The 121,896-nt window shown below is 40.8% G+C and overlaps 7 protein-coding genes across 15 annotated transcripts in view; 1 reads left to right on the top strand and 6 right to left on the bottom strand.

The window, feature by feature from the left end:
• Positions 1-4,652: 4,652 nt before the first annotated feature.
• Positions 4,653-16,577, bottom strand: ubl3b (ubiquitin-like 3b). The gene is made up of 6 exons (XM_031746916.2): positions 16,404-16,577; positions 15,718-15,828; positions 11,431-11,539; positions 10,238-10,324; positions 7,064-7,141; positions 4,653-6,259 (listed from the first exon to the last, which is right to left on the bottom strand). The coding sequence occupies exons 2-6, from the start codon at positions 15,742-15,744 to the stop codon at positions 6,207-6,209; spliced, it is 354 nt and encodes a 117-aa protein (XP_031602776.1). The 5' UTR covers positions 15,745-15,828; positions 16,404-16,577; the 3' UTR covers positions 4,653-6,206.
• A 6,703-nt stretch (positions 16,578-23,280) lies between these two features.
• Positions 23,281-32,684, top strand: foxo4 (forkhead box O4). Of its 2 annotated transcripts, none has more exons than XM_031747104.2 (4): positions 23,281-24,207; positions 24,752-25,244; positions 27,292-28,812; positions 29,263-32,684. In XM_031747104.2, exons 2-3 carry the CDS (start codon positions 24,795-24,797, stop codon positions 28,780-28,782), a joined length of 1,941 nt encoding a protein of 646 aa, XP_031602964.1. In that variant the 5' UTR covers positions 23,281-24,207; positions 24,752-24,794; the 3' UTR covers positions 28,783-28,812; positions 29,263-32,684. The 2 variants fall into 2 exon arrangements, with proteins under 2 accessions (XP_031602964.1, XP_031602887.1); XM_031747027.2 differs by having other exon boundaries at positions 24,707-25,244.
• Positions 32,685-34,108: 1,424 nt separating this feature from the next.
• Positions 34,109-46,889, bottom strand: si:zfos-80g12.1 (sestrin-3). 2 transcript variants are annotated; one of them, XM_031747219.2, is made up of 9 exons: positions 46,669-46,889; positions 40,462-40,638; positions 40,160-40,342; positions 39,738-39,986; positions 39,018-39,108; positions 38,766-38,890; positions 37,124-37,290; positions 36,861-37,005; positions 34,109-36,048 (listed from the first exon to the last, which is right to left on the bottom strand). In XM_031747219.2, the coding sequence occupies exons 1-9, from the start codon at positions 46,729-46,731 to the stop codon at positions 35,959-35,961; spliced, it is 1,290 nt and encodes a 429-aa protein (XP_031603079.1). In that variant the 5' UTR covers positions 46,732-46,889; the 3' UTR covers positions 34,109-35,958. The 2 variants fall into 2 exon arrangements, with proteins under 2 accessions (XP_031603079.1, XP_039475392.1); XM_039619458.1 differs by lacking the exon at positions 46,669-46,889 and adding an exon at positions 45,875-45,896.
• A 9,173-nt stretch (positions 46,890-56,062) lies between these two features.
• On the bottom strand, positions 56,063-65,132 carry zgc:92907 (uncharacterized protein LOC436733 homolog). Its single transcript, XM_031747340.2, has 4 exons — positions 64,938-65,132; positions 60,760-60,922; positions 57,440-57,578; positions 56,063-57,340 (listed from the first exon to the last, which is right to left on the bottom strand). Exons 1-4 carry the CDS (start codon positions 65,016-65,018, stop codon positions 57,229-57,231), a joined length of 495 nt encoding a protein of 164 aa, XP_031603200.1. The 5' UTR covers positions 65,019-65,132; the 3' UTR covers positions 56,063-57,228.
• Positions 65,133-71,397: 6,265 nt separating this feature from the next.
• rap2c (RAP2C, member of RAS oncogene family) lies at positions 71,398-78,330 on the bottom strand. The gene is made up of 3 exons (XM_031747461.2): positions 77,369-78,330; positions 76,436-76,721; positions 71,398-72,733 (listed from the first exon to the last, which is right to left on the bottom strand). The coding sequence occupies exons 1-2, from the start codon at positions 77,639-77,641 to the stop codon at positions 76,443-76,445; spliced, it is 552 nt and encodes a 183-aa protein (XP_031603321.1). The 5' UTR covers positions 77,642-78,330; the 3' UTR covers positions 71,398-72,733; positions 76,436-76,442.
• A 2,123-nt stretch (positions 78,331-80,453) lies between these two features.
• On the bottom strand, positions 80,454-117,823 carry mbnl3 (muscleblind-like splicing regulator 3). Of its 6 annotated transcripts, none has more exons than XM_039619419.1 (9): positions 117,524-117,823; positions 109,686-110,007; positions 108,955-109,183; positions 98,852-99,016; positions 98,222-98,425; positions 97,889-98,128; positions 95,161-95,407; positions 89,784-89,878; positions 80,454-87,230 (listed from the first exon to the last, which is right to left on the bottom strand). In XM_039619419.1, exons 3-9 carry the CDS (start codon positions 109,126-109,128, stop codon positions 87,213-87,215), a joined length of 1,143 nt encoding a protein of 380 aa, XP_039475353.1. In that variant the 5' UTR covers positions 109,129-109,183; positions 109,686-110,007; positions 117,524-117,823; the 3' UTR covers positions 80,454-87,212. The 6 variants fall into 6 exon arrangements, with proteins under 6 accessions (XP_039475353.1, XP_039475361.1, XP_031603513.1 ...); XM_039619427.1 differs by having other exon boundaries at positions 108,955-109,179; XM_031747653.2 differs by having other exon boundaries at positions 80,454-87,233; positions 108,955-110,007.
• Positions 117,824-121,640: 3,817 nt separating this feature from the next.
• The window catches only part of hs6st2 (heparan sulfate 6-O-sulfotransferase 2), a 4,573-nt gene continuing 4,317 nt past the window's right edge, over positions 121,641-121,896 (bottom strand). For both annotated transcript variants that reach the window (XM_039619406.1, XM_031735617.2), the window contains exon 2: positions 121,641-121,896. This exon is cut by the window's right edge. The gene's annotated coding sequence lies outside the window, so the exon portion shown is untranslated.

Genomic DNA, 121,896 nt, shown 5'->3' with positions numbered 1-121,896 from the left:
AGCAGAAGACCACACCTATCAGCAAAGAACAGAAGAGCGGGGGCTACAAATCGCGTGGATTCACTAAAATTGGACAATAGATCATTTGAAAAATGTTGCCTGGTGTGATGAGTCTTGATTTCTGCTAAGACATCTGGATGGTAGGGTGATCATTTATCGTAAAAAAATTGAAAACATGGATCCATCCTGCCTTCTATTAGTGGTTCAGGCTGTTGGTGATTTAACACTGCGGGGAATATTTTCTAGGCACTCTTTGTGGCTCTTTGTAAAAAATGAGCATTGCTGAAACGCCACAGCATGCCTGAGTATCACTGCTGAACACGTTGACCCTTCTATGACCACAGTCTGATTCCATCAGGAAAACACGCCATGTCACAGATCTCAAATAATCTCAAACTGGTTTCTTGAGCATGACTTTATAAGTCTCTATAACCCAGAAAATTTTTGACTGATTACCAAAAAAATTTGTACATTTTTAGGCATGTTTCTAATTTTTTAAATAACGTTTTTGTAGCTGAATTTGCACTCTAAAAATGATACTATGCAGTTTGAAAGGTGTCAAAACATAAACTCAGCCTCCAAACGGTTAACTTTAGTGTATCAGTAGCTTGCGGTATGTGCTTGCTTTTGTGTGTGTGTTAACAGCTGGTCACAGCTGGTTTTAATACAGAAGGAACTGGCAGATTAGAAAATGACTTACAATGAAGGGAAAGGGGGATTTGGAGCTCAAAATACCATCAAAGAAAATAACACATATATCAGAGTCGCCTGTGGATTCAGGCATTAAGCTCTTTTCTCTCCATCCAGTCCAGCTAGTATGTGCATTTTCACAGAAAGCAGAAGTTCTGAATACTCAAACAGTTATGAGTCTAACAAACTAAAGTGAGCTTTTATTTTTCAGTCTTCATGTGAAGCTGCATTTCCTGTTTTTCAGTTGCCCTGCATTACAGTCAGAGATGAGAGGGGCATTAATGAGCAAATATGATTGTTTCTTAAAACTACCAAAGTTTTCTTTTCTTTTTGACCTTAAAACTTCACTCTGGAGCTTGGCAACAGCTTCTAATTGTAAAAGAAGGTCAGTACAGTAAGGACCTTTTTGGATGAATGAACTTCAGACTTCTTCTTTCAGCTGCTCCTGTTTAACCAAAGATAGAAAGTAACTGAGTTGAACAAGGTTTCAGTGTATACTGACTGATTTTCACAGCACTGGATGCCAATGGACAAATCAAGTGTGTGATCATGTATAAGTTGTATAGTTTTAATGTTTTATTTGGGAATAGAATGGTATGTATGTGTTTGGTGATGGAGTTTTTATTATGAATGAATTATGAATTTTTTATGAATTATTATGTCTATTTTTTTATGTTTTATGGACAACAGATGGAAATTAGCCCTTGGCTATAATCTGGTATGTTTACATTCATGTAATTTTTTTACATGTATGTTCATTAACATGCACTGTCCTAAATAAGAATAAAAATGAATGGACATGAGGTTACATGCCCACAAAAGTCTGCAAAACCACCCTGAAGTTTGACAAAGTGTTCAATATTAGTAAAACATCAGCAGAAAATATGGCAGCTGTTTCTAAGCTTCTTATCATATCTCATGGCCTTCTTCAGCAGAGAGACAGAAAAAATGAGAATCTGGTGCATTCTTAAGCAACACCAAAAAGACCACAGGAGAAGTGCATGATGGCAGAATTATTTCCATGGTTAAACTTCTAAACAAGTCAAGAACACGCTCAAGGAGGTAAACATGTCATTGTCGGGGTCTACAAGCACGAGACTCCTTCATGAATGGAAACAGAGGGTTGGACACAACAAGGTGCAACCAAGACAAGAAAACAAAAAAGGAAGGACAGAATAGACTTTGCCAGTAAACATCTAAAAGAGCATGCACAGTTCTGAAAAAAAAAATAGATATTTGGACAGATGAAACCACGATTAACTGGAGCCAGAATGATGGGAAGAGAAAAGTATGGACATGGAGAGAAACAGCACTTCATAGTGCATGTGGATAATGAGCCACGGCAAACCGCAAAAGCAACCCAAGAGCTTCTCAAGGCAAATAAAATGTTTATTTTTCAATGGCCAAGTCAGTCACCTGATCCCAGCCTAGTAGAGCAGCTTTTCAGTTATTAAATACAAAACTGAATGCAGACAGACACAGAAACCAGCAGCAACTGAAGGCGGCTGCAGTAAAGGCCTAGCAGAGCAGAGAGTCTCCAGAAAGGAGACAAGGCGTCTGGTGACGTCCACGTGTTCTAGAGTTCAGGCAGTCATCGACTGCAAAGGATTTTCATCCTACTATTAAAAACAATTCCAGTATTTAAAATTCTGTTAGTTTGTCCAGTTGATATTGATCCTTTGAAAGTGGGAGACTGAATAAATATGGCTGCATAGGAAACCCCTTGATTTATAGCTGAAAGTTTGCATTCAATCATAGATTGATGCTTTGATTTAAAATCCTCTGTGATAGTCCACATAAAGTAAGTCACAAACTTACGGGCCTAGTTTTTCTTCCCACTAACAAAAAAAGCTAAAATAATAATAATACAGTTTAACTACAGCAGTGTTTCGGCTTAACAGGACATTCCTGGAGTAGAAAGCAGCAAGAACCTCTGCTGTCAGAGTGGGAGTTAAGCCCTACATATCAGGAGTGCAGACCGCCCTCAGAGGGACAACATGCCAGGAGCGAACGGTGGTTTGAGGGCAGCCCACCGCAGCACACTCAAGAAACTGGCTGCATGCGTGCTTTGAGTCATGTTGACCACAGAAAGCAATTCATCCTGCAGAAGCAGCTGTGAATGTGGTGGTCCTAAGTAGTCGAGATTTCAGCAGATTGCCTCCCTGGACTCCTCTGCGGTCAGCTCCTGTTCAGGCTCTTCTCTCCACTGAATTCTGTCAAAACTCCCAAAACTACTGAGGTCACAGGGAAAAGGTGAGGGGACACAGAAAGAAAAAAGGCTTCAGCACAGCAGCAGGTTTAAAAGTGCAGTATGTTCAGGGGGATGTGGGTGGACTGCACTTTTCCTACGTTACGCTGCCAGTGTCAACTGGAAACCTGGATGTCTTGCAGCGACACGTCAGGAGCGGATTCCTGAGGCAGACAAGGAGAAATCAGCTCAACACAAAGTCATGACCCCAATGTAACAACACAGCAGTCACTGGAGCTGATGGAGATGACAGCATGTGGGTCGCAAGCTGTTTCCTTTCACTTGGTTCTGTCAGACTTAACCCTCAAACGACTTCATTTAAACTTCAATCAGTCTCAAAAACCATCCGTAGAAACACTCTTCACCGCTTTGTACTTTTAAACCCTCCACCAGCAGCCTCTAACAGCCTTCACTCATTAGGCAAAAAGAGGGACAATGCCACCTACAGGTGAAAACGTTAAACTGCAACAATACTACCAAGTAAATTTTTAGAAGTTTGTCCATCGGCCTTCTTCTCATTAAAGCACCAAACAGAAACGTTTGTGCTACTATAACCTTTAGAAATATCTGTGTAGACTATTGTTTCAAGGTTAATTTGACCCCAATAATAGAAAAACATCCCTTACTTCACTTTGTGCAGTTAAAAAAACAAAAAACACAAAAAGGTTACAGCACAGATCGGGGCGGGGGGGGACCTAGATGCCAACTTTTATGTGAAGAAAAAAGGTTCTCAGTGATTACATAAATTATCTAATCAATCACCGATCATTCCAACCAAGGGATGACCCTGCCTCCTTAAAATTCTTTATTCAGAGTATGACAGTTGATCATATTACATTGAAAACTATGGTTAATATTTTAAGGCAACTCTATTATCTTTTTCCTTATTTTTAGTCATATACATTTGCTCTTACAATGGTGCCATGTTCTTATTTGATATGACCGGAATTTAAAGTAATGAGGTAAGAGTACAAACAAGTTATCCCTGCGGGTTCAAATCTTTAACTCTTACCCCTTGAAAACAGACCGGGACTAATCTGTGAAGCTCTTTCCTGAATTGAGTGGTTTCTGTCATAGTTCTGCTTATAGAACAAAATGACAGTGTTTGCATAAGACTCCAAAAGTTGATTCTGTTCATCTGGACGTAGCGTTTCGTGGGAGAAACGTTTCGTCACTTATCCAAGTGACTTCTTCAGTCTCAGCTTACTGCAGGTTTCCCCAATCTTATAAACAGTACATTTGCATAATGACTGAAACCAGCCCACTGAAGGAACAATGGGCTCGGAGGTCAGTTCCTTAATCATAATTATGCAAATTCTCATGACCATTGATCAACATTCACACACTGGCAATGGCAAGCTACATTGTAGCCACAGCTGCCCTGGGGCGCACTGACAGAGGCGAGGCTGCCGGACACTGGCGCCACCGGGCCCTCTGACCACCACCAGTAGGCAAACATGGGGTTAGTATCTTGCCCAAGGATATTTGGCTGCAGCCAGGAGGCAGCCTGGGATCGAACCACTGACCTTCTGATTAGTGGCTGACCTGCTCTGCCACCTGAGCTACAGCCACCACAGCCAATACTGTCTTAAAGGAGGAGGAGCTAAAATGTTTCAGAGCATGAGCTGAACCATCAAGGTGTGGTATAAGATCAATAAGGGCCTTTAGAAACATTAGTCATGCAAAGCTACTAAAAAGAAAGTAAACAGTCAAATATGCAGAAGTTGCCTTATGTAAAGATTTATTAATTTATAATACAAGCTTTTATGTAGACCACATTGCATTTTAGTTTGTACATTTATTCATACTGAGCTAATCTTCATAGCAGTGACATTGATTGACAAAAACATAAAACCAAAAGACACTCGATGGAAGGAATCAAAAGGTTTCCAACTGTTTCTGAAGAAACCACAGCCCATCAACACTCCCAGTGCACCAACTTCTTTTTTTTTTTTAAGACCACTTGCCCCCCCACCCCCCAAATTAGTCCACAGTATGCCACGCAATCACACACCCTCAGACACACTCGCACACAAACTCACCCACACAAAAATTCAACAAATACATATACACAAGATAAAAATTGATATATTTAAATTTCAATATTAATGATATTACTGAATTCCACAATAAAAGGCAAACGAGAAGAAACGACAGCATCCAAATGAAAAAAGGAGGCGAAACACCACCAAAACTTTCCTTTTTTTTTCTCTCTAGTCATCCAACGGGAGAAACTCAGCCTCGTTTTCAGTGTCCGGTAGAGGGGGGCGGGTGTCACACCAACACCCGCTCCCCGCTCGCATCTTCTGTCTGCGTTCAACTGGCCCGCCGTGCCGGCTCCCATCACCAGGGAGCATCGACAGCCTAGTCATTAAAGTCTCGAGGAACGAACCCGACACCCGATGGCGCGCACGTGATCCGCTGAAATCCTCTGACCGCATTTATTCAAGCCTCACCGGGGAGTCTGTTCCCGTTTCCCGGGGAACCTCAGGTGTTTTTACTCTTCCAGATAAAAGTACTTCCTCGATTGGTCCATGAACAGACGCAGGTGACGGCCTGCTGACCGTCAGTTACTGAGAGGCAGAAACAGTCTGTGAGTAGGATGGCACGTTTTCTACCACCTGGGTTTGGGGGGGGGGGGGGTTAAGGTCTGTTCATCTGACCAAAACAAAAAGCCACGAGGGAGGAGGAGATGAAACACAGCAAACACTTTAGAATTAAACTGGTTTAAGTGCAACGAGAGGGTTAACACCATTCAGTAAGACCTGGGGAAAACATCCAAGTGACTAGTAGGGAAGGGTTAAAGCCCACACATCCTTTATAGCACTTCTGTGTCCATGAAGAGAGGCGAGTTCCTGGGTTGTTTTTTTTGTTGTTGTTGTTTGCTTTGTTTTTTCACTACATGACAGCTCTTTAAAATGTCTCCAGCAGTGAAGGGATCTGCGATGTTGTTCAATGTCATGATGTTCAAAGAAAAAGTAGTAACAACAGTAGATGTTTGGGGGCAGAAAAGTGAACATTATTGGCACAAAAAAGCCTCAGATTGGACAGTTCAACCAAAGTGTGAGAGAGAGAGACAGAGAGAGAGGGGGCCAAACGGACTTCCTGCATTTTATTCCAGATCCGCAGCTGACGGGACGACAGGCAGGAGAGAGCGGAGAGGGAGTGTATGCTTGTTTGAATGTGTGTGTGTGTGTGTGTATTTTATATATGTGTGTGTGCATGTGTGTGTGTAATTAAAGGAAGGGAAGGGGTCGTTACTGTAGCTTTACAAGAGGAGGCAGCAGTTGCTCTCTGTTGTTTTTTCTCTGTTCCTTTGGCCTACAAAGACAAGAGAGCAGAGACATGAGGTGAGACAAAAAAAACCCACAAAAACATCCAGCTGACATGAGACAGACCTCACTGGGATCTGCTTCCTGTTAGAAGGGGGTTCTTCCTCCCGACAGCTGCAAAGAGTTTGTTCGCGTGGGATCATCTGATCATTATTAAAAGCTTTTCAAAACTGTTTACGCATTCTTCAACAATCAAAACATACAAAAAGCTGCTGAAATGTGTGGGACACTGCGCTGTGCACAGTGTAAAAAAGGTCCGTAGCTATAATCACAGTAACAACGTAGCATCAAGCGAATTAGACCCAAGTCACACAGACCTAGAGACTGGTCAGCAACCATCTGATAACCACAGGTTTTGAGGGAAAAATGAGTATTCTCCATCCGGTTGCTGTTGGTTGGCTGCAATTGTTAGGAAAATGATTGCTGAATTCCCAGTCATGCAGGCCTACAGACAAGTTACTGGCAACCACCTGTTGCTAAGGAAAACCGTGTATTCCATAACTGGCTGGCAAAAACCTCAACAGTTAGCCTCAGCTAGCCGAGTGTGACTAAAGTTAGTCGTTTTAGCAGCATTCATCTTCTTTCTTTACACGCTGGCATCCACACGCCTGTCATGAGTTTGGCTGCTGGTAGTGACGGGATGGATTACTGAGAACTTTTACATCAAAGTACTGAAGAAACATGATGGTTTATGCATGATGGTATATTAGAGCCAGTGACAGTTTAACATTTTTTTTAATAGTTTGGTACTTCAAGAAAAAACAAAAACAAGGAGCAGATGAAAGTTCCTCACCATGAGAGTTGGGCTCTGGAAGAGTCTCCCTGGCAACCAAGTGCATGACAGTTGTTCGGCCCGGCGGCAGCTTTAGAGCTGAAAACACAGAAAAACACGTCAGGATTCATCCTTGTACCATGTAATCAAATGGTAGCAGCAACAACAGCTGAATACAAATGCTATGAATTATGACCTTGTCAGTATCTACATTTGTCTCGTATAGGAATTACTTTATTTTCAGACATCGTAACCTTCAAGTAACCAAGCTGGATCATGAATATTTATATGTGCCACTAGGATATCTTTAATTGTAAAAACTTTCCTTACACATATTAATAAGTCTACCTGGCATCAGGTTTGCTATTTGGTTGAAGCTGAAATGAGATGGTCACATACAAAAACTGTTCTATATACTAAAAGTGCTGCTGTCACTTTCATTTCTTCATACTCTCTGCAATTTGGAAGTCGGTGAAGCTGCACCAGAAACCTCCTCTCGGTTTCCTCTTATACATATTTAATCAGACAGTCTCACCTCACTGAGATTAAAATCTTTTACAAGAGACCTGAGAACAAGAAAACATGCACAACCAGCCATTTTTTTCTTGATTGCAGAACAGAGATGAGCACCAGATGTGACACTAGTGACAAATCGCAGTGCACTGTGATATATAGAGTTTAAAGCTCCTCAGTCACACAGGACAACAGATCAAAGGTGCTGAGCAGTTAGTGAGTGGTTCTTGGAGGCTGCTGGTGTTACTCAATGAAATCAGCTGCAAAGTGGGATGCAGTGTGCACCAAAAAACTCCATGTGATTTATTTGGTTGCTAGAAGGTTGCCAACAGGTTGCATGGAAGACACTATTTGACCACTAATAAAACTGTTTAAAAATGTGATGCAAACCAGAGACAAAGATTACTCAGATGGAAAAGTTCAACAAAAGCTGGAGACTGAGAGCACTTTCCTTCAAACATTTACAGTTTAAATACCACTCAGAGTGTAGTTGGTGAGTGTTTGCAGTCAGCTGGTGTCTTCCATGCAAACGACAGGCATGTATATCTCTTTGCAACAGATTTCACCTAGCAACACCAAGCAGCCTCCATCAAGGACTCCATCAATTGAAGGTTGTATGCACACTAGTTTTACAACTGGAAGAGAAAGACAACCGTTTAAAAAAAAAAAAAAAAATCAACGTCTGCTTTTAAAGTCAAGCCCAAATGTGTTTCTAAGTCTCCACAAGAGTGATGAGGGTGACAGGCCTCAGGTAGAGGTGGAGAACACCACATACTTCAGAATTAAGGAGTAGCTTAAGCTTCTTCAGTGCAGCTTCCCATGTACAATGCTGATGGGATTCTCAATCTCAAACCAAGGTCACATTCTAGATGGTTTAATCTGACTTATAAACTCAGGACTTCTTTAAATGTTCCTAATGACTGCTAAGACAATGAGCAGCCACACCTTCTTCAGCGGATAGCCTTTTAAATGTAGGCAATCTGCGGCCGGAGGTACATCATCACTACCCTGATTCATACTGGCAAACAATTTGTTCTACACGTGAGCAAAAATATGTGCACTTCCTGTCACGGTTACAGAGTAAAAGGCAGATTTCCTGGTACTGTTTGATTAAATTTCTGAACAGAAACGCAGAAAGAGGAACTGCAGCCACCATCAGAAGACTCCACAACAAATCACAAGAAGAAAGAAGTTGATGGGCTGTTCAAGGCAGTGACACAATATACAGAACCTGACATCTGAATATTATGAATATTGGCGTTATAAAGAAATGTAAGCTTTATATGTTTGTATCTTTTTACAGAGAGGTCTTCTTTTATCTGACCGACTCGATTTCTTCTATTGCAGTAACTTTGTGTGTTTTATAAAGTATAGCTTTATAAAGTAAAGCTTGAATTAAAGCCACGCTTAATGCTGTATAATTACTTTATACAACTAAACCAACATTTTCTTCATGGATCTCAGAATCAGCTTCATAGACTGGCTTCTTAAAAAGAGTTTCTGACATGGAGATTTTCATTGTCTTATATTAGACATTCTTAAAACAAGAAACAAAAAAGTTTTATTTAAAAACACAAACAAAAACCCCATAAGTACTGAAATGAAAGAAAAAAAAAAATCTTGACTCTAATCCCATAATCTGTTGTGCTTTTTTAAGCCATTTTATGTACAACAGCCGAGCAGTGACTATGTCAAGGACTTTTATTGTGAAAGGAACAGGAAGAAGCCCATTTCGCATGTGTGGACAAAGCTCACGTTTCCGGTATGGTGTTTTCGGACATGCATAAAACAAATCAGGTCATATTACCCCATTATTGTTGATAAGCAGTTTCAGTATTGGCATCACTCGCTCCACTGGAGCAAGCCTGCAAACCCAGCATCCAAATGACTGAGGCTGTGCTGGAGAGGAGGTTAAAGAACTGTTATCCATCACGGACCATCCTCTGCATCACTTACTGGAAGGCAGCGGGGCACTTTAAGATGCATTTCACAAGGACAGACACAGGAAATCTTCACCGCCTCATACCACAATACCTGCATTTGTTTTATGTGATTTCTTATTGAGCCATTTCACTCTATTTTTTTTAAATTGAGCTATCACAGGTTGTGTTCAGTCTTTTAGCTTATGTAACACATGAAGTTTACAAGTTATGGGATAAATAAAGTATATTTTGTTCATAAAATCTAAATGGTACCTACTGCAACCTCTGCATACTGCATGAATAAAAACTCATACCAGCAAATAATTCTCAGATGAGTCTCAGAAGATAAAGGCTGTTTTCGATTTCACTTCCCATTTATTTCTACACGAAACAGAGAGACACACATCCTTGCGTCACATCGCTCTGATTAAAGGGAAATGTCCAGCCAGTGTGAGAGATTAGAAGCACCGAGACTGGCTCTCAATCAGGAAATACTGTCTGCTTCAGTTCATGTTTTGGGTACATTGAAATAATCCAAACAGCAGCAAAGGAGGAAGGATGCTGCCTGAGAATCTGAGGACACTGGCAGAAGTTCATGACTGTAAATCGTTAGATTAAGAGCTTTGTGTACTGCTGCTAGATATGCCTGCGTGCCTTTTTTGGCATTAGTAAGTTAACAAAAGTGTTTTCAGTAAGATAAAAGCATAAAGATGCCATTCTGCTTCTCTTTGATGCCTTCTCTGGTCAGCAATGGTCTTACCTCCCAGGGTGACGTTGCCATGAAGGAAGCGTCCCTGGAAAATGAGGCGGAGTATACTGGGACTGCTCACCCGCTCTTCCTCCCACCCTGCCAAGGAGAGAAAGAAGAGATGTATCACTTTCCCAACTGATGCAGCCAGCGGTATATTTTTTGTCCTGGAAACACTAAACACAAGAGCCATGATACAGATTGCTGAGCATATTTCTAAAGTTGTGACTGTGATATATGCAAAGCCCACAGTTTGCAATTTAAACCTTTAACTAAGCTCTGGATTCTGTCTCCAAATGAACTCAAACTGCCAGTTTCTTGTATTTTAATCAGCTGGCATGCACACTGGTACCCAGTCCATCAGTGAGCTAATACTAGCTAATGTACTGGCCTGGCGAGTTTATTGCCCTGGCTCCAATGTTAATTCCCCCATCCAACACCATAACACGAGGTGTGATCCAAAAATTAGGGTAATAAAAAAAGTTCAAAAACCTCACAATAATCTCCTTGGGCAGGTCCAGCTGACTTTCAGCATGGCTGCCTGTCCTGACCACTTGTACTGCAGCCTTGTCCCCAACTCCAGTATCCACAATAACTCTCAGAGTTATTATGAAGGGCTAAACTCTCCACTGAGTTCAATATCGCTGTCTTACCAGGCTGTAAACATGGGTGTCTGTGGGGATTGACTCAAGTGGCTCTTGAGTTGAAACTGCAGTTTCTGGCAGTTCAGCGCTGCTTTCATTCATGAATGAATTCATGAAGTCTCGAGAGGCTGTAACTTGGAGCTGGCTCTCTGGCTACAGCCGAGGAGTTTTCATTTGAAGAGTCTGCAGTTTCTAAGTCCAAAGGCTGCGCGTCACATGATGAGCAAACCCGGGAGCATGCTTGTCATTTTTTGACACTCACATGGTTGTGCACAGCAAATCTGTCCCCCTGGATGAGGCAGTAAAAGCAGAGTTTTTACTGCCCACCTCACACTGTTACAAACTCACCTGTCTGCTTTGGACTTGTCAGTTTGTTTAAATCAGCGAGCGTTAATACTTGCATATTTTTAAACAGAGATTATATCAGGTTTTGATTCCACATCTGTTAAATATTTGCAGAAACTGGCAAATTGTATGAGACTGAATCAGTCTGACTTTGAGGTTCAAAGTGTGAAATATATTAAAAGTGAAGAACAGGAGACTGAACCCTTTAAAACGTACCTGCAGGCCAGTTGTCAAATACGTGCTTGGCGATGTCCGTGGCCGAGTCATTTGGGGAGAAGGTGAAGTCCTGTGTTTTGCCACTGACCAGGATAAGGCGGAGGTGTACCTAAAGTGACAAACAAAAGCATTCAAATATGGGTCCATAGAAATGTCATCCCAGCCAAACTTCCATTAAAATTCTTCTCAATTAGTCGTGGCGAAATCCCTTCACTTCCTCTAACCTCCTCAGACATGAGGTGACCTTCTGAAGGGTGCGAACAGACGGGCATTCCAGTCTAATTAGATTTAGCCACACCAGATCTCCACCCTCTGACTGGGAGACTTCATTCATCGAGGGCTTACGGAGAAGTGAGCCTCTGTTGCTGGAGATAACACCAGATAAGGGTGGGGCAGAGGGGGGAGAACACTGGGCCTTTAGTTCCAGGGTGCTGCTGCTCCTCTCCGGGCTGTCGGCCTAATGCGATAACCCCAGGTGTCCCAGACAGCTCTGGGCCATGTTATTAAATTTACATGGCCAGTGCGTAGCCCCAAGGGCGACTCGTGCAAGTGTGTGTGGGAAGGGCTCTTAACAGAGGGGGTTCCTTCTTCTTCTTCTTTTTTTTTTTTTTTAAATCCTCTGGGCATCTACACAAAGATATCTGTTAAAAAACAAATAAAAGGGGAAACTTCATGGGCAACACGCCTTTAAGCAGTGTCCAACATTTTATCCCTACTGGAACCAGAAGATCAGACTATTAATAAGACACCAAAAAAAGCTAATTTAATTACTTTAATTGGCGCCAACTTAAAATATAAGAGTATCACATAAACTATCAGTTAATTTCGATTTAAAATCTGTATCTGAAAAGAAGTAGTAGGCTTGAAAATGAATGTAACAGAGTAAATGTCACAACTAAAGGTCATAACAATGTGTCATAAAATCTTTTTCACTAACAGTTACCTCAAGTTTTTTTCCTGCATATGCAATTAAAAAATAAATTACCAGGACTTTGACCAAGCGTACTTGCTCCTCCACAAAAACTGAAACTCACTGGCTTTACAGTCAAAAATCACCCAGCAGTCAGGGGCTAGCTGCACCCTCACGCACAGAAACCCCTTTGTCATTTATTCATTAGTTTTGCAATCGAAAGAAATTGTTTAATGTAATAAATAATCATGTTAACGGACTTTTCTTGAGAATTCTCACAAGACTGCGCTCATGAATGTAGATCCTGCACCTATTCCTATCACACCTTTCCCTTCCGGTCAACTTTCAAAGAGTATTCGCTATTATTGTGGTTACCAGACTAAGAGATACACAGTAATCATACAGTCTGAATAGAAAATAGATGAACTAGAAGTCTTATTTGTACTGTTTGATGCTCTAGTTTCCGGTTTGGGAAGGTGCAGAACAAACTATCACGACCTAGACGGGGATAAATGGTAGAAAACATGGTTGGATGTACTCTTATGGAAAATAGTAAAGCAAAACTAATATTGAAGATTAAAGCAAGACAGTGCAGAGCTTCTACGAAGCAGACTGTGATCAGCAAGTGCTTTAACATGTGTGGCATCCCACGTGATAAAGGTGTAAAAAGTTTTAACCAAGAGAAAACTATGATTACTATGAATAGTGGAGTAATTCTGGTTTACTATTTATATTTTATTAGAACAGAGTTTCGCGACAATAAAAAGGCAATTCTATTCTATTTCATTCTATTCTTTACGGCTGTTTACCAACTACAAAAATTCCATTGTATCTGTACCCACAGTTAGGCCATTTAAGGCATTTTTATAAAATATGGTTTCATTTTCCACCATAATGCTTCATTTCTGCTGACTTCCAGAAGTGTTGCTGCTGCATGTGTTGCCCTAGTGATTTTAAGCTCCTCACACACTATTTTAAATTTTAAAAAGAATAAAAAAAAAAAATGAATATTTTATTCAAATTTTTCCACCAACATTAGACTACATGAAGGTCAGCTCGTGGTCAGGATTAAAAACATCACCCTTAACTGAATAATTATCTTCAGGCAATTTTGGACCTCCGTCGCTGGACCTTATTGAGCTCTCATCTCTAATCAATCATTCCACAAAAACATACAAAAAGAACAATACTAAATCTCTTTGCTGGGACATCTCTACTCTAGATTCAGAGATGACAGATGGGGGAACGTTCCCCCTACGTTTGCCCTTCTTAAAAAAAAAAACGCGAAACATGAACTTTCTTTGGTTCACAAATCACAGAGGAGAGAACAAAGAGACTTAATCACGAGGTGTAACGTCAGGAAGGGACAACCCTGCTCTCTGATCTGTTTACAAATACACCCTCCCACCCCCCTTTCCTCTCGGTGGTCCTCTGCTCACCCATCCCCCTGTGAACTGAATAACCTCAATGTGGGATTGCGTACCCATGTCATCATTAACAAGCTTTGTCCCCCTTCCCTTTCATCCTGAACAAAACAAAAACAAAGTCAAATCTGCCGGGCCATCCATGGCAACATCCTGCATCACAAAGTCATTGAGGTTCACCAATCGAAAGGAAGTCTTCCAAGTGGCGTTATGATTACTTTTTAAGGGTTAAAGGTAATAGCAGAGGCTTATCTGTTCTTCATGCCGGTCAAGTTTCCTAAAAACATAGTCGGCCACGAGCTTCAGGATAGCTGCCAAGAGAGATGATCTATTAAATCCCACTCTGGACTCCTGTGGGTTTTACCTCATGTTGGTGTCCTAAATAAAATAAATCTGACAACATTTATTCTTTTTTAAAAAGTAAGCATGGGTTCCTTTAATACAGGGATGTCAAACTCATTTTACATCATGTGCCACATACATCCCACTTTGATGTGAAGTGGGCAAAAGTACCACTAAGTTACAGAAAAGGTTCTGGATTGTCCTGTAATTACAATTTTAGAATATCCTTGTGCTTTGGTGTAGTATAAATGGATCAATAGGAAAAGCTGAAAACTTGTGAAAACACAGTTAAAAATTCAAAATCTAAGCATGCTTTCACATTTTCTTAAGATGTCCAGTGAGATTGGAGTCTTTGCTGGGCCTGTTCTGGCCTAAGGGCCTTATGTCTGGCACCCCTATTCTAATATTTGCAGTTTAACACTCTTCTTATTCAATAAAGCATACGCTTCAGAAATATCATAAAATTAAATGGCACAAATAACACTAAAATAACATAGAACAACACAAAAAGTTGAATAATTGTACTTAAAACGTTATGTTTTGCCTCACCAACAATCCAAATCCTGAAATATGCACACACGTGTGATCAAAGCTGTACATTTTCACACTAGGAACTCAGTATGGAGACAGCAATTGTAAAAATGGGGGCCAGTAATAACATTTGAATTAAAAAACAAAAAATTGCCAAAAAGAGAAAGAAGGATTAATGCTTTATAAAAAAATACCTGAACTGGTTTAAAGTCTTTGATTGTACAAAAGTAAACAGGACTTCTTCCTGTTGGCCATGAAGCTGGCAGATGGTGATAGGTGAGAGAGAGTTACACTTTCTTTAGCATTGCCCTTAATATGACAAGCTCCAGATATCTATGTTTTATGTTTTGGTGAGCAGTTGATAACAGAAAGAAACAGCTGTTTCATAACTTTTGGTTTTAGAAGTCGCTACCTTTGTTTCTAAAGGTTAGGTTACATGGTGCTACTTCTTTGTTCTTTGTTAATCCTATTTGAACCGGGCACATTTATTTAATTTTTGTGTCATAAATAAAACAAACTGATCTAAAACTACAGACAAACATCAGCCAGTCTGATCGATAAATGTCGCATCAATCTTTTGACTTTTTATTTCTTCTCATTTCTGATACTGTCGCTGCTCTTATTCACAGCAGAACTTTTAATTACATAAAAATTACAGACAAACTGCAGTTTAATACCCCAAAACGCAAATAATTGCCATCTTGGAAAAATAGTACTAATAAGTAAACAGAAAGCTAACAAAAACTTGTACAATTGTGTCCATTCCTGTGGTTGGGTTGGGTTGGATTGAGTGGGGGCAGGATGTAATAAGAGGGTGCAATCAATTGGCATCTAAACCTTGAAAGGAAAGTAGGCCAACGTTTTAACTCAGATTAGACAGATGGTGTTCACAGGAACAGCAGTCACTATCCAGCTAAGTGTTTGTGCACGTTGGCTAATCCACAAACAACCCCCACCCCCATACAAACACCTACAACAGTCACAGAGATAATCAAACGTATTAATGTTAAAGGATGTTTTGAGTACTCAGAGAGCATCGCCTCAGTTGTGTGTTTTGAAAGGTGACAGAGCCTCACTCACCATATCAAGATCCCTCTGAGTGGTCATGGCTCAGCGAGGAGGAAGGCCGTGGACGGGGAGCAGAGAGGACAGGACAGGTGTGCTTCAGCAGCTGGAGACGGGGCCAGAGCCCTGATACAAACACCAACACTGTCAGGCTGACTTCCACAAAAACACCAAAACAAACAAAGAAAAAAAACCTGGCACCACAAGACTGCATCGCTCACAAACTGTTACCCACCAAGCTAGAAGGAGGCTAACGCTGCAGCTAACATGACAACACTATCGGTCGAAACTGCACATGATCGATTAGTTGCCTGGACTGCAACAGCACCGAGCAACTGTGTTTCAACACCGTGATTTAACTAACCAAAATTAGTAATCTTGGCGTGTCAAGCTAGGACGAGCTTTAAAGATTAGTCCAACAGTTAGCCTTACGTTACGCTAGCGGGCTACATCCCATTCAGGCATTACGGCTCATAAATTTACTGGAAGCTGAAGCGGTGCATTAGGTGGGGGTGTGTCTCGCCCGGAGACACCGATCACCTCAGAGTTTCACCCAGATTAAGTGTCGAAACAGAGCCCTGTGAGCTGAACAAGCTGCCGCTGTTAACGTTAGCATTAGCTGTTGTGTTAGCCCGATCTGCCTGTCGGTGGCTAACTGCAGGCTAACAGCGTAAGGACGGTTTCTTTGCCGTCGCCCTCACCTGCATCTGATGAATACGATGAAATTTTGCATTCAGTTGAGTCGACAAGTCAGCGGGAAACGTTTTCCATGGGGAAATGATCGAGTGTAGATAGATGGCGTTATGGTTGACTCTGGGTATCGGAGGCTAATGGACGGGAAGACGCCGGATGTCAGCTGGTAGTAAACACAGAAGGACCACAAAGGCTTCTGGGAGTCCGAGTCCAAGTATGAGAAAATAAAACAGATATGAGAAATAGTAGTAGTAGTCATAATACTACTACTACTACTACTACTACTACTACTACTACTAATGATAATAATAATAATAATAATAATAATAATAATAATAATCATAAAAAGAAGAAGACTTTTTCAATCCTGGGGTGAATTTGTTTTGTTTCAGACTTCAGATATAAATACGAAAGACGAAAATCAGAATACTTTAATAATCCCTAAGGAAATTATGTGGGTAACAGTAAAGGACTAAACTAATTAAATAATAAAATATAGTACGAAGTTTACAAATCGAAGAAATAGCACTAATATATACAAATCATTCAAATATAAATATTAAGAATATTACAGTCAAGAATATTACAGAGAAATATATATGACATTGAACATTAGCATTGAACTCTAACCTTTGAACTTTGTCATTTGTTATTTGACTGTAGAGCATGTGCAAAAGGGTGTAACTATTGCAGTGTTTACAGTGTATTAGATGGAGGAGTTGTTCAGGGAGATGGCCATGGACAGGAATGATTTCCTGTGTTGTTCAGTGGTGCTTTGTATAACAATATGTAAAACAAATTCAAACCAAGATTAAAGTGAAATGTTAAATTAAAACTCTATATTCCAAAGTTCAAACGATACCATGTAGAGCATAGACACGGTATTATAAATCTACATATCACAAGGAGTTATAAAGTTTGATGTCCACAAGTAGGAGTGATTTTATGTGCCATTCTGTTAGTGTCAGTTTCATTCCATTACATGCAAACTCAATGTGATTAGCAAAAAAGATAAAAACAGAAGAAACTATGCAGGTCTACTGTGTCTTATGGCAATAAAAACAACAACAAAAACAGAAGTTAACAAACACACATGCACGCCTGATTCTGAGACCAGTTAAAAAATCTGCACCTGATCACCTGAAGAATCTGGTTGGAGTAAAGATACTGAGGGCGGGCACTGAGTGCTTTATGAAACAAATGAATGATTTTAAAGGTAATATTGTTTTGAATTGGGAGTCAAGGAAGTGACTTCAGTACTGAAGCAATGTTCACGTTATTGCTGCATTCTAGACAAGGTGACGTCGTCCTACTGAAGATTTGGATAATCCTCCAAATAGAGCATTTCAGTACATGGGACAATTTCTCAGATTTATTTTGAAATAAGAATTTTGTACCTCTACATTTTTAAGTAGTAGAAAGCAATTCTTGGACCTGATTAATATGATTATGAAAACTGAGATCACTATCCCAAAATTTCTGGGTCATCGTTGAATGAGTTTTTTTCAGAACGTGCTCCTGTGTATCTCTAGTTCAAGATGAAGAGGGTGTGAAGGATTATCCACTAGAAAGGCACCCTCCTTTCTGAAACCTCTATCAGAGGTGTCAGGCTCCACACTCACAGAGTTACTAGCCTCAGCCTGCTGCCCCAGCATACCACAACACAGAGGATGATCCTGGCCATTAAAGGCTCATAAAACATCTTGAGAATCATGTGACAAATGTTAAAGGACCTCAGTCATCTCAGGAAGCACAGATTGTTTGTGACCTTTTTTTTAGAAGGCTTCTGTGTTTCTAATGAAGTCCAATTGTGATCCAATAATTGTGTCCACACAGACTTTGTTGTATCATTACATTAAATATATTCTATATCACTTTACAAATTACAGGAAAGTTTGGTTCCTCTGAACCAAAATCAAAGAAAAGAGGTTTGACTCAAGATTTTTGCACACTATTATCGACATTAATGTTATTGTTATTTGTTTTACTTTTTTCTTATCTCATTTGACCATGGTTAAAATGCTCAGGACCACTTTAAATGTGGAAGCCAACACACTCATTCACATCCTAATATCCCCTCATCTGTCCTGATTATCCCAGTTTGTCTTGTTTTGTATGGTCTATATCCACATTCTGTTCCATTATTGCCCTACTTGTATTGATAAAGTAAAAATAAAAAACTATTAACACACAGGATTGATGACATTAACATCCTAACATTAACCATCTTTAGAGAAGCTACCAGAAAACTGTGACTACGGATCTGTAATAAGACATTACGGCACAACTAAAGTCAAAGTCAAACTATTTGGTTTACTACTTCTGTTTATAGTGTTGCCCCAAATTACTTAATTGTAACTAACCAGACTTTATCTGCAGACTGCAAACAATCACAGGCCACACACAGAGTCTGGCAGCAAAATAAAACCTGACTCAGTGTTAATATTTGAGGAAGAATACCGAGTGGTTTCTGTTATCTGCTGATCTGTTGGCTGCTCTCTCATCATTCCAGTGGTCACAAAACACCCAGAAACCCAGTCATCACAGTCTCACAGTAACATGCAAATCTTAATCAAGAACTATATCTTTTTTAAATCATTTTTGATTTAAAAAACAAGGTTAAATACAGTAAAGCAAATTATTTTTATATCTATGCATAAATATGACCCAAAACACTTTGGAATTTTTAAGTCATGAAATTAGACAAATGGGATGAAAGCTTTGGTATGAAATGATCCAATATAGACACAAGTTTGCAAACCTCTAGGATGAACAATCAACTTAAAGGTGAATTTAGAATCAGGTGTGTTGATCGGTCTGATCGTCACAACTAATCCACATCATTGTCACTATCACACAGGAGTAGCTGAAGGTTTTAAAAGTCCTTGATGTCACAAGGGAAGCCAGGATTCCAGTAAGTAAAGGCCTCTATCACACCTAGTAATGTCAATGTTCACGAGTCCACCATCAGGAGATCATTGAGTAATGATGGTATGCAGGTTTTTTCACTTCTCATTCAAGAGATTTCAAGTAGTCCCGAGGTTTATTGACCCACTCTCATGCAAGTTTTTAAGGGTCAGTTGAATGGTATGAATCAAGGTGGTGAGATATAATCACAGTTTCCTTAGCAAAGCTGCACTAATTTAACATCAGTGACAGAGTAATAGAAAACAAGTGTTGGTACAGTGAATGTTTTATCTGTTTTATGAGAATTCCCTAGAAAGAAATTGAGGGCATTCAACTTTCACAGGTTTTATCACCGACGTTTTATTTGCCACTCCATATAGTCTTATCAGGTGAACTCATATAAAAGGACTTCAGCAGAATTACCAGTTGACAGCTGAGGAAGAGTGTTCATACAAAATACACTTGGAGCTTTTAATAGACTGTGAAACTTCCTGCTGAACCAGGTTATCAAATTGTAGGCTTGCGCAATACTGAGTGTGGCAGTGGACCAAGTAATTAAATGAGAGGGGATAAAATAAGTCAGTGATATAGAGGAGCTTTTTCTGACCCCTTTCTTAGACTCATGGCCGCTGTGCTACATTCACCTTTTTGTTTTAAGCCCCTGTTGAAGACTTAACTTCAAAAAACTGAATTACAAAAATGTGTTTAAAGTGAATTAAAACACCACAAACGCTCACACCGAGTCTGCTTTTGGGGTTAAAGGGTGCACAGCCACGCACAGACAGAGCTAATCGACATGTTGATTGCACATGTTGATCCTGCAGCATGTGCATTTACAGAGCGTTAGTCATAGCAGAGCGGCAGACAAACTTTGTCTGCACCTGGCAGTCAGACACTTGGTGCCACTGAAGCATTTTACACAGGAAGCCTTTTACCAACCTCCTCTGAATCATGACTCAGCTAATGAGGAAGGGTGCAGGATTTAAAGACAAACATTAAAGATGGAGATTAAGCGCAGTATCGGTGGGGTGTGTTACTTTTCATCACAATAAGCAGGAAGCCACACGAGTATTCAAAATGAAAAAGGATTACCACAAAAAAAAGGTATGTGGAGGTGAAAGCACGAACCATTCAAAGAGAGATCAGACGGGCTAATGTACCTGCCTTTAATAAACAATGGTGGAGTAAGCTAAGCCTTTTCTCACTTCCTAATTTACAAGTTTTTCACTGCTCATTAAGCTCCTGCCACACAAAGACCAAAACACAGAAAACACCAACTGAGAGTCAAGTCTTCTTAAAAAAAGGCTTCTGTATTTGATTATGTATCCTTGCTTGAGGAGTCAGATGGGTGACAGACTATATCTATAAATTGTCTCTGGAGGTCTCCTGAAGAGATGTAACACCATTCTTTAAAAGATCTTCCCTGATTTTTTTGATTTGGATCCAAAAATCTCCTCATTGTGTTTATTTGGGTTGAGATCTGGTCCCAGTGAAGACCACAGCAAAGCATTAAGAAGAACAACTCTGTCCCTTCCCTCTATAAAGATGCCACATGTCCTCTGTACAGTTCTGTGAAGCTCCATTATTTCCCCAGGGGTCTCCACGTGTTTGATGTGCCACAGATTTCAGACTGGATACCCCTCCTAACACAACCCTCCCATTTATCCGGGCAGCACCGGGAGTACTCTGGCTTGTGACCCCCCTGAGGCTAGGTTTGTATCTTCTCCCAGTCTCAAACTGGGAATCTTTTGCATGTAAGCCCAATCTGTTAACCACTATACACCACAGAGCCACTACATCTAGGTATGTCCTTATTCTGTTCTATTTAGTTTGTTACATGCTCATTCTTGTATTTTATTTAGATTTTCACTTATTATGGTCATTTATTTTGTGTTTCTATTAAATTTAATCTCTTTTTTTATGTTTTTGAGCTGTTTTTCTACTTTTTTTTTTAGCTACATTGTTATGAATTGCATGGATTTTTTGGATAAATAAAGGTTATCATAACTACATAACATTTCCAGAGTAGTATCCATACACAAAAGGATCAATAATCTCAACTCACATACCCATTTATTAGTATTTTATCAATTTTATGGCCTTCATGAAATAGTATGCAGAATCAGCTCACTGAAAACCCGAAGAACGCTCTGAGAGGAGACTTTCGTGACTAAACTCTAGCATTAATCTAGTAAAGGAAAGCTGGATTACCCGCCGTGAGCCTAGGGTTACTGAGTATGCATTAGCTTCACACGGAGCATCAGGTATCCTGGTGGTTAAGACATGCACCTGTAGCATGCCTGGATCATCCAGTTAAAGACCTAAAAACTATGTTGGCCCAAGCATTTTTTTTTTCTGTTTCAAATAATTGAACATATACTTTACAGAATACATACAGAGATACTGTGCCGGAGCGGAAACTTAAAAACAACCATCACATTATCACTTCACTAAAAGTCTTAAAGTTTAAGTGCAGGTTTTTCATGAGGTTTAATGTAAGTGTCCTCCTCTGCTCTCCAGCGCCTCTTCTTTTTGTTCCATTTATAACGCAGACTACTCTATTGTTCCACATATATTACTTTATCATGATATATAAATAAACCAATAAATAAAAGAATATACCTATGTTTTTGTTAATAGGAATATCAGGACTTTAATTTTAATTGACTGGTATTTAGCATTTTACTACTGCACTTCTATGTTACCATTCACATCCAGGGATTCACATTCATACAAAGATTTACTCGGTACATGTTAAAAAAATTTTATCTCACACTTCAGTGCATCAGATGCGACATCTTGCCCAAGGACACTCCACTAAAAGAACAAGTTATTGAACCACAGACATTCAGTGGTGGTGTGGCCCGTGCCAAACTGGATAATCCAACCCAGATCCCTGCATTTAACTCTGGCCTGAGGCCTATAATGAAGACTATGTCCCTCTTCATCCATTTGCATTTCATGTATTTAAAGGTCCTGGGTTCAAATCCAGTCTGGGGCCATGTCTGTGTTAATGTAAATATAAATGGTTCTCTGTCTCTATGTGTTAGTTCTGTGATACACTGGCAATCTATCCAGGGTGTACCCCACCTCTCACCCTGTGACAACTGCTATAGGCGCCAACCTAACCTGAATTGAATAAATGGAAGAAAATTGATAGATTTATATTTTAACGCACTTGAGGTGGGTTCTGAATTACTTGTGGATGAAAAATTGTTTTTTAGTTGTGGTAGCCACAGTGGGTAGCACTGCATATTTGATTTGGCTCATTTTTACACATAATGTCCTTACTGATGCAACGCCTAAAAGATTGGTGTCTCCACTCCTCCTGAGTTTACATGTTGCTAATTAACATAATCATTTATAAAATACCTCAAAATCTTATTTATTCATTTCCCAGGTAATAAGACAAGATATTTATTTAAAAAAAAATACCATTAAAAATAGCTTACATTAGGATATAGCTCAGTAAAATGTAACTAATCTGAAAATTACAAAAATTCAAAAATAAATAAATTAAAGTAAAACAAAATAGATTTAATATCATAATAATTAATTATCATATTATTATCATAATAATTGAATTAGTGTAATATCGTGTGTAATAAAGTAATACAGCACAGTCAAATTTAACAAAGCTAAATAAAAGAGAATCAATACAAGTTTACTAAATGTATTATTAAAAACTGGAAATTCTGGGTGGTATTAAGAGGGATCTCTTTTTATGAGTAAACATTTAATTTTAAGGTTATTATTATTGTTGGTTTGTTTCTGGAAATAATTTAATTTTGCAATCTTTTCTTGTCTCGTGTCTCTAATTACCGGTAATACCTTAAATGGCCTAAGAGTACTTAGGACACTTTCATAAACTGTTACATAATGTCCCACTACAGGTACATGTTGCCACCGAGCGCGGCTGTTTACGTCGGAACCGTCTGCCACACACAGGACTCGCCTTCCCAGAATTCCACTGTGCGCAGGCGCAGTATGCGTTGCCTGACAGTGGTAAACAGACGTCAGAAGGGAGTCTTCGCCTCGAGTCAAAACAAAACAAAACAAGTCGAAAAGATCACGAAGGAGTGAATATTTGTACAGACACAACGACGGGAAGTTTTACAAAAGTCAGCGCGGACCAGAAACGGCAACTTGGAGGAAGTTATCGGAGGCTTTTCACGGACTTTTCCACGGATTGTAAACTCTGGAGTAGCAGGAGCTTAAGCGGCTAACGTTACGGAGGCTATCGGTGCTGTTTTCAAAGTGCGGCGAGTGGGAGCCGACAGACCTGCGGGCGACCCCAGTTTCACCTAAGCGCCCCAGGAGAAACTACGAGGCTTGGTTAGCGACACAACGAGACGAGGGTCGGCTGAGTTCCGGGCTGCGGTCGAGTGGGCTTTTTAAAACCCGCTTTTTCGAGCATCGTGTGCCGCGGCAGGACTGTGGGGAAACATGGCAGATGGTGACATGCGCCCGACCGCAATGTGGCGGACTGTGCAGACCTGAGGCGCGGACCTCTCTTTGCACATTTCTGTCATCTCCCTACTTTTATAAACAAACCCTGAAGCGTCCTCACTAACACCTTATCCTCGCCGGAGGCTCGTTTTTCCCACCAGAAGACAGACAGAGACGTGTGCCAGCGTCCCGGGGCAGTTGTTGACAGACCGCCAGCTCGGACAGTCAGCCGCCGCACATCTTCACTTTGACTCACTAAACCGCACCGGTTAGTGGCTGTCTGCGGGACTTTTAAAAAAAATTCAATAAACTTTGATCGTTTTCTCTCCTTTTTTCTGGTCTTGTGGAGACTTCAGACTGCCCGGTTGTTTACAAGAACAGCCAGAAGCTCTTTTGTAACAGCAGCCAGCTAATCCTCGCATGCAGACTGCATAGTTTCACAGGAAAACTTCACGTGTAAGTTCACAAATTTAATCTGCAAAAATTAAAAAATCTCCACCCGCATATAAACCACTTTCACCTTAAAAGTAAAATATGGCAATTTAAGCTATTTTAAATGGCTTCAATTTCTATTTGTAGCTACACATGTTCATATATATATATATTTGTTATTAATTTCCAGATGCGACCTAAAACCTCTAGGTCCAGATGTTTTGGTGCTCGTTGCCATTGTGCTACTGTCTTTTAACATTTCATTCAAACAAAGAGAGTCCCACCCCAGCCCTCCTTATTTCTATATAAATCTGAAGGTTTATGATAGTTACTATTAAGGAGATTATTTGGGTTCCCTAATCTCCAATCTGAGGATTAACCGAGGCTATTGGCGTGTCCAGATTATTACGTCTCTTTTCTAGGCCCCTCGGTTGACACCCCCTCAGAGGGTGAAGCATATTGTTGTTTATTTTTATTTATTTAATTATTTATTTTAAAGGGCGTGTGTTTGTTTTCTCTTAAGGTGTCATCGGCTCAAACTTACCTGTCAAACTTTAAATGTTTTAAGTTGAACACCTCTCTGTGGCTGAGTGGAAGTTCAGAGGACCGCCATGGAGGAGTCGCCGGTGCCCCCGATTGACCCAGATTTTGAGCCGCAGAGCAGACCTCGCTCCTGCACGTGGCCGCTCCCGAGGCCCGACATCACGGCTGTCAAGCCGGAGGGGGCGGACGGCGCCGAGTCCGCCGCCGGGACCCCGCCCGCCGACGAGGACAAGCCCGAGCCGCAACAAATCGCGTCCGAGCCCGAGAAAGCAGCAGAGGCCGCGGCGGCAGTGGAGGGCGGGATCGTAGCCGGCGTGGGCGGAGCCGGAGCAACGCCGCGCAAAGGATCCTCCCGGCGCAACGCGTGGGGGAACCAGAGCTACGCGGACCTGATCAGCCAGGCCATCGAGAACTCACCCGAGAAGAGGCTGACGCTAGCCCAGATATACGAGTGGATGGTTCAAACTGTGCCTTACTTCAGAGACAAAGGAGACAGCAACAGCTCCGCAGGCTGGAAGGTGAGGGCTTCATCTGCAGGGAATCATCTGAGTCAGTACACAGCTAAGGTTATCTTCATGTTTATGGGCCTTTTAGTTTTAAGAGTTAAGCTGAACTGTAATAAAATAAACACTTAGGTCCAGCAGGTAAATGTGTCAGTAAGAGTTTTTCCTGGCACACCACAGATCTGCAGTAAGAGTTAAGGCAGAGAGTGTGTGTTGCCTTATTTAACCCAAGTTTGTGCATCAGCCAGGCAGTTTTGGCTGTCCTAGTTTTAAAAATAAACTAAAATACTTAACTTTAAGTAAATAAGCTAGGGGAAAAGTGGTTAAACATATTATTAATCACAGTTCTGCTTATTTTCCTTTTGGCGGGCAGGAAAACCCCTGGATGGCATTTACAAGCAGTACTGAGGTTAATCACGTGACCTCATACACATTGTTGTCCACATATTGGAGGTGATACAGCTACTAGTTGTTAGGTGGTTGCCATTGGTTGATGACTGTCACTGAGTGAAAAAAGATGGTTTTCTACTCTACCTGAGGACTGGGAGCGCTTTATACAACATCCCTCATTTACACAAACACATTTTTGCATCAGGGATTCTCAAGGATGTTTGGGATGCAGACTGGAGCAGCCAGGGATCAATCCACCAACCTTCTGATTATCCTTGGGCAAGATACTGAACCCCCTGAATGTTAGATAGAAGGCACCCAGGTAGAAAAAGAAGTGCTGGTGTGAATGAGGCATGTTGTGTACGTGCTTTTGAGTTCTCGAGTAAAGAAGCGATCAATAAGAACCAGTTCAAGCTAAATAAAAAGCACTGGAAACATCTTCAGTTTTACACTTTTGACAATTTTGTCAAGCTACAAGAAGCACAAGGAGGCTTTGGTGCAGATGTTTATTCATGCTTGTGTTGTCTGTGTCATGCCTCTGCAGCATTTTGAGTTTGTATTTTAATACTTTTTCTGATATTGTTATGTTAGGCGGAGACAGATACTTCCTCAATATTAATATAGGACATTAAACTAAAGCTAGCCCTGAGAATGTTTTCACACCTGCGCTTGGAGTGGGTCATTTGTACCGATGTGGACCCTGTAATCGAAAACAGTCACACCGAGACGCTCTGGAGGAGGTGGTCTTAGTCCGATTACAAATGAACTCCAGAGCATTTTGTTTATGATCTGATCTCGATCCGACACAACTAGCAGGTGTCTTATCGACTAGTCCAGAAAACCATCTTACTGTTTGCTCTTTTTGTTGCTCCTTCCCCAGACACATCTGGAAAACAAAATTAAAAAATACTGAAATATAATAACTTTGGTACCAATGGCACCTTTTTGAACTCTTGTGGAATAAATTAATAAATCTGAAGGGAATTTGGAGATAAATCTTTGTAAACATTTTTGTCCTGTTAGCACAGACGGGTGGTTCCCAGCAAGCTTAGGTACGAAACCCTTTGAAACAAAGTTGTAACTGCTCGGGCTTGTTACAGTCTGCAATTGTCTGTTTTGATTTAAACCCTTTTTAGAGATAATAAAAACATTCAGCATCAAAGACGACACAAAAAATATTTTGAAAATCCTTTATTAGAGATTATATCCACAGTAGCCATAATTTAATTTTGTTTTTCTCATTTAAAGGTGAGTGATTAATCTCCAAATCACCAGTGTAATAAAAGCAAGTTTCACCACTCTGCAACCACCTTGAAATACCTTTGGAGAGTTATTTTAAAGCATTATTTAATAATTAAACTTTAATTTCAGCGGCTATCTTGGATGTAACAATGCATTCACTGAATAAAAAGTCAAATCTGTTAAAAAACACAAAAAAGTAGCAAAGGTTGCTTCAAAATAAGGTTTAAATTGCTTTTTATCCTGAAAGTTTTCATTCTGTCAGCATCTTTTCTGTTGCTGGATTCTCCCAGGAGGTTAAATTCATGATTCTCTCTTCATTGTTGTGTTGTGTTGTGTGGTTTTTTTTGTTTTGTTTGTTTGTTTGTTTTTGTGTGTGTGTGTGTTTGTTTGTTTGTTTATTATTTTTTTTTTACCTTCTTTTGGTTTTCAGAATTCAATTCGCCACAATTTGTCACTCCACAACAAGTTCCTGAGGGTACACAATGAATCGACCGGAAAGAGCTCTTGGTGGATGCTCAACCCTGAAGGAGGGAAGACCGGCAAGGCGCCGCGTCGCCGGGCTGCATCCATGGACAACAGCAGTAAGCTGCTGAAGAGCCGCATGAGGGCCAAGCAGACCAAGAAGCAGGCGGGAGCGGCCGGCCTGGGAGGCACCGGAGGTGTGCTGCAGGGAGACGGCGCCACGGGCTCGGCGGGTGCAGACAGCCCTAACTCGTCCCAGCAGTTCTCCAAATGGGGGGTGAACAGCAGCAGCCCCTCGTCCCGCGGCAGCCTGGACGACACAGATATGTGGACCACCTTCCGCCCGCGCACAAGCTCTAACGCCAGCACCTTGAGTGGACGTCTGTCCCCCATTGCTCCGGGCCAGGAGGATGACGACAATCTGCCTGATGACGGCCTGCTGGGGCGGTTCTCTGCCAGCAGCTTGACCCCCACCCTCACCGAGACGCTCATGGAGGAGTTGGACCTGATTGATGGCCTCACTCTGATGACTGGACAACAGGGAGGGGCCAGTCCCAGCACAGCCCCACCAGCACCTCCCACTCCGCTGCCCTCTGCCTCCACCCTGCTGCCTCGAGGTTCCAGCTTCCCCTCCTTCCATCAGCTTTCGTCCAGCCTCCCACAGGCCCCCACCCACACCGGGGCCACAACCTCCGTGTCTCCCTGCGGGCCCAACAGCAAAGAGCAGACGACGTTCAGCAACTCCCTCTTCAACCCCATGCCCACCCCCAGCTCCCGTGGAAGCAGCCGTTACAGCGCCCACGTACCCTCCAGCCTGGAGGCACTGCTCACCTCCGACTCCCCTCCTCCCAGTGATGTCCTGATGGCCCAAGTGGATTCCATCATGCCAAATCCTGGAGGGGTGGGCATGATGGGTTTGGGCACGTCTGTTGCAGGAGTAAGGTTGGGTAAGGGGCTGGAGCCAAACACCGTGTCGCCCATCGGGCTGCAGGCTCAGATGCAGCCTCAGCAGCATCACCTTCACCACCACCAGCAGCAGCAGCCGCCACCACCGGCGCAGCAGCAGCAGCAACAACACCAGCATCACTCTCAGATGGGGTTGGGGATGATCCTCTCAGGTATGTCTCAGGACCCGTCACAGCTCTCTGCCCTCAAAGCCCAGCACGCCACGGTTCCAGCCGTAGGCTCCCAACATGGGGGGCCCATCGCCACCCTGCCGGGGATCAGTCAGTTCGGAGCGCAGCCCTGCTTCCCCACCAGTCAGGACCGGCTCCCGACGGACTTGGACATTGACATGTTCACCGAAAACCTGGATTGCGATGTGGACTACATAATCAACAGTGACCTCATGGACGGAGACGGCCTCGATTTCAACTTCGACCCCATGCTGCCTGGAGGCCAAGGGTACCCGGGACCGACCACCACGCAGGGCTCCGCTCACAACTGGGTGCCCAGCTAATCGCTCAGCTGACCACACGGCGTTAGCCAGGTACACCAACCACTGTCAGAGACACCAACTATTTACTAGTCTACAGAATAAAAACAAAATTGTCTTTAGGTGTCGAAAACTTATATATTTACTTCACGGTGATGCGAAGTAAAGAAAAATAACAAATTTAGAGAATATTTAGCATTTTAATTTAGGATTTAGTGAGAATCAACTGTTCCTTAAAGAAATCTATTGAAATATTATATTAAATTAAAAAAAAAGGTAATATTTTCAGTATTCCGACTTTCTAATCTAAAGCGTTTGTATCTTTATTCTGTTTTTTTAATGTCACCGTAAATTGAATGTTTTACATGTCCACCCCTTTTAGTCTTTTTCACAAAATATCTGCTTGTCACTCACAGCACTGAATGCAGATGTGGCTAACAGATGCTCTCAAACGGCCTTTTTAAGCAACAGCGAGGTGACTGATCCTCTCTATCGTCTTTGCAGGAAACTAATCTCCAATCAAGATAACCTCACGCAACCACCGGTGCATCCCTCCTCCCTGCTGGCCGAAGATACTTTTCTTCAAGACGCGCCGTTTCTCTCGGACTTTTACAAACCAAGACCTCACTCATGTCACGTGCCAAGACATGTGGAGGACGCGGAGGAGATTCAGGCTACTATGCACAACTTTCTGTTTATTTTTATTTTTGTTTTGTTTTGGGGTTTTTTTAAATAACACTCGGACGATTTGGCTGCTAGCCTTTTTTGTTGTTGTTGTTTGTTTGTTTTTGGTTTTTTTCCACTGCAAACTGATTTTTTTTAAAGATGTGTGACTTGATGGTTTTTGGTTTGTTTGTTTTTTAGATTGACAAGACAAATATCCTACTTGTCCCCTCCCCTCCCCACCCCTCCTCCCTCCGTCCCTCCCTCCCTCTGGCTGGAATGAGTTTCCACTTTAGTTGTTACACGACAAAAGCTTAAGGGTGGATACGGTACTCCGGATCTCATATGCGCTGGTTTGAGAGACTTGATGGACTGTTTTTGTTATTGTTGTTGTTTGTTTTGTTTTGATTTTTGGAGAAATGGCCAGTTTTCCCGCTTGGCGTGACTTGCCAGACCAAATGCTTGTCTGAATGAGGTACACTTGCCCTGCTGCGCCGACCTCAATACAGATAAAGAGAGCGAGAGGACTGTTGTGATCAGGTGGAAGATAAAGACGGGACGGCTGGAGGCGTGAAACGTGTGGTTGCACATCTTGCCCTGATTAAATGTACGATTTTAAATGATTTTAGAGAAAAGAGTTGAGAGGGTATGTACTTGCAGTTTGGCATTTTTTTTTTAAAATTTTACTTCAATCCAGTGTGTTAAGGTAGATGTCAGATAGAGGGTGTTTGTTTTGTTTTGTTCTGTTCTTTTTGTTTTGTTTTTTAATCTCTGATGTGCAGTTGAACTAACAAAATGAAGAAATGGGATTTGTGAATTTACACACGGGGCATTCAAGGTAAATCCATACGCTAACAAGTGATTGGTTGGCCAAGTATTACATTGTCCTAGACAGCTGACATGCCTCCACTGTCCAACCTGACTCCTCCTCCTCCTCCTCCTCCTTCTTCTTCTTCTTCTTCTTCCTTTATTTCCCTCGAGCCTGTGCATTTTCAAAGCACTTAGGTTTCCTGCAACACAGGGACCCAAACTAAAAGATGCATCCACATTAAGTTGTACCATTTCAAAAGAAGAGAGTTTATGATCCTGTAAATGTACACATTGCACACATAAACGACGCTATGCAGACCTATCTTTTGAAGGAAATTTGAGAAAGAAAAAAAAAGTCCCTCCCTGAAGGGTTTGTTTTTGCTATTTAACATTTTCCCGATATATTGTTGGATATTTTTTTTAATTATTCAGTACTAACGTTGGAAAAGAAAAATTAATTCACTGTGTGAGAAGTACAAAAAAAGAATATATTTGACGATAGTTTTAATATACAGTTTAGATGGAAATCAGATATTAATACGTATGAATATATTACTAATGACAAGTGATGTTTTTTTTACACATTGGAAGAAGCATTCTCAGATCATTTTTAACTGTAATTTTCTATACTTTTATTTTTGTAAAGAATGAGATGCATGTAGATTTCTTTCTTTCTTTCTTTTTTACATAACCAAAGGAACACTAATATTTGCATTGGCATGGCATGTAGGGAGCGCTTGGGCCTGAGTATCCTCAGTGTACATAAGCTTTGCAAAACAGCAAATATACATATATATATATATATATATATATAAGCGAATGAGAGATGCCTGTAAGGTGACTTTAAAAGTTGAAAGAGGCAAATACTTGACAGTTTTAAAGAAGATTTCCAGCCGCCTGCCTCGAGCTTCCTGTTTTCTTTTTGAATCCAAGTAAAAAAAACTATTTTTAAAAAATGCATCAAATAGAAAAAACTTTCATCTCAAAACGAGGCTCATACAACCGTTACCTCTCAGGAAAAACAACACTTCTGCACAGACCTAATCAAATGATGGCAAAAAATAAACATAAATAAATGAATAAACTTTATTTTGCACAATTTTTCTCTTATGCATACTGGAAACCAACATGCCACAGCTTTTTCCCCCCCTGCATCCCAAATTTGACTCCACTTTCAATTTTAGCTTTCCAGCCGTGTAAATCACAGCTAGCTTGTCCCCTGGGTTGTTTTGTTTAGCTGCCAATATTTAAAACACTATAGCACGATTTTATTCTGTAGCAACGCTTCTCTCCCCTTTCTTAAGATTTTGTGTTTTTGTTTTGTTTTTTTAACTTAATTTTTCAAAATTACATCCCTGGAGCTTATTATTCATCATTTCGCTGTAGCTGTGTAAATATGCTAGCCTCTGATATGTTTAAAGCACTCTTTTTCTTTCTGTTTTGTTTTTGTCATCCACAAATATTTCCTTTTTTTATTCTCATTTGTTTTGTTTTTTTAATGGTGCTAGATGTCATATCAGTTGTGATGTTATCCTGGAGTACGCCACGATGCAAGGGGTGCATATCGGGGGAATTTTTTTGTATACGGCACAAGGATAACGACTTGGTGTGATCAGTAGGAATTGATAGAAAGCCCCTACAATGCCGTGTGAGGATATTATCATGTGGACACAAGTTAATTACATCCGCAGGAGTTATTTTAATTCGTACAAGAGTTATTTTACCTCCTGCAGCAGGTTTTTACCTTGTGTGCACTAGTAATTTATATTTTACAGACAAGATTTACAAAAAAAAAAAAGACTCCATACTTTCCTCCTCTTTGTTATTTTTATGTTTCTGTATGTAATGCAGTAAACTCCCACCCCTGACCCAGCCTGGTCTTTTAAATCTAAAAGCAGGGTAACTGCACTTATTTTGAATCATGACACGATTACTTTTGTTATTATGTTTTTCACCCTTTTTTTTTGGTTTTTTTTTCCTTAACCGAGTCCCACAGTTGGGGAAATGTTAGTAACAGTTGACTAAAGGAGCGGCGGCTGGTTGGTGAGAATCTACTTTGATGTCACAAGTTTACTGTTGCCTCCTTGAAGCAGTCAGGTGTGCTGTTATTACTTCTCTTGTGTCTGCCCTTATGTAACTATGTGCATATTCTTCGTCCTTCCTCAGCTTTTTTAAGTAGCAGTTAGTCCCTTTATGTTTCTACATTTTAAATTGCCCCTATTTGATACAGTATTTTAGCATTTGGCAAGGGTGGATTTGTTTTTTCCATTGGGGAGCGTGGGAAGTTGTGCATAAGCCAATTATGTTTATGATTTTTTTTTTTAATCATGTTGATATTTCATCCCCTGCTCCCCTCTTTATTAGTTTTCTTTCTTTACACATTGTTAAAGTCAGCCAGAGATGACAAACAGTTCTGAACAGCAAAAATCGATTCAATAAACTGTTTAACCCACGTTTCTTCTTGCTCATTGATGCACTGTGACGCTTCAGACTTGGTGCAGTTGTGCAGGTCTTCCACTAGAGGCTGCTGTGATCCAAGGATCCCGTCACTTATGTACAGGTATGCGCTGTGTGCTGATCTCATGGTTATTCATCTTTAAAACACATGTCACAGCCTTCCTCAGTATGCACAAATTAAAACTTCAACAATTATAACTCTTTCCAGGACCTACTAACATTTTTTCCTAGGAGGCTATCCTATGAGCAACTCCTCATTTCTTTATATTTTGCCTCCAATGACTTTTTTGTAAATTGGTCTTGGGATGGATATATAGAGAGATTTTGATCCACCATGTAATACCATTTGGAAAGCATCTGATAGGCAACAGCCTAATTCTTCAGCATGACAGTGATCCCAAACACTCTGCCAATGCAAAAAAGGATACCTGGAAAGAAAAACTCACAATTGAACTCCAGAATCAGAAAGACTTTATTTATCCCCAAGGGACAATTAAGTCCAGGATTAAGTCCTGGACTGGCATCCCCAGAACCTCAGAATTATTGAAACATCTTCACAGAGAACAGAAAAAAAGCACTATTTCTAAAGAAAGAAAGAAATGACAACAAAGTTTGCCTGACCGTTCAGGCTGTGTTGAAGAATGAAGGTGGTCATAACAAATATTGACTTTCAAGCTTGTTAGACTTGTACAAACAATGTATTTGCCTTGTGTACTCTATTTCTATGCATGTTTGTACATTTCAATGCATTCCATTACCTATTTCCCAAATAGAAAATATAAAGAAATGATAGATCGAAATATGATATATTATCATGTAAACACTGGCCAGTTCTCGCACGCAGCACTGATGAAATCTATCACTGGATAGTAAGCAGTCTCTTTGCAGTCACCTTAGATTATGCTGATGATACGTGATGCCCCATTTACCTAAAAATAGGTATTTAGATTTGACGTCGTGTGAAGTGATAAGACATCAAATCAAACTGAAAGCAGACAAACATCAGGTTATGAGCGCTTGTTTCTGAACTGATAGCAGCAGTACTGATATAGCAGTGACAACAACATGGCCCCCTGGTGGGTATTCAAGAAGCTGCAAGTGGCCTATGTAAAATAAAAAAGACGTCTTTATACATGTAATCAGTTTTGCAATTAAGTTTTCAATGACTATAAAACCTATAGTATAAACAGGAAAAAGATCAAATAAAAGAAAGCCATGAGATTTAAATCACACCTTTTTAAATATGACTTATATAAATCAAAGAGTTAAAACTGAGCTAAAGGCATCAGCTGGCACAAGGATTTATGAGAAATTAAATGTTTGGTGGACCACAGTAGCCTCAGGCTTTTCTCTTTGGAGGAACAGACAACAGTAGGCAGATTTATTTTTCATAGAGCATCTTTATAGAAAAACATTTCTTCACATTTTCCAAAAAAAACATTTTTTTGTCTTTGCACTTATTCTCTTTTTTTAGGTTATTTATTTTTAGGCAAGTTTTTTCCTTTCTTTTTTACATTTTTTTTAAAGTCTACTAAAGTTGAACATTTTTAACATCCATCTGTGTCAAAGGCTCTTGCTGAGTTGCTGGGGCTTGTAGAAGGTGTCCGTTAGAAAACATGGGCGTTCACAGCTGCAACGTTCGTCAGAACCGGCGCCGACCAACACCAAGAAAGAAAAACAAGAACTGTTCCCATTCGGGCAGGAAAAGCTTTCCCGCCTGTCAGCCGGGCTCGTTTCCGGCCCACGTTCAGCCTCCAGTCATCACATCCTTCCACTTCAGCAGCACTCCAGTTTTAGCCTGAAGGCACCTGTGTTAACAGCGCTTTTTGCTTTAGTCGATATGGACTTCGGTTTCTGTTCTACATCCTGCAGTTACTAATTCTAAATCTACAGTCTGTCACACTTCTACATCTACCCAGGCCGCAGCATGACAAGTAGGTCCTACTGTCACCCAGAAACAAACAAAACAAAAAGTACTCCAAAGTTTACAAAAAACTGTAAAAAGAAAAGACAGAAAGGAGATACAGGTGTTATTAACAGCTACTCTGCACATTACTCTGCTAAGTGTACCACGGGTTCTCTGCTGTGATGATCTGCTTCGATACAGTTCACACAAAGAAAGAAAGAAAAGCTTTAACACAAAGCCCCGAGCAAAAATCTGAACTCGCATCATCACCGCCGCAGATCATCCTGAAGTGTTATTTATTTTTAAATCGCTCCAATTGATTTTTTTGTACTTTTGTGAAAGGTTGAGTCTTAAAGGACCCGTGGTCTAACATTTAGTCTCTGATTTGATCGTCTCTGAAGCGTGTCAGTGGGGAGAAAAACAAAAACAAAACGTGGCTCAGCTTAATCGTCGCTGTAAGAAACAGCTTACTGACCTCTTCAGATTAGTTTAGTTACAACATTGCTTTCAGAGTCTCTGTGCCAGAGCTAAACTGAAAATATTACAGCAATATTTCACTGAAATATCCTGAAACGCGTACCTTCAATCAGAAATCTGGGCTGGGAAACAAAAGCAGAGTCTGAAAGTTTGAGGACAAAGAGTCAAATCTTTTTTTTTTAGACGTCATACAGACGAGACCCACAAACTCAGCATGTCTACTCATTAGCTACCTTGCATTATAAATATATAAAGTTTAAAAAAGTGCTTATTAAAAGAAACTATAGTGATGTGATAACTTCCAGCAGTGTCATTCTCGTTTTTGTTCTTGACCAGCATTAATACGAAATGTCAGGGAGAGCGAAACGGTCGTCCTTCACAGTCCTCCTCCAACACTGACAAGGATTGTCCACAAAAAAACAAAAGAAAACTCGTCTCCCATTAACATTCATTCAACGTGTACACAAGGATATACGTTTTTGGAAAAGCATAGTTAATACAAAAGGAGACTTCTCAAACTAAAGAGGAGAGTATTGGCCACTGGTAACACACTGCTGCTGCGACCGACTGGAACACAAGACGACAGGTAAAAATTAAAATAACTAGTAATAATTGCACATAACCTTCGAGAACCAAGAGACTGATAAGAGGACTTCACAATAAGATGAGTTGCAGGAGGGGTGTGGCACGCTATGGTTTAAATATACTGGATCCGAGGAGAAAGAAAGAGCACATTCAAAGAGGCACAGCTGCAAACGGAGCAGCTGTGCCCTTAAAAGTGCCGCTCTCGTCCCACGTCACCGGCTGCTCTTCAGATGTCTTCATCCTCTTGTTTCCGGGTCTCTCTGTACCGGTGAAGAATTTTAACGACGTGCCTCTCCATCCTCTTAGGCAATCATGTACTGAGTGATGGCTCTCAGCGCGTACAGCAGCTCCGCCTGCAGCCGGGCCTCCATGATTAATAAGTTTATGTGTATCTGAGGAGAGAAAAAATAAAAGATTAACACTGAGGGTTGATGTCAGTGATAAGAAACAGTCTCTAGGAATGTGTTCAGTGGACGGGCTGATGTCACCGGGAGTGCACACATTTGTGGGAGTTATACTTCTAGTTCAAATCTATGCCAGTAGGGGGCGCCAGCATTACTCCCTGATTTGAACAGGTAAACCAAGAGCCACAATGCATTTCATCCCTCTGCACTTTCTCCCTGCTTTGCCGTCCTATCTAAAAGCTAAAAATCACAAAATATATTTAAAAATCTACACTGCAGGTACAACACAACCCTACACCCTGACATCCACCTCCTGAGAAATATACATCCTCCAACTTTAATGGCCTGTTCAGTACTGTTGTTTCCACATCTTCAGTTGGTTCAGAAAAAGGTTGGTAGAAAAAGAGAACTTATCAACTTGGAGAGAGAAATCCCAGAGCAACGCAGGCACACCAGTACGAGCATAAAATATCTGAACTGGAACTCAATAAGCTTCTCGGATGAGAGGTGAAACGTCTTCAAGAGACTTAAAGTCCAGTCGCTTTCTTTCTAAGCTCCTTAGACCAAGTATAAACCTGTATCGATGTGGTCAATGCAGTTCTTTTCCACCTGATTTTAGTATCTCTTTGTTTAGTTTTAGTTGATAATGACCTCAGTTCAAAAGTGAAAGCTCTGCCGATCCTGCCGGATCCTTGCTTTCCTGCTTATGTGCTAAATTAAATATTGCAGCTCCTGCTTCCAGCTTCATACATTGTATGCAGACATGACAACTTTCTTTGTAACATGAAGAATAGTCTTACCCGTTCTGAAGTCTTAAGTGGAGTCCATCTCAGCGGACACACTGGAGTTTTGGTGGAGTCCGGAAAACAGGCCACAGCCTTGACGTACAGCTTCAAATCTCGCTCCAGCAACTGGTTCACTTCACCGTAATCATAATCATCGTAGCTGCGACCAAAAGCAAACACAACTTTAACTATCTCACACACACACACACACACACAGGTTTCTGTATGTCTCCTGTATTTTTCATTTTTATTGTTTCGGCACAAAGTGGCAGCCTCACCGTATTCCTAACACACAGTGGATGTAATTCCAGATCGCCCTCTTCAGGTCGTCACTGTGCAATGAGGAGAGGGTGGCTACGCTCCTGAACCGGTCGTCCAGGAGGTGCCCGATGTCGGAATACAATCTGTTGACTAAGGAGAAGCCGTGATCTTCCCAGGAATAGTCCTACAGAGAAAATACAAGTCAGTAACATGAAACATGAGAGTTATCCTCATTGTTCTCCTTAGTGAGGAGTTTGGAAAACTGCACTCAAATAAGAGGACGTACAGCATATTTTTTCCTCATGTGATTGATGCCAAACCTTTAATTTATAGAGCTTATGTAGTAAATATTTTAAACTACTTTTCCGCATTAGTAATGCATTTCTTTGCTCTACTTTTGTTTTATTGTGATCCCCTCAGCCTAGTCCCACTATTCCCTGTACCATGCTGTTCTTCATTTTGTGGTTTTTAGAAGCATTCATTTGTAAAATGATCCAAAAGTGTTGCCGAATATGATTTGGAATCTTCAAGATTTCTTCCAGATACATACTAAGTGGCTAAGTGAGTACAAATGTAAATTTCAATATTATTTATTTTTAGACTAGCAATCCATTTGCTTCCACTTTTGCAATTTGGAGTCACAGAACAGCTGGAGCCTATCTCAGCTGCCACAGGGCGAGAGGCGGGCTACACTCTGGACGGGTCACCCATCCGGTCACAGGGCCAACACTGAGAGAGACTATTTAGAATCCCCAGTTAACCTAACTCCACTAACTTCATGCTAAGAGCAAGCAAACTCCACACAGAAAGATCCTGGCCAGATGATGGATTCAAACCCAGGCCCTTCTTGCTGTGAGGCAACAGTCAACTGTGTCACCGTGCTGCTTCCCATCAGAGAATTATGCCTTCTGCGATACATTAATAAGCGGACATCCCCTTTGCTTTGTTTTCAGTGTTCAGTAGCTGCTAACCTACAAGCCTTGGGCCCTTCCTGCCATGTGCTTCCTGAGCAGCCGGCTCAATAGCCAGGTCTCTATTGTGGCGATCCTCAACATCATTCAGCCGCCCCTCCGGAGAGGATATGATGCCACTAACAAGCACAAATGGAGGACAAGCTCATTTGGGGGCAGCTCGAGCTGTGGGATTTAGCTTTTATACTGAAAGTAGGAAAAAAGTAGAGGACTTGGAGAAAAGAGACTCCCAGCTATCAGCTGTACTATTTACACAAAAATCATCTTTCTAAAAGCTCTTATGTCCATTTTTATTTTATATTGCACCTTATGAACTGGATTCATGATTAACAAAGATGCATTTATTTAAAATATGAAGGAAAGAAAAAAACAACTTCAGCTCATGCTTGTTAGTTATTCATCTCCTGTTGGTCTGTGAGCCAAAGCAGTGTGTTAAAATGTCAAAGAAAGTACTGATTAACTCACTCTGCCTCGGGCTGCCTGATACCAAATTTACATGTTAATTTGGCTACCAACATCTCAAAGTGCTTCAGACTGTGGCACAGATGCACTTCAGCGGTTGAGAATAATAAAACTGCGCTAATGTCTTTAATAGACACCAGCCAGCCAATCAGAAACCCAGAAGAAAAAGAAAAAACAACAACACACATAATCACACTGACACATTCACTGCAATAAAGACACTCACCTGAACTCTGAACACTTGGAAGTGGTCCTCCTCCTTGCGTGCAAACTCCTGATAGCAAAAGTCAGGGTCTGTGATAAAACGCGAAGGATCTGCGAGGCATATCATCTCCTCCTCCTCCTCCGTGTCTTTAAAAGAAACGATGACAGGAAAGGAGATGATGAGGCTAAGTAAAGAGTGGTAAACGCTCAGGTTTCACACTGTGCGACTTCACCAACACTCGAGGAGTGAGTGGGAATGTCTCGGTCGTGTTACCTGTCTGCTGGAGTGTTTGCTTTTCACGTTCTTCCTGGGACTTCTGGATCCTCTCCTTCAGACACATCACATCACCACTGGAGTCCAGAGACTGTTGATACAAAAAACGTATATCTCATCAAGTTAAATGTATTATAACAACTGCTAAGGGCACAGAAATAATCTAATTGTGTATGCAACATCAGAAAATATCCAACTGAATTTGATCGTATTTATCAAAGGAAATAAATACTGACCAAATGAATCGGTCATTTTACACTATTAAACATTTTTCCCAATCCTTATTATTTGATGAAAGGGTGGTGAGATGCACTCAGCACTCTCACACTCAAATGTGGTAATTTGAGCCCATTTTAAAGCGCACCTTATTTAATACTTAGCTACAAATAAAAAATATACTCCTGATATAAATTTTCATCCAGTTAAACTAGCTATGTTCAGTTTGGCTATTTATTAATCAGGGCTTATGTCTCGACCAGTTTTTCCAATACCTTTATTTATAAATGGATTTAATATTTACAGTGGAAAAATGAAAAAACAAACAAAAACATTACAGTTAAGAAAAAGCCTTCTTTTTCTTCTTATTCCTTTTCACAAGCACAAGTGGATTCAGTGACACCGGTATTGCTCTTATTAGTCCCCTTTTTTTAAAGCTATTCTAACTATTTTTGAACTAATTTAAGGCTATAGCTTCAGACATGTATACAAGTGTATTTTTACCGGTCGTCCTGTTATGTGTTCAGAGGGAGTGGCATGGGACTGAGGCACGTTGGTGTTGCCGTTGGCAGCATCAAAGGGGCAGAAGGTCGGCGGAGTACCGTTGGGAGATTTGGAGGAGAGAGGGACAAAGTCTGCGTCTGTGTCGCATCCAAACACAAAGCTGCAGAGGGAGTGGCAGTGGGCCAGAATCACCACGGCCTGCACCAGCTCAGCCAGCGACCAGCACTGCTCGCCCGCCTTCAGCAGCGTCTGGAGAGCAAAGACAAAGAGAGAAACACACATTTAGCACAAGGAAATGAAATTAAACAAAGCATCCAAGTTGTGGGTGGGTTGGTTGGTTGTTTGTGTGTTTGTTTGTTTGTTTTAAATACTCATACAAATGTTAAATATCATATTTTATCCGTGGTCCATCTTCGCTGTACCTGGATGTGCGAGCAGGCGGTGAGCCAGGGTTGGTGGGCCAGCACCTTGTTGATGTGGTCAAGAAGCCGAAGGCGAGGGGGTGCCGCCTCCAATCCCTGCAACCACTTAGGATCCCCGCCCACCCTCAGAAAATGCGTTGAGTGCAGGTACACCAGGTAGTTGCAGTGATGACGTGCTGCAGCCTGTTAGTCACAGGAACAAAGGCGAAAACTCAAAAAAAAGCTTTGTGTATGTTTGGGTGCATGATAACAGCTGGTGAGGAGTTTGGATGTATCCTAGAGAGAAAAGCCAGGTCACTAACCATGATGGCGATGTAATGGCGGTATGGCAGCGGCAGGGGGCCATCCATGTGCAGGATGTAATGCTGTGTGCGCAGGAAGCTCTCCAAGTACTGAGGGTGAGACGCCATCTGCTGGGACACGGCATCTACACTCCCCCTGCTGACCAGCAGTGACAACCGCTCCTTCTCACCATTCACCTGCAGAAACAGACAAGGACGAGGGAAACGATTGGTTTCTGGAAGACTGACCTTAAAATCATATTGTAGCATAAGATTTTTTTTCTTGGCTGAAGATTTTTTTTCCCCCTTTTTTGGGAAATAGCTAAAATGAGAACATTAATGGCTGTGAAAATCTTAAAATCCTCAAAATACGCTGGATGAAGCTGCTCTGAACTACACCGCTGTAAATCCAAAATCTTTGGCGGCGTAAAAACAGACGTAAAAAAAATAAATAATAATAATTCAGTGACCCGAGGATGACTTTCTTTTGGAGTAACCATTAGATCTGTAGCAAAAACAGGCTAGACTTCAATGTCCGTGCCATGGACCGAACTTGCGTTCCGCCCCATAAATCAGCTGAAAGAAAAGCAGGCTTGGGAAAACAGCAGTGATACAGGCGCCACTGGCAAGTGAGCGCATTCCTTGCATTATTCCTTCTCCAAATAAAACAAGCAAACAACAGTAGCTCAGCTGAGAGCTCGTCAGACACACAGACACCATGGTAGGTTGGCTGCAGCGGGGCCAGATGCTTCCTAGTTCAACACTATTTCATTATTATCAAACACAGAAGCAGCACTGTGAATTTAAAAAAAAAAAAAAAAAAAAAAAAAGGTACTTCTACTGCTGTGAAATGAAAATGGACAGCAGCCTGGTAAAAGTCAAAGAAAAAAAAAAAAAACACCCATGTTTTCCTTAGGAAAGGGGATTTACATGCTGGGAGGAAGCACAGACGAAGCAACTAATGTGAAAGTTGAGCTTAAGAGGCCTTGAAGAGGGAAGCTCAGGAGCAGCAGCAGCAAAGAAATTCATAAGGCCTAACAGACACAAGGGAGCGACTGGGTTCAGGAGCCAGAGGCCAAGAGAAACAGACCCATGTGGAGAGGGGAGCTGGATCGCCCTCATGGGCACAGCCTCCGTCACCATCTTACAATCGGTTCTAGGAAAAGGTGTTTGGGAGCACAGCCATGAGCAGGAATCTGCTCCACTGTACGTGAAACCCGAGTGGCCGTGCTCATCAAAGCCAAATGTTTCCCTTCAGTTTGGCAAAGACTTCTCCCTTTAACAGCTGAACGTCTGTCAAGGATTACTACTGTCCTGTCAAATCACAGACGCCTCAGCTTATGTCACAGATAGTTGTAGCAAATGGCGGCTAGAAGGACTCGCTGCTTAATTTTAGCCTTGTACAGATCTTTGGTATTCAGCTCCATGTGGTATTTCACTTCTCCCTGCAGTCGACGAGGGTTTCCTCCTGATCCTGTAGGAGGCTCCACCTCTTGACCTATATAGACTCCATGCTCAGATCTTAAAAAAAAACATGTCAACACAGCACACATTAAACAAACGTCACACTGAGGCTGACTTATTTGCATAAACTACGAGTTATTTTAACTCTAAGGAGAATCCAAGGGAATAAAATGAGCTGGCAGTGAATAACACAAGCTTAGATGCAAACCCTGACCCTCATTCATCTGTCACCATACATGAGAAATGGTTTGAATGGGAATGTAGAGTGCACAGGTGCCTGCCAATCAAAACCTGACAAGAGCACATTCACAAGAGTAGGTCCGATTAGTATGCTGAGCTGCAGAATCTAGGTTACAGCTCCATCAAAGCACTAACTGGCTCGATGGGGCCTGCACCGTGAAGAAAACACACCAGTCAAATAATTAACATGTAAAGAGATCTGCGCCTGGGTTTTCTAGTCTTTTCATTCCGGCATGAAACTGACTCCAACATAGATTGATCATACTTTGGGCAAATACTAAAAAAAAGAAAGAAGATATTTTTACATTTTTTAAAATATATAGCACCATGACCAAGATGTGCGAGCACAGAAAACTTCTTTATAGGACATTATTTTCCAAGTAACTGTGCTGGACAATATAAAAGATGTGCTGTTGTAACTTTCTGAAATGTTGCCAACTCAGTAAACAGATAAAGTACCCACTGGGGACACTCAAGTTGCTTAAATTAGTGTTTTATATTACTATGCACTAGTACCTGTGATGGAAGAGGAATCCTGCCTCAAGTGTATACCCTTTTCCCTCACAGTTCATATTACATAAATCAGATATAAGAAAGTTAGACACCACTTCATCAGGAACAAGCTGGAAAGGGCTCGGGATGGGTTAGGATTATGAAGTAGGATGACGAAAAGAGCACAGAGGCTACAAAATAACTCGCCACCAAGAAAGGAGCTGTGTCTGCTGCTATTTGGAAGTTTTACAGTATATTACAAAAAAAAAAAAAAAAACCTAACAAAACAAAAATAAAATTGTTCTGACCCCTCAGACTGTGCACGAGGCTCAGCAAGCTCCCCCACACCATAGACAGTATACAATAGGGATGTATGGCGAAGTACGACCCTATTGTACACTGACGGTTTGGTGTTTTAAAACCAGATTATATGAGCAGAAGACAGACTGTGGCAGCAAACCTAGCGACTTCTCAATCACAACTTGTCAGCCGATGAACATATCCTGGAATCCGAAATCCAAAATTTATAAAGCAGCTCTAATGATTCACAGGGTCTGAGGGCTGTTTTCCAATTCATTTCTATAGGACCATTAATCTTTTTACAACACTGTTGGCTGTGAGAAAGAATGCACTGGCTTCTCGTTTTAGAGCCTGAAGCTATGTCCATGTTTCACCTGTCTATGCTTGGCTATGAATTTATATACTCCCATGAGAAAAATAAGCAACTGTAGACATATATAAAAAGGGAAAGCATTTCAAATCAGAGACGGGTATGGTTAGCAGTTAAACACCAGTCTACAATCCCATCAACATTATGACAAACCCTCGGCAAAATAGGAAACTAACCCTGGACATGGCACTGACACTCACCCTGCTGATGCATCTTTGCTCAGAGTGATTACTTCAGCTAAAAAGGTTACCGCTAGAGAAGTCAAAGCCAAAATTAAAGGACTTGTGCAAAGAACTAAAAACCCACGGTGCTAAGCAGTATCGTCAAAGGGTAGCAAACACCCTGCATTCGTCATCACATAGAAAAATACTGACAACACTCATAGAAACACACAGAAAAAGCAACCCTGTAATTGTCATATTCTGTTAATTTTCAAATCTGAAGTAAAATAAGCAACAAACCTACTCTGTTAGAGACTGAGGAGATGGGATTTGCCATCACATAATCAAAGAGGAAATTGGTATTTTGCGAATTTTCAAACATGTCTGGACAAATACAAGGCAATAAGTCAAACTGAAACAGGAACTACAATGGATGTGAGCATTCAGAAAGCAGGAAATGGCACATTCTACGAGTTTATGGTGTCTGTTGACGACACAGAAGCAGAAATCAAATAGAAATCAAAGAGAGTTTACAGTATACTCATGAATATATTTCATTTCAAAGTTCCTAAATTTTTCTATATTTTTTTATGTCCTAGCTTTGTGTTCCATCTTTATCCAAACTAATCAACCTTTTCTGATTTATATGTGCTGTGGGAAAAGCTTTGGGCAGATGTATTATTGTCTCAACACCCAGCTTTACTGTTATTGCCTGATAACAACCCACGGAAGCTGCACATAGCTTTGACAAGGCGATACACTCCTTATTGGCCACCCACATGAAAAAACAAACAAAACAAAAAAAAACTGCACTGAAAGAAGAAGAAGAAGAAGAAGAAGAAGAAGAAGAAGAAGAAGAAGAAAAAAAAAAAAAAAAAAAAAAAAAGGGTAACAAGTAAGTGTGGGTGGACATATAAAGCATCATGTCTGCAACTGTGTGTGTATTATTACAAAGCATATTGTGGTTTCACATGTACACTCAGAAGCCTATCAATTCAGCTTACAGTACACGTAGAAGCAACAAAGCTATTTTTTGTAGTCAAAAACAGGCCTGAGGGGGTGACATTAGAGCATTGCTGTATTCAAATCACAAGATGCAGTCAAACTTGTGGCTTGCCTGCAAAATATTAACAAAAACAACCCACAGTAGGGCCTGTTGTGAAAGCAAAAGATTCACAGGTGCAGATCATTTGACATTCAAAAGAAATCTCCTTTTCCCCAACACGGGAGAGGACGGATAATTTGTTTATTGATTAGAGAGGACCACGGATGAAATGAAAAACAGGGATGACGTCACAGAGAGGAGGAAAGGTAAAGGGAGACAAAGACAAGCTTTGATAGCTGGCTGACAAACAAGCAGGGCTGGGAAGGAGAGCGCTGGACTAAGATGACACACAAAGAAGAGGAAAATTACACCAGCAGCCGCTTCGGTGTGTTGGTGCGTGGTGGGCTGCAGGAGGGGGCTGCTGCAGATATAGGAGAAGGACATTCAATCTGCATTCCTTACTGAGTCTGGAAGGGGTTCATCCTCATCATGCGCCCACCTTCATCACCAGAAGAAGAAGAAGAAGAAGAAGAAGAAGAAGAAGAAGAAGAAGAAGCAGCAGCAGCTGGGTGGGGGGGTATTGCAACCTGAACTTGGGGAGTAGTGCAAAACAAACCAGCTGCAGCCAAGATTGGAAAAAGAGAAGGAAGGGAAAGGAGCTGGAGCTTCACATACAACACAACCAACACAAACAAAACACTGTGCTGCAGGATGATGATGATGGGGGGGGGGGGACAAAGGCGAGCATACATACTGCACAAGAATGATGGGACCTGTCATAAAACATGGCATGCAGGAAGGACAAGGACACTGTAGATGTAGAAAAAGCTTTCTCTGATAATTAGGTCTTATTCACAAACATGCAAAAGGGTCTAAGGTTATCAAATCAAAGGCAAATGCATGGCCAGTATATATTGCTTATCGTTTGTCTCCAGTTGCAGTGAATTTATGTAAGCAGTAAAAAGCAGCGCATATTAGTCTTGAAACACAAACTAGCTGCTCACATTCCTGCTTGTTTTGTTCCATTTCTGGACCTCTAATCTGCAGCAAACACGTCTCTTTTGGGCTACAACTCGGGACAGCGCCCCCCTTTTGTTGTGAAGTGGAAAAACACCGGCAGAGGAGAAAAACAACTTTGATTGGCAGTCCAGTTGAAGCCAGTAAAAAACAGCACAATAAAAAAAAAAAAAGTTGCCAACATTTAGAGGCACAGCAAGCGACAAAAACCACACAATGCCCGTCAATCCTCGAGGATTAGGCATGTTTACACGCTGAATGTGTCCGGCAAAACCCGTCCTTGTGTGTTATTTAGGAGTAAATATATGGTGCTGCATTACTTCACAGCCACTTCTCTCCCCAAACCTTCAGATGATGTCATCGTCACCTGCAGCTTTCTCCTCACACTGCACCGTCTCATCAGGCTCTTAGTGCACGGACACGTAAATAATCCGCAAAAGCGAAGCCAAATTTAACACAAATATTAAAAGGAAACGCTTAAATCTTCCCCCTCCTGTGGCAGAACAAAGGCAGAGCCGTCGTCTAGCTGTTTGTGCGGTTAGGATGATGTGTTCGGGCCTGGTTTTATTAAAAGGAAATTCAAAAAAACAAAAACAAAAAGAGAAACAGTTAAATTTGTAGCTTTTATCGGTCAAATCTAAACGGTAACGTTAAAACAGCGAGAAAGCGCTGCGAGCTTTACGTGACGCTCTAACGGCTCGAGATGGAAACCGAGCTCAGTGCGTTCCTGACCCCCATATTAAAGTAATAAAACCCCACTTCTCCGCCGTCAAAATGTCATGCAAATCAAACTAGTTTTCTTTGTGAGCTGTTTAGCGTTAGCGAGCTACAACGTAAGTTTGCTTCGAATGTTTTTTTCCCTTTCATTTTTTTGGTCGCTAATGTTAGCCAACTGTTCGTTAAAAACTTTGAAAAACAGTTAAATACAAGCTAGCCGTCGTCTATCACCTCGTTTTAAGCTTTAAATGGCATTAAGGGTGAATTCAACAGCTGCCAAATAAAGGAGATTTTTTCTTTGATATAAATGATCCCTTAGGCAAATGAATGAACGTTAGTGAGTTAGCCGCTAGTAGCTTCAATTGTCTTAAAACTAACTTCCCCCCTTTCTCTGTCGAAAGTCAGCTAACCTTATAACCTACCTGTTTCTGGACTCGCTGGCACTGGGTTCTTAGGGGGTAATCCATACTCGTACAGATGATCATTTTCCAAAAAAGTGTGCTATTGCATGGATGCGGCTGTGTCCTTTCTTGGTGCTTTACCAGCTAGCTAACAAAGGCAGAGAGCCGCTGCTGGCTTCAGTCAGTCTGTAGCTGCAGACCGGACTGAGAAGAAAACCTTCCCGCAGCCGAGCTGACAGCTCCAGTAACAGTGCGTCCAATCAGAGTGCAGGGGGGCGGAGCTCTCCGGCTCCAAATGCTAATGAACATCTGCAAACAGCAAAGCAGAGAGAGGCGAAAACAGGCCGGGTAGACCGCGGGGCTGGACTACTAACTTACCCTGGGACGGGAAAGTTACTAGGAAGGAGCACTTCGTGTTATTTTAGCTGCCACTAAAGAGTCCAAGAACGCTCAGGTTCCCCTCCCCCAACTTTATTTTCATCAACATCATAAACAGAACTGCAAAAAAGTCCACAAATGGAAGAAAAAGAGACAAACAGGTAGAAGAAAAAGCAAACAAGAGAACAAACAAAGCACTATACTAAACAAGATTATATGTAATAATGCCAGGGTGGCAATTAAATGCATCTCAATTCTTTTTCTTAGCTGCTTATCCATTTCAGAGGATTAGTGGGGAGGAAGTGAAGGTAGCTAGGAAGATGATGAAGAGTAGAAATGCAACTGAATGCGTGCAGAAGTGTGGAGATGTCTAGGAGAGAGGGACTTTTTTAACCAGAAGACGTGTACTGGGGCCAATTTTTAAAGAACAAGGTTGATGTGCAGAGTTGTAGCAACACTTAAGCCACGAAGCTGTGGGAAAAGGTGTTAAAGTTAGGTTTAGGAAAGACACATTGGCATTAGCGATGCCAAGAAAGGGCATATACAGATGTAATGTTTGTTTTGAGATTTTTGATGGAGAAGTATAGCTCAGGAGCTGCAGTGTGTCTTTGTGGGTCTAGAGAAAGCGTATGATCAGGTACCAAGAGTGGAGGGGCAGAGAAGCACGCGAGGGTGATGCAGGGTATGTATGACGATAGCAAGACAGTGGTGAGGTGTGCAGCTGGAGTGACAGATGGCTTCAAGGTGGGGGTGGGATTACATCATGGATCAGCATTGAGGCCCTAATTATTTGCAGTGATGGTAGACAGATAAGGCCAAAATGGAGTCTCTGTGGACTCTGATGTCTGCAGATGACTTTGTGATCTGTAGTGAGAGTAGAGAGTAGGTGGAAGAGGTATGCTCTGGAGAGAAGAGGAATGAAAGTCAGTAGAAGCAAGAAATAATACGTGTGTATGAGAGGGAGACAGGTTTAACACTGGAGCTACAAAGAGCAGAGGTAGTGAAGGTGGACGAGTTTAAATACCTGGAGTCAACCATCCAACGCAAAAGATGGGGCACAAGAGAGGTGAAGTTGAGAGTGCAGAAAGCCCGGAGTGGGTAGAGATGAGTGTCAGGGGTGATTTGTGACAGAAGCAGAGCAGTCGAAAGAAGAAAAAGATTCAATAAGGACAATGGCTTTATGTCTTATTTTTACATTACATTAGGAGGTGCTATATTGTTTAAACGCATCAACAAATCCTTTATGTGGTTCCTGATTGTGGATTTTTACAAAAGTATTAAATAATTACTTTTCTTTCTTAGCTGTTTATCCATTTCAGGGTCATGGTGGGGTTTGAACATAACACAGCTGGCGCGGTGTGAGAGGCAGGGTACACCAGCCCATCACAGGGCTAACACACAACCATTCACACCTGCAGCCACTTCAGAATCACCAGTTATCTTAACCCCATGCATGTCTTAGGACTATGGGAGGAAGCTGGAGTATCCAGAGGGAACCCAAACAGTCACAGGGAAAAAGTCCCTACCTGGCCAGTGGTTTTAAACACAGGACCTTCCTGCTATGAAGGTTTGTACAGCAAGAAGGTCAGGATAGGTTCTTTCCAACTTATTTGGGGTAAAGTATAATATAATTTATCTTGGCATTATTTATAAAGGTGGCTATACACTTTTTTTTAAGTCTTATTAATGAATCGTCACCTTTAAATCAGTATTTTGTACTGTAACAGCACTCCTCGGTATATCACTGAAAATGACTGTGGGTAGGCAGGTTCCCACTTTTGACATTTGCTTGGTGTAGACAGCCCCAGCCCACACTGGCTGAGGTTATAATGGTTAACTAAATTTAAACTAAAAACTCAAACCAACTGTGAGAAAACAAGCAAAAAACATTCTAGTAAACTCAAATCAAATTAACAGTAGACAGTTGTGGGGGGGGAACTATCGAATCTATAGTGTGAACCTTTGAAATGAACTAAGGTGAAAAAAACCCCCATTGTTTTCACAACAAAAGTGAAACTAAACGAGCAAACTCATCCTGGCAACTGAAACTACACTGATTTTAAAGCAGAAGTTAAAAACAAACATGCAAAATAATCCCAAGTCTGTGCAGTAGGTATGTTTAGGTCAGGTTAAGTGATGTAGTTGTTTTCCATGTAGTCTACCACAGGTTCCTTTGTTTGGGAAAAGTCCTCTGTCATCTGAATTATCATCAGTTCTTCTTTTATATATTTATTGTTGGACGAAAGCGGCCCTTAGCATGACACCCACAACGTAGTTAGTTGGAGTTTGGTCTAAGGCATCGGCTATAAATACACCCTTGTCTTGGTTGTCTTGATATAAATCTGATATGAATCTGATTCCTGGAGTTTAAAAAAGGAGCGTTTCCAGCTTTTGCATGTGAAAGTTTTTCAGTTAGTCTGCTTTCAGGTTAGGGATTATGAGTTGAGTTGATTTTAGACATGCATTGTATACGTAGCGATATAAAGAAACCCTTGCCTTGTTTTTTTTGTTTTTTGTTTTTTTTTCCCAATCAGGGGCTGTTCATCCCTTGCTCTTGATTTCCTGTTTACTGACATTAACAGGCATTTTCATTAAGACTACAAAAGACTGCAGAGCAAAAACACTCCAAGTTTTCAACACAGGTCTTCTGGTTTTCTCACCAATCCTCCTTCAGAGACACCAGTAATTTTCCTTGTGACTAATCACAAGGACTGATCGTCATGTCTGATAATCAGTCTTCTCAGTTAATGCTACAATATACAATGTTATTTTAGACCACATGTGATTTATACTTTCATAAAGAAATGAGTCTCCTAGTTTTGGTTTAGGGGAAAGAAGCTGACTAGCTTGTGCAGAGCTCCAACCTCAACCTCAAGCTAACCACGAGGATTTACAGGATTTAAATAGGGGGAGCAAGAATCGGTGTATATAAAATCAGGAGATTATATCAGGGAAAAAAAAAAACCCCTACTAAATCATCTGATAATTCAGTGAGTAATCCTGGATAGACCTCAGGAGATGCTGCATCAGGAGACATTGCTGTCTTGTAACAATAAGCTGCTACAATAAAGCAGAAGATTTAACTGGGACTTAATGCATTCTGGTTAGACATAGGCAATATAAAAGATGGACGTAGTTTCAGGGTGAAATGCCTGAAATCTGCAAGGGCGACTCCTGTGAAGTCTGTTTTAAAATGGCCCCACTGCCCCACATCTTTATGGGCTCTGTTGCTAGCTTCACATCACACTGAATAAATCGTGAATTTAATGTTGTAAATTATGATCATTATTAAAAGGGAGGATTATTCAGAACATGCTCATAGGCTAACAACTTGTCAGTTACAGTTAAATCCACCCCTGCTTCATCACATCTGGTCTCAAATCTCCACAATGCTGACAGCGTAATTGCTCAGCTTGAGGCTTCATGAAGAGGATTTCGTGTCTCTAGCCATACATACTGAAAGATTTTGGGCATGCAACCTATGCAGATGTCCTTGCGTGTAGTCCCAAAAAACTGCTGTGCATAGCCTGACAGTGGTAATGCTGTGCATGGGTAGAATGAAAGGCACAGGCAGTGGCCCAGGGGGCAGGTTTCATTATTTCTAACACTTAATTTCACTTCTCCAGGGCAGTAACTAAGCAAAATGACCAACAACACAAACACAAACACAAAGAGAAGCCCACGGATCACACATTTTTGGCCATGAACCCTGGACGGAGTAAACAGCTACAGCAGGGGAGACAACAGTTTTCAAAGCCTATCAACACACACGACCATATCGGCCCTCTACCAGGACTGATGGGTGCTGTCACAGTGGCTTCATCCATCCTTTATGCTTCTCCAGCTGTAAAAATGCTTTATTATTTCGAGTGGTAATAAAAACAGTGTCTCACACAAATGATAGCAGTGGACTGAACTACCAGTTTTGAAAACTTTAACTTGATTGTTTTTGATAAATAGTTGTATTCACGGAGTTCCACTGAGGGGGACCTTTTTCCATAAAAAGGGAATCTCCCTTTTCACTCCTGTAATTTCTCCCTATGTATATATAGACGTGTGTGTGTGTGTGTGTGTGTGTGTGTGTGTGTGTGTGTGTGTGTGTGTGTGTGTGTGTGTGTGTGTGTGTGTGTGTGTGTGTGTGTGTGTGTGTGTGTGTGTGTGTGTGTGTGTGTGTGTGTGTGTGTGTGTGTTACATTGCTGTGCTTGAGAGCCACCATCTACCGGAACCAAATTCCTTGTATGTGTCTGCACATATACTTGGCCAATAAACACAATTCTGATGTCTTCATTGGCACAGCAACACAATTAAATGAAACAATCACATTTCAAAATTTGATCGTTGCCCCAGGCCCCCCTGTTTAGCAACACTATTACAGCTAACACACTAATTATGACATAATTCAAAAATCTTATGTAAAATCTTCATGGAAGGATGTGGTAGGAATACTGGCACAAGATGCTCAGCAGCTACAGAGACACGTAATATACCACAGTGTACTGTGTCCAGCCATTAACCAACCGGTATGGCAACATTACCAAACTGGATAATTCCACTAAAGCTGAAGCAACAGAGCCAGTGCAATTAAGATGGATGGATCAATTATTGACTTTTCAAAGCCACAAGGGGAAGTTGAAATAAAACCACACATGCGATTAAACAGCTGAGCTTCATAACATGTGGCTTATCTCCAACAAATCTCTCTGTAAGTCACGCAAAACTCACGCAGAGGAGATGGTAAAATCTCAATCATCTCGCTGTCACACAGTGAATCAGTTAAAAGGAATGATCTGATGTAGCACACAACCAGCACTGATTAAAGTTCCTCTTGCCATGTGATATCCACAACTGACCATTGCATTCAGAGCTGTTTGACTGACCCTCAGCGTTGACCCAGCTGTTACTTTTTGTATGGATGTATTCAGTCCACTCAGAATGAGCCATTTGTGTATCAGAGAGCTCACTACTATACTGGTTCAAATCCAGTTGCTTTCTGCGTGCAGGAGTCATAACTTTCACTAAAATTACAAGCACTTCATTTCTAATAAGAATTTAGTAACATTAAAGTAAGATTTCCCAATTTCCACCTTGTAAACATATAAAAGAGTGGACAAAACACAAGAAAAGAACCCATATAAATATGCAAAAGATTGCTTATAACCACATATTTCCTTGCTCTGAGTTGATGTGTTTGTAAAACAAATTTGCTGAATAACTAGATTTTCTCTAAATCTGAAAACTGGAATTCCTGGCACACCAGTTTTAAGAGAGTGTGGGGGAGTATACAGGACCATTAAGCAACATGAAGGCATTGTTGCCACAGCCATGACTCATCAAACATTACCACACAACAGCTTTACTAACTTTAGTCAGTCCATCTCTATTAGATTAACTCGCAGTTTGCACAAACATCATGTGAATCTAATTGTGTGCCAGACAGAAGCAGTCCGAACTGGAGCTAAAATAAAGAAAGAAAAAAAAAAAGTAAAACGCCTGAGAGGTCATTTAGACTGAGGAGGTTTTTCAGTCAGACATTAACCCTCAAGTAATGAAGCTATTTGATGAGTGAAATGACCCAGTGGGTTCATAATGACCCACATTATATGGCTCTATTTGTGTTTATCATGCCTACACTGTTTATTGTATCTATGACAGATATTCTAAAATGCCCCAGTATAATTAATTATAGGTTAACCTGAGCTGTTTTCATCATCACTTTGGCCATAAAGTATCTGATAAGGCACTGGCAGGAGTACCTTTTGGTGCTGTGAGTCTGTTACCCATGATTCAATCAAAAACTGTTAGCCAGGTACTTATAAATATATGGGTGTGGTATCAGTGACTTGAAAGTTAAGAATAGTAATAGATTTAAATAACATTTGAAGGAGAAATTAAAATGCAGACGAGCCCAAGTGTACTTACTGGCCACTCTATTAGGTACATCTTCCTAGTACTGGGTTGGACCTCCTTTTGCATTCAGAACTGGCTTAATTCTTCATTGCACAGATTCAACAATGAGCTGGAAACATTCCTCAGAGATTTCGGTCCATATTGACACAATAGCATCACAAAGTTGTTTCAGCTGTACATCCGTGGTGGGACTGTGAAGGCCATTTGAGTGAAATTGTCACATTCTTGAAATGTCACTTTCAAGAAGCCAGTTTGAGAAAATTTGAGCTTTCTGACATGGTATGTTATCCTCCAGGAAGCAGCCATCAGAAGATGGGCACACTGTGATCATAAAGAAATTATATTCAAGAAGGCTGTGGCATTTAGACGATGCTCAGTCGGTACTCAGAGCCAAAATAGTGCCAAAAAATATCTCCCACCCCATTATAACATCACCACTAGCCTGAGTTGCTAATATGAGGCAGGAGGAATTCATCCTTTTGTGTTGTTTACAACAAATTTTGACCCTATCATCTAAAAACCACAGCAGAATCGTCTATTGGCCAGTACCCAGTGTGGACTTCTGCTGCCGTGGTCCATCTGCTTCAAGGTTTGAAATACATTCGGAGCATTCTTGTGCATGTGAATTCTTATGATCTTGAAGCAATGTGGCCATTTTCACCCAGAGAACTGCCATCCACTGGATATTTTCTCTTTTCAGACCATTCTTGCTAAACCCTAAAGATGGCTGTGAGAAATAATCCTAGCAGAGCAGCAGTTTCTGAAATACCCAGAACAGCCTTACGCTCACAAACAAGCATGCCACATTCAAAGTCCCCTATATCACCCTTCTTTCTCATTCTGATAGTTTGAACTTCAGCAGGTTGTCTTGATCATGATTAAATGGACCAAGAAGCTTCCCTGTGATTGGATCATTAGAAATCTGCATTAATAAGAGGTTTAAGGTGTACCCAATGAATTTGTATGGAAAGCAGCTTTAAATGTCAAGTAATTACTCAGATTGCATGTTGTGCCCTGTGGCTTCTATTCAGTTATATCTGATTTCGGGTTGTAACACCAAATATAGCCTGTCACTAACGTGTTTTGAGTACTTGCCTATATGAAGTTTGCTGTGTCATTATGTGGTGTCATCCCTTCATTTATATTTCTTTTCATTTGTCATATAAAAGCAATGACTTATTTAATTAAGCTGATGAGGATGTAAGAGCCACCTGGTGTATAGAATTAGATTCTATGAATATCCTTCCTTTAGCACCTTCCTCAGAAGCAGCTGTGACACACTTGATTGGTGAAAAAAAAGCTACACTATAACCCGAGTTCCTTTCAGAGTAAATCCTGCGCTTCCACTGAAATTCGTCTAGAAACAACAACCAGGGACTTTCCTGAGAAGGAAATCTGCCGTGTTCTGGTTTACTCCTCCTATACGAAAATCTGAAACTGAAACTGATTTAAAAGCCATCTATACTTGTGGAAATATGGGAAGTTAACAATAAATGACAATCATTCGGACATGAACAGGTTTAATCTGCGACTTGGTGACACATTAGCAGCTTATCAGTTGTTGCTCTCCAGCCTCTGTGGTCACAGTGGACTGAAATGCTTCCTGTTGCGACTGTAAACACTGTCAAGAGGCTGAAGAGCCAAACCTGCGACGTGCTGCCTCTCACCAATCATTTCCTGTTTAGCAAACTATTGTCTAGTAAGAAACGATGAAGAAATGAAGACTCAGCAGTGCATGACCAGTAATGACACTTTTCCTCTATTTCACAGACATTCTGTGAAATAACAGGAGCCAGATCACCCTTGTAGGGATGGTCATTGCATTGCTGATGTAATCTTTCTTCCCTGTGTAGCAATTCACTGAAGGCCAAATTGTCTAAATTGTGATATTTTCACTCATATTTGCTTATGCAGACTTGGCTGCCATGTAGAACCACACCATGAAGACTCACATAATTAAGTTTGCTTTTTGAACAGTTGGGTTATTTTTTAATTGTTAACCAGCTCATAGGCTAACTACACTCTAAATTGGTCCTACTTTATGTTAAGCAGTGCATTTAACTTTATGCTAGTTCTCAGGGTTTACCTACTTACCGAGTGATCTGTATTTTCTGCACACATACTGAGGAGTGTGGTAATAATCTGTGCATGATTCGCAGTGTGTGGAGAACAGGAAGGGGATCACTATCTCTTAACACATAATGTAAACACAGTGTACTTTTTTAAAAAGATCATCGATAGTGACCGTTTTTACAGATTATTTGCTATAAAACTGGTTTGTATGACTAATCTCCCTTTAAGATCTGCACAGTTAAAATAAATAAATTAGCATCACCCCACCCCCGCTTACCTTGAGGTTAGGTTTTTTTCAAAGATGAATCAGCTTTTTTTTTTTTGTTAAATCAGATATTTCGGGGCATAGAGAAATGGTTCTGTAAAACAAAAACCAAAAAAAACATCTTCCTGGAGGAGACCCCAGGGTACAGTTGGAGAGATGGCATTTCTTTGCTGGCTTGGGAATGCCTCAGTTCCCTCTGGAAGAGCTGGTGGTGGTGGCCAGCTCAGACTGCAATCAGGACTGGGAGAAGCACCAGAAATGTATTTTTTATTTTTTTTTACACCAGGATGTAAAAGAAAGAAAGAAAGAAAGAAAGAAAGAAAGAAAGAAAGAAAGAAAGAAAGAAAGAAAGAAAGAAAGAAAGAAAGAAAGAAAGAAAGAAAGAAAGAAAGAAAGAAAGAAAGACAGAAAGAAAGACAGAAAGAAAGAAAAAAGAAAGACTGGATGCTTCAGCTCTATGTTTGGTAGACATGTGGTCCTCCACTGACTCCACTGGCTCAAAAACGGAAAACAGATAATACGTATTAAAACAAAAGCCTCTCATTTCAAGGCATCGAAAATACATAAAGTGTATACCTCTTCTCTGATGCTAGATGATTTATTAAAGCACCTCTTGGACTGATCACTGAAGCAGATGGTGGTGGCTCTTATCCAAGCTAAGCTATTTTAAAATACCACTTCTCCTTGACTGTTTTGCAAAAACTCCCTGCAGCAATTCCCCCACATGGCTACAAATTTAAACATCATCTCACCCTTGTGGCAAACATGAGAACAACCAGAGGAGCCTTTTGTTTGAAGTAGAAATCATTTACATTGAGAAATCCATGCACAGTTATTCAGGTTGTTCTGGAGTTTGTGGACTTTCAAAGTCCTAAAGCTTGTTCAGAGTCTGAGTCGTGGGAGGGCAGCGGACACAGAAATAAATGAGGTGGAAAAATGCACAATCACAGGCCTGCAGCCAGAGTTAGGCCTCAGTCAAGCCGTCTCTCAAGACTATGACACATGCGTTCAAAAAGTCACAGTGGACTTTAAATAAATCAAACACGGCAATAAATACTAACAAACACCACAATAAAACAGATAAACTGCAGATCGTGTTTACTTCATAAATAAGCAATCTTGTAAACACTATTTTCACTCAGTCTTTAGGAGATGTTTAACTTTACAGAAAAATCTAAACGATCCACTGAACCAAACACTACATGATTTACAACCCTCACCCCGTTTGGCTTCCTGTAACGTCCAAATCATTTATAAAGTTCAAACAGGCTTCCAGCACCTTTTAAATGTATTTTAATTGTTTCTCAGTATGCCTGTTATTCTTTCCAGAGAAAGACGCTCACTTAACTTGAAATCATTCATCATATCCAGTACACATGAATCTTTTTTCCCCCCAAGAAATTTAACAGCAATTCTAAAAATAGCTACAAATGAAGCGTAGCCTGCGAGCTAGTTCAGGCAGGCACCCCAAGCTGGATTGCATCACACACACACGTCTCTATCCTCACGTCGCACACACCTACAATCTGGCAGTCTATTAAAGCTGCAGATTCCCCCATTTCTCCCTCTGATATGTCATTACCCTCCATCACAGCCTGCAGTTTTAACCCCTCCACCACCCCAGCATCCACCTGGATGCTCCACAGAGACATCTAAATAGGACATGTCTACACAATAAAGAAATGTAACTAGGTCAGAGAGCTTCACTCTTTTCTCTTTCCTCAATTTTTCCTTGATACCAAACATTTGAAATGAGCACCTTAAAATTCGATGCATTCATATAAAACGTCTTTAGAAGACAAATCTAGAACATATAAAATAATTAAAAATATACAACAGGGTTGTATTGAGTTTTTTTTTAGATGTGTATTATTATTCCATAGAAAAATATAACACATCATAGTGTCACCTGTGTATCATACAGGTATATAACACGACATCATGCAGATATAGAGCTTCACTTAATCCCAAGAGCTTTGTCCATAAAGTCAGCAAATTTCTTTGGCTGTCCAGGTGGGAAGGGCTGCAGGACTGAGAGGTCCATGGTCCTCAGAGTTTCTGTCAGGGTGCTGAAACATTTCATCCAGAGACAAACAGCTGTTACTTCAATCTGACTGATGATTCTCACATGAATCAGCTGCATGTGGGTTCTGTGTAGGAGCACATACCTGCACGTGCAGTACAACAGGTGGGAGTCTATGTGCAGCTGTTTGGCCAACTCCAGCTGGTGGTTGTCCATCAGTTTGTCATTGACTACGACCAGCAGAGATTTGCCTGCACCGAGAGCCTCCAGACAGCTTCCTGCCCCTGAGGAGGAAGAACAACACCGAGATTCTTACCCAGGGAATAGACCGGGTGTGTATCTGTGTGACGTCACGCCGCTGATAAGTATCTGTTTCATTCTCCGCTGAGAATTTACTCTGCAGAGGGTCTGAAACCTAACTGGATTCTCTGCTGCATTCCTGTATCTCACTTCCTGCGCTTCTCATCAGCTCTGTGCAGGTCAATGCTGTTGAAGATTGTCAAGACAGTCTCACTGTGCCGATGCTACTATGGAGTAGTTAACTACAAACTGTCCATGTAGGAAGTTTTCTATTCCCTGGAGTGTGACCTCCTCATCACCCCTTTGTTTTACCCGTTTATGTCTTAGTCATGATCCTGTCACAACACTCACTCATTGTCTACCTGACCCTTGATGTTTTACAACTATATGCAAACTATACAACCCACTGATTATTGTCCACTCCCATCCTCTTGTGCTTCTATATAAATAGTATGTTTGTCAGTAGCTCACTTTACCAACCCACTCTCCTGGTTGGTAAACCCACTGTATACTAAAATACCATCACAGCTATGGAAAACATGCCTTTGAGCCATTTCTTCAACAACACAGAGCAGAAAGATGATTCTGTGATGCTTATGAAACCCGCTGCAGCACATTTGGTGGATCTGCGGTTGTCTTTATTGGGCAGCTGCACTGTTTGTATTCCCAGGATTATTTGTAACTAGAACCCAAGTTAAAGAAAAAAAAATCATTTTGTTGGAAGACAAACCTACATTTTTATAGCAACTTCATTGTAATCTTGCAACTGGCAATCCATCACAATGAGCATGTTGTGGCCTGTTTATTGTTGGCTGAATTAATGAAGGTGGCTATTATGTAAATGACAAACTCTAAGAATATAGAGAGTTTCTAGACAAACTATGTGTCAACAGGACCTCAGAAATCTTTCCAATGTGTTTATCTTGATATTATGAGTCTAAAAACGCAATCAGAGCAAAAAGGAATCGAACCACCAATCTTCCGATTAGTGGCTGACCTACTCTACCTCCTGATCCACCCCATAATGAGGTTAGTAAATGTACAAGGTATCTCTGTGAGCTGTAACAAACGGCTTCAGGCAATTTTTCTCCTGTTTTTGCTTTGAAACATCACTGAAATTAGATGTCTCTAATTTGACCACCTCATGCACTGAAGCCCCGCCTACACGCTGTTTAAACTTTCTGGTTATGACAGGCAGCCAGTCAGAAAACAGATGGCCTAAAGGGTTAAAAAGAAAAAAGAAAAAAGAAAAAAAGAAAAAAGTTCATTTCAGGCAGAGGACAAACTCAGGAGCTGCACAATAAGATAAACGAGAGTTATTTTTAACTGTGACTCAACAAATATACTTTAATAGAGTCCAAGTAGAAAAATAGGGAGCTGGAAATGAACATAATAGGTTCACTTTAATGTTTTTGTTTGTCACCCTTACACTGTACTGTAGCTGCACTTTTATTATTACCATATTTTTAAATCCTTACTTCGGTCTTCTCTACAGTTTATTTTATATTTTCTTCTTAGTTCTCTAAATTAACCACCTGTTTATAATTAAGATAATACAACTAACATTAATAATGGCCCATTAAATATCCCAGGAGGTTTCTCTAGAGAGCCAACAGTACATTAACAAACCACAGACCTGACTCATCCAGACGGAAAACAGCCATCATGAGAGTTATTAATTGCACCTGTGCCTTTCCTTCTCTGACATGTCAAATGTCTTCTGTGTAAACGGGTCTACTGGGAGAGGAAAACAGGACCAAGCAAAAAGACACAGCAGTGGCTCAAGACTAAGAGGAAAATCAGTCGATTAAAAGAAGAATTTACTATTTTTAAACCAGACAACCATTTGTCGACGCTGATGGCTCCAGCTGCAGTTTTCTGCTCTTGTTTTGTGTGACAGTAAGCTCGGGATGTTTGTCAGTTTTAGACTGTAGGTCAGGAGTAAAAATGTGGAAATGAGAAGAAAAAAAGTGTCCCATCTGTGGGGATGGGGATGGGGATGGGAACCGGTTCTTGTAGAAAACTAGTTCCTAGTAGTCTAATTCCTTGGAAATGTTGGTAGTGTAATATGTGTAATAATTACTTTATGAGTAGCAACTTTGCAACGGCTGCACCATTAATCATCAGTCCTGTGTTTGTACACTGATGAACCATTTCTTTTGCTTTGACTTATGTTTTCTGGGAAGGTCATTTAACACTTAAAAATTATTGCATGCTTTCCTTGTGTTCATTAAACACACGGGGCCCACATCCATATCAGAGCTGCAATGGTTGGTGGATTAACCTTCATTTGGTTGGAGTGGAGTCATGCAGGATCCTGGCTGCATACTTATATGTCGGTGTGATATTTTTATCACAAAAACAGTGTTCTTTTTTAAAAACCATGAAATATGAGGCGATTTATGAAATATGCATACAAAATTGGATTCATCACTGCATAAAACTGTTGCCACAGTCCAGTTCTTGTGTAATTTGTTCCACCTCAGCCTTTTCTCTCTGTTTCCCCTCCTTATAAATGACTTCCTGACAGCCACCCTTCCACTCAGACCGTTTCTAATGAGGCTTCAGTGAACAGTAGATGGACCTGGTGCATCTCTCAGGTCTTTGTCATTCACTCAAACTTTTTTTAAGGACACAGTGCACACCATGTCGAGGAATGTCAAGTTTTCAAGTAGAACTAAAGAAATGAGAACAAATTATGTGTTTTTGTGACAGGCCCCTAGCAACAATAGTTATGTGTCGACACAACACTGGCTCATCCTGTGAGTCATTCAAGAAATGCTTGAGTGAGGCTCAAGACATTTGCACATCTTCTATCCTCCATTTACTCCTGCCGTGACACAGGGGGCATTTGATATTTACACATCATCTTACAGCTGAGCAGCTCTCAACAAACGAACTGTGAGGCTCTGCAAGTTTTTTGAATGTGTTTCTTATAAATTTAAATGGAAGCTGGAGTTCCTTTTACGCAAGAATCTTACCTTTTTTATTCCAACACCCATTTAAACCAATTTCAGTTGCTTTGGGTTTCTGTAGAGATGTACCCACATATATAAAAATCTCTTTTCCAGCTAATTGTTTACTATAGATAATAAAAATGAAATAAACTGTCACCATGTGTGGGACGGGAGGGCAACAGCTGTGTAGGACACCTGATCACCCTACCTGCGTGGCTGATGACAAGATCGGCCTGACTGATGTCCTCTGCTATTGAGTTTTTGAATCGAAAAGCCTCCAGTCTGATGTGCGGACAGCTGTCAGCAGCTGGAAAAACGGAACCTCTTCCAACCTGAAGCACCAAATGCTCATATCCACGAGCCTTTAAAGCCTGAGGGAGAAAAATAATTGCTTAGTATGAAAGCAGACACAAATTCACATTAATAATTTACACATAATTGACATTTTTAGAATTCAGAAAGATTTTAGAGGGAATATCTTTCAGTCATATGATATACACATTGTGCAGGTGTGAGTCACCTGCAGAACCTTTTTGAATTAGTTTCCTGAGAACCTTATTCATAACTTGATACCTGCGAGCGTCACGGGTTTGGTTTCATATTTCCTTTTGTCTGCACACAGACAGTTCCCATATGTCATTATATCACCACAGTGCAGGGTTTTAACCTCTAACACAACTTTAAAGCTCTTTATACAGGATTTGTTATTATTATTATACAAATTTTCCTATAATTAATTTATCTACATAATGGTACATGTTGTAGTCCAGGATTAATTGATAAATATTTGCTCATCCTGTTTAATTGATAAGGAATGGGAAGGACAGCTACAGGCAGAAGATGGAGAACCAGCTTCAGCAAAATAACGTTGGTGAAGTCTGGAGAGGCCTCAGAACCATCTCAGGCCACAAACATCAGAACTCTCTGCCTGGGAGGGATGTGAGGTGGGCAAATGAACTGAATCATTTTTTCAACAGATTTGATTCAGCCATGAGGCAGTCTCCAACATCGGCTGCAGACTCACCCACCCCCACTGTTGCTGTTCCACCTCTGACACTTCACACCTCCTCTATTCACCCTGCTCACTCCTCCCCACCCCCAACAACAGCATCCTATTGGATGCCTGTCTCTCTCAACCACCCAGGTTAGGAGGGAACTGAGGAGGATTAATGGCAAGAAGGCAGCAGGCCCAGATGGCATCAGCTCAAGGATCGTCAGGTCCTGCGCGGACCAACTGTGTGGGGTGATCGAGCACCTCTTCAACCTGAGCCTGAGGCTGGGAAGAGTCCCACAGCTCTTGAAAACCTCCTGTGTTGTTCCAGTGCCAAAGACTTCACGCCCCAAGGACCTCAACAGCTACAGGCCGGTGGCTCTGACATCCCACCTGATGAAGACCCTGGAGCGGTTGGTCCTGGCTCAGCTTCGGCGCCTTGTGAGCTCATCACTGGACCCACTTCAGTTTGCCTACCAGCCTGGCATTGGAGCGGATGATGCCGTCATTCACCTCCTACATCGTTCCCTCGCGCACCTGGAAACCGCTGGGAGCACTGTGAGAATCGTGTTCTTTGATTTCTCCAGTGCCTTCAACACTATTCTTCCCTCGGTTCTGAAGGACAAGCTGGAGCACTCAGGAGTGGACCATCACCTCACTACCTGGATTCTGGACTACCTCACCGACCAACCACAGTATGTGAGGACTCAGGGCTGTGTGTCGGACAGGGTCGTCTGCAGTACGGGGCCCCACAGGGGAACGGTTCTGGCTCCGTTCCTCTTCACCATCTACACTGCAGACTTCTCCCACAACTCCACCCAGTGCTTCCTGCAGAAGTTCTCTGATGACTCTGCAATAGTCGGCCTCATCACTGATGGGGATGACAAGGAGTACAGAGGACTGACACAGGACTTTGTGGACTGGTGCCAACTGAACTACCTCCAGATCAATGCCAGTAAAACCAAGGAGCTGGTGGTAGACTTCCGCAGGCACAAACATCCTCCACTGCAACCACTGAACATCCAAGGTATGGACATTGAGACTGTGGACAGCTACAGGTACCTTGGTGTTCATCTGAACAACAAACTGGACTGGACTCATAACTCAGACGCCCTCTACAGGAAAGGGCAGAGCAGGCTGTACCTGCTGCGGAGACTCAGGTCATTTGGAGTGGAGGGCCCACTCCTGAAGACCTTCTATGACTCTGTGGTGGCCTCAGCCATCTTCTATGGTGTGGTCTGCTGGGGAGGCAGCATCTCTGCTGGGGACAGGAAGAGACTGAACAGGCTGATCCGAAGGGCCAGCTCTGTTCTAGGATGCCCTCTGGACCCAGTGGAGGTGGTGAGTGACAGGAGAATGGTGGCTAAGCTGTCATCCCTGTTGGACAACATCTCCCACCCCATGCATGAGACTGTGACAGCACTGAGCAGCTCCTTCAGTGGGAGACTGCGGCACCCACGGTGTGGGACAGAGAGATTTCGCAGGTCTTTCCTCCCCACTGCTGTCAGACTCCACAATAAAGACTTTTGCAGCTGATCAAACACACAAACCCACACATGTGCAATAAGACTGCTATATGTGCAATTCTTGTGCAATTCTTCTTCTGACGAAGTTGTATTTTTGTATTTTCCTACTCAGTTGTATTTCTATTTTATTCTATTGTATATATTATTCTATTCCATTTTATTCTATTGTATATAGTATTTTATTTTATTTTATTGTATTTTATTGCATTCCAGTGTTTTCTAATTTCTGCTACATAACTTTGCACTTTTGCTGTAACAAAACAAATTTCCCACCTGTGGGACTAATAAAGGTCATCTTATCTTATCTTATCTTATCTTATCTTATCTTAATGGCAGGTAATTTTCCATCAAGCTCGAGAACAGCGCTTCACTTGTTCCATATTTTGTCACGTTATAGTTATATTTCTTCAATATTGTTAGAAAATTAATAAGACACAATGATTACTGTGGTGCTGAAGGGAGATTTTTTAAAAAGAAATCAAACAAAATGCAAATTTACGGCTCTAACAGACATTTAAGTTACTGTAGCACACACTGAGACCATTTTGGTGAAGAGAAATATTTATTGTTCAGTATTTTATTTTGCACACATGAATGAAATTCTACTCTACTTATTAATACTGTTATTTTAAATGTTGCTAGGTACACCTATTCAACTGCTCATTAGATAAATATCCAATCTGCCAATCACATGGTAGCAACTGGTGTTGACCATGTTTCCATGCCTGAATGGTCAAGACAACCTGCTGAAGTTCAAATTGAGCATCAGAAAAGGGAAGAAAAACTGACTGGAGCAACTGGTTTGATCTACTGTGATATTCTTACAAAACCATAATATAATGGTAAAAAAACAAAACAAAAAGAAAAACATTAAAAATATTAAGTGAACGTCTGGGTGAAAATGCCTTGTAGATGCCAGAGGTTAGAGGAAAATAGCCAGGCTGCTTTAAGATCATAAGAAGGCATCAGTAACTCAAATAACCACTTGTTACAATCAAGGTATGCAGATGAACATCTTTGAACACATAACAGACGGGCAGCAGAAGAGCACACCGGGTGCCACTCCTGTCAGCTGAGAACAGGCAGCTGTGACTATAATTCACACGAGCTCACCAACGGTGAAAAACAGATGACCGGAAAATGTTGCCTGGTCTGATTAGTCTAGATTTCTGCTTCAACATTCAAACAGTAGGATCATGAAAGCATGACTCCATGCTGCCTTTGGCATAATGGTGTTGTTGACATTTCTTTGCATTCTTAGTGCCATCTGATTATAATTTAAAGTCTAAGAGTATTATTTCTGACTATATCTTTCATTTCATGACCACAGTGTGCCATCTTCTGATGCTTGCTTCCAACAGGATATAACACCGTGTTAAAAAGCTCACCCCATCCTCAGCCTGGTTTCCTGAACAAGACAACAAGTCACCAAATCTAAATCAAATGGAGCACTTATGGAATATGGTGGAATGGGAGATTCAAGTCATGGATGTGCACCAGCTATGTGATGCCATCATATTAATATGGACAAAACTATGTGAGGAATGTTTTCAGCACCTTGTTAATTGAATGTTATAAAGATTTAAGACAAAGCCAGTCATTGCAAGGTATACCTAATAAATTGGCCGGTGAATACATGTACAGATGGCCAGAGATAACTTCCACTTGGTTTATAAACATAAAACTGGGAGGTTGTCCGCGCAATAACAGAGCACATTTAGCCCACTTATATCGGCCACAGATAAAACTATTCCTGCATAAAAATAATAGGGAGCTCATAGATTTTAAAAGCTCTCCTGCCTATGCCCTGCTGAGGTTTCAGTGCACACTATTCACCTCTTCAATAACTCTTCAGGTAACTTTCCTCACCTGAGTGGCCTCAGAGGAAGTGATGCTCTCAATCAGCTCGTCGAAGCTCGTGGTGCCGACAGTTACAAACACCGTCTTCATGTCTGCTCAGCGAAATCGCCCGGGTTTTCGAAATTTACGCACTTCAATTTTCATCTCATCCACATATTCGTATTGCAGCAGCAGACCTGACAGCTACTTCCGCTTCGCAGCCGATGGCGTCACAACCATGACGTAAAACGCGTCATGGCGCCACCTATAGGAACGGAGGTGTTTCTGCAAGGAGTACTGTGTGTATGTGTGAGCTGCAGCATGGAAAAATACCAGTTTACTGCTTATGCAGGAAGGTGTCGATTCAGTGACAGGAATGTTAAACAAGAGCAGGGTAATATGAATGAAAAAATATCAATAATTCCAGTAATCGTTTGGTTTTTCAACATATTTTTCACCATGAAACACAAACATAATGTCCCATGTTTATTATTAATACTAATAATATTGATTATGATGAGGATAATGGTATAATCAGACTACATTCCAGCATTTTTCATGGTATCGTAATAAAAAAATATTATGTCATAAGGAATCCAGAGACCAGATAATGGTGACAAAGACAACAATATAAAAGCAAGTAAGAAAAATTTATTTGTAAAGCACATAAATACATGTGCTTTAACTGACCCAAGCACTATACAAAGTATGCACACCTATACACACAGAGGAATGTAATTTCATTAAGAAAGTAAAAAGTTGACACAGAATACAGAACAAAAGAGACACATAGAGACAACAATAACCAGAGGACAGTATGGCGGCATATAGAGTTGCAGATATTACAACAAATGAGTGAAAATGTGGGGTTTTGGCTCGGACTTAAAAGCAGAGCTGAAGGATGCTCGACATAAATGTGGAGCAGCGACTGCAAAGACTCTGTCAGCTCTTTGTTTCACCTTGGGACATATTCATGAGATCTTGGCTTGTGGATCTGACAGACCTGGGAGCTGAATGAAAATGAAAAAGAAGGTAATATAAGCTGGGCTTGTTTATTAAGAGCCCTAAAAACAATCAGTGTGATATTAAAGTGAATTTTTAAACACACAGACAGCCAGCCAGCAAGGCCAGGACTGGAGTGATGTGCTCACATTTTAAAGAGTTACATTAATTCAGATGTGAAGTAATAAAGGCTTGGACGACTGTTTCCAGATAATTTAAAGAAGGAAAGATTTGAGTTTGCTAATGGTTTTTAACTGGTAGCAGCTATTTTTTGACAACTGAACAAATTTGTCTGTCAAAGCGAAGCCCCGGATGAAAAATAATACCCAGGTCTTTTCCATGAGACTTTAAATACGGGATGAGATTACCTAAATTGCTGTCAAAAGCACTCCTAGATTTGTTTAACTGGAGGAAGTTATTCATCATCCAGCCTTTAATATATCTTGATGCATTCTCAATCATCCAGGAAAGTAAATCTCCAAAAACTGAAGAAGAACCGAGACTGAAGAAGTCACTTGGATGAGTGACGAAACTTTTCTCCCACAAAACGCTACGTCCAGATGAACAGATTCAACTTTTGGAGACAGCCTTTAATATCTTCACGACAGTCCAGTAAGAGCTGGTTTGTAGTTCTGGTTTAAATGACAACGTGTTGGGTTGTTACCAGGTGAACTCTGGTTGGAAGGCTGAGTCATTTGTTTTTGTTTCAGCTGTGTTTTTCCTATGACAGGTCAAAGGGGTTGTTGTGAAATCTGATTAAACATCAGTGCAAACGGATTAAGCACCAGCTGGCCACACCTGAAAAAGCTCCTGAAAGCTCAGCACACACTCACTTTTCATTGTGTAGCATCATAATGAATGAAGGACTGGTAGCTGCAGGCACACCTGGACTACTAATGATGAAAAGCTGCTGTCCATTTACTTCACTGTGGCTTTACAGTGAGCCCTGCCAGGTCTCTTTCACAGACATGGCACCAACAACACGGCTGGGCTCAAGGCTGTCCATGCTGCAACGACAACCATCAAATTCTCATACAGTACTGTATATTTCCACTTCAGTGGGCCAATTCCTGTAAATATGTTGTACTTTTTATGGGACATTGTAGGACAAATAGTCAAATTTACGTGACAGGAATAATGTTTATTGGTTAAAAATAACACTAAGACGTATGAATATACAGGCTTTAGTCATAAATAACTCCACTTGGTCACTTTAAGGGGCCATTCCAGCGGCCTTTACTTCGCTCTCGACAGATCTTCTCCACGTCTGTTTGGGTCTCCCCACTTTCCTTTTTCCTTGTGGGTTCCAGTCCAGTGCTTGCCTTGTGACGTTGTCGAATGGTTTGCGAAGTGTGTGGCCTATCCAGCCCCATTTTCTCTTCTTGATGTCTTGACCGACTGGGTTCTGTCTGGTTCTCTTCCACAGGTCTGTGTTCGAGATCTTCTCAGGCCACCTGATGTTGAGAATGTGTCGCAAGCACTTGTTGATGAAGATCTGTATCTTGATGGTAATGGTGTTGGTCACCTGCCACGTCTCGGACCCATGCAGGAGGACTGCTTTCACATTGGTGTTGAAGATGCGGATCTTGCTGCGCTGAGATAAGGCTTTGGAGTTCCAGATGGGTCGCAGGATGTTGAATGCAAGCCTTACTCTGTTGATCCGGCTCCTAACGTCTTCATCTGCGCCGCCATCACTGTTGACTACGCTTCCTAGGTAGACGACACGGTCGGTTTCCACTAAGTCTTCTCCCTGTAGCTGCAGTGGATGTTTTTGTCGGTTGTTCAGCCACATCACCTCTGTTTTTCTGACGTTAATCTTCAGGCCGGTCTTTTCTGCCTCCTCAGCAAGCCAGGTAAGCTTGGACTGTGCATGTTGCTGCTTATGGGACAGAAGGCTGATGTCGTCCACAAAATCCAGGTCCTCCAGCTGTTTGGTGAAGGTCCACTGGATACTGGTATTGCTGCCATCTGTGGTTCTTCTCATGATCCAGTCCATGACGATCAGGAAGATTGTCGGTGACAGCATGCAGCCTTGCCTCACTCCGTTTTTCACTGCGAAGGGGTTGGTCAGTTTTCCGTTGTGGATGATCTGGCAGGACGAGTCTTCGTATAGCTGTTGGATGATGTTGATGAGCTTCTGCGGGATTCCGTAGTGCTGCATCAGTTTCCAAGTGGTCTCCCTGTCGACACTGTCAAAGGCTTTTTCAAAGTCGATGAAGATTGTGTACAAGGGAGACTGCCATTCGATAGACTGCTCGATGATGATGCGCAGAGTGGCGATGTGGTCTGTACATGATCTGTTTTGTGTAAATCCTGCCTGCTCTGATCTCAGTCTCTTGTCCAGTGCCTCCTTCAGTCTCTCCAAGATGATTCTGGTCAACACCTTGCTGGGGATGGATAGCAGCATAATTCCTCGCCAGTTGCCACACTGGGATAGATCGCCTTTCTTTGGGAGCTTCACCAGGTACCCAAGCATCCAGTCGGCAGGCACTTGCTCCTGTTCCCATATCTTCACTAAGAGAGGATGTAGCATCTCCACTGCTGCTGCCATGTCTGCCTTGAGAGCTTCTGGAAGGATGCCGTCAGGCCCTGGTGCCTTTCCATTTTTCAAGGACTTGATGGCTTTGGTGATCTCTGCCTTGGTTGGTGGATTGTAGTTACATGGACATTTTAATTGACAAAAACGGTGGGCATGGGGGGTCACGAAGCCTCAGAAAATCAGAAAAAGAAGTATAATGACATAGGAAGGGCATTCATGCTATGAATAATTTGCTCACAAACATTCACCGAGTTATCAGGAGGCTGACATAAACCGAAACATCACTGACATTAAAAACCAGTGCCAGCGACAATCTATGCCAAGTAGGCACTCCTGCAATGTACAGCATCAAAGTGTGGGCGGCCTGTGGTGTAAAGACTTCCTGTACCTGGGGCATGCAGGTGTAGAGCAGCAAATGTGGTGACAAAGATCTGCAGAGGCATCGGGGCACCAGCATACAGTGACGCATCAAGGAGCTGAAGGTCAAGAGACATCCAGGAGTCCACACTTTGAGGTCTCATGTGTACTGCATAAATCGTGCTGTATTTAGTGACCTAAAAGTTTATGGTTTTTGCTAAAGTTTTCTGTGAAGCTAAACCACAAAATCCTCTCCTGCCTCAGTCAGTGTTTCACTTCCACCTTCTCACAGGCAATATCAAATCGTCTAAGAAATGTGCTGGGGGGGTTTCTCATCCAGTCTTGTTCCTTTCACCTATCAAACCCTTACTATTACCCCATAATCTTGAACATTTAGTACACCTAACCTATCTCCAGCTGGTTCACAACACAGCCCTTCATTCATTTTAAAGGTTTGTTAATTACACACAAAGCCCTACATGATCTATTGAGACGTTATGCCAGCACTTGAACCACTCTAAACATCTGCTCAGGACCTTTTTAACCAATTCATGCTTCTTTTAAATCCAGAAGCAACAACACTTTTCAGGTCGTAGCACCTAAACTTCAGACTTTTTTTTCCATGATGCACTTGCATCTGCAAATCTGTTGGATGTGGGTGGAAAGACAAAAATTCTGATTTAGGTGGTCGCAGTTGAACTTGTTTCTCATTCGGTAAATTTAAAAGACTCACTTTGTTTGTGGTAATCATGTTTTCATATAAGATGACACATTCCTGTTCCCTGTAGGCTGATGTGATGGTTTTGCTGTACTCACAGTGCAGATTGAGATAAACTCAGCAGGAAAACGGGACTTTAGTTTCCTTGAAGAGCTGAGATGAGCCTGCTGATTGTGAGACATCAGCGACCCCACACAGCAGCAGCAGCATCTGCCAGCTCAGTGCAGGATGCAGATTCAGTGTGCACCCAACAGCTCCACCTGACAGCCAAATAGCAGTAGCAATGAAGATGAGCCAGTTTTCTGCTGTGTGGGAAGTTGCAGCACCATCATGTGTGAAATCTGCAAGAAAAAAAAAAACCTCTGCAAAGGGTGCGCACATGCACGCACGCACGCACGCGCGCACACAAACACACACACACTACAAACTGCCAGGCTGGTGCACGAAAAAACAAACACATTAACAAGGAAATGGAAAGTGTGGCCTATTACTGGCAGTGTTTATTTTTAGACGATTAAAAGTTGGAATTCTTCTTGCTCTTTTACGAGAAACATCACAAAAGTTGTTGGGTGGGCCTTATTAGTTCACGTGTCAGGTATGGCGTTAAAACCTGCATGCACTCATTTATGTGTCAAGGTGCAGCAAAGAGGACCCAAGACCTAATTTTTTTCACATTGACTGCTAACCCCAGATATTGCTGGGAAACCTCGGTAGAGCTGGTTTCAGGTACCGTGCACCTTTCACATGGTGTGAACTTTCCTCACAGCAGAACTGTGGAGATCTTAAGCTCTTAATTCTCTTTTAGGGAAACATAAAGCATCCTTAATATTTCTTGTTACTTTTATAAGTTGAGAAAATTAAACTCCATCTTTCTGTATATATAAGCAGTCATGTGAAAAAATAAAGGTGTCTCTGTGCAGTGCTTGCTTTCCATTTCAGCCATTCTAATGTAGATTTGCTAGTGTGATTGGGATCACTGACCTATTGCATGACCCAACTTCGGGCAAGCTTTATCTGTCAGATGTCCTCACATTTGACTCTAGGATACTTTCATATAGAGTTCATTGAACTGACTCATTGACTAAAAGATGCCCAGGGCCTGTGGCTGCAAAACAAATCCAGATCATCACCCCTCCACCACCATGCTTTACAGCTGGAATGAGGAAGAGAAACTGCAGCTCCTCTACTGGCCACTTGAGGGCGACTCCAAAAGAGACTCCCATGTTAAAATGCCTAATTTTACAGCCTGACCTCTGTGGATAATTCTCCCATTCATCACAGCTGCATGTCCTGACACAGGCAGCTGGATCAGATTGTGGTCTGTTAGGCCTCATCTACCATTTTCAGCCATTAAACTGGACCTCTTTACTGTTTGTGTGCTGCTGGTGCCTTTTGGATCATTTCTGGATTATCTGACTAACATTACAGCTTCCTGTGAGGTACAGGCCACGCAAGAAATTATTCTCCAGTTTTGATGAGTGAAATTAGCTGAAGTGCGTGTGTCTAACACAGTTTATGAATATAGCTTGCTGGCGTTGATAAATAACCAGTAATGGTAACCTCTGGCTCAAAATTATGCAGTGGTTCACACAGGCTATGCCCATATTTTATACCAAGTATGCATGACACATCTGACAACAAAGCACCAAATCACGTCTTACAAGGGGATCAAATACTTACATCACTAACTAAAATGTACATTTTTTGTAAATCTCCTCTTAATAGTTTCATTGAGAATTTAACAATTAAATTACTAAAATAAACCCACCAATTACGTTATGGACTGCTGGTGAATTTAATAATTCAACAATTACTTGTTTACCCTAGTGTATAAATGATCAAGTCAGAGTTATTTAGTCAAGTAAAAGACAAAATTTGTGTCCCATCACAAAAGCAGATTCCAGCATGTTTATTACCAAACAATGACAGCTGTTATCTTCCAGGGGGGGGGAAACAAACAAACAAATAAACAAAAGAAATATGAGGCCAAACGGGGTGCAACAGATATCTTAAGGCTCTGTTAAATTCTTATCTTCAAAACAAAGATACAACATAGCATGTATCCCAAAAATGCACAGAAAGCAAATAACTAGTATAAAATCAAAGTTTAAAACTGGCTAGCCCGTGTCATTAGCTCTTAATAAATAGGTTACTATAAGAAAAAGAAGAATACAAAGTAAAATCTGATTAACTGTGTCAGAACTTCTTATTAATCCACATTTCAGAGGGAGTTATTTTTTTTTTTTTAAATGATGAGGAATCAGCGTCTCTGAATAATTAAAGCGACACACGTCATGGAGTCAAACACAAATATGCACGCTGAGCTTCTGCGGTCGTTCCCCCCTCCCTCAAAAAAATAAAACAAAATCAATTAAAAAACTGCCCTCAAGAAAGCTGAAAATGGAAGACCGGCGTCCACGCAAGTCACACCTTGTAGAGACTGAAAACAGCAAAATGGCTCATCCACATCACTTCAAGTTGAATTAGCGGTAAAAAACATTTTCACTTTTGAGCGTGCGTGCTTTCAGATGAGTTTCACTGCCTCACACTACTGAAATATTAAAAATAAGCATCACTGGTTTAATCCACAGTTATTCACCCTGCTGAGCTAAAAAAACAAAACAAAACAAAAAAACCTCACATTACTTTAATTTGTTTAAGTTATACGGAATAAGATTTTCAAAATAAGATCAGCACAGTACACCAGGGTGGGAAACTGGCTGAAGTAAGCATGCTTAAAAGTGAAAATGCTCCAATAATATGAAATAATTTGTCAAATTCAAAACTTGAGACATAATACAAGGAATATTAAAGTATATAGTAATGATTTAAGCAGCTTTAAAAAGATGCTGCAACCTCACAAACACTTCTGCTTTCAGGGATATTTCAGAAAAAAAACAAAACAAAACAAAAAACCCCAAAAAGACGAATTCACAGGTGGCCGTTTGTAAAAGTCAGTCAGTCCAACTTGATCCCGGGTCATCGCGAAGGCCGTTGAGGTTGCAGCAGAAACATCTTCTAACAGTTATGATATCAAAAATAGGACCGACGTCTTTCCTGTCAGATGCTCTGAGACAGGAAGTCAGAAACCACCTCAAGCAGAAACTTTGCCAGCTGCGGTAAGTTTTTAATCAGCAGGGTTGAAGTCAGGTTGTCCCCGGGTTAACGGATCATCGAAAAGCTTGAGGTGGATCCAGACAAATGATGAGTCTGTGAGACAGAAACACAGGAGGCCATTAGCTCAGGGTTTGTGAAGTTAAACTCAATGATTTTTAAGATCAAAGCATGTCAAAGTTATTATTTTCATATACAAGTCAGACTCATTTTTGGATTATTTAACAGTTTTTTTATGCTTTTCTCTGCCACATGTAACGGTAAACTAAAGCTTCCCTGGTTTCTGGACTACTGCTCAGACAAAATGTACAACTAAAAGTCATCGACGGCACACGTCTCCTTACTAACAATCCTTATGATGCTTTTTAAACCCACTAAGGATATGGCATAAAGTATTCCATGTCCGAGGTGCATAAAGAAAATGTTTTCCCCCCCCCAAACTTAAATACTCACATGTGCACAATAAAAAAACAAAACAAAACAAAACAAAACAAAAAAAAAAACTGTTTGGATGACTGTCCAGTAAATTTCAGTGTACTGCAGCCTGCTGGACCCAAAATGGCTGCCCACATACTGGATTTTTTTTTATTTTTAAACATTATTAAATTTGCTCATGTAGCTTATTAACCTACTTTCTTAAACTAATTTGAATCCTGGAGCTCAACAGTATTTACTGTTCTTAGGTATATTTCTTCTTTATTTGTAACGCATGCAGGGTTACATCCTCCTGCAGGTCAATACCCAAACAGAACGATGTTTAAGGAACGCCACAGTTTGTGTGATAAAATCAAGTTGTGGATAAAAACTGCACTTTACTGATACTCACATGGCAGTATTTTGTGTTAAAATATTTTTGTGTGGAATGTTTACTGTGTACACGGTAATGCCGATGTTTCTTTTAAATCACTGAGTTTCGCCGTTTAAGGAAAGGAAATTCTTAAAGCTTGCAACTGATGCTTAAAGGTTACAGTGAAGTTACAGTGCTGAGAGAAAGTTACAGTGCTGCTTTCTCTTTTGTTTCTTTTTTCCACATTTACATGTTTCAGATCATAAAACAAATGTTAATATTGGACAAAGATAACCCAAATAAAATTCAAAAAGCAGTTTTTAATGATTTCATATATTATGGAAAACTAACCCAAACTACCTGACCCCATGTGAAAAAGTAATTGTCCTCTAACCATAAGAGCTAGTCACAGCAAGAACTGCAATAAAGTGTTTGCGATAACTGGCAGTGAGTCTTTCACATCACTTTGGAGGAATTCTGGACCACTCTTCTTTACAGAACTGTTTTAATTCACTGATACCTTTTGAGGGTTTTCAAGTATGAATAATAAGGTCATACCAAAGCATCTCAATCTGATTTAAGTCCATTCAGAGGTGGACTTATCTCATTGTGCTACTGCATAACCAGGGATGGGAATTGATAAGAATTTAGTGATTCAGATTCCATTATCCATATCATTTACTGATTGATTCCTTATCGATTCAGTCCTTACTGAAAGTGCTGTGTGGTTAAATGTTTGTGCATGTTGGAGGCTTTTCCTGTCTTTGTTGTGTTGGGGGACATTTAAAACAAATAATGTAATACATATATTATGCCGAACACTTTTCCTAAAAAGGTAATGAGAAAGTAATTTGTTACATTACTTTCGTGTTTCTCAGTAAAATGACCTGAAACATACCGTTTCATAATTACCGTTTTCATCAATTCCCATCCCTATTTAAAACCCAAATGCTTTTGAGCTTCAAAGCATGAACTGATGGCAGCATATTCTTCAGGGTTTTTTTTGTTGTTGTTGCTTTGTTTTGTTTTTGTAGAGACCAGAATTCATAGTTCCATCGATTACATCAAGTCATCCAAGTCCTGAAGCAGCAAAGCAGCCCCAGAGCATCACATTACCACCACCATGTTTGGCTGTTGTTATAATGTTCTTTTTATGAAATGCTGTATTAGTTCTACACCTAATGTAACAGAAACATTTTAGGCTCACATTTGTTTTTTGCCAAACACAAGACAAGTCTTTGGGCTTGTTTTGTTCAGCGGTGGCTTTTGCCAGGGAATTCTCCCATGGGTGCCATTTTTGCCCAGTCTCTTTCTTATCTCTGAATCATGAACTCTGACAATTATTGTAGGAAGCGAGGCCTAAAGTTGTTTAGATGTTCTGAGTTCTTTTGTGATCTCTTGGATGAGTTGTTGATGCGCTCTTGGGAGTAATTTTGGTAGGTCAGCCACTGCTGGGAATCTGCACTGCAGTTCTCTATATTTACAGATTATGACTCTTAACATGATTCACTGGAGTTCCAAAGCCTTAGAAATAGCTTTTTAACTCTTTCCATACAAACAGATGTCAATGTTTCTAATCTGTTTGAGTTTCTTTAACTCACAGCATGATGTGTTGCTTTTTGAGTTAATTTAGCCTACTTCACTTTGTTAGACAGGTTCTAGTTAAGTGATTTCCTGATTCAACATGTCTGGTAGGGTGTGTACTAGTGAAACTGAACGTACCCCCTGTGAATTAATCACAGTTCATTCATGATTTTGGATAGATCTTTTCCCATAATAAAAAACTCCATTTTGTTTTTGGGTTATCTAACATTACAGTTAAAATCTAATATTAAAATTTGTTTGATCTGGCAGATTTCTAAACTTTGCTGCAGAATGACAACAGTAGGCACTCTCTTTCTACAGTAGTAACAATATCTGCAGGAGTCTCAAGAGAGGGGCATCATTTATTCTACTACATTTATTTTTGCCCTAAAACGCATTTATGATACTGTTGTGCATTTAGCTAGCAGTATATAAATTCATAATAAATTAAAATGTCAGATCTGTTGGCTCACTGGGACTTTTCTTTCTTTCTTTCTTTTTTTTTAAAAAAACACCGAGCTGGGGATTCACTGATCTAATAACTGGATCAGATATCATTCCAGTCTTAACTCAAAAATCTGGAACGCACATCTGTGCCTGCTGTCTACAGAAGCATCTATTAAACTCAGCTGTATGTTTTGTACTGTGTTTACTTCTAGTGTGAAAAAGTACTTCAAAAAAAGTAATCTGCTGTGTTCATGGACTCAAATAAAATCCAAAGGGTTTAAGGATGACTTATTATTGATTATCTGAGACATTTTTGATCCTGAACTTAACAGATGTCATCATTAGTTAAAAACAACTTAAAAGTCCAAATTAAAGCTACTGATGGAGAATCAACCTCATATATTACCATAAGATGACAATGAATTAACAGAGTAATGATTAACGGTTTAGCACTCAGAATTTTTAAAGCAGCCATCTTGATTTTCTTGTTTTAATTTGAGACTAAATGACCTGCGAGAATCCTACAGCTGCATAAGATTTAAAAGGCTGGTGGGTTTTAAACTGCGGTTGCATCTCTCACAGAATCTAAACTGAACTTCCTGTTTTGGAACATAAATTCTTTTTCAGGATGTCACATTTTCCTCTTTCTGCGGCTCGCCTCATAGGACCATCTGCTTCATTACCCCCTGCTCTTCCTCCCAGCCCTGAGCAGGCAGACAGTTGCATTCTTGCATGCCGCATACTTTCTGCGATCTTATGATAACAAGATAAACCAAACAGTTTGCCCAGAGCAGCACCACCCACTCTTCTTTCTCACTTCCAGTCGAATCTCTCTCTCCCTCACACTGCACTCAAAACACCACACAGTCTTGTGAACCATCTCTACAGGGACATTTTATCACATTTTGTAAAAATAGTGAGGGGCCAACTGTGCTGTGTGTCCAGAGCATGGGTACAGCCCTGCTAGAGGATGTCCCTACCTTTTCCTCACTGTACCACGCAGGCTGTGCAGCACTGTTCCTGCTTCTCCGGCAGCGAGGAGTAATTCATCTGCCGGACGATCTCTGCAAACAGCTCATCCACCATCGTCTTGCTCTTGGCAGAAGTTTCGATAAAGGGGCAGCCCCACTCTTGAGCCAAAGCCCGTCCATCTGATCCGGCCACCTCACGCTCAGACTCCAGGTCGACTTTGTTACCAACCAGAATCAGCGGCACCTTCTCAAAGCGCTTCACTCGCACTATTTGGTCTCGCATTGGTCTGATGTCCTTAAAGATTGAGAAAAATAAGAGGTGTGAGACATTGAAATTTAAACAAAACAAAAAATGAATAATCAAGCAGATGCGTACTTTGGTTATTTCTCAATAGGCACAATGTCTTCATGATGCAAACATTTAATTACGATTTTTCTGGCTCAAAAATGGTCACATTGTTGATGTAAAGCTTTGTTTTAGCCAGCAGACATTTGTGAATCTTCCTGATAGTTTTGGAAATATGAAAATATCTATTTTAAGGTTGCTAAACATTTCCTTTCGGGAAGGCCAAAACGTCTTTTCACATCCAGTTAAAGCACTGTTACTTTTATTTATTGGTACTTCAAAAGTAATTATCCATTAAATACCGAGTGCTAATATTGAAGGCTCTAAAATATCAGGACGTGGGATGACTATTTTCTTTAGTAGACCTGGTTCATAGTTATCTAAGCTTTCTTATGCACTGTTTGTTTCCTGTGTGGTGCCATCCTTCAACAAATGAGTGCTATATGGAGATATTGGGGATCCAAATGAGCCCTACCCTTCCCATTTTAATCTCGATAATGTGGCTTGTAGCATTCCCTGCATGAGAAGTATGAATCACAGCCTGATTAACCACATACGGTTGCAGTTTCCAGGTGTGTGTGGTGCATCTGGGGTACCTGGAAAGACTGCTGGTTGACCAGGCTGTAAACCAGGATGAAGCCCTGCCCGTTCTTGATGTACAGGTCTCTCATGGACGCGAACTGCTCCGTCCCCGCCGTGTCCAGGATCTCAAGCACGGAGGGCGACGAGTCCACCTCGATCTCCTTCCGGTAGAAGTCCTCGATAGTCGGGTCATATTTCTCGATAAAAGTGCCGGTGACAAACTGCACGGTGAGCGCGGATTTCCCGACGCCGCCGCTGCCCAGCACGACAACTTTGTATTCTTTCATTGGGGCGGTCAAGGCGGGCTAACTTAGCAGCTAACGACTGCTATACTCGCTCCACAAACATTTATCAGGCCTTTACGAGAGCTAACGAGAGAAGCCACAAAAGTTAAACGATATACAATAACCCCCCTCATTCACATAAACACAGCTCAACCGCTCATACTTGGGTTTTTCGACGTTTTCCAGCTAGTCAGAGAGTAAAAGTTGATGTCCGGCAACTCCGGCGTTAGCTAGCCTTAAAGCTAGCTCGCGCCTGGCTGAAATCCCGCTGTGCCATCCTCGCGCTTTCAGCCTTTAGATCGATGTGATTCACCACAAGCGCTGGCTTTGATCAGTGAACTTGTTGTCTATCTACTGACAGCAGGTCACGGTGGTACACATTAGACCCCTATCCCTAAACCGCATGATAGTCCCCACAGCAGCCCGCCGGTGTCGCCGCAGCGTTGACTGCGTCCTTCCCTTAGCCTGGGCCTGGTTCTGGTTCTGGTTCCGGCCCAGCCCGGCGCCCTAGCAACCGGGCCCGTTATCGACGCAGACTCAGTGTTATAATCCCACCGTCCATTGGCTACAGTTTATTACTGGTCCGGTTTCTATCTGACTGTATACAGGGTGGGTTCTGCTTCAGAAAGAAAGGCTTTTTTTCAACCATCTGATTTCCTGGAGCTAACAACCTGTTTCCGCTAACGAAAATCAGACTTCCGCTGCGACGGTTTTCATAATAAAAGCACAGAAAAGCGTTACAGAAAATTAGGATTTTTCGTTTCTAACATCCATCCATGTTTTCCGCTTGTCCAATTCTGGGTCGCGGGGACTGGATCATTTTCTTTCCTTGACATTTATTTATTTATTTATTTATTTAAATACAGTATTGTGTAAATGCCTTGAGCCACCCCTTATTCCTTTAAATTAGTTTTTTTTTTTAAATGCGCCCCTAAATAGCTCTCCAGGCTTTTTGAAGAAAATCTTTTTTCTTTTTCACTCATTTTCAGTCCAGTCCTTGTACCTAAACATTTTCAGATGAAAATTTTTAAAAACTGTTTTACACTGACCTTTAAGTCATTCAAGCATAAAACAGTAACCCAGCTCAAGTGATGAGCTAATGTTATGTCCATACATAATAAACAATTTGTTACCATTTCAATTTTGTTATCATTTAGTTGAATGCAGAATAATAATAATAATGATAATTGCTAACCTACATATTTAGCGATTTATCATACAGACCTATCTTATTCACACAAGTGATCTAAATGAGCAGATTTTTGTCACAGGAAGTGGTTTCATTTACTTTCCCACAAAGTTACAAACTATCCTCCAGGGGATTAGCTTCACTGATGCATAGGTGTGTGTTAGTACACGATGTGAAAAACACCAAGACTGGACGTTGTGAGCACAGATTGGTTTAATGTGCAATCACAATGCTGCTGTTATATGAAGAAGAGTTTGTTTAAAGAAACAGCCACAAAATGAATCAGCTGCAGGTCCATCTTGACCATTGCTCCTTGTTACTGAGGATGTCACACAGTCTAAATTCAGACGTTGCAGTCTTACATCAGCAGCATAGGAAAGCTGGTCATCCTCACTTCCTCTGAGAGCAGTTTCGATTCCTGTTTTTATATTTATATTAGGAAGACATTCTCTGAATAGCTTTAAGTTTTATTATAGTGCTTTTTACTGCAATAGATTAAGTTAGTGGTCTGCTAATTCAGATTAATTCTGCATACTGAAGACAGTGACTCTCTACAATGCAGTTAATTTCAAAACTGCATCATTCATCACACTTTGCACTCTGTTATCTAAGAAACTTTAATTTCATCTGGTTTTTGCCATACTGTCTTTAGTAAGCCATTTTGCATTTCTTATTGTAATGCATAGTTATATTACCTTATTATATTTGAGTTAATTGTTTGATCCTGTTTTATTTAATTTTATTGAGCTATAGACTATTTTATTGATTTAAACTATATGTTGTTGGGGAGATCATAAGGTATACCTTTAAACTCCTCAATCAACACAAATATTTAATCAGCCAATAACATGGCAGCAACTCAGTGTATTGACATGTTGAGGTTCAAACTGAGCATCTAAATAGGGAAGAATTGTGATTTAAGGGACTTTGAAAATGGCATGAATGGGCTGGTCTGAGTATTTCAGAAACTGTGGATCTACTGGGATTTTCCCACACAATCACAGGGTTTACAGAGCATGGTTTTCTGAGGGAAAATACCTTGTCGATACCTGAGGTCAGAGGAGAATAGCGAGACTACTTCAAGCTGATAAGAGTCAACAGTAATTCGAATAACCACAAGTTACAACCAAGGAAGAAGAGCATCTATGAACCCAGATGGGCTACAGCAGCAGAAGTCCACATCAGGTGCCAGTATTGTCAGCTAAGAACAGGAAACTGAGGCCAGGATTTGAGGCTACAACATTCCTGAGGAATGTTTCCAGTTCCCAGTACTGGCAAGGTGTACCTAACAAAATGTCCAGTGTGTCTATACCCTATGCTTGAATAAATTTAACCCCATAATATTTTCATCTCCATCCCAATGACCTGATTTCTCTTTTGTGAAAGGTTAACAGTTCTTTCCAGGGTGCCAAAACACTTTATATACAGATAACCCCGTGAGATGCATGTGTGTTATTGTAGTCTTAATTATTAACAGTTGTTGCATAAAGGGGTCCTTTGAGGCTATATATGCACATTTAGGGGCATTACCAGATGTTCAGGGTGTAAGTTGTGGTTTATATACTTCTTTTGCTGTATGTGTATGTCTGCAATGCAGGAGACAAAAAGAAAAAACACACAAGAGGATCACAATGAAGTGTTTTATTTAGGTCAAACAGAAATTGCAGAACTCATCATAGGCACAGTAACTTACTCATAATTAGCTATACACTGCAAAATAAATTGGCATGTAGCACAGCAGCACATACAAGCACCACAAGCAGAAAACAGAGTGAAACAAAGAAACAGCAGTCACGTTCAAGTCTGCCCAAGAGTGTCAGAGTTTTTTATGGCTTAGTCCTGAACAGTCTTTGGCCCTCATCATCTTTCACGGGGTGTCGTTCAGTCGGCGATTGTACCCAATTTAAAAAATAAGTTGTGGACTCAACAGAGGATGTAATTAAATTGATATGATTGGCACACGCTCAGTTCACGTGGCGGTTTTAGTCAGTGAGATGTAGAACCTAAAAGTCCAGTTTGCACATTAAAGGCACAATCACAACTAAAATGAATCGTAACAATACAGTGATTTAAAATCCACAGCATGTACTTAAACTGGGACAGCAATGATGAGGGGAGCTGGTGAGTCAGTAGAGAAGCTTTGGTGAGTTGTGGGTACACGTCGTTCAGAGACCCGTCCCTGCTCACAAACTCTTTGAAGTCAATATTCAACAGTCAGAGGGCTGTGAACCGATTCTCCAGGATGACTCAGTCAGTCCGACACTAGGAGAAGTGCCATGGCAACAAAATCGCTGGCTTTGGGGGCAAATAAAGAGCATCACATGTTCAAATCAGCAGAACCAGAGTCATGTGAGGATGCTGCTGCTGCTGGGAGAGGAAAATATTGGAAAAGCCGTTTGTTTGCAATTTAGTCTAAAATCCTGAGGAGAATTCAGATTTATTGTTGTTTTGGTTAATGACAGGAAACAGGAGAGTTTAAAAAAAAATTACAAAATGACAGAGATGAAGGAGAATTTAAATCTCTGTTCCTCTGTGGTCAGATTTAATATCGGCTCCTATTTTGTTTTTCAGCCTGCAGATGGAGCTACTCTGTGCTTTATTTCGGTGCTTTACTGGAGAGAGGAATGTGTCTGCATGTCATCTGCTCAGATTAGGTTCTTACATATGATCCACCTCTCCTGTTTGATGTCAGGGTCGCATATTATTAAACCACAGAGGATCAATCAACTGAACTGAACTGAAAAAAAGAGCTTTTTAAAGCAAATCATTTGTAGTTTACAGCTAGGCAGTGCCATGCTTAGCAAAGAACAGGGCTCTAGCAACAAACAAAAGGGCAGATGTAAGAAAACAATAGACATATCGTTAACAATATATTGATTAGATTTTTTTTAATTGACTCTTTTATCTGTATTTATTCAAAATAAATTTTGAGTATTCTGACATAGTTATGTACATAAGTGCAAACAAGGTGAACATCACACATTCGTATACACCTCAGTGAGGATCGACATCACCCAGCACAGCTGGGCAGTAAGAGACCTCGAGACCACCTTCTTGGCCAAAAGTAGAGCCAGATCTCTCAGTCTGCAGGAGGCAAGCGGCAAAAACTGCTCGCCTCCACAGAAAAAGATCTTCCAGTTAGTCCAAGGGCCTCTTTACCTCCCTGACAGATGTTTGCTCTAAAAGCCAGAGTTCATTCCTATTTCTCAAAAACACCATGTACAAGAAGAAAAAAACCTAAATATAAAATGAACGTCAAATAAACAAAACAAAATAAACGCCTGATCTCCCCTAAGGACCTTTGGATATTACAAGGATTTAAGTTGTTTCAATCACGTTGCAACAAGACAAACTAATAATTAGACATTCCCTTTTCGGATAAGTTAGTGCTGTATGTCATCTCAATTATTGTGGAAAAAAAATCACTATTAGGATAATAAAAAGGTAGCCATGTTGTCATTTTGTTGCCATAGCAACAGCAACTATTACCATTAACAATGACTCCATCATTGTGTACAAACGATTTTCATATCATAATGTTTTTCATATTGGTCTACACAAACTATTAACTACATATAAATGATTTTTTTGTTATCATTATTGTTATTATTATTTTCATGCCGAGTTTTTTTTATGTCAGAAAAAAAAATCTTACATTTAATACATTTTCATACACAGCTGTCACATATGATCAAGGATTAAGGCCCTTTGTTTGTATTCTCAGGACTGAGTTAACTGTGTCCACATGCTGAAGGATCTGATCACAGGACAGCGAAGATCAGAGCTCTGCACACGTTGAACAGTTATGATTCAGGACCGTGTGGAAAAAAAAATTACAACCAGGCCCAAAGTTAATCAAGTACAAGAGAATGAATGAGGGAACAAAATTAAGAGGTAAAAACTTTTTTTTTTTCTCATGGTGCTCCACAATCCTCAAATTAATACACTCTTGAGCCTTAATAGATACATTTAAATGTATTTAAAAACCTCAAATGCCCTCGAGAGGCACAGTTTATTAATCAAGTATTCTGTTTTTCCAGCTGGACGGTTGTCAGTGAAGGCATACTGATGTTACGGGTAGGGTCACTTAAGGAGGGGATTCTCTTGGCTGGACGAAGCTAGTCTTTAGAAAAAGGGACCTGTCTGGACATTCTGATCATCAGGTTCATAGAGACAGCTATGAGCCTACATACTGTTTGATCCACCATGCAGATAGAAAGTCAGCTATACTTTAAAAATACTTTATTCAAGTATTTTGGGAGATACACTTATTCACAAGATTTTATATCACTCTTATGTCTGTATAGTAAATATGAAGCTTAAACCAGCTGTATGGGGCACTAGCCTGTTTCCATACAAAGTGGAGCTACACAGATAAATTATCTGGTATTAGGTTATTACAAATAAGGTGTCCTCTAAAAGTATGTAAACTGCAGATTGAAATAGATATTTTAAACCTCTGTTTTAGCATTTTAGGATGAAAGCATTGCATGAGATAAAATACAGACTGGCTTTAGCTTTTATTATGTGCTATTTAATACACAAACAGCACATAAATAGATAGTTATGCATCTTGATATTTGTAGACCAGTTCAGTAGCGTTTACTGTAGGCTAACTTTTCGCTGTTCAGTAAACATGCTTTCATACGGCTTCTGATGTAGGGATTTGTTCTCTGCTCGGTCTGTTTGACCTCAGTGCAGCCTCTGATACTGTCGACCATGATACTTTCCTTAGTAGAGCTATGCTTTCCATTTGACTGACTTTCTTCTTATTTATTTGCAAGGCTCAGATAAACGCAAGGCTCAATCCTGGGCCAATTATTATTTTCTTTCTGCTTTCTTACTGTAGCTGGCATCATTCAGGGTTTTACAGAAATTTCTTATCGTTTCTATGCAGATGACATTTACTTATACGTCTATAATTTTCTATTATATTTTATTGTGATTTTTCCCAGTTTTTATTTATTTTAGACTATTTTTTTGCCAAGCACTTTATAACTTATTTTCTGTGACAAGTGCTTTTATAAATAAACTTTACTTACTTACTTATATTCTATATAAGAGCTAAAGCCACCTATTGTTTTGTCTCATTGTTGTGCTTTAATATCAACTTCAGATGCATAAATTGTCAATAATATCTGTTAACGTACTTATAGAGGGCACTCTATTCTTGTTTAAGTTGGCTTAAGTTATTACAAACATTACACAGTTTATCCAAAAGCTAACTTTTAGTTATCTAAAAGGTGTAAACACCTTCCATACAAGATCACACATTTAATCTTTAAAATGGACATAAACTCCGTAGTTTTGTAGATGTTTTCCTCCTGTAATTATTTCTTCATGAACAGTTTACAATCCATCTGGGTTATATTGTTGGTTGCCTGGTAACCTCACTGTTCTCAAGCAGTCACAATGTGTAACGTGGTTGTTTTTGCACAACTGTTTATTAAGGTGTGCTGGCCTTTTCTCTGTGTTAACTAGCAGCTCTTTCAAGCTTAGTATTAACACAGAAACATAAGAGCAGCTCAGATCTTCTGTCTTTAAAAAAAGTAAGCAGATATGTGTACTTTTTCTTAAACTGCCACAAATACGCCACCTCTCTTATTTGGGGCATGCAGGTGGTAAGGAGGAAAAAGCTTTTACACGCCCAAAATGAGGGTTAATCCCAGGATTATACCTGGTGCTGCACTTGCAGCTCTGGCTGGGTGGGTTTTCTGCACAGTTATGTCTCCACAAAGCCTTTCCACACCAAAAGTTAACAGAATCAGGGCTGCAGTACTGGGACCACAAGGGAAATACATGTGAGAAAAAAGGTAGCATGCTGACTTTCTGCCTAATGATAATATGCTTTGTTTATAGTGCTTTGGATACTACAGAGGGTCGGGGTAGAAAAACTGACTAGCAATAAATGGTACTGAAATGTACCTGAATTGTGTACATTTGTACTTCAAAGAGTACAGCAGTCTGCTCTACCTTTTCTGACAGTGAAAGATATTTCTAAAAGTAGTCACACCACCCATTAACATTAAATATAAATCTATATAACAATACACATACTTTAATATGTCTTAACACAGTTTCATCATGGTACCTACAGTATGTGACCTCTGAAATAGTCTATATAGAGTGAACCATTACATTTCAGCATGCCTGTCTTTTAGAAGGGCATGTGTAAAGTTTTTGCATTAGATACATTCACGACACATTAACATTATTTAAAATGAATAATGTTCAATGGGGGATGTCGTAATATCTGCAGCATTTACAATTAACCAAATATGTGATCCATCGTCTTTTCTGACACACGTATGTATGCACACAACTCTCTGATTTATTTCCTTACATTAACAGTAAGACAGCACAGCTGTCTCAGAGAAGAAACTAATACAAATGTGATTTCCTATTATGATAATGTACCAAATAACACATCTGTCTTTGAGCACTGGTCTGGTCTTACAGTGTACTGACAGTTTTGTTTGAGGAGACTTGAAAGAGGCACATTTGAATTTGGATATAAGTGATTTCAGCCCAGTTTCCAAAGCTGTTAAGTTCATTTTTTTGTACACACCTACAAAGCAATTCCTTACACATTCGAAAGCCAAAAAAAAATAAAATAAAATTTTTTTCACCATCAGACATCAAGCATGAGAATTGTTCATCCTTTTCTACAACTTGATTCTGGTTATAAGAACATTTAGAGTCTCGTCGTTTTTGACAAACAGGACAGCAGTAGAAAGACATGACATTTTAAAGTCAGACAGGACATTTTCAAGTTCCAAGCTTTCTCCCTGCAGAGCCATAAAACATAAAAATCTTGTGCCACTTATTTAGTCCAAAAGCCACATTAAAGGAGATAATTACACAAACAAACAGCCTTTTAAAATACATCTCTGCATTAGAGAGGGAAACATTTATTTGGAGGATTTATCCAGATATTGCATTAAACGGGCAGTTCCTTGCATATACCGCAGACTTTAGGCACAACAAAAGGAAACCGATCTCGCTTCCATCTTGTGCAATAACTGACATCAGGTGTAAAAGTTTAAGTGGCATTTATAAAACTCTGTCACAGATCTGACTCAGGAATAGCATTTTGTTTTGAATAAGAGTACAGGCGAGCTGAACACACACAGAATCGGCGAGCAAAGCCTGGTGTTCGGGTTTCAAATCACAGAGGAAACGGGACGAACCTTTCCTTTTTTAGTCGTTACACAGTTACCCATCACAAAGGAAAAACAATCACTGATCGGAAATCACGATTCAAGAAGCTTCACAGCTCAGGTTTATCAGTTTCAATGACTGGAGCTGTCTGGTCTATTACTGGAGAGTACTATACAGAGAGGGGCCCTTACATAGAGAACATGACCTCAGCTGCTTTAAGGCAGTTTATTTAACACATGCTAAAGATATCCCTCATCCCATCTTCTTTATAAGAAGTAATTATATACTAAGTTACTCTCACCTGGTCTATATTTTTCAATAAAACAGGGGGACGAATCATTCATTGCATTTAGAAAACTCTAATATACATTTTAAGAGCTGTTCGCTGTAACCAGTAGACTTTATCCCAATAGCAGCTACAGGCTAATACACTCTATTTACGTAACTAATTCTTCTTTTGAATTATTTTTGGGACACTAAGTCTCCTCTGCAGCTGAGCAGAAAAAATCAAAGGCACAAACAAATGAACAACAACCCCTTACTGATGTATCACCAGGCAAGATGAGACCATGATGACAGACTGAGCGGTACACGTCGTACAACACAAACGTCACATTTGCACTCATCTTCAAACGTAAACGTGACATGATATGAAACACTCTTTCACTTTGACAGCGCGTCATGGTTGGAGACCGGCGGCTGGTCCGTCTGAATTTTCTACAATGAACTTCTCAGAGTTTCTGACTTTGGAACAGTCAAATGTGTTGGGTGGCCTCGTGTGATGGCTCCGACCCATAAAGGGCATTTAGTCTTGAATATATGTGTGTGTGTGTGTGTGTGTGTGTGTGTGTGTGTTTATGTGTGCGCACGAGTGCTGCACTTTTAAGGTGTGGGCATGTATGGCTGTAAGGACGAGGGAGCTCTATTGCTCGGCCCGATCGAGTCATTATGCATCAGGGTGGCTGCTTTAAAGCAACGGTAATACGTCCAGGTCTGTATTGCATGAACCATCGCAGCTCTCTTATGTTCACAACATGATATCAGTCGGTGTGCACTGTGGGCGAGGCACATGTTTGCTGCAGTGCTCGGGGTTTACGGGACTTTAACTGGGGTTTCGGGAAAGGCTTACTGAGTTTAGTGCCACAGGAGCCGCCACCAGCAGTTTGGGGACGGGGCAGAAATGGGTTTCCATGGGAATGCACTGGAGCTCCACCGGATCTGAAGTCAGAAGCTCCGAGGGGTCTACTGGAAGAGAGAGAGAGGAGGAAGAGGAGGAGGAGGAGCTGTGAGTTCTTACAGAAGCAAACATGTGCAGGCAAACCTCTGTAGCAGATTATTTTATACTGATATCTGTGCCTAATTATGATGATCTTTTAAAATTATGGGCAAAGCAAATAGTCAAGTTAGCACTGAGGTTGTTTTTATAGATGTTAATGCTGAATGTGTGTTCAGCTCACTTTACACCTTTGCTTGTTTGCTTGTTTGAATCTTCACGTAAGAGAGAGGGTGGGGTGTAAAATCTCAGGAACGAAAGTTTACAAAATCTAAGCCCTTTAATTGACTAGTGCTTGGTGGTGATGTCTCAATGCCTAGTCGACTAGTTATGCACTCATCCATAGTAGCAGCAGGTTAGTTCAAAATCATCTCCTGGTATGATGCTGGTAAACCGAAAGAATGCAAATTTAGTTCATTTCAGGTAAATTCCATTAAAGCTGCATAGTAGAGTCAAGCCACATGTGATTTCATCTTAAATGTGAAACATTTTTCCTGCTGGTTTTGACAATCAAAATCCCCATCATGTTTCATAAAAATCAAAGCAAGCAGATTTCTGTTTCAGCTGTAAGTAGCAAACAAAAAGCAGCAAACACCACCAGTCAAAGGATTTTATAGCGCTCTCATTTCTATACATATTAAGGGCAATTACATTGTGTAATATCTCAGTGCACTCTGAGCAAATAATTTATGGAGATTACGAGCAGCCATGTGCACTTGTGGTCTTTCTAGAAGCAAATCCTAGTATTCGTAATTACTACATTCATTTTTTTAAGTCTCTGTAATGGTTAATACTTCAGTTTGTGCAAGCTCTTCAATCAAAGTGATGTTTTTATTGCTAAAATACAAAATTTACTGCTTTACAAAAAAGCAGAAAGAATTAGTAAAGCACATTATTATTATTTTTTGATTGAGATGGTAAATTACAGCTATTTACTAGTTTTGGTGGTTGAATGCTATCTAATGCTTGATTAAGTGTGCTGGCTCAAATTTGGGAATAAAAACGTGAATTCAGTTTGTTGTTTGCCAAATAAATAAAAACATAATTTTTAGTTTTAACCAAGTTTTTGACAGATTTCTAAAATATTTGTGCTTTTTTTTGGTGTTTTGACAGGTGGTCTAACAAATTTGTGAAGCACTGTGGCCACTTTCAGCTGTTTCCTTATTCATAAGAGGTCACCACAGCAGGTAGCTTTAATTTGGCAGATTTTCTACTCTGGATACCCTTCCTGTTGCAACCCCAAAGGGATCTGGATCTCCTCCTGGGATCAAACCAGGACTCCTTCACTTGTTAGGTGGGCTCTGGGCTTTAATTTCAGTAATCACTGGGACATAAAAGAAAACACACATAAAGAATGAAGAGGCAAATTTGATAAAAACTGCTTAAAATTTTGTGCCGAAATTAAGTTTTAACAAGCATTTTTCATCTTGTTGTGTTGTTGATCACATATCTCTTGTAACGTCTGTGTTGTACCGGTCTTCCCACAGTGGCGCACACATCGATGCACTTATGGGTTGACCTGTCTGGTTAAACGAAGTTTAAATCTCTGTCCAGTTTGTTTCTTCAGATATTTCAGGCCTCTGTGCTGCTGTGGGATAAACTGCAGACCAAGATTGCTTCAACCCTGTATTATATTTGATACACAAGTTTTTGTGAGTTTTTGAGATGTCTACATCATCAGTGTTATTTTATTCCCTCTCAAAAAAAATGTTTTAAGCAATAAAACATACCACATATAGCAAATTGATATTTATTTTCTTTTTTAATTTGTCAGAAGGTTCAATAAATGCTCTAGTTTCAAAAAGAATAAAACATTTCTGGCCATTATTTCACAGTTCAGGCTTTTCAGGGCTAACGATGCATCAGAGGGTGTAGATTGTTCCCGTACAGACCAAGGGTTTCTAGTATTCGAGAAAAGTTGGGACACTTACGGGTGCATTCATTAACTTACAGAGCTGCAGGAAAACTGTAGTTCAACCAGTTTTCTTAAACTTAGACTTGATTTTAAAAGATTGACGCATTTTTTCCCCTTTTCTGTGATGAGCTAAAGCTTTTTTTTTCTTTTCCTTTTTCCTTTGCTGGTGACCTGCTGACCTTTGTACCATTCAAGTTTACTACAAATTTAAATAACGAGGGTGCCCTAAATCATTTGACTGGTAAGTTGTATCCAAGCAAATTAAGTAACTGTTTGGCTGCAAACATTTATTTTTATATGATATATATTTTTTTTTAACAGAGATGAGAGCTGGCATGCTTTAATGCCAGGCCACATACTGCACACAGTAACGACTGAGACAGGCATGATGTGATTCAACACCAAACAAAGACACTCAGATGAAAACAGTTGTCTATTTCAAGATTCCTCTCAAAACGAGTTGTTTTCATTTGCTCGCATCATAAGAAACAGAAACGTGAGGAGAGATGAAATGTGAAGATAACACGTGACACTACAGGCAGACAGTGAACAGGACTCAGATCCTACAGAGCTAAAATCAAAAGAGGACTGAAATGAAAGAGCAAACCTGATTCGAGGCGGCAGATTCAGCGAAAGGAACATTGGTGACTGGGGTCGAGGCCGACGAAACAGTGGAGGTGGTGGCACCGTGCATCATGGGAACTTTTATTCGGGCGAGTCAGACGAAAGACAGAGGACGAGGATATGGGCGGGGAGGAGGGAAGGGAGGGGAGGGGAAGGGAGGGGAGGGGGAACAGGAATGATATGGTTACCATGGCAAAATGTGTAGGATCAAAAGTCATGGCACAAGTCAAGTGATATTGCCAGGATGAATTTGAACAAGTACCAGGACACATGCAAACAAAATCAGAGATAAAAGGGAAAAAAAATACATATTTGAATAGCCGACAGGATACAAAATAAAAAAAAAAATTAATTGCTCACCAACAAAATGGCAGTTAAACAAACAAAGCAATACACAGTCATACAATCTAATCAGACTGGAGTATCTGATAATTGTATTGAATGGACGGAGAATGTGTATGGAGAGAGCAAATGATCCATAAGAAATACTTTTATTCTTTTCAATTACAATGTAAGAGAAATCCGGAGAATTTAGTGATTTAGTGGCAATCATATTTTATCGTTGCTCTGAAGTCCTGAGCTAAAGGTGCTAAAGACTTAAAGTTCTAGTCCATTTTTATCCTCATTTGATTCGCTTTTTATTATTATTATTATTATTATTACTAACTAAACGAAAGGCACTGGAACAAATCAAAGTTTGGTTGACTACTTGTGGAAACCAGCAAGTCTGAAAACAGCACACATGCTGTCTAAGATGGATAATACTATTAAGATTCTCAACTGGTGTGTGTCAGACCAACCAAACTCACATATATGAACATAAGACTGAAATATGTACACAAAACATGCACTGTGCTATTGTCCATCATCATACACAGCATAGCTGTGGCTCTGCAGCAACATTAAAAAGCATCTCTCACACCCAGAGGTGATAAGGTCATCATCTCACTGCTCCACAGAAACATATAGTTGATTCATACCTTGGACGTGGTGGAGCTTTTCAGCCTAAACAAGAACTGAATTTGTCACATTTAATCTAATATCTTGCTTTTAATTGTACTTTTATCAATGTAACTTTAAAAGAGGTTTTATATTGATTTTGTATTGTTTCCGGCATGATTAGTTACTTGATTGTTGTGTTTTCCTTGACCTGTCACCCTGGACAGGATGTGCACTTCTGTAATCTATGGCAGGATGCTGGACACTGACAACATCCACTTGTGGATTCATTATACAATAGATCGGCACTGTGACACTCAAGCTGGTGTTTTCACCCCAGCTCCTTAATTACAGCTCTACTGAGGACTGTGAGGATGTATACACTGTGATTAATGTCGTCATACATGAAGCGGAGGGACACCAAACACTGTTATTGCTTTTATGTTATATTTGTACATTTAGCAAGTAGGAACGATATAATGAAATTATTTTTTGGTTGCATTATGAGAAATGTAGAGTTGTAGTCAGAAGTTTTCATACACTCATCATGGGCATGAACGTTGTGGTAATTTTGGGCTGGTAGTTTCTCTTTGCTCACTCACTGGACTGCCCAACACAGAGCAACACCTTCAGGCTTGACTGAAATTTGCAGCTGCTTGTTGATGACTGCTAAAAGCATTTGGTTGAGGTTGAATCTGTTAAGGTATATTTAACCAAGAATTAGCGGGTTTGTCATGTATATATAACTGAGAGTGTATGTTTACCTGTGCGGATTAGAGAAAATCCCCAATAAATTCAAACTTGTGCAACAAATTCTCGTTTTTTAAAGCCATTAAAGATGTATGCTGTGCAGGTTGAACTTTGACCCTTTTTAATTCATTCCATTTTCCTCCACTTCCCTGACCTTGGCACTACAACATTTTTATGACATTTAAGCATTGTTAAAAAGGGCATCAAATCAATCTGATATCCAAAAGCCAAAATCTCGATATTTTTACTGCATGTAAAGAACCCCCAGCTCATTCTGAGGGGATCATGTGGAAGGCACTGATTAATTTTTCATGCAACCATACCCATGTATTGACCCATATATTGCACTAAAGTGAGACTACCTCTTCTGCTTAAATTTTTTACATTTTCAAGTGAGGTAAGCAAAAGCACAAACAAAGTTCCCCACCGTTATAGAAATGCAGTCTGCTTTAGGCTGGAGACTAAAGTGGACAAAATTCAGCAAAAAAACCCCAAAAAACAAAACCAGAGAGGGACTCGGACCATCCTGAAAATGTATTTTACTGTAATTTATAACAGCAAAGAAACATGAAAATATTTTGCTTCTTTTTTTCTTTTATGTCAAAATTATGCTCCAAACGTATTAAATTTACGTCCTAATATCAGCATGTAGCGCTGGGGAATGTAATAAAGGTGGAGCTGAAGTTAGGAAACACACACACACACACACACACACACACACACACACACACACACACACACACACACACACACACACACACAGATGTATGCATGACTAAACATCTTCAGCAAACCTTTTGTGATTCTAATCTACCAGATTTTCAGTTCAGATAAACGGACCGAGTGAATCGTGTGTCTGTGCTTCTCATCACTGTTGGTAGCTCATCCCTAAACTATCTGAATAAAAACCCTGCATCAGTCTGCTGCTGTTCCACTGTTATGTAATCCTGAACAGCATTGACCTCACACATCGTCTAATCCTCCATGGTTAAACTACAATATTCTAATATTTCCAACATCAGTTTAGTGAACATTTGTTTCGTGCATTTAAAAGAAAATCTGTAAAACCTTCCTCTAAACCGGCTTGCACACTTCAGCCCTGAAGTGAGCTTCTGGAAGCTCTAAGGAGGGTGGTGCAGGTGGGGTCCTTGTGTGGTGAGCCAAAAAGAGGTCCCTTAATCTGTGAGTACAGACACTGACAGGAAGCTGATGAGGTTTTTTTCCACTCCCTGCTTTCCCAGCAGTCTGAGCTACCAGAGCTGGCACAGTTCATGTAAATCCAAATGCTTAAATGATTAAACACTTGCACTTAAGACTTGTTTGTTAAACTGGATGGAGAAAATCAGTGTTTGACTTCAGCAACTGAGAATAGTCGGTTCTCATTTTCAGGTCATCCAGTAGTTTGGTTTTGATTAAATAACGCATAGTCCATGTACTATGCTACAAATAGAAAGTCATCGTCCATGTAACACTTCCAGGTTTAGGTCTGTCTGCTTTTGAAATTTCATTCCCCTAAAGGACAACTTTTTCACATAAAACACAAGACGCATGAACTTGAATCCCTGCTAATCAATTCAACTGCACCTGTATGAACTAAACAATTTATAATTAACTGGGCAAAACATGGTAACCCTAACACACCAATCCTATGATTGGTCACATTTTGTACAAACATGTGCATAAAACAAGAAACAGATGACAGCAAAAGTTAAGGCAAAGAAGAAGAGAGAGCAGACAAAGGCGTGTCCACAGGTTTAGGTTAGAGCAGGCAGCACAAGCAAGCAACATGGAGTTAGTGCACAATGTGTACCGTCACACAAAGACACACTGATGCAAGCAGCTGATAAAGTGAAAGTGCAAACACCCATCGCTTTCAGCTAAAGCAGAGACAGGACCTTAAAACTCTAAATGCTGTAGAGAAGAAAATGGCATTCAAGTATTGAGGAATTAAAAACTGCATGCCAAGTGTGTATGTGCACATGTACTCTCCCTCGAGCACACAGTAAGTGCAGTATGTGGGTGTTTTGGCTCATCGATAATTCATGCCTGACAGCCTTCAAGCCTCTCACTAACCATTGTTTCTTTACATTCCCCATCATGTTTTTTCAGGGTTTATACCTCACCAGTTCATGTCAACACACATGTACAAAGGTTTTCATATCAAACCGTGATGTTTTATCTCTTATAATGTCAACTTTATCTTTTCCCTGAGATGTAGCATATTTGAAAATATACTCGTCTGCTGACTCTTGCCCAGGTTAAAAGAGTCTTAAACCCTTGCAGCTAATAATCAGTGCAGCAGAATTACCGCATACTGATCATCTAAGGTCTGAACTACAAAGCAAGTTCAACACACCCAGGATATATTTTTCTTATCTGTTTCTGGACACTCATCCTTTGTGAAGCAACTTTTATGTTAACCTGTTTCTAGGTCAAAACTGTGGAACTTTTCTTGTCATCCATTGGTCAAAATGTTGGGTTATTACCTCAAAGATTTGATGTCATAATTCAAAATATTGAGTTATTTTCTCAAGTTGTAAGCTAAGTTGAAATGTTAAGATTAATAACCCCATATTTTGAGTCAAGGATGCGATTTGTTTTATTTTTTCAGTGGCGAAAAAATACAAAACCCAGAAGTTGGTCAAACTTCTAGGTACTGTTATGCTTCTCTGTTTAATTGGTGATGGTAGCTTTGTCGACTCAGTTTAATTGTAATTAAAAAAATTTATTTTTGTGCTAAATTTGCTTCCTTGTTTCCAGATACTTTTATTGTTACTTCCCCGGATTCGCCCCAGACTTCCTGGGGAACGTAACAATCAGCAGTCAGGCTCAAAGTGGTTATCAACTCCACAAGTAAACCCGAGGTTTCCTCAATCTATCTAGGAGCAGGTTCACATGAAAGAGGCGATGTTGGCAGCATCTGACCAATCACAAACATGACAGCAGAACAGCTGATTTTACAAAGGAAGACAAAGCTACAAAAGACTGGAAAAATGCTACAAATAGAAAATTTAACTGACTTATCAGTATCACAGCTCAATCATTAAGGTTCAATAGGATCTGACATCAGAAATGGCTTTAAAACTGCTTGCTAGATAAAAATGAGCATTAACGTTGCTCTTAAGGATCTATATTTCTCTAAAGCACAGCCTCCTCCTATCTGGACATCAGTCCACCTGTTTTTCCAGGACTGATGATGTCATTTTCCTGAGAATTGGTTAGTGATTCAGCGGTTGTTTCCTACGTGCAGGTTAGGTTTGCAGCTTTAGCTGCCATAGTGACTAACGAGCCACCTTTGTGACTGAAAACTCAGAGGTAAACCTGAAGTTACCTCACTAAAATCCTAATCCTGCTTCGTGGTTTAGGCCTTTAATGTGTTTGTCTCTGTAAGCTGTGTCCTGTGACTCTGTGGCCTCATCACAAGCCAAGCAAGAGTAAATCCGAATCAAGCAACACAACAGACAGTGGAACAGAAGAGAAGCGCTACACAGCACAGATGCCCTGAACAGACACAGCATGCATACGGTTTGCACTGCACCAGCAACTCCTTCCATCCTACAGTCCTCCACCTTTGTGTTTGTGTGCACAGACCACTTCTTGGACTCAAGGTTTGAGGGTTTATAAATACAAGGGACCTTCCACTGGTGTTGCTAATGTTTCCAGAGACTCACCAGTGGGGATAAAGGCTGGTTGCTGGAGCTGCATGTTAGCCAGGGCTTGCTGGTAGTGGAACATGCTGGGATTGAAGACGGTGGCAGCAGCTCCATTGCTCTTCTCTAAGACGGGCCTCTTTGGTAGCGGCTGCACGGCCCCTGGAGGCAGACCCTGGCCATGAAGAGAAGCATATGAATGAAAGCAGTGGTTATCTTTCAGCACAGGCTCCTGCAGGTAGTGATGGGTGTACAGAAAACACTCTCCCTAGAACAAAAAAACAAAAGTATATTAATCTGGTGTCATCTCAGGGTGAATACAAGCTTTACCGTCCTACATGGATGCTTTTTACCACCACAAGAGGGCAGTGCAGTATCTAAGATTAGCAGAAGTGATGTAAGGACAGCCCAGAGGTCAAGCCAAGAGCAAAATGGGGTTTCTATCATTTCATCTTCTAATGGGGCCGGTGCTGAACCATCAAACTGCTGTGGAAGATAACCAGGATATATGGGTATAAAACCTTATACCCATATATAAGGCCATTAATGTGGGATGAGGCTGAAGCAGGAGCATGTTTGAATGACCCCTCCTGATCTACAGAAGTAACACAGCAGCAATCCCCTTCTTTACTGAAGATAAAACAATGTTACAAGCTAAAACCAAAACCAAATCACCTAGAAATGATCTTTCTAAGTCCTTTCACTTTTATGATTTGTATCTTCTTTCAGTAACTATAGATTACTCACATTGATGGCATTAGTCATTACAGGCAGCTTCAATCAAAGTAGTGAATGATATGATATGCATCGTATGGATAGCAGAAGCAGTTAATGTGCTAAAAAAACAAATCGTTTAGACTACATTATCCTATCTGAAGCAGGACATTATGATCTTACATTGTATCATTGAACAATATAGAAGTACAGGAAAGGAAAATCTGCTGCTGTTAATACAGCCTGGACTTGACGTGACATGAATTGTCCTGTTTTTTACTGCAACTTGCAAACTAATTTCAGTGATAAGTGTTTTGTGTGTGGAGCACATATGCTGTCAGGAATCTTTGGCAGGGAAGCTTTAAAAGAAGCAGCAACTGTTGTATTCAAATAATCTTCAAGAACCTGATAAACTGAAAATTGTAGCTTCAGGAACACAAATCAAGAGAATAACATAGAATTAAAAACTATTTTGTGAACTGCTTTTAAACAGCAGATACAGTTAGGTCCATAATTTGTAGTTTTGCCTTCTATAAACAGCCACAGTGGATTTTAAATCAAACAATCGAGATGTGATTGAAGATCAGACACCATCCATCCATTCTATACCGCTTATCCGGGTTCATGTCACAGGGTAGGAGTCTAAACAGACAAACCTGGACTTCCATCACCCCAGGCAACACTTCCAGCTCATCCAGGGGGACACTAAGTCTTTCCCAAGCCAGCCGAGCTATGTAATCTCTCCAGCGGGTCCTCGATCTGCCCCAGGCCTCCTTCTGGTAGGACATTAAATCATTCAAAAGGAGGCATCCTAGTCAGATACCCAAACCCCCTCAACTGACTCCTTTCGAGGTGGAGGAGCAACACTTCTACTCTGAGATCATCTCGAATGACTCAGCTCTTTATCTTATCTCTAAAGGAGAGCCCAGTCACCCTTCAAAAGGAAACTCATTTCCGACACTTGTATCTCTGACCTCATTTGTCCGGTCCCTACCCAGAGCTCGTGACCACAGGTGATCACAGGTGAGGGCAGGAACATAGACTGACCAGTAAATCCACAGCTACGTTTTTATGCTCAGTTCTCTCTTGACCACAACAGATTGGTACCAATCCAGCCCAGTCATCGCCAGGTGAGGCCTGTTTCCTTGTGCCTTCATAAAAAACTTCACTTTAAATTTAAATATGAGGCCCAAAGAGACGTAAAAAAACCCTGGAAAAATCGACAATCTGATCCATTTTTAAAAAGAAGGAATACAGTGGCCAGCTCAGCAACACTAAATGATGACAGAATTATTTCCATGATTAAGAAAATCAGCTTCCCAACATTTAACCAAGTCATGAACTTGCTCGGAAAGATAGAAGTATCACTGTCAAGGTGTACAATCAAGAGAATGTAAAAACAGAATGTTTACAATAGGTGCAAACCACTGGTTACACTAAAGAACAATAAGGTCAAAAAAAAGTCTGCAAAGTTCTAGGAGTTTTATTTTGTGGGGGGAATAGATAAAGCTGCCAGGAGCAGAGGTAGTGAATGTGGATGAGTTTAAATACCTGGGGTCAACCATCCCAAGCAACAAACACTGCACAAAAGATGTGAAGAAGAGAGCGCAGGCAGAGTGGAGTGGGTGGAGATGAGTGTCAGGGTGATTTGTGGCAGCAACAGTGAAAGGAAGGTTTACGAGATGGTAGTGAGACCGGATATGATGGTTGGTTTGGAGACAATGGCACTGACAAAAAGATAGGAGGCCAACATGGAGGTGGCAAAGCTGTAATTCCCAAAGAGTTAATGCCAATTTTTTGTAAAACCCCTAGAAATAAAAGCTGAAAGTCCAAACTTCAATTACATCTTGATTAAACCCAACAGTGTTATTAAACAGAGCAACAAAACAAAAACTGTATCCCTGTCCAACAAATTATGGATTTAGCTGTATGGTGGAGGTGGGCTCGCTTTACAGTTGGCCTACACGCATGTTTCTCTTCTGAAAAACATGAGAATATTTTCATGTTTATTAGTACAGTGTCGAGAACGACTCACCAAGCCTGAGGACGGGGTGTTTTGACTGGCTTGGTGCTGTGCAGCCTTGATTCTGGCCTGCAGGTGAGCTGGAGGGTGGAAGTACTTGCACTTGTCTCGGCTGCAGCGGCCTTTAATGTAGTCCATGCAGACAATGACCGAGTTCTCGTTGCAGTCCACCATGCCCGCCTCCAGGGGGTGAGCGTAGCGGCAGTCGTTCTCACCTCGCGTGCAGTTCCCGCGCTGGAATTCTCTGCAAACCTGGCAGGGCAGCCGGGAGCACCAATCAACATTCACCTTTCATCGTTCTTCGGCCAAACATAGAAACACAACAACTGCACTCAGGCTGCATACCTCCAGCTTGTCTGTGCGCACATGTTTTTGTGCGGAGGTGCCATTTCCCATGGCTGCCAGACCGGTAGGACTCCCGGGGACGAGCAGGGGAGTGCTGGGCAGCAGCTCAGGCATCAAACCCATCGCTGGGCCCATGTGGCTCAGATATGGACTGAATGCCATGCTGGGACTCGTTGCCAGAGAGGGCGTCACTGGGAATGTTGTCTGAAAGAAAGAGAACAAGAAAAAGACAATTTATGGCAGAGCTTTCAATAGCGTTGGGAGGCTTGAAGTGCTTGACTGCCAGCACTGCTTTTTACAGGAATAAGAACAATGCAGCTGCCTAAATAACTTCTACAACCATGAAAAAAAGCTGAGCAGGCAGAATACATAAAAGACTTTCAATGTCACTTGAGATTCTGCAAATTTCTCCTTGTACAGTAAGAAACTTTGGCTTTCAAAGACTTTTTAAAAACAAAATTGATCTTTTTATTCCCTATTTTATGTTTGTAAGAGGATAAAAATAACCAGCATCAACAGAGTGAATTATTATTCTACTACTTGTTGTCTGTTTGGTGCACATCTTGCACACAGCACGGTGTTTTGATGAGTGCATTACTGTAGAGTCATAGTTTAGGATGGGCTGCTCACTATGGGCTGCAGTTGTGTTCCAGGCAGCATGAACTGCATCTGCTGAGCCAACATGGCTGCTGCGGCCTTCTGCTGGATCAGGTTGTTCCTCCCGTTGATTTCCAGCTGGGTTTTCAGGTGCGGAGGTGGGTGTAGGTATTTACAGTTTTCGCGTGTGCAACGCCCCTGACGAGGAGAGCGGAGACAGGAAGGATGAGCAGAGAAGCTTTAAGCAGACAACAAAAACTCACTGCCACCCAAAAATAATTAAATAAATAAAAATCACCTCTTATCAAAGCAACCGATTCAAGGTTAGCAGAGGACTCATCCATATAATCAAGTGCAATTTGTTACACTAAACATCAAGGATCTAGTGTGCTTTCAGAGGAGTCCTAATGACTATGGCTTATTAAATTTGGTGAATAAAGTACTAATGAAGCCCCAGAAGAGCTTCTGCTGCATCATTCATGAGAAATATGCAACCGCTTTGTAAAAGAGTTCTGACGATAGAAGAACATTCAAAGGTGTTTTTTTTTTAAATTTCTCAGGATATAATCATTTCATTTTGTCATGAAGTCATTTTTGAGGCAATGTGAAATGACAGGTGTTGCATTTGAGCCAGCTTTGGATTTTTCCACAGCAGAAAAATAAACCAAAGTGACAAGCGATAAAGCTGGAGGCTGACAACATATGCTTAACTCTCACCGTCCTCTATGATAGAGTCAGTATTTCCATCGGGAAGATATCAGCTCAAAAATAAAATAAAAGAACCTATTTTTCAAAATGAGGGAAAAATATTGCAGTGTATGAGTGCGTAAAGCAGTGTTTACTGGAAAAAATAAACTTACAAGTCAAATTTGTACATTTTAGCATAGCAGAGGGGAGGAGATATAAGTCCCTCAGGGGCTGCGCCAGGAAGGGTATCCGGTGTAAAAATCTGCCAAATCAAACATGTGGAGATACCCGCTGTGGCGAGCTCTTGTGACAAGGAAGCAGCCGAAAGTAGCTTTAATATAACAGATGAACTGAATACAGAATGGCAGCCAAAAAAAAGCTGCTCTGGAAAGAATCATGACTCATTGGCCTACAATTCATACATCCAAACTAGTTTTATAAAGTATAGTTGGGAACCAGTCCAGTAGTGGTAAAGTGCTAGTGGTTGTGGGTGTGTGTATGTTCAGTCCATGAGTTTAACGTGGGTCAGATGTCAGGAGGCAGAGTTCAGGAGTCTGACAGCTGTGGGGAAGAAGCTGTTCCGGTACCTGGTGGTCTTAGTCCGGAGGCTCCTGTAGCGCCTCCCAGAGGGCAGGAGGGTGAAGAGTCTATGTGATGGGTGACTGGGGTCTTTGATGATTTTCCCAGCCCTTTTCAGACACCGCTTCCTGTAGATGTCCTTTATGGCAGGAAGTGGTGCTCCGGCGATGCGCTGGGCAGTTTTCACGACCCTCTGCAACGCCTTCCGGTCCGAGGCAGAGCAGTTCCCGTACCAGACTGTTATACAGTTGGTCAGGATGCTCTCGATGGTGCAGCGATAGAAGTTCACCAGGATGTCTGAGGACAGGTGGTTCTTCCTCAGAGTCCTCAAGAAGAAGAGGCGCTGGTGAGCCTTCTTGACCAGCTTGGAGCAGTTGGTCGTCCAGATGAGATCCTCGGAGATGTGGACTCCCAGGAACTTGAAGCTGCTCACACGCTCCACAGCCATCCCCTTAATGTGGATGGGTGGATGTGGGTCAGCATTCCTCCTGTAGTCCACGATGAGCTCCTTAGTCTTCTCGGTGTTAAGCAGCAGGTTGTTTGTGTCGCACCACTCAGCCAGACGATCCACCTCCTCCCTGTAGGCGGCCTCATCGTTGTCACTGATGAGGCCAATCACCGTGGTGTCATCTGCAAACTTAATGATGGTGTTGGAACCATCAGCAGGTCTGCAGTCATGGGTGAAGAGGGAGTAGAGGAAAGGGCTCATCACACAGCCCTGTGGTACACCGGTGTTCATTGTGATTGTTGATGAGCAGCGGTTATCCAGTCGGACATGTTGGGGACGGTATACAACCACATCTAGCAACCATCGGTTGATGTGATTTTCTTGATTTCTAGCCTTGGTTCAAAAAACTGCTGCAACATCTGCTGGGTGCGTTTCTTGAACGTCAACTGGACGTTTATGTTGGGGTTTCTAGCAATGTAAAGTTTCTGTACCAGAGTTGTTTTATATCATTCTTTTAGTAATAAGAAAAAAGGGAAGTGAACAAACCAATTTAATGTGAGAGAATTGAAAAAATTCTTTCAAGGTAACAATGTTTCCAGTGATGTTGTGAACCATGTTATTGCAAATCCACCAAGAAATGCCAGTCAAAAAGAACACTGTGTATAGATATAAACCAAGTACACCTGACCACAGCACCTGAAAAGGCACTAACCTACCAGGGACAGAACCTGCAACCCAGAGGTTTGATCTTGCTAAGCCTGTGCCATCACCGGAAACAGTGTAGGCCACAAAAGCAGAGATCAGACAGCACTTAAAGTAAAAGCAGCCAGTTTTCTGGTGCAGAATCACCATCCAGTACTCTTTGCACTGATTTTCACTGAAAACGCTGTAGTGGTACTTTCTATAAGGAGTAAATAGGTTAAATAATGCATTGCTTTAAAACAAGCATTTACAATTGATAAGCTGATCCGAATTATCTAAAATCTGACAAGCTCAAAAAAGCACTTTGATTGATCTTCTTCACCTAAGTTGATTTTGCTATAAGTGAACCTAAAGCAAAAGCTTTATAATGGGTTCTATTTATTTAATTAAATGAGACAGTGCAGTTTAACGTAGTTCCACTACGGCACATAAAACCAATTTGCTGCACGATGAGTTTATAACTGTTGCTAATTTGTGACCCTTGTCCCTTGTTGGGCTTTTACATTCACGTTTTACAACATTCATAACATAAATCAACATATTTAAAACCACAATACACTATAAATACATAGTGTAAAATATAATATAGAAAAACAAAGAAATGTATGTAATTTCCAGAAGTATGAATAATTGTAAAATTATAATACAGTTATTTAAAATGACTACAGCTCTGATTTACCATTAATCCACTTTTGACATTTATGTTAAACATTTAATATCTGTAAATGTGCTCCACAGATTATAATCTTTCGTGTTAATTGTACAAACTTCACGTCTGTGATGTGGTATTTTACAGTTGCTGTTCACCACGTTCCTAATAATGCAATTGCTGTCTTGCCTTTGATGTCTCTAGAAAGAAACTTTGAAGTCAGACTATACATTAAGGAAACATAAATAAATGAAACTCTCGATTCATTTCTCTAAAACGCTACAATGGTGTCCCTGAACTGGTTTTTTATCCATAATTTCCAGAGTTTAAATGGATATTTTCACAACTTTTCTTCTTTAATGTGCCATTTCTAATCAATATAAATGAAAAATTGAGGAGCTTTATATTAAAACAAACACAGCTCTGCATTATCATGGAATGAAAATTAAAAGATTATTAAGTCGGCTAAACATTGCAGGACACCAAAATGCCAGCTCCAGTTTTTTTGTTTTTTTTATCTGATCATCTTATGAGACTACAACTCAGCTGGTTCTGGCTACGCTCTGTAATCAATGTCGTGGATTTACAGATGCAACTGAGAATTATCTCATTACTGCACAATACGTGGATATTTTGAATTTATCATCTCGGAAAACTGGGAAAAATTAAAGTCATAAATTACCCGCGAATCTTATCCTGCATCAGCAGCCGTGGCCAAAACCCGTTGTGATCAGAAGTCATTCTTCATGCTCCTTTTTTCCTGTCATTTCTGGCTTTTTGACAAACTCTAAATCAGATTTGGATCCATTTATCTAAAAGCAATCAATTTGGCCCAGAATGCCGTTAAAGCAGTGTCCTTGCTCCCTGGCAGACTGTGGGGAAGGTGAAGATGGTGCTGCAGGAACACTGCAGGTCAACGCACACTCAGAGGAGAAACTGCAGTCTTCATTAAACCCCTGGGCCGACAGCATCTGTCTGCCCCTGCAGATGAGTCGTTAACCCGCTAAACTACCTCCGCTAAGCCTCGGCAACATGCTCTGTCATCAAACCACACCCACAGAAAGTCCCTCGCATTAGGTGATCAAGAACAACCGAGAGCACTAAAGCAGAGGACAATAGAAAAAAAAGTCTGAAGACAAGCTGACGTCATGGTGCAGAGGCTCTGATGGTGATGGATAACATGCTGAGATGAGGGGACATAAAAAGGGTGTTAGCAGCAGGATAACTCTATAAAAACAGGAGGAAACCGCAGTGTCTCTTCACCAGCATCACAGAGCACACAAAAAAGCACAAGAGCAACGCAGCCGCCTAAAAAATGGTCATGATGGTACACAGGCGTACAAAAACACTCTCGCCTACACTGGAGCAAGCTTTGCGTCAGCGAGCTGTGTGTTTAGGGATGAGACTGTAATGAAGAGAGAGCCCCATGAGCCCAGCACGCCTGCTCCAACTCAGAGGGAAAGAAAAGTATCTATTAATGAATCTAATGGTGCATTGACATTATGCGTTGCACGCTCCAGACAGAAACACAAAGAAATAAAGAAAACTTTGATACAAAACCTTTATGAAAGCTGTGAAATCTGGGTTAGAGAAAGAGGCCAATGAATAGCGGTGCTGAGGAGAGTACTGGGTCAGGAATCTCCTTTTGGTAGCCATAGCAACGCACTACACAACACACAGAAAGTCCCTGTTTGTACAGTAGTGTGCCGCTGATGCGCAGAGAGAAGAGAGAGCTAGGACGTCGATAAAAAAGATCACAGCGCAGCTCTACTCTGTGGCACACGTTTACAGAACTGCACTGTAAACAATATTAACATGAAACACAACTGATGCTTTCTTTCAGCTAAAGACGACCTGTTACACTCATTTCCACCACTTTTTTTTTCTTGGACGCCTCTAGAGTGGCTTTGCATGATTCCCAGTTCAGCATAACCTTTCTTCTGATTGGCTGCCCTTCATAAACACAAGGTTAGAACACCAGATAGGTGGAGCTGTCCCTAATGTGGCCCAACATGACGATATTAGGGATATCACTGCCATACAAATACATATGAAATGCCAAAATTGCGTTTGCTCTTATGTTTGATAACACTGCAATAATACTGCTCTGTGACTGCAAAATAACCAGAGTACATGGAGACTTTTCTGCATTAATATCAAACATAAATACTATGCAGTTTACTAATCGAACTATGACATTGTTATTAGATTACGTTGGCAAATCCAACTGTTTAGAACATCAGTGTAGCATATTCACAGTGGTATTTGGTAACATTGATGCGATGAGGGTCTTACATTTATACTTTAGTTTTATGTAAGTTGAAATTATAATCAGATGTAAGAGAACAATAGAGGATCTTGCCACTACATTGTGCTAACTAGTTTTAGTTTATGTACTCACTAACATCATGCAAATGAAAGAATAGAAATAGCTGGATACTACTGGTACTGGTACTCTCTTTTTGATCGTTCCAGGGTTTCTTCATTCTTTGTTTTGTTTATTGCTATAATTTAATTTTCAGTCATTCCTTCACATTGTAAGGAAACACTTCAGGCGATATTTTAATTCTAGTTTTGTAGTTTTGTAGTTTGCATTTTACTGTTCATTTTCTGTTTTACTTTGGAGATAATCTGTTTCATGTGTTATACTTTTAGTTTTACTTCCCCTCCTGATCCATTGTCGTTGACTGTCTTCACCTGCATGGTCGCTCTTACTTGTGTCATGCTACCCTCGTGCATCCAGCTCTCTTGTTACCTCAAGTGTATAAATAGTCCAATCTTTTACTTTAGTCTTTGTCTTGCTGTCTGTTTATCTTCCTTTGCGGTCACCATTGTGTACTCCCGCATGAATTTTTGACTTTGCTATTTTGTTTATGAGATGTACTTCCCTTATTATCTCATGTGTATAAATAGTCCTGTCCTTCTCCTTGGTCTATGTCCCGGTGACTCTTAATTTTCCTGTGTGTTCACCACTGTTTTGGATTTTGGTATATCAGCTTAAACAAATAGCTTTTGGTCTGCCTCCTGTCCTCCTGCCTCAGTCCTCATCAGTCCTACACTCCGAATTCATAACAGTGAAGTGAAACTTGTGATTGACAAATTATTAACTGATTGCGATACCCTGGATAATCCTCCTTTGTGAAATTTAGAATGAGCAAAATTTACAAAATTGACTAAATATTTTATTCAGTGTGGCCTGAAATGAGTGACTGAGCCTATGAAATCCTCAGGAAATAAAGTCAAACTCGAGGGTTTGGGGCCATTTTCCCAGAACTGTTCAACCATATGTATCGCCACCTGGTGGCTGTTAAAAAGTTTAAGCCAGTTTAATGCCAGTTTCCAAATTTCCTTACTGGCTTTACTTTTCAGATCAGGAGGTAATGTCCATCTTTTATATTGGGTCTGATTGAACCGTGAACCTTGGCTCAGACAGATTAATTTTACATATATCAACCTCTTTGTTTGAAATGTTTAGCACCTACCATTGTAGCACTATGCACTGTAATTCAGGTAAACCATAATGGATCACCATTAAATGTTATTATTTGATGTGAAGATGAAAAAATTAGACAATGAATGAACCAATTAATCAAGACTATGTATTCAGTTCTAAAAATATTGGTATCCTCTAACATAAAACTTATTAAAATTACATTTCAGTTATTCAAATATTATTCCGCCATCTTAAATAACCAAATATTTTGCTCTTGTTGTTGTTTTTTGGACAAAAAAATTGATTTTAAAGTAGAATTTGGCTTTTTAAACTTGTCTCGGAGATCTTCATGCATTTCACATTAGGTTAGTTGACCACAAAGTTTAGTTCATAAATCTATAATCATAATGTTGTTAGCTGCAGTCCTTCGATGATGTCATTCAAAGGTGACACTGTTATTGAATCATCTTTAAGTTGAAAAGTAGCATGGTGGGTAGATGCAATGCCCACATTAATCATTTGAGATGACAGCAGCACTCCAGTTAACAAGGTAAAAAGAAGAAGGCAGCAAGCCCCCCCCCTGCAGCGGGTTCAGACCAACCAGACGGAGCTAATGGAGGAGCAACAGGGAATGACAGCGTTCGGCTTGGGCCTGCATGGAGATGCCAGATATGGGAGGGATGATGAGGAGGGAAGCCATTAGCGGATAAATCCATAAAATTAACAAAGGAGGGAGGGGTGGGCGGGGAGCAGGAGGAAGGAGCGATGCTGTAGAGCGGCTCTGCTGGGGACAGCGCGTGATGCTTCCTTGTTTTTTCTAGTCAGTCGACTGAAAGCAACAACTGTCAGCTGAGCACAATCCCGAACAACAACGAAGACAGAAACACTGTCAAAGAAAAGATGGTTTCACACTCTGTGCCGGCACTGTATGTCAAAACCATCTGATCTGACCCTCGTCACCAGCTTCAGTTCTCTCTCAGGCTATCAACGTGACCCTGGAGCTTCAAACAGCCCCTTCTTCCTGTCAGTGAGACCAGTACAGGGCCAGGCTGTTGCTCTGTGCTAAAAACAGCCATGCCACTCAGGAAGATCAAACTATCCAATGGGTATGCACTCCTGTGCTGTTGCTAGGCCCCCTCTCTCTTTCTCTCTCTCTCCTCCTCCAACTCCCCCCTTCTCTGGAGGACATAACACAGAAAAATGGCTGAATAATAAATTCTAACTCAATAAACGAGGAGACAGCAGCTGCACTCAGACAGAAAGCCCCTTGTCCGAGTCTCACTTTTTCACTGCGGGAAAGCTGGTGGACAAACATGCATACATCAACACGCATGCACGCGCACGAGCGGAGCAACAGTGTATTCTGGATTTTAGCATAATTGGCCATTGAGAGATGTAGCTCCTCTAAAATGCACCGCATTTCAGACTGTTTTTACACAGCGTGCGAGCAGCGCTAGTGTTGTGATTCTGTGGTGGAGGAGCGAGGATGGGGGTGAGGAGAGCAGCTGCAGTGATGCTGGAGCAGCACGACCGACTAGCCCACATCAGAGGTGGTGGAGGAGCAGAGAGCATCAGCTGAGCCGCTTTACGAGAAATTATGCCTGGTCCGAGCGGAAACAATAAATATCTGGAAAACCAGATGTCATTCCCTGGTTTATGTAGCTACAAATAAATACAGAATCTGTATTTAGTTATTAAGACTCATGCCTGGTTATACCAGTTATACCATGGCCAAAGAAAATCTGGCTGAAAGGTTTACGACCCAGACAGTAACCAGACACATGTTTTTCACCTCTAAATCAATATGGTAACATTAAACTGTAAGTAAAAAAAGCCAATATTTTACACGTGGACAGTAAAACAGCTAATGAGCAGGCCTATTTGGGATGTGATATTTAAGGCAGCCAAATGATACATATTAATTCAAACTTTTTTTGTTTTTTGATAATAAAGGAAGAATTGCAACTATATTAAGACATATTAATCCTGACGTCTGAGCCACAGAGGAAATCTCTAGTGCAACACTATATTTTTGAAGCTGATGACAATTTCTATTAATTTAAAACATTTCTGATGTTGATACTGAATGATATTTATAAATACACAGCTACATAAATGCACAGCTATGATAAAAAGTGTAAATGCTATCCTTCACAAACTACCACATCTTTCACAAGCAAATCAATGTGAAGACACCACCTGACTGCACCACTGTCTGCTCATGCTACTCTGCTGCATGCGCAGCAAACACAAATAACACTATTTCTAAACTACTCCAAGCATATTTTCTCTATTATGTTCTTTGGGGAAAAAAATTATCATAAAGTTAAAGGTTATCATATAAACTGGTGCATGTAGGAAAAGATAAATATGGCGACTGTCATACATCTGTAATAGCGCAACATCGGCCAAGAAGCTGACAGGCAGACAGATATACAGAATGTATCAGCTGGCCTGTAATCTATAACAGGTATGGAAATGATTGTCAGCAGTTCCTCTTTATCATATAGTAGACTATCTAAACTACAGGGTGTTTCACTATCACAGGTTTTCCCCAGTTTCCCAGGCCTTTTGGGGACTAACTAATGTTAAGTACACATAGATAAGAAACTGAGTCAGTGTTACTTCACTTAACAGAAGATATTTGGCATTTGTGACATAAAAATGTATTTTAGTCTTGAGTAAATGAAACTTCCACTCAGAATAAATGGTTAAAAATATTCTGCATCACAGTCTCAGTGGTTTTCCTTTTTGGGGGAAAGGCCAAAATCTTTTTGGTGGGCCTGAATTTTCTTTTTTATATATATATATCCAGGGAAAGGCCCTTATCGTGAAATTTAAATGACCTAAACGGGGTTTTTTCCTATCTCAAAATGGGCCTTTGGCCGCAACTTGTCACAAACAGTGAAAGGAAAGAGTCTTTGTTACCTTGCTTACAGCAAGTTTATGCACTATGCTGTTATTTCTGGCAATTCGATAAACGAAAATGTACTTTACGGTTAAGTAAATAAGTCCAAACTTAAATAGCTCAAAAGAATTTTATTACAGTCTTGGTGATTTTCCCCTTAGGGGGGAGGCCAGACGCTCTTTACAGGCAGCAAACCCCTGCTGACATGTGTGCTTATCTTAGCTAAATGGTGACAAAATAAAATATGTCAATTACAGCTGTTTTTCTCATGAATTAAAAAGGCAATTCTGGGACATGTAGACAACACACTTTTGCTTCATTATACAATGTTTAAAAAAACTACAGAAAAATGTTACTAAGACTTGAAATAACACTCATCCCTATACTTTCCAGCCCCAGAATCACACAGATATACACTATAAAGATAAAATTAGAATATATTGATATGTAAAGTTATGACCAACTGACATAGTTTTATAGGTTTAGGGGGTTGATCGCGCAAATCCTGACGTATTTCTACGTGATGTGTTTTTCCTGTTAAAGATAAGCAAACTCATTTGAAACACTGCACAAAATCCTGGTTTGTATGTACGTCAGGGTGTGTTCGTATGTCATTCAGCTATATAATATTCCACAGAGCTAAAAGGCGTTAACTAGCTTGTCATGAAGCACAATGAATGTGTGGAAACAAACAAGCTGTATTAGAGCAGCGTGTCTGTAGCACAGTTACCTTGAGCGAATCAAAGCAGGCGATGACTCGGCCGTTCTCCACATGGCAGCTCCGTGAGGGATGTGCAAACTTACACTCAGCGTCAGACCGCGAGCAGGTGCCTCTCTGAAACTCACGACACACTTCCAAGGTCAGCCATTTGGTGTCTCGTCCCATGGTCATGCTGACAGCCATCAGAGACGCTTGCAGACGCTGTGCAGCGGCGGGGGGCAAACTGACGGAAAACTGTCTGATGAGAGCAAGGGTGACTAATGGTGATTCAAGACAAAAAAAATCCCCCAGCACAACACAGAGGAAACAGAAGCAAAAATATTTTGGGTTTCTCCTCAGTGCAAATAGGCAGCGAGTCCTTTTGGTTGGTGTATTTTGGGGGATGTTTATTAGTTCTTCCTGGGAAAAGTGGCAGCTGAAGTCTCACTGCAGCGAGATATATAGAGGGGCTTGACTGTGAGCAGAGGCCAGCTCTGTCTCAAAAAAAGGAAGAAAAAAAGGAAACTAATCTGAGGGCATCACTCTGGCATGTCGCTTGGATAGGTCGCCGAGTGTGTGCATTCACCTGTATCAGCCCGCTGTAAATCACCATTACATTCACGTCAACATGGCCAGGCTGGGGCATTCACTGTAGTTCTACTTTAGTTATATTTGGGCAGCCTGACAAGGAAACTAAAGATTTCTTTAGAAACAAAAAACAAGAACAAAACAAAAATAAAACAAAAAAAAGACAGTCTTACACGGAGATGTCCTTGTAATGATGAGTCGAAGTGGCTGCTCAGCTCAGGGTATGTCGGGACTGCAGCTCAGCAACGTGGGATGGATGACTCTGTGGCTGTCAGGATAAAATACAGCCTCCATTCAAGGCCAGACACACACTGTCCCGCTGTAATCCAGCAGACTCGGCAGACGTACCCTCGCAGTAGGCACTTTGGAGTTCCACTTCCTCCTCTTACTTCAGTCTCTTTCTCATCCCTCCTTGTCCGTTTCCTATTCTTCTGCTGTCATCCTCCTCCTCCTCCTCACTGACCTCTCTGCTGCATGTCCTTGCTTGCTGCCTTGCTGTGGATTGCAAAAACAGAGGAGCGTTAACAAAACACCAGCCTGTTGAGGAGAGAACGTGACTGTAGAGCTACAACCTGGTGTGGAGTTTGTTTAAACGGAGGGCGACGAGGATCACGAGGCAGGGAGGGTGGACGCGAAACAGCCAAAGAGGAGAAGACGAGGGCAAACAAATAGGGTAGCAGGGAGGGAGGCAGCGGTGAACAGGAAAGGGCAAGCTACAGTATGTCTTGATTAAGTGATACAAGAGAGGGAGAGGGAGAGAGGGAGAGGATGGAGGGAGGGAGATTGCAGGCAGTGGAGACGTCACTTTAACTCCGGCGGGCTCCACGGAGCAGAAAGTAATTGACTAACTTGACATGATTCACGCAGAAACACACAGCGGATAGAGGTGTCCTTGAAGTGGCACAGGTTGGCACGCTGGTCCACACAGATGAGTGCCAGACAGTTATTAATGCGAGGGGTAGAGACAGGAAAAGCAGAGCCAGGGCAGAGAGAGAAGGGGTAGTTCATCACAACTGCAGCTGCTGTGCTCAATGCAGAGCAGCAGCCAATCAGGCAGACTCTTACAGGCAGGCAGGGCACGTGACTAACCAATGACAGAGCAGTTTAAAGCTCAGCTCCTCCCTTCACACAGCCTGTCCTTGTTCCTCTCTGATTTTTTCCCCCCTCCTCACTGGTACAAGCACAGTCATGGCAGTCATGGCTGAGCCACATGCTAATATCCACGCTGTACTAGAGCCCTGAGCTGAAACCAGACAGCTCAGTCTTCTCACAGATGTGGAGGAGTTATCCAAACTGTGCACTCTGCTGCAGCATGATGCAAGGATGATGCATGCAGCCTGTTGTGCTGCTCACTCTAAAGGAGCAGAGTGACGTGTCCGGACACTAAGTGAATACAGATACTGATCAGAGAGGTGACACATGTACACAGAAGAAACTAGCAGCTTCTCAAGGGAAGGGGAGGTCCAGACTGCATTTTGGGGGGGACTTTTAAAATTGTAAATTGAAGAGAAAGAGGGCTATGCTGTTTAAAACCTGAGCGCATGTCCAATGAATTAAGAACAGGAGAGATGCAGGAGAGAAGGAGTGCAAAATAAAAAAACAAAACAGGAGGAGGACAGGGCGTTGGAGCAGATATTATCAGTCCCTGCGTCTGATGGCGGCAGACACAGACGGAGGAAGCGACGGGGGGGAGAATGTGAGGGAAGGAGTGTGTGTGTGTGTATGTGAGCATGCAGATACACAGCCCAGAAGGAGAACACTGCAGCAGAGTGGGAGACGGAGGGATAAGGGGGAGGTGGGAACTGAATTGATACACCCACCTTCAAACACAAGAACAAAGACACATCCCAGCCAAAAAAAGAGGAATGAGAGATGAGCAGGTACAGCAATTGCTTTGCTTGCTTTAACCACTCTGCTTGTCTGTGCCTCTTCTCTCCTCTCAGCCTACCTATAGATCGATAGAAACTTTTCTCAGGGGCACAAGGCGAGCACTCCTCCTCCTGCAGCTCTGCCTGTCCTTCATTCAGGTCCACATCAGTGTCAAACGCCTCTGCTTACGCACATCCTGACGATGCAGCTCAGCAATATGCAACACACTCATCAAAATGCTCCTCAGCAACGCTCCTCGCGCTTGCCACACCAGACACCAAATGGCGCACAGTTGCCGTTACAACCATTCTTGGAAAGCTGCATTGAAAAACTGGCTCGCCTCCAAAGTCAGCCTAGTTTACACTGCACTGGGCAACTTTGAATATACACAGGAAAAATCTTTCACTTCCTCATACAAGCTGCTGGGACTCTGCTTTCCTCAGTTTGCCTCTTGCCTCTCTGAGGCCTTTATGGATACACCTAGACAAAGGGAACAGTTAAAAACAGAGAATTAAAGCCATTGAATAATGTGTAAGTGGGTTAAATGTGACATGGCCACTTGGGGGTGGTGGTTTGTTTGTTTTTTTACAGCATGGTCATAAACAGACCAGTGAGCGCCTGAGTTAGCAGACCTGACATTTTGCAAGTGATGAAGTAACTTTTATTAATTAGTTACTTATAAGTGGGAGTTGCTCCTACATCACTGAGCATGTAAATGTAGCTAAATGGAAAAGAACAGATGACTTTTACTGCAAACTAGGATTAACAAATTATTCAGAAGTACTCTGAATGAATGATCAATCCTTTCCTTTCCTAGTGGATATGTGTGACGCTGCAAGATTCCCATATAATCCTAACAAGCTAGTACATACTTTAACACTGTAGGTTAGTGCACGGCTGTGCATGCTAACTTAGTAGGCACCACTGCCCAGTATCCTGGCAAAACATACGGCAGTGGACTATAGTAAGCAAACATGTACATGCTCATTATTACTGTTGGAAATTTTAAAATGTCATCTTCATCAGAAACCACACATTTCTTTGCAGAAATTTCACAGCATTCATTCCAATAAGTGTTAAGCTACTCCTTTGTTACCGTTTGATGGGTATAACCGTGACATCTGTAATAAGCTCCAACCACTTCACAACCTTGAATTGGATAAGAAAGCTGGTTGAATGGATGGATATCAGATAGAGTACAAAAGGTGGATCAAGTCTGAAAAGTGAAGTAATGTAAGAAGTGCCCGAAACCTGCATTATTTTTAATGGTCCATAGGGGGCAACCTCTCTGGTTGTGAAAAGACTTCTATGAGAAAAAAAGTGCTTGGCCACCTTGATCTGTGTCCTCAGTAAACACTTTCCTATTGACTTTATTGAATAAAATATTGAATCTCATCACATGCAAGGTCCCGTTTTACCTCAAAGACCTCAGAGTACCATATCACCTCAATAGAGCTTTTCATTCTCAGAGTGCAGGCTTACTTGTTGTTCCTACAGTATTTAAAATTAGATTGGGAGGCAGAGCCTTCAGCTTTCAGATCCCTATTTTGTGGAACCAGCTCCCAGTTTGGATTTGGAAATAAATAAGAGTGGTAGATGTTGTGTATATGCTAAAAATGGGTCATTTTATCCCACTGCAAGGTGGTTGCTAGGCAATGTGATGCCATCATAATGTATTAAGCACAATTTATCTTTTGTATAGACAAATGTTATTGTGAAATAAAAAGGATGGGGTGTTTCTATGAGGTGTTACAGGTGCGTAAATGCCAAATACGGGTCATTTTAGCCTGTTGCTAGGAGGTTGTTAGGCAACATGATGATTTCATAATATAGGATATAGCCAAGAACAGGAGCTGGCAATACATCTTCCCAAGAGGCCACGTGACAGAGCTGGGATTGTCGTGGAGGGCCACAACTATAATTTGAATTTAATTCCCCTCAATGTTAATTTTAGCTCTTTATAAGATTATTGATGCCGTCCTCCACAACAGTCCCAGTTTCATATGTGGGCCCCTTAGGAAAATCAATTGCCCACCCTTGGCTAAGAGCCTTCAGGGGCCTAAGATCTGTTTTCTACATTTCGTTGCCCAACTCCTGATAGTGTAGAAAGACTTTGCAGACAAAGAAACAAACACACAGTCAGACAGACAGAGACTTTGTGTATTATAGTCAGATTATTAGAGTCGGAGAGGAGGATTATCCAGGACACACCATGATCACTGGAATGAGCATGCACTGTCAGTAGTTTCTTTGCCAGACCCGCACCTTTCCTCTTCATGTGTAGTTCTAAAACACCATGAAAATACTTGAAACGGTGTAAAATGGTCAACTGGTCAGCCAGGACTCACCAACACACTACTGCAACTGAAAAACTGTAATCTCTGTTAAAAAATAGGCTAGTAAGATATTGACAACTGTGTCTTTAAAACATGTCATGAAAATGTACAAAAGACAAAAGTTTTTGTCATAAATATTCACAGGAATTAATCATCTGTATTAACCAAAGTATTGTTAGTTTATATTTTATGTTCCAATCAACAGTCTCAATGTGTTTTTAAACACAGTCTAGAATTGGCATCTACTGCTAAGCTGCTATGTTGCACAACCCAACCTACCACAACAGATCTGACAGGAGGAGACCACAACACACACGAGTGGAACAAACAGCCAATGAGCACAGAATGAAGACGGAGACAGAGTGAAAGGATCGACTAAGAAAAAATCAAAGAGAAAGAATTTGGCTTCAAAGGTTCTTACACCTAAAAGCTGATCGGGAAACGTGGGTGTGATACTGCATACTTTAGTTTTATTAATGTTAATTATCTGCTCAAACACCACAGATAACAAAGTGTTGTTCAGTCATTAAACATAATATATCCAGGAAAGGGTGTATTATGTGTATAATAAAATAATAATACCTTTATGAAGTGTATATATGCACTATCAGATTGACAAATAATCCCATTTGCAATGTTGGGATACAATGACTTGCTATTTAAAGACTAAAGCATGCGTATCATGCCTATAAAAAGTAGGTTATGGCCATGCTGACACACCAAGACCTGGAGGTACTCTACCTTAATTCTGGTTGACAGATAAACTGTTTTTAACAATCAAACTAACTTTCTAAAAATACACTTCCTGGATCCTCTGATTAATTAATGATTTCTAGATCCTAGATAGACTTTTTTGTCTCCACCTTTTCACTCATGTTATGACTTAAGGTCATTTGGAGGCAGGCAATTGTTTATATGTTAATTTATAATCAACATTTTCTTTTTCACCATTGGGGCAATGTTGGATTCACTTATTTTGCTGGTTAGCAAGCAAAGAAACCGCGTGGATGTGAACAAAGGAAACCAACTTCAACATTTTTAGACTTGTGAAAAGAGAAACTAAAGTCTTCTAAGCAGCTCTGCTGAGAGTCTGCAAAAGCAGCAGGCACGTTTAAGCTTCTGCAAGTCTGCTAAGGCCCATCAGAATAAGGAGCAAATAAGACTGGGTGAGTTTGTGGACACCACTGCAGCATAAGGTCACAAAGAGTCAAACAAAACGATGATTAAGGACTTTTTTTTTAGGTAACTCTTTAGGGGGGATTCTAATACTATATCAGCTGTAGTGGGAACCAGAACATTTTCAGCATTTTGCACTTTTGCTTAAAAAAATATTGATCAATGCCAAAAAAATAGCTGCTGATTAGTTTTCTGGCAACAAATTACTTTTATCTATGTTTTTAGGTGTGCATTTTAGATTTCTACATGAGATCAGAAGGTATGGGTAGAGGATGAGCCTACTGCATTGAGGACTACAGCCGTCAGTGTGTGGGGTCACCTGCGCAACCAGGGCTACAGAAACGAGCCACGATTACTCTCTAATTACAAAACTGCTGACCTGCATTCCTGCTTAGTTAAAGGCGAGCTGTACAAACGAGTGTACATTTTTTTACATAAATAATCTCAGCCGATGTGGCACAAACAAGTGATTACAGGGATGCAGCACGGTGAATAAATACAGACTGCCCTAGTTATAACAGTGATTAAACCACTGCCTGTCCTCCAGGTGTCTGCATCGAGGAGAGGGGCTCAAGGAGTCAGCAGGTGGGGGTCAACACGTAGGTGGCTCACGGATGGGGGAGGACTGATGACGCTGGCTGCTGTTGACACCAGCGCACTGCGTCCCTCATCAAACAGGGTGCACCGACAGCGTAACCTTCACCGGAGCTCTGACGTCTGCATTATGTCTGGCCCGTGGGCCGGCTGCCACCTCGACAGACACACTAGCAGGTAGCCTAATGCCAATAAAAATGTAAGGCGTGCATTTATCGAGAGACAGAAAAACAATCCAGTGTTTCTTTTGCATAATGGAGCATTTTAGTGTTTTCCCCAGCGGTCCAATTTGAGTGGCTTAAAACTGACCTTTCTCTGCTGTTTTGTGTTTATTTTCAGTCGTTAAAAGCTGAGTGTTACTGGTTAATGCTGCGTGTTGACAGAAACAACAATAGAATAATAAAAGCAGGGTGGGTGAATTTCCTACATCTGATCATATATTAATGTTAGATTGAGTGAAAATGGCCTTTAACCAATCGGAGGAAGACCGTGTGGGATTTTTAAAACTGTACCCTGGAAAAAATGTTTTGGTTTCACACGAGAATCTCTGAGTTTCCTGTGGGAGTTATTTTGTTTAATCTGGAGTTTCCTCATTCCCCCAAAGCCTGGTGATTTCTACTTCTAGAGGGCACAGGTAGTTATGAAACAAAATACCAAAGCTGTGAAAGCACACCACTTATCTGCAGGTTACAACCCAGCAAACAGACAACTTTTTTTTTTTTATAGGAGTACACACCAGGACAACCTCAATGAGCAGGTGATTGATTAAAAAAGTGAACAATCCATAAATCACAATGAGAGCAAAAGCCAGCAGCCAGGAGAGAGAGAGACGGAGCAGAGTAATTAGGTTAAGTATCAGTAATCCCTTCAGCTCATTAAAGCGCCACAGCTCCCATTCAAGCAAACTTACAACAAACCTGTTTCATCACTCAGGACAACACCTATCATATTAGTCAGAAGCATGCAGCTCAGCTGGTCCATTTCATGCCTTTCACCAGTTTTGAATGAGTGAAAAACTCTTAGTTGACTTCCTCGTGTGGCTGCTTTCGATTGGAAGTTTCACATCTTTGCAGCGAGATAATAAAAGTTATCTATTTTACAGCCGAGACAGTAAAAATATTGTGCATCCCTGACTCTGCAATCGCCGCTACAGTGTCGGTGAATGGTTTTATTTGTGCCATAAAAGATGCAGGGCAGTTAATGTGTGTCTGTGTGAGAGGGGAAAATGAAAACAGGTTATGTGGGAAATGCAGCTGTGTGCGCACTTGTGTGTGTGTGTGTGTGTGTCAGTTTATCTGTATTTATATTAAGTAAAGAAAAACTAGCTAGACTGGTACAGAGTCCACAGCCTGGAGGGAGTGTGAACTTGTCCTGACAGGCTGCACTGTTAGATGAGTCTGATATGATGGCAATACATACACACACACATACACACACACGCACACAAGCACTCTATACAGTTTAGGCAGGGAAGTAGTGACAACACAGCGTCGCATGGTGGCTTGAGTGTCTGACCTCATACAGGACAAACAAGGACAAGGCTGGCCGCATGACAGCATAGATAGAAACCTGCAGGGTTTAATAGCTTTACAGTCGATATTACTGTAGAAAGGCTGACTCGGGGAGTAATTTAGCACCGATTATTTTTTAAAATATTTGGTGCAGTTCACTCTGGGGAGAAGACAAAAAAATAAATAAATAAAAATTTGACTTTAAATATCCAATAAGATTCTCCATACAAGCTAAAACGCTTTTCTCTGCATCACTTGTCTCCACACAGAGCATTGCACTCCTCTACCAGACGTGCCCTTAAGCGTGCAAATACCTATAAACGTTATTACTACAGTGCATAGATGTAAAACGCGGCGATTTACGCACGCCTTTAGCAATAACCAAGGCAGCTTTCAGTGTCCACGCAACAGGCTGCAGTCAAACAGGGCACATTAAATGGCTGCAGCACGGGTTAAATACGAAACTCACAGTTATTACAAATGCGTCAGGCTGCGCCAGTCTCTGCGTGCTCTGCGCTCTCTTACCTGTCCAAGTGATCCGCCGGGCTCAGACGTCTCCTCCTAAAAACGTAACGTCGGCTGAAATGTTTGTTTGATCGTGGTTTTCTGTTTTTCCGCACAGACGGGGTGTAACGCACTCAGCATTGCCTTAAAGTGAGGAGAGAGAATTAGGGGAGGGAGAAGGAGAAAAAAGGAGGGGGGCGCTTGCTGGGTGAAATAAAATAAATCTGAAGCGAGTAGAAAATTAAAAAAGCGTGTCGCCGCAGCGGAGTGAAAGGAAGAAGAAGAAGCGGGCTCTGTCTGCGGGGCAGCTCAAATGCAAGTGAACACAACACAGATAACAGATTTGTAAAAAAAAAAAAAAAAAAAAAAATCTGAGGGAGGGCAATGTGGAGAGGGAGGAGTTGGACGAGCGCGCGCGCGCGTGTGTGTGTGTCGCTTACTTGATAACATCATTAAGGGAAATCAGAGTCACGACTGAAGGGAGGCAGGTATGAAGGTGGACCGCCATAACGTGTAGCAGGTAGATAAAGCCAGCTCTATACGTGCATGTAGGTGACATCATATACATTCAGGTTCAACGAAAGGCTTTCCTGTCCCCAATATAATATAATATAACATAATTTTAGTGTCTAATGCTTGTGCTACAGTACTGTGCAAAAGTCTTGAGCCACTTTTTAAAAAATATTTTGCTAGAAGATGGGAAATACTGTGTTTACGGCCAAAAACAATTTTTCCCAATTCTGAGGACTTTAGGTGTCAATATTTGGTGTGACCACCTTTATTCTTTAACACATCCTCACTGAAAAAAAGGCCATGTTGGATTTACTTGATTCAATAGTGGACATCGGTTGCACACAAATGTTTTGCTTTGGCAGAAACTTAAACAATTGAGTTCAATCAACACAACTTTTTCATATTCAATAAACCTGTGCATTTTGTGTTCATAAAACGCGATTGAAACATGTTTAGATGAAGTAAGTTGAGCTCTTGGAATATTTTAAGCCTTCACAATTTTGTCATTTTATTTCAACACTATTCAATAACTTTTACCCCAATACTACTTGGTCACTTAAATACTACATGTTCTCTTCATATTATATAATGTTCAACAAAGTCTAGATCCTGGTTACCATAAAAATTGAGTGGATCTAAACAACTACCATCCTCCTATCTTTATCCTGGTTGCAGGGAAATAACCCTGAAGTGATAGGTTACAAGGCAGGGTACACCCTGGACAACTCACAAGTCTATCACAAACAACCATTTGCACTTACATTGACAGGTAATTTAGAATCACCAATTAACCTAACTCTAATAAACTGCATGACTTTTAACTGTGGGAAGAAACCAGAATACCCAGAGAGAAACCAGTGCAAACTAGCCAGATTGTGGATTTGAACCCAGGATCTTTTTACTGTGAAGCAACAGCACTAACCACCATGCCACCAATCCAGACTTACCAAAAGCAGGAAAGCTATGATTTCAAGGCTTGATGCAGAATTTTTTTGTACGTTTTTGTCCTTGACAGGTTAAACCACAATAAATAGCGACAGCATACACGTGGTGTGTGTATAATTGTCTGCCTCTTATAACTCCAGTGATTTTCCTGCAGTTTGACATCTCGTGCGATCTTGTGAATTTCATGTTCAGTTCAGCAACTAACCACTCTTACTAGATTGTATCATGTCATCTCAACAAGAACAAATTAAGTTGTTGAATTTCATACAGATCCTTCATGATTTAATTACGTTTATAGAAACATGATATTATTGTGTTTAAATTACAAGTTAGACTTTTTTAATGTAACAACCACCCAATTTGCTCGATTTGACTGAGATGGATGCCTTCCTGAAACCACGATCCAAAGCGTACGAGACTGAAAGTTATTGACTTACTTCACTCGAACATGATATGAACAATTTAATCTAGCCTCTCTGCATATCATGTAGTTTCTACACTATATAGTTACACTTAACTTTAAAGCATGAGGCACTTATGTTAAATACACGCAAGATGTTTACGTAAATCCAAGAGTTGGCCAATCCCTTTTTTTCAGTGCTGAACTCTCTTAGGCAAGCTTTCTCCTAATTTATTTAAGTAGTCTCTAGGAATATTTCTCCAGGCTTCTTGAAGGCTTGTTCTTGGGGTGTTGGCTGTCTTATCTTCTGTTCTCTGTCAAAATGATCCTACACTGCTTTAATAATGCTGAGGTTCGGGCTCTGAGTGGAGCAATCCATAATTTACATTGTTCTTTTGTGTGTTTCTATCCTTTGATTTTCAGTCTAGTTCTTTTAGCCTTTGCTGGATTTCTTAAGGACATGACTGTCAAATACTGTTTATCTAAAAATTAAGTGGACAAACTAATATAATTATATATATAGGTTTTGTTTTTAATATTTGGATAAAAAACCTTTACAGTCAATGTCTGCCTGAAGTCTAGAACCCATGGACATCACCAGATGCTGTTTTCTGCCAGGCCTTGACTGCAGTCACCTTCAGTTGTTTTTCTGCATTCAGTTTTGTATTGAATAACTGAAAAGCTGCTCTGTTGGGTTGAGATCAGGTGACTGGCTTGGCCTTTGAAGAATATCCCATTTGTTTGCCTCTTGGGTTGCTTTTGCTTCGGGTCATTATCCATTTGCACTGTGAAGCTCTGGCTGATCATTTTTGCAGCATTTGGCTGAGCCCTGAAGTACACTTCACAACTTAACAGCTGCTTCTATCGGCAGTTACATCATCAGTTATTATCATTGACAGGCTTTGACTAGCAGCCATACGTTCCCATACCATAATATCACCTCCACCATGTTTGACATGTGATGTGCCACGCTTCAGATCGCAACCTGTTTCTCCCCTTCTCACACTTTTCTCTTCCTGTCATTCTGATACAACTTAGTCTTGGTTTCATTGTTTCAAAATATATATATATATATATATATATATATATATATATATATATATATATATATATATATATATATATATATATATATATATATATATAAAAATTTATTTATTTTTTCTGAAGTGTGAAGGCTCTTTTACATGTTTTTCTTCTTCTGGCAAAGTCTAATCTGACCTTCCTGGATTTGATTGTAACTGGCAGTTTTCACCTTGCTGTAAATAATCTGTATTTACACATTCTTGATTGTAGACCTTCACAATGACATGCCTCCTCGAGAGTGTTCTTGACTTTTTAGATGTTAGAGTTGTAGAGTTTTTTCTTAACTATAGAAATAACTTTAGTTTTCTTTTGTGGTCTTTTCAGGCTTTTTGGTGTCACCGATCTGGTCAGTGCATTCACTGTTTTTAACAATCCACCACATTGTTTATTCAGTGACTCCTAAAGTTTATGCCATCTGTCTGATAGATTTATTTTGATGATGACCTATTTCAGTTACACTGAGATCTCTTTGGGCCTCATATTCAAAAAAATAAAGCTTTAAAGTATAAATTTAACACTTTGAATCGAGTTACATGCCTTGCCTGACCATGAAACTACTTATCAGAAGCCTCTGAAAATGGGGGGCTGTTTATAAAAACGACTGTGGTAATGTACAGAGGCTACCATAGTGATAGTGAAGTGATACCATGTTTATAATACACTTTTAAAAAGTGTGTTAAAATGTTAATTCATTAAAAATACTTAAAATGATTTGTTGTTTAGCCTAATTATCTGCAAGTGTGCTAATTTTGAGTTAAAGTAGCATTCAAACAAGGTACACTGGAGTAATATACGCCTGTTTATCAGGATTTTAGATTCCTGTCAACAACCTTATACATTTCTAAAAAATAGTAGTATTAAATCAAAGAGTAGCCAATAACTCCAAATAATAATTTTCCATTTGCTGTGCTAAACATGTATTTAATATTTTATACATATCAAATTTTCCGAGGTGCTTTTGAAGATGGTCTTAATACTACCCAACCAAATTCAAGAAAAAGCTATTATCTCCGTGACTATCAGGAAGTTGCTGTTTCATTAAAGTTGCTTCAGCGCTCCCTGCTGGTTCTTCAAAGGTCTGCAAGTGCAACACAAAAGCGTGCACTCTTTTGTGTTGCATTCGCAGACAAAAGGATATCAGCGAGGAAAAAGGAGACATCTCCATTGGGGAAGAACAGAAGAGCAATTCAGCAGATGCAACAGCATTTTTTTATATTAAAAACAAAAAGCAAAACAGACACATTCAGTAATTGTACAACTTTAGCAGCTAATGTTATACATTGAGGTATCGAAAAAAAACTCCATTCTCATTTTCTGTTACTAAAAACTTGAGATCACAGGTACATTTCGAAATGTACACACCGCAGACCAGACAATGATTTGGCAAACATATAGATTATTAATCACAAGAAACAGTGTTTGTTTTAATAAATAGAAAAACATATTAAAG

This window comes from Oreochromis aureus, linkage group 2 (genome assembly GCF_013358895.1).
Source record: "Oreochromis aureus strain Israel breed Guangdong linkage group 2, ZZ_aureus, whole genome shotgun sequence".
Lineage (NCBI taxonomy): Eukaryota > Metazoa > Chordata > Actinopteri > Cichliformes > Cichlidae > Oreochromis > Oreochromis aureus.
Note: the sequence above shows the minus strand (reverse complement) of the source record. Positions and strands in the feature narration are given on the sequence as shown.

Bases quoted from the DNA above. Each gene is read 5' to 3' on its own strand.
- ubl3b (XM_031746916.2), bottom strand. From the start codon at position 15,744: ATGACCACTCAGAGGGATCTTGATATG. The intron at 10,325-11,430 runs GTACGTTTTAAA...TCTCCTTGGCAG, and splicing joins ATTTGACAACTGGCCTGCAG to GGTGGGAGGAAGAGCGGGTG. The intron at 6,260-7,063 runs GTGAGGAACTTT...TTGTCTTTGTAG, and splicing joins TCCAGAGCCCAACTCTCATG to GCCAAAGGAACAGAGAAAAA.
- foxo4 (XM_031747104.2), top strand. From the start codon at position 24,795: ATGGAGGAGTCGCCGGTGCCCCCGATTGACCCAGATTTTGAGCCGCAG. The intron at 25,245-27,291 runs GTGAGGGCTTCA...TTTGGTTTTCAG, and splicing joins ACAGCTCCGCAGGCTGGAAG to AATTCAATTCGCCACAATTT.
- si:zfos-80g12.1 (XM_031747219.2), bottom strand. From the start codon at position 46,731: ATGATCATCTGTACGAGTATGGATTACCCCCTAAGAACCCAGTGCCAG. The intron at 39,109-39,737 runs GTAAAAATACAC...TTGTATCAACAG, and splicing joins AACACATAACAGGACGACCG to TCTCTGGACTCCAGTGGTGA. The intron at 37,006-37,123 runs GTGAGGCTGCCA...TTTTGGTCGCAG, and splicing joins CACTGTGTGTTAGGAATACG to CTACGATGATTATGATTACG.
- zgc:92907 (XM_031747340.2), bottom strand. From the start codon at position 65,018: ATGAAGACGGTGTTTGTAACTGTCGGCACCACGAGCTTCGACGAGCTG. The intron at 60,923-64,937 runs GTGAGGAAAGTT...TTTCTCCCTCAG, and splicing joins CTTCCTCTGAGGCCACTCAG to GCTTTAAAGGCTCGTGGATA. The intron at 57,341-57,439 runs GTATGTGCTCCT...GAAATGTTTCAG, and splicing joins CTGTTGTACTGCACGTGCAG to CACCCTGACAGAAACTCTGA.
- rap2c (XM_031747461.2), bottom strand. From the start codon at position 77,641: ATGAAAGAATACAAAGTTGTCGTGCTGGGCAGCGGCGGCGTCGGGAAA. The intron at 76,722-77,368 runs GTACCCCAGATG...TCAATCTTTAAG, and splicing joins TCAACCAGCAGTCTTTCCAG to GACATCAGACCAATGCGAGA.
- mbnl3 (XM_031747570.2), bottom strand. From the start codon at position 109,128: ATGGCTGTCAGCATGACCATGGGACGAGACACCAAATGGCTGACCTTG. The intron at 99,017-108,954 runs GTAACTGTGCTA...TCTCCTCGTCAG, and splicing joins CCTGCTTTGATTCGCTCAAG to GGGCGTTGCACACGCGAAAA. The intron at 95,408-97,888 runs GTGAGTCGTTCT...TTTTTGTTCTAG, and splicing joins ACACCCCGTCCTCAGGCTTG to GGAGAGTGTTTTCTGTACAC.